This window comes from Perca flavescens, chromosome 19 (assembly GCF_004354835.1).
Source record: "Perca flavescens isolate YP-PL-M2 chromosome 19, PFLA_1.0, whole genome shotgun sequence".
In the NCBI taxonomy this organism is placed as follows: domain Eukaryota; kingdom Metazoa; phylum Chordata; class Actinopteri; order Perciformes; family Percidae; genus Perca; species Perca flavescens.
Window position 1 is genome coordinate 28,031,073 of NC_041349.1, and position 119,431 is coordinate 28,150,503.

At 40.9% G+C, this 119,431-nt stretch overlaps 5 protein-coding genes and 1 long non-coding RNA gene across 10 annotated transcripts; 2 read left to right on the plus strand and 4 right to left on the minus strand.

Moving 5' to 3' along the window:
* Positions 1–2,361: 2,361 nt before the first annotated feature.
* Positions 2,362–3,750, minus strand: LOC114545694 (uncharacterized). The gene is made up of 3 exons (XR_003690924.1): positions 3,272–3,750; positions 2,768–2,838; positions 2,362–2,571 (listed from the first exon to the last, which is right to left on the minus strand). It is a non-coding gene; the product is annotated as an uncharacterized LOC114545694 (long non-coding RNA).
* An 8,461-nt stretch (positions 3,751–12,211) lies between these two features.
* Positions 12,212–22,172, minus strand: drap1 (DR1-associated protein 1 (negative cofactor 2 alpha)). Of its 2 annotated transcripts, none has more exons than XM_028564080.1 (7): positions 21,495–22,172; positions 20,752–20,824; positions 20,196–20,289; positions 19,511–19,636; positions 17,612–17,702; positions 16,579–16,667; positions 12,212–13,574 (listed from the first exon to the last, which is right to left on the minus strand). In XM_028564080.1, exons 1-7 carry the CDS (start codon positions 21,534–21,536, stop codon positions 13,406–13,408), a joined length of 684 nt encoding a protein of 227 aa, XP_028419881.1. In that variant the 5' UTR covers positions 21,537–22,172; the 3' UTR covers positions 12,212–13,405. The 2 variants fall into 2 exon arrangements, with proteins under 2 accessions (XP_028419881.1, XP_028419882.1); XM_028564081.1 differs by lacking the exon at positions 21,495–22,172 and adding an exon at positions 21,246–21,472.
* c19h11orf68 (chromosome 19 C11orf68 homolog) lies at positions 21,657–24,084 on the plus strand. The gene is made up of 2 exons (XM_028564079.1): positions 21,657–22,368; positions 22,856–24,084. The coding sequence occupies exon 2, from the start codon at positions 22,898–22,900 to the stop codon at positions 23,639–23,641; it is 744 nt and encodes a 247-aa protein (XP_028419880.1). The 5' UTR covers positions 21,657–22,368; positions 22,856–22,897; the 3' UTR covers positions 23,642–24,084.
* A 977-nt stretch (positions 24,085–25,061) lies between these two features.
* rela (v-rel avian reticuloendotheliosis viral oncogene homolog A) lies at positions 25,062–41,222 on the minus strand. 4 transcript variants are annotated; one of them, XM_028564512.1, is made up of 11 exons: positions 41,052–41,222; positions 39,285–39,320; positions 38,552–38,697; positions 36,590–36,735; positions 34,997–35,088; positions 33,231–33,365; positions 30,932–31,036; positions 28,395–28,610; positions 28,175–28,255; positions 27,115–27,186; positions 25,062–26,727 (listed from the first exon to the last, which is right to left on the minus strand). In XM_028564512.1, exons 1-11 carry the CDS (start codon positions 41,056–41,058, stop codon positions 25,898–25,900), a joined length of 1,866 nt encoding a protein of 621 aa, XP_028420313.1. In that variant the 5' UTR covers positions 41,059–41,222; the 3' UTR covers positions 25,062–25,897. The 4 variants fall into 4 exon arrangements, with proteins under 4 accessions (XP_028420313.1, XP_028420311.1, XP_028420310.1 ...); XM_028564510.1 differs by having other exon boundaries at positions 25,062–26,730; XM_028564509.1 differs by having other exon boundaries at positions 27,112–27,186.
* A 2,260-nt stretch (positions 41,223–43,482) lies between these two features.
* On the plus strand, positions 43,483–68,791 carry LOC114573966 (serine/threonine-protein phosphatase PP1-beta catalytic subunit). Its single transcript, XM_028606225.1, has 8 exons — positions 43,483–43,616; positions 61,760–61,891; positions 62,003–62,233; positions 62,347–62,451; positions 63,528–63,599; positions 66,588–66,739; positions 67,399–67,533; positions 68,538–68,791. The coding sequence occupies exons 1-8, from the start codon at positions 43,565–43,567 to the stop codon at positions 68,640–68,642; spliced, it is 984 nt and encodes a 327-aa protein (XP_028462026.1). The 5' UTR covers positions 43,483–43,564; the 3' UTR covers positions 68,643–68,791.
* A 5,910-nt stretch (positions 68,792–74,701) lies between these two features.
* Positions 74,702–91,382, minus strand: LOC114573996 (equilibrative nucleoside transporter 2). Its single transcript, XM_028606267.1, has 13 exons — positions 91,001–91,382; positions 85,915–85,971; positions 85,325–85,406; positions 83,245–83,390; positions 82,428–82,567; positions 81,754–81,888; positions 81,432–81,529; positions 80,957–81,026; positions 79,156–79,349; positions 78,957–79,059; positions 78,736–78,821; positions 76,023–76,222; positions 74,702–75,080 (listed from the first exon to the last, which is right to left on the minus strand). The coding sequence occupies exons 2-13, from the start codon at positions 85,944–85,946 to the stop codon at positions 74,969–74,971; spliced, it is 1,398 nt and encodes a 465-aa protein (XP_028462068.1). The 5' UTR covers positions 85,947–85,971; positions 91,001–91,382; the 3' UTR covers positions 74,702–74,968.
* Between the last annotated feature and the right edge of the window lie 28,049 nt (positions 91,383–119,431).

The following is a 119,431-nucleotide window of genomic DNA, read 5'->3' on the forward strand; positions in this document are numbered from 1 at the left end:
GCAACACGTCATTACACATCCGGTCGTGACTGTCAAAATAAAACTTGGCACCGAAAGGTTTGAGACCAAGTGGAATGTAAATTAGTAGGAATATTTTTTAACCAAGGCTCATGCTGCGTTCATAGACATCGGGAAAACAATTTTCCGAGGGAAAACGAGGTGGGAAACTCGGGCTAGATTTTGCTAACCGAATTCCCCAGTTGGTGACGCGTTGTGGACAACTGACATTTGATGTAGGCCACTTTGGTTCACTGAACATATTTCAATGACAATAAACTGTTTATTGTCTAGAAACATACACAGACATAACATGTTTCAAATTATTCATAAATACGCCCATGTATAAAAAAAAAACACCTTATCCGTGTTATTTCCCATTGGTTGTCCTGCAGATAACACAAACAAACACCTGTCCATGTGCTGTTTGGCTGCTCGCATAAGAAAACTGCAGCAAATCCTTTGTTATTGTGGCCTCCATGTTTTCACCCACCTGATGCTCTCGGCTACAGCCAACCGTTGGTGGCAGTCATGCAACAACTTGTTATGCCAAACGCCAATATAACAGAAGAAGAAGAACACGCATCCCGACCATGTGAACGCTGGCGGTCGGAAAAACAACGTAATCACGGGGGCGGTCCCTGTTATTCCCAGGTGGCATGAATGCAGCATTAAAGCATTAATTTCCTTGGGAGCCAGTTTCCAAGCATTAATAGCTTGGCTCCGCCCTCCTACGTACTTCCGCTCAATTTTCATTTCCCTTCAGTACCGTTCAGTACGTAGTCTGGGTTCGCGGTATATTCGCGGGTTTTCTCCAAGGGGGTAAGCTTCGCTTCAGAACGCGAACCTCCGATGGCGCCCTTTTGTTGCTACAAAGCGATCACCTCTTGTTAGCATTACACTGACCGCCATTTTTTTTTTTACGTCACTTGACTGCGAATAACTTTACATCTGAAGCGTTTAAAGACTCTATTTGTCCATTGTTTATTTCTAAAGAAACACAACAATGTATAAAAGGCTTCATTACCTTGTACCTCACGTTATGGCTCCGTAGCAGACGCTTTTGTAAAAATAAGCTAACGATTGTGTCATAACCAAGTGACTTACTGTCGCATGGTAAAGGAATTACCGTATAGTACAGGAGAAGCTCGCAGGCAGTTTCGACTTACATTAGCTGTTTAGGTTTAATTACTAATGTTAACTAGCATGTTAGTTAGCAATAATTAGCCTGTGCTTATGTTATCTCCTTACATATACCTACGCTCTCCGTCTCTGTAAGATTGGGAATGATTGAGATTTCTCTTGTCACAGCTACCAGAAGACTTCACACTTTCAGACACGTTGCTCACGTCACATTCTCTCAGTTGGAGGCTGCGCAGTAAAGCAAGAGATCACTGGGAAAGGGCTTCTAACAGCCTTCACTGGTCTCCGTCCAGAGCAACAGGGTCTATTGGTCCATTATATACTGTCTATGGTTTTCTCCGGCCAATCTTTACCGGTCCAATCAGCGAACAGAGGGAGTGGCTGAGAACGATGACGTTGAGGTCGTGCACTAGTTTGAGTTGTAGTTCCGTAATGGCGGCGGAGAAAGATGCAAACGAAGCCATTCGGTCCGTTGTGGCAACGCTGCCAAATATCCAGAAGTTAAAGCCTGAGCAAGACCAATCTCTGCTGAGTTTAGTTGGTGGCCCTCCTCCCCACAAGGTTCGGGAAAAATTTGATTTTCCAGCTCGCTCCGTTAGTGGTGAAAGAGTTTTGATTTGATTTGATTTGATTAATTGTATCAAGAATGCCTTACACAGCTCACAGAAGAACTTATTATAAATGAATAACTTCAAAAAACTAACCTATATACAATGATTTCCAACCTAAACACAACAATAACTCTCCCAACAACCAAGTGGGAAGCTGATCTGGCCTTCTCTCCCAGCCCTGGTTACTGCCCAGATAGCAAACAGTCATTGAAACTATGTTAAATCAACATTCCATTGTCAACATTAAGTCATTGAAACAACATCAAATTCTGATGTCGATTCAACATCATTTTGCACCGTTTTAATATTGAAACAACGTTGAAATCCTGTCCATAGATCAACGGAATTTCAATGGTATTTCATTTATCAGGAATATTGAAACAATGTTGAAATTTCAACTGAACTAAGGATCAACATGATTTCAATGTAATTTCAATCATTATTAAGCCATAGAAAAGTATTGCTAGGCATACAAAAATGTAATGCCCTAAATTAAATAGCCTATAATGAATATCCTGCTTTATCTACAGCTAGGATGTTAAAAAGTGATGGAACATTTGAAAGCTTGTATGCCTATAGCCTAGCCTAAAACACTGACCACACCACACTGTTTAAGGTAAAAACAAATTCATTTTATTAGCCTCTTATTTCATCATTTGTCCTCTTTAGCATAGTTACAGTTCATGGTCCTCTGACGTCTGACTGGTTTGTCGTCCAGTCCATCCTGCCCGGTCTGACGCATAGCGCAGCAACTTTTGCACAGGCTGGGCAAAAGTAAATTGGTTGACGGCGGCTGTCCCCATCTGCTGTGTAAGAGCATCTAAAACAGAAAATACAAGCACAATGCAAAAATTAGCCTTTAAGTTAAACAGAACACCCACATATACACACTTGGAAACAAATTCACTAGGCCTAGTATTTTTCAATGATCGGATATAAGGCAATTTGTTTAGTGTTGTAGGCTAAGCTATCATGTTTTCCCTACATTCAAATCACTTTTCAAAATTGAAGGTTACCTTTTTACTTGCTTCAGTCCCTCCGGCAGGTGATCTCCCTTTTCTTCCCTCTCCGCCTGGCATTTTCCTCTCTACAAACACATTACAACACAATTAGAGCAACAAATACTGTCACATCCTTGCCAAACATCAGTTCAAAATGAATTTTTAGGCTAAGGCTAGCGCTAGCTAACGTTAGCTAGCATTAGCTAACATGACCAAATTCTAAAAGTTGTCCTCAGCAAAATCCAAAAGCTATAAGGCAACTACAAATGGAAATTCAGTCATATCCAATAATTTCCTTGCCAAAACATTTCCAACTTCATCTGTACCATATTCTAAGACTGTTACTGCTAGCTAACGCTAACGAATGTTAGCTAACGCTAGCTAACGTTAGCTATTTTTAAAAGTTGTCTAATGCAGAATCCAAAATCATGATGGACACTAACCACCATGTTAACGTGTAACAGTATTTGATTTAGTACAATTCATTCATATCGAACATTACATATTAAGCAAGCTTACCTGATCGTATTCGCCCCAAGAGTCCAGAAATGAGATGTGTCCGGTGCAGTACGTTGGTCTACCACCCGATGATCTCCCGGTCAACCAAAAATCAATGGCTTTTCAATCATATTTCCCGGTCAACTATATATCAAGGCTTTTTCAATCATATTTCCCGGTCAACTATATATCAAGGCTTTTTCAATCATATTTCCCGGTCAACTATATATCGATGCATTTTCAATCATGTTTCAAAATGTTCAAAATGGGCCTAGCAAACACAGGTATCTGTTCACAATGCACCTTAGGTAGCACAGACGATTATCTACACACCATGTGGGTCTGTCGACCAGTTCGCTCATTCTGGATCACGGTCACCGAGGCGCTGTCCACCACCCTGAGCTACAGAATCCCATCATCTCCAAAACTCTGTCTCCTTGGTGATATCGCCGAAATCCACATCCCGCAAAAAATCAGAAATCCGCTGTTCATTTCTCTAGCTGTCGCTAGAGTATTCCTCCAAAACTGGAAATCAAAGAATTCTTTCCACATCAATCACTGGACAAATTTAATCTCAGAATACATTTCAATGGAAAAACACAATGAACACAGAAAGAAGCAAATGCCAGCCTTTGAAGATACCTGGTCCCCATTTCTAACGTTTCTAAATTCAACAAAAACATAACTACAAGCCGTGTACATTACCAGACATACCTCCCTCCTCCTAGTTCTTTTACATTATTTATATAATTTAACTATTCTATTTTTCCCCTTTTTTTTTTTTCCTCTCCCTTGCAGTTATCACTTTAATCGTCCACATGTACACAATATCAACACCATCCACACTTATGTATAACATGTTTTTCCAACTTCCTTCAAACATTAAAACCGTGATCACCCAAATATGAATCGTAGATCATTTTACCCAATTACTAATAATACGTCCTGGTGTTTGTCAACTGTCCTGTCCAGTCCTGTCTCACTTCCTTCTGTTGTTCTGTTTGTCACCTTGTCGCGTTTTATGTGTTATGTGTTACACTTCGTACGTGGTGCTTCAATCCCCCCTGCCCTTATATGGATCCATGATCTCACTAAAACAGGGTGAATGGTCACGGTGGGGCAACCGTTAATGTACTGAATGTAATTCTAAATCTGAATGTAACATACTGTGTATATAAAATATATTGCTTTATAATAAAAAATAAAGTTGTCCTCCGAAGAGGGGGGGTGGTAGTAGGGAAAAAAAGAAGAATGCCTTACACATGAAAAAAAGACATAAAATACAATCGAGGATAAAAACACAATAAAGTCCAGGACTTATTTCCATTGTGGTCTTCAATACATAACATCAGGACAAGACAATACACTTATAAGTGATAGTAAATGACAACATAAAAATATTTTTCTTAAATAAATAAAAATAAAAACGGTAACTAGTAACCAGACCTTGATTCTCTTTTTGAATGAGTTCATGCTGGAAATGACAGTAGCTTTGCATTAGTTATGAATTCAACCTGCACATTGCACTTTAATTTGCCGGTCTAATTTGTTCCACTGAACTGCCCCTATGTGGGCAAAGGTTCCTTTTCCTAACACTGTCTTGTAAATGTATAAGGACACAGGTCTGATATGCTGCCACGACTGTAAATAGTGTGTGTGTCCTTTACCTTAGTAAAAAGACACGACAAAAAAATTGGGACACTACCAAACAATATTTTATGGATCATGGTCAGCCTTGACATAATAACACGAGACTCAACAGGGAGCCAGTTGAGCTCAACTAATTGTGACCTAAGTATATGAGACCTATGGCCCAAGTTCAGAATTACTCTCTTTAATTTCTTTTCTTTTTTTTAATAATATTTTTATTACATTTTCTGATATAAACACAGACAACAAACAACAAAACAACATGGCCACAAAAATACCAAATCTCCGACTACCTGTTATGTGATATACACAGTACAATACATTCAGAGAAATTGTTTCCCTACCTTAATAAACTATGAAAGTATAACTAAGAAGACATGGGATCTAAGTATTACTCTTATTAATTTATTCTGTGCTGTTTGCAGCCTGCCTTTAAGTTGGTTTGTTAGGCCTTCAAACCAGGAAGTACATGCAAATTCAAAATAATTTAAAATTATCATTGTTGACCTATCTAAAAATGTAGAGTTTCTGGCTAAAAACTTTGTGAGCGCGGTGACTTTACTCAGAACCTTGTTGGCCATATTCCTGCCATCCAAGTTGTTTTCTAAGATGCAACCCAGGTATTTTATTGACACTTTTGCACTGACCACAACATTATTCAAAATGACCCTAAATTCCGAGCATCTATTCAATCTGTATTTTGAGCTGAACATAATGGCCTCTGTCTTACCAAAATGCAGGGACAGCATATTGTCAATCAGCCAGTTGTTTACAGAAGATAGCTCAGAGCTCAGGGTACTCTCTAGAGTGGATTGTTGTTTATGAGACATTAAAAGTGCCGAGTCATCAGAGTACAGAAATAGTTCACGTGAACAGGAGTCTGCCATATCATTAATGTATGTTAAATAAAGACAGTCCGAGAATACTTCCTTGTGGAACGCCGCATTCAACTACACTAGGGTCAGGCAGGACTCCCCCAAAGACCACCAATTGCTCCCTCCCTGATAGGTAAGACCTAAACCACCAAGGCCTCAAGTTTGGCAATCAGTCTGTTATGATTCACCGTATCAAATGCCTTTTGAAGATCCAATAACACCATTCCGCAGATATCTATTTCCCTGCGTATGATGTCGGATAAATAAAGTAGGCATGATTCGGTAGAATGTGACTTCCTGGAACCGGATTGGAATTTAAACATGAAGTTGTTTTTATTCATGTATTCATTAAATTGCTCATTGACCAACTTTTCAAAAATGTTTGAGACCGTGCACAAAATAGAGACCGGTCTGTAGTTATCAGGATCGTGGCTGTTTCCCTTTTTAAAAAGAGGAACTACGTTGTCCCTCTTGAGGTCATTGGGGAAAACACCAGATTCAACAGACAGGTTAAAAATATGGGAGATGTAAGGGGCTATTTGGGCAGCAGCATCTCGTAAAAACCGAGGAGGTAACCCATCCATCCCAGGGCCCTTAGAGCAGTCTAGCTGTAAGAGCTTTTTTCCCATCTCCCCTACCTCAACCTTCCGTAAGGAAAATGAGTTTGGCAGTGCTCCAAGTTTATTATAGAATGATTTCACCCATATAAAATAACCCAGAGGAAGATTGAAGATTTTGAGACCAGCTGTTCTGCTATAGAAGTGATGTGTTCAAATGATTAACAATCTCTTTCTTATTGAAATTCAGGACACCCTTAATTTTTAGTCTTGTGCTTCTTGGTTTCTTAGTATTTGTCTTAGCGGGCCCAATTCCTTTAAGGTCTTCCACAACTTTTTGGGGTTATCTTTATTATTTGATATATCATTCTTATAGTGGGTTGATTTTGTGTTGCTAATAAGTTAGAAAAATAAGAGTCTTATTTCTAGCTCGTTTATATAAAATAATATTATCATGATTTTTAGTTCTATGAAAAGTTAGCTAAGGCGAACGCTAGCGATGCTAAGCCGATATCACGACCAAACGTTAGCGATTGGTTAAGGCAGATCCAGAGTGGCTCTGGGCAGATCCAATAGTTTTAAACTTCAACAGAGTACCCGCCTTCAAGGAAGTTAACACTTGTCAATGGAGAGTGGCCAGACTCTCTGGACACATGAAATGTACAAGAGTCTGGTAGGACCTGGCTAAGTCCTTAACGCAGGGGCCCAGGGTTTAATTCTGACCTGCGGCCCTTTGCTGCAGGTCTTTCCCCTCTCTCTTCCCTCTTTCCGTCTACAACTATCCTATCAATTACAGGCCAAAAGGCCCAAAAATGAGGCTGTAAACCGCCCTCCCTAAATTACGCCTATGCTTCCTGTTGAATCAGTTTAGATATTATGCTTTAGTGACATTCGGTCCAACAACTCAAGGACAGCATTCATTAAAAAATGTCCCCATAGTCAAGGAAAGAATGATAAAGTGCTGCTGTTAGGTTTCTGTGAGGAGAAGGGTTTTCTTTTGTCTGGTGTTACTTTGAACAAAAAAAGACATTCAAGTCTCTCCTCCAGCAACGCATTTAAAAGCCTTTGGCATATCGCTGGTTTAATGTTCTTTGTGCAGTTTGATGGGCTACTTACCCGAGTGAGGTGGAAGGGCTGTTGCTGAAATTTCACTGAAGTGGAGTTGGATTCACTGCATACAGATGTACTTAAGATAAAGTCAAATGAAGCTCATTTAAAAGTTCAATTCCAAGGACAATAATTCCACTTTGAGAATCATATTTCTTTTGTAAAATCACTAGTTCAGAAGAGTGGTTCTGCAGGTTCTGCTCATAATACAAATATACAAACTATTGCTATTCTGTAATGCAGTGTGAATGAAAAGCCCACCAATTTGTCCTCTACTGACATGACTTAGTATAGCCAATACTGCAGCCTATGGAAGACCATTTCCATTTTAACACATCTACAGTCATGTGAGAAATGAGGACACCCACGACTAAAAAGAGGAATAAAAAAAATCATCTATTGGAAATTGATCTTAATGCCTTAATTAAAAAAATGAGAAAAAATCCAACCTTTAGGGAAACCAATTTTCTTTGTTAACAAATAATGTATCGTAAATAAATAAATGTTCTTCCTTAAAATAGAGGGGGCAATTCGTAAGTACACCTACACACATGTTAAATTCCCATAAAGGAAGGCAGATTTTTATTTTATGAGGATACTATGCATCCTGATAAAGTTCCCTTGGCCTTTGGAATTAAAATAGCCCCCCCATCATCACATACCCTTCACCATACCTAGAGATTGGTTTTATTTCAGTTAGCCAAATAGCTGGTTTGATTTGCGTTGAGAGATGATTTTATGGAAAGTACCCCATGCCAATCTCTAGGTAATTTCCATTTGTTTACAACTAATATCAACTGGCAACTTGGAATCATTTTTTTTTTAAAGATTTTATTTTGGGGCTTGTTCACGTTATTAGATAGTGACAGTGAATAGACAGGAAAGTGGGGATGACATGCAGCAAAGCGCCACAGGTTGGATTCTAACCCGGGCCGCTGCAAAGGACTCAGCCTACACGGGGCACACGCTCTTACTGGCTGAGCCAGAGGCCGCCCCACTCACAATTATAATAGTCAGGAAAATGCAATGTTTCAATTCCCTGGGACAATTTTTTTTTTGTTGACACAACATGAAATAACACGTATTGCTGACAAAAAATTAAAAACTTTTTTTTTTACTCGTCTATTTTGTAATTTATTTTTCTCAGATTTTCATGATTTTTTTTTTTTTTCACTTTAAAAAGAAAAAACAAATGGTTATTTGCATTGCATAGATCTGTTAATCTGGTACTCTGTAAACCAATAAACACAGTATTAAAAAAAAATAAAAAAACTACACACTTACTTTATAAATTGAGTTATGTTGACATGGTACAGGATAAAGTCTATTCCATGGCAGTTGCTGCCTCATTATGGTAAGTGTCACTGGTTTGACGCACCTAACGTGTGCTGAGGATAACACACAGCGACAGGTGCTCACTAATCACTACACATTATACCCTTTTCCCACCAAAATTAGAGTGTACATTAAGGTTTGTTTTTTCAACACGCGTAAACCAACTAAATAGGTGCCAGACTCCTTAACCATTGCCAGCAGACAAGTATGCCTTTCTATTTTTGTTCCAGGAAGTAAACAGTAGAAATCAGCATGGAGGATAGAGACAATGTTACGGTGGTTTTGATTTGGCTTGATTTACTGGGATCTCCATTAGCTGGGGGCCATAGCCACAGCTATTCTTCCTGGAGTCCACCCAAAGCTTGTGCAGCTACACATTTCCGTGCATCATAACATTAAAAACAACCACCAAAAAATAAAAAATAAAAAAAACATTCAATACATCACTGAAAGAAAAACGACCTACAACACAGGACCTAGTTTCAATCATTCACAAAATGTAGATGAGATTATGACATTGATCCCTGACAATATGACCAAGCAAATGCACACATATAAAACCCTCAATGATACTAATAAGCATTCATTGAGTATTAGCCAATGCAGAGTACTGCTCAGCTAGGATATTCTTTAAATACTTTGAGATTTTCTAATGACTTTGAATGACATGACTAGGCATTGCCTTCTTCTGAGCAATTTCAATTTCTTTATAGTTGATATGGCAGCACCTGACCAAACAGTAGTCCAAATGGGATAGGACAATCGTTTTAATGACGTTTCCCATTACATTTTGATGGAGAAAATTTGATTTAATTTTCTATCAACTGTAACGCCAAGAAGCTTGGTCCTTTGTACCTGTTCAACTGCCATACCTTTAACATATACATTTCATTTAGGTTCATTAAACAACAGATTTTTTTGTTCCAAATACAATGCTTGTGGGTTTTAGATACATTAAGAACTAGCTGGTTATTTGTTACCCATTCCAGTGCCGACTGCAATTCCTCATTCAAGACACTTGACGCTTTTTTTTTCTGTTACTTATTCAGTCTCTCTTCCAAACTTGGTGCAGACTAATTTGGATCCATGTCCGAGCACCGTTTGGGCAGAAACGGACAGAATTTGTGGCCGAGAAGAATTTACCAATGGAGGCGCAGGAGAAGGGGCGGAAAATGACCATTTCCATCACTGCCGATTAAAGCTGGAGCTGATAAGTACCCAAGGGTACTGCAGTCATTTGTCCTGGGACTGCATGCTGATTGTTACCTTTCCCACTAAAGACAAAAGCCAGATGTTAGTGGGTGTAAGTTTTTTGGGGAATTTTTTTATTATATTACTTTGATTACTTATACAGTTGAAATGCAGCTAAACTCGATTTACAGTGGTTCCCTGGCTGCCATGGCGCCAACAGAGCATGTAGGGAAGACCGAAAACACTGACCAATCAGAGCAGCCTGGGACTTTCTTGATGGGGGCGAGGGGGAAGGGGGGGTCTTAAAGAGAAAGGCGCTAAAACGGAGCGTTTCAGACAGAGGGTAAATGTAGGTGCTACTGCAATGGTCAATAGGAGGGGGAAAAAAGTGTTTTTATAACATTAAAGCATGTAAACATGTTCTAGGATACTCCCGAAATAAAAGTATGAACCTTAAAATGAGCCTAATATGTGATCTTTAATATTGCTTTTACATTGTATTATTGTATATTGTACCAATTCAAAGTGTGGTGAAGCTGCCTTTACTTTTTAGTGTGGCTTTAGGAATGTCGGCCCATAAATCTACCACTGTGGTCCACAATAAAATATCTCAACCCTAAAATGATACTTTGGTTTATGACTAAACAGCTGCAAAGCTACTGACATTCCCACCAGCCTCAGCTGTACTTTGTGTTTAGTGCTAATTGACAAACGCTAGAATGCCAACACACCAAGTTAAAAAACGGTGATGCTGACGTTAACATTCAGATCAAAGCACAGCCTAGGTACAGCATGGCCGTAGACCTCGTTTTTATTTATGTATTTCTGTTGCCTTTCATTAATGAGGAATGCATAAATAATGTAATGTGCTTTTCAAGTAGCCATAGAATGAAAGGCTATTATTCTTGAAAAAAAGGTCAGGGGATTTTTATTTGTTTTCCAGGTTTCCAAAAGTGCAGAGTGCTTTAAAGTCAGTAGCTTCATGGGAGTGGATGGGAATCAGAGGGCCACCTTTGACCCCCCCACATTGGCAGCTGTGTGGAAACCGTATGCTTCCTTCTGTTAGCCCTTTGATGGCTGCCCCTACCCTTCCTCCTTCCCCATGGCTGCCGTTTGTTTGGACACCAACCTCCTAAAGTCAACCACCTACAACTGACACACACACACACACACACACACACACACACACACACACACACACACACACACACACACACACACACACACACACACACACACACACACACACACACACACACACACACACACACACACACACACACACACACACACACACACACACACACACACACACACACACACACACACACACACACACACACACACAGCTGAGTCAACGATTGTGCAGGAAGGATGTAGTTGTTTTTGCTGCACCGGCTCAGGGTTGCTTGGTCGGTAAGGGTGGGGGTGGGGCGTAGATGAGGCGGCTGCATTTACACGACAAAATGGACAGTTTGAAACATAAAGAAGGCAGGAGGAAGAGGAAAGGGGCTGGACTCAGGGCCAAGTGTGCCGGCCACTTTGAAAGTAGCGCTTACGATGGTTAACAATGGCCTCTCTGTGAAACCTGTAGCGTCTTGTACGTCTCGTCTCGTATCTTGATTTAAATGCCAGGAGGACGCTGCAGTGGAGAGGATAAATACCAGCCCTTGTCTTTCAGGTTGCATGAGTCATTGGCCAGCAAATCAACGCTAGATGCATCCATGGGGAAACTTGTTTTCTATTGCCAAACACAGGAAGTACAGAAACCAAAAGGTGCAAAAAGGGGCCAAGCATCGAGAGAGAGAGAGAGACGACTACAAAGGGTGTGTTCCGCACCTTTGAAATTGAAAAATGAAGGGGGAAGAACTTGAAAATATTTTTGCTAAAAGATGCCGCGAGAGTCCGATTTTGTCCTTCCTGCTGGTAAATAAAGGAGTGTCTTAAAAAGGTGAAAGCCGCTGCAGATCCTCCTGCTGTGGAGAGCATTTCAGGCCGTTCATCTCCGATATGGAAAACACAACAAACCCCAAACAAGGGTTGCTTTTTTTTTTTTTATTGAAATATGAACTTTATTTCACCCATACAAAATAAAAAGAATGTTAAAAGTTTACAATACAGTGTCAACTTCAACTGCCCATTTGGAAACATTTCATACTAAGACTGACACGTAAATGGGAGCCCCATCTCTGTTTTTAATTGGATACATTTAAAACAATCTAAAAGGGGAAAAGGGGAAAGGGGGGGGGGGTAATGTTAAAGGAGAAAGTTACTCAAAATTGGAGGGGTGGCCAGAATCGAAACGAGAGGACAAAGGAGATAAACAACTTTAAAAACAAAGTTATGGTCCAAGAGTCACAGTATACTTCTGATTGGCAATTCAGGGGAAATTTAATGGTCATAAAAAAAAATAAAACAATTAATAATCATGTACAAGGTCAAACTGCCAGAGCACCTAACCTGACAGTGTGAAAAACAACAAACTTAAAAAAAAATATATATATATATCATCGTTAACCTGCTGATATGGTTGACTTTTTCCATAGTTCTCTTGATAAAAACGGAATTAAAAATAGAAACCAATTCCAAAAAAAAAAGCTGTGGTTAGCTAACCTAGAGTAAAAAAATACACCTGCTTCCTCGTTTACGTTACGGCCCGACAATTGGACCGACCAGCAAGTTGTGACAAAGCCGGGAAGTAGGGCTCACATCTTAACAGCGGTATTTCATAGCCAATCAATAACATGGTAATAAAACACTTTGTGGGTGAGACAGTGACCTCCTTTCCCTTCCATGAGGGCTGTTCACCTTCCAAATACTTGTCTGTTGCCCTGAGCTCTTTTTTTAATTTATTTTCTTTGCCTGTGTATGAGCATCAAAGGCTATAATTAGGCTTTAATTACCACTTCTAGATTAGTCTTTTTCCTTCCACAGCCAACATTGAGTGACTAACTGGTTCACTTCATCATTTCTACTACAGGAGGATTGAGGAAGTAAAAGAAAAGTGCCAAAAGAAAAAGCTACAAGGCAACACAAACCACACCTATCCTGTCTGTGGGGGGGGGGGCTCATGGCAAAAAAGAAAAAACAGCGACGACTGCCATTTTTAATAGTCAAAATAAAACGACTGACTTTTTAAAAAACATCCTTCTTGGATTTCTTCTCTACAATAAAATAAAACCTTTAAAAGAAAACAAAAACAAAAAACAAACACGTGATATACAACCAGATTTCGGTGTCCTGTGGCGGTGTGTCTTCCAGCCGGCTGCCGAGGGCTTAGCTGTCACAAGTGAAGAGTCTTTCCCTCCTCTGCTCAGGGCAGCTGCCACGACAACAACTCAAGAAACTAAGAAAATAATGTTGAAAGAGTGTGTGTGTGTGTGTGTGTGTGCGTGTGTGTGTGTGTGTGTGCGCGCGAGTGGCGGAGGAGGAGGAGGGAGCTAGGAGTCATAGTCTTCGTCGTCCTCGTCCTCGTTCCGGTGCGGCTCGGGGGCTGGGGGCGGTGGTGCGACACTAATCATGGAGGGGTGGGGGGCGAAGGCCATGCCGCCCTGGGGCTGTGCGGGAGCCGTGCTGCCCATGAGCATGTACTGGGGGGGCGCGTTTGAGCTGTGCGGGTACAGGCAGAGGCGGAAAAAGCAGGCGTTAGGAGTCAATCAAATCCAAATCGGTTCTTTATCACTGAATCGACACTACTGCTAAAAGCGCTCAAGCCTCGGAACAAAATGGGACAATGGGACATTTTTAATAATAAAAAAAGACATAATTTTGAACCATTGTTATTACCATATCTTTGTCTCAAATACTGGAAAAGCTAGAGCAGATAACTCAACAAGCTAAAAGACTAAACTTGCTAAAGAAGTCCACAAATGTAGCTACGTTTTTTTGGGCATTTTTAGGCCTTTATTTTCCCAGGACAGCTGAAGACATGAAAGGGGAGAGAGAGGGGGAATGACATGCAGCAAAGGGCCGCAGGTCGGAGTCAAACCCGCGGCCGCTGCGTCGAGGGGTAAACCTCTACATATGTGCGCCTGCTCTACCAACAGAGCTAACCCGGCCACAAATGTAGCTACGGTTTGAGGCTCACATTGATTTGACAATCATTCAGCTTAGGGGCTGCCCAAAATGGCTTGGGAGCTGCGCCTAAAAACTTTATAAACGGTAGGGGAAACCTAGCTGAAAAATGCCATTTGGTCGTTATCAAGACCCGTGGTGGGTCCGTGTCGGCTGGGAAACGTAGTTTGTGCGGTGTTTATTTAAGACCTCAGAGATCTGGGTGGCGAGCTGTATTCAAATCTCCACCACAGATATGATTTCCTTATTATTCCCTTGGTTCTACCTTCCATCTCGCGTAATGCATTCTATATTCGTCGGTCCTTTATTTTTTTCCCCTCATTCAACATTGATTATAGCATTCTGTAATTACCATTAATTATATAGAGTATGTAGTATACAAAAAGAATATCTAGATTTAATTTTATACCAACAGAAAATGATACAATTGTGTGCAACTGCATGTCAGTCGAACATTAAAATGTCACAAGGACCCAACAGTTATTTTTTAGGATTGTTTACAAAGCTGCTTTACCACCATCCTAAATGGTTTTCCTTTTTTCCCCCAGTAGTGAGAGGCTGCTCCATGTCCAGCAGCAACAGCATATAGATTTTTATTTCTTGCATATACTATATTTTGCCCCTTTTCCAGTGTCAACAACACTATATACTTAAAACATGCTGAGAATGCAAAACAAGTGTGGATTTGGCACACAGAAAATGGTTTAACATGGTTTCTAGTGGGAGAACAGCTCCCTCTCCCTGTTTTGGGCTGTAAGGTAATCCACCAGATTTCTCTATTTGAACAGGTGGCACACCTTCTTTTTTTATTCTTAATAGGAGCAATGGACTTCCAGTGGCCAGATTTACAAACAACTTATTAAATCGTGCAAATCTGGCATTATTTACCATTTGCTATAAAGTGAGACTATTTACATTTTAAAAGAAGAAATAACATGGAAAGTGGAGATGATAAGCAATAAAAAGGGCACTGTTCCTCGCTTCAGGGGAAATCGGAAAAAGTGGAATGCACTTTTAACATTTAGCATTATCTTGCAATGACATGTTTTCTATTCTCTCACAGGCTGCACTAGTGATGGATTTGAAAAAATATTTTGCAGTTGGCATGGTTAAAAAGTTGAATATATATCGAGGTCAAGAAATCTGGTCGGATTACGGTTGGGATATTTTGAAAACTCTTTTGCACCTGGAGGGGAAACATGATTTTTAGACTGCTGTGACAGAATAAGACTCTCCCTCACAATGTAAACTGGGCTCATTCTAAGTGTTTAGTGCATTATTAAAATGGTTTTCCTTTGCGTTCGAGAATAGGGGATGATACTTCCATGAGAAGTTCATTAGGGAGCTTAACAATGTGCTTTAGATCTCCCTCTCTGTGCTGCTGCAGTTTATCTGAGGACATTCACATGTGTGCCATGTTGAAAGTGATACCAAAATGTAAGTAGGCGCAACAACAACTGGAAACATTGCTTAATAAAGACTCTAAACTAATCTCAGAAATGATTCAAACTCAATTGTTGATTCATTTCGGTATTTTGCACTTTATTCATATGACTGATTTCATTATTAGTCTTATCCATTTATTCAACATTGAACACTTTAGGGGCTCAAATCAGAGTTTCTGCAGGTTTCACCAAGGCAAATTTAAGACTTTTTAAGAGCTTTTTAACACCATTATAAAATAAATTATGACCTTTATTGCAACATCAACTGAGCCCTCAAGCCTCAAGAGTGTTCTCAAGCCAAGTATCGCTTAACTTGCACTTCCTCATAGCTGAAGAATAAAATCTGTTTTATGTCTGTGGTACAACCAGAGAGAGACTCACGCCAAGAACACAACAGCTGATTGGCTGCAATATAAGTAGCATGTTGGTCTCATTTGTAGTTGCGAAATTATATTTGGACTAGCAAAAGAAAAAACATTAGAGGTAGCGTTGCATGGACGTAGGAAAACTAAGACCCGTTTCAAATTACGTAAGACCTAGAACACAATACTACGAAATTAAGACTTTTTAAAAAGGACTCAAATTTAGATTTTTTAATTTTAGACTTGTTAAGACCCCACGGAAACCCTGTCAAATGTGTCCTTGGCTTCACTGAAGGACTGCCTAGGTCCACTGAAAACCAGGTTTCTACATATTTTGTAATTTCTCAAGATGAACTGCATTAAATGTTTTTATTTTCTGGGCTCCTACCTCGGAGATTACGTTAACATTTAAAAAATGACTTGGCCTATCTGCAAAATGAATAGTCACAAAGCAGAAAACAGGGCTTTTTTTTTCTCAGCTCGGGATAAATAAATAAAATAATGTTGGGAATGATTTCCTTTCATTTGTCTTAAATTCAACAAGCAATTAGTTGTATTTTAGCAGAATACTGAAAGCAGCAGAAACGCAGAACTGAGAACATTTTAACATCCGTTTATTAAATCGCAATAAGTTCAACTACGTTATCGCACATTTTCCTCATCTCGTGCAGCCCTAACGTGGACACATTCTGGATATACGGTATCTCAATACACCCGGTCTGGGCCCCATACCTGTGAAACCTGGATGCAGTCTGCTGATTTGTGCTTGACTGAGAGCCGTCCTCCTCGTCCCCGTCTGTCTCGCTGTCTTCAGAGTCATCCTGTTCCCATCACAAGAGACATACCAGTAAGTCTTCTTACCTCCAACACACAAATCATTTAGAAACTGTAGCGAGGTCAATTAGATTATTCTTTGTGTAGTCACTGCTTTGCCAGACCTTCCCCCACAGCGCTGCGGAGGAAGGTCTGGCTAGTCCACGCAGCATTCTGGGATTGGAGAAAAAAACATGCTCTGGTTTATCGGCATTACTTTAAACCAATCACAATCGTCCTGGGCGGCGCTAAGTGCCGGACGAAGCCCCAGTGCCGCTGAAAAATAGCCTCGGGAAGGAACTTGTTTTGGTGGAACGCGTGTACGTTCAAAGGTTGCTTTAGTCGTGCGACAGAAAACTCAGATTGGACAGACAGTCCGGGGATTTTGCTGCATAGAGAAAGTTTTGGCGCCCGGCAAAGAGGTTTATAGCCAGCGCCAAAGAAAAATCACCAGTATACACGTTTTGTATCCATAACATGATTGTGTTATTGTACAAATTAGCAGTGAAAGCAGGAGCATAAGTAAGTCAATCCTACATTGTTCAATCTGGCAGCAAAACGTGCTCCTTGGGGGGGGAAAAAAAAGGTGACCATAAGCCCTGTTCATAGGCCTACTGATTTAACAACTGGATTTTGGGGTCAAGTGTAGTCCATCCGGGCCCATGTCCCTGATGTGGAAGCCCCCTTACTGGTAGTAAATAGTGAATATTACCTGCCAACAGAATATTGTGATTTCCTTTCCATAAATGTAGCCGTTTTACAACAAATTGGTGCCTAAAAATGTATCAGAATGCAGGAATTGAAGTCTTTTACGCTCAAAATTTCCTGGGGGAGGAACCCTGAACCCACAAATATTTTTCTGGGCTCAAAATGTCCCATTGTGAGCTCAGGAAAATATAACTATTTAGAGCTGTAGATAGATATTTGCCTTTGCAGGCAAATAATCACCCACCTCTTGCTCTGATTCTGTGCCAGACAACTTCTTGTCCTTGCCTTTGGAGCCAGCCCCCCCATTCTTGCGGCCAGACCCTGGTTTTCTACCCCTGGGGGAGAGAAACAAAAAAGGAACAAAACATTACGTGCATTATTTAGATAAACAGAGATAATTCTGATGCAGGGAATAATGTGTCCAATACTGCTGGTAGAGTTTACTTTAAGCCACTTATATTCAAAGATGCTGCGACTCCACATGCCTCATTCCCACAGCTGGGACTACGTGTCTCAATATTAGGAGCGTACGCTTTAAATTGAATCGCAATCGAATCAGCCACAATCTTTTAGTGAAAAGAAGTCATCTTACTCACTTAATTTATACGATACTCTCTGCTTCAATTTAGCTGCAGAGCCAGTTTGATCTAACAGTCAATACTGCTGTGTTCTTCTCTACCATCCTCAATAATTAGTGTGCCCTCTCGTTTTTTGTTCTTTTCTTTTTTGTAGTTAATCTACAATCCCAAAATGTAAACGTTAATAATAAGGAGATTTTTTATATATATATATATATACATACATACATATACATACATATATATATACATATATACACACACACACTACCAGTCAAAAGTTTGGGGTCACTTAGAAATTTCCATTCCACTCCATTCCAGACACAATACCTGCTGAGATCAGTTGTATTGTTTTTTTTAATCAGGGCAGCAGTTTTCAGATTACATTATTTGCTTACATAATTGCAAAAGGGTTCTCGACTGTTGTGGACAGAAGTGGCTGAAGAAACACTTGAAATTCATGCTTTTTGGTCTAAACGTCATACCCAAATTAAAAGTGGTACAGCTCCCATATACTTTGACACTCAGGGGTGTGCCTGATATCATTGGAAAGGTGATTGATGTGGGTTTGTTTGTGTATTTGAGAAGTGTTGTATTTTGTAGTTTTTTGGCTTTTTTATTTGCACTTTTCAAATAGAAATAAAAAAACGCACAGACATATTTGTAGAAAAGAATTCATATAAAATCCATTTTTGAGTCTTTTAGCTTCTGAATTTTTTTCTGTAGTAAGCTGAGACGTGGCTAATGCTGTGTTGTCTGTCACCTGTCAGATGTGTTTACAGCAGTGTATTTTAATAATTTTACAGATTTATAACTTGGAAAGAAATAAAAAATCTCCATTCTAGCCTCTGTAACTCTGTGTCAGTAAGGCCTAGAATCACCCTGACACAACTTGAGTGTTTCCTTTCCAATGATATCAGGCACACCCCTAAGTGTCAAAGTATATGGGAGCTGTACCACTTTTAATTTGGGTATGACGTTTAGACCAAAAATCATGGAATTTCAAGCATTTCTTCAGCCACTTCTGTCTACAACAGTCGAGAACCATTTTGCAATTATGTAAGCACATAATGTAATCTGAAAACTGCTGCCCTGATTAAAAAAAACAATGCAACTGATCTCTGCTGGTATTCTGTCTGGAATGGAAATTTCTAAGTGACCCCAAACTTTTGACCGGTAGTGTATGTATATATATCTCAATTTAAATTTACAGTAGCAGCTGTTCCTGGAAAGGCAAAAATAACCTTGCTTGTGTCCATATAAGGACTGTCGTCCTGTTGAGTGATTAATTTCTTCCATGTAATAGTGTGGGTGAATGCACTTATCAGAAATGACTAAGTGTTGAATTGACGAATCAAACTATGAACCATTTAAAGAGTCAAACATAGCTGCGTGATACACATATTATCCTAGACTAGCCATTATGTGGAACAGGACCTTGCAGATCTGAGTTTCCTAGAGTCAACTTTAAGTGTTGACTCTTTAATTCCTTGTAGTCATGGTGCTATACATGTGGGGTGTGCGTGTGTGTGTGTGTGTGTGTGAGAGAGAGATAAGAGACATACCTGCGTGGGACTTTTTCTCCTCCCCCCTCAGTGTGGTTCTCTTCCCCCTCGCCCTGCATGTCCGGCACCGTTGCCACCAGGTCCTTTAAGAAATCAAACTGTTGCTCCAGCTCAATACACTGCTTTCTGTGGAAACACAATTTTACATCAGTACATTGCGTTCTCTGCAGACTTGCATGCATTCTGAGTAAAAAACGCGTGACCAAATGTCAAAACAGACACACAAAAAAAACCTAGGGATGATATAGTCATTTCAACAACATACAGAATTTGTGCGAGTCTGTCTGAGTGACACAGTAAGATTCTCCTGGCGCCTGTGTTTTACTTACAGACAGAAATACTTTCAGATACAAGGGATTTGGTCATGAGCTGAAAATACACTCAGTATCACTACAAAAGTAGCACTAACACTCACAGGGGTACTCACCACAACATACCATACGGTATAATAGGGTGCTTTAAACTGTCTTTACCTAAATCCAGAGGAAATGAATATATAACCTTTCCAGCTGCATGTATCCAAAATCAAATTACAACTTTAATAGAATTTTCCTGTTATTATCCAGCTGCTTGAATTCACATCCGTGGTAGGTCGGTGAGAATGAACGGAGCAGAGTCCAACTCCAACACAGTGCAATACAGATCAGGTTCCTTATCAAGACAAAAAAAACAACAGAAAACTTACAGATGCGATGTTGTCATTGTCTTTGCATTCCTAGACTGGGTGACATGACAGGCCTTTGTAAGCAATGATTCCAAAAAAAGCTCCAGGGCTCTCGCTGACGTCTTGGCTAAGGAAATTATGATGCAGCAGGTCTGTGTCCTTTATTTGAAATACTACCTGATAGAGTGCCAATCCACAACTTGTACACAGAGTTAGGCTTGGGTTGACTAATGCTGTTTGTATTATTATTATTATTGATTCATCTGTCATTATTACTTTTTGATTATTAGTCGAGAAAATGTCAAATAATACAAAATGCCCATCCAGCAAAAGCAGCCAATGTCCATATTGGAGAAGCCTGAACCAGCAAAGGTTTCGCTGATTTTAACGATATCTAACTAAATTCTTGATTACTGCTGATCGAATCGAGCAATTGTTTCAGCTTTCAGTCAGGCCATTAGTTTGAGGTCCCTTGATAAATGGTACAATTTAACATCATTCTGTGCATTCAAAACACAGACAGATGATTGAAACCTTGGAACTTGTGCACAGTGGAGATATTTGGCAGGAAGGATACAAATAATAACAGGTACTGCTGCAGCCACTTTGCCTATTTCTTCATCTGTCTGCATAATCTTCTTAATCCTTGCCTGTAAGGAGAAAAGCTTTAGTATATATGTGTGTGTACAGTGAGAATTCGTGTAAATACATTGACACAATAGACTTCAAGATAGCTTTATGTGTATCAAAACCCACTGCTCTTAACTAAGTTAACTTGTTACCAAAATACAGTAACGTTGAAGTTACAAGACATTTTGAATCGTCGGTCGCCGGTATTATAAGAGGAATTTCATAGCATGCTTTTTTTTTTTTTTAAACCATTCATTCCCGTTATGTTGATCGGATTTACTATAGTGTGTGTAGACTGTGCACTGTTAAAACCTAAGAAGTTTGCTAAATGTGCACCCACAAACAACAGGTTTGCTGTATTTTTAACGTTCAACTTCCCTTAGCCTGGCATGCTAAAAACAACGATAATTGGTGGACTCGCTAGCTAGCTAGCTAACTTACCTCGCACGCTTTAAATGTACCATAGCAAACACTAGGATGCAAAGTAAGTTCGCCAATTAGCTAATTTAAACCAACCAGGTTGGTATATTGGTAATAATGTAAATTTACATTTTAGAGGCAAAGGCTTGCGTTTGTTAAGTTAGCTCTCTCGGCTACAAAACAGGCCAAACCCCAGTCAAGCTAGCTTTCCATCATACAGCTTGCTAACGTTGCTAGTCTCAACACCGGTTCAGCGAAGTTTAAACTTACCGGAGGGAATCTGGCGTTGTATTTCTTCTTTTTGCTGGGCATAATTAAATTACTTGGGTGGCTTACCTAAAATACAATGGGCTATTTTCTAGAGTATTATTCTATATCATATATAAATCACCTCCACCGCGCACACACAAGATAGCGATAGCTACCCTGCTAACTCGTTAGCATGTCGTCACTCGTTGTCAGCAGGTCAGCTTGGTTCCGCAGGGTCACAGCGCCGTCAAATTGGAGCAACTTTGTAACGTTACAGAAATATAATGTGATTAATTGTGTTAATTTTCATCTAATAATTGTAAGACTATTACACAAACTAATTATTAATGCGTGCTTTTATATTTGCGGATACACACCCCGAGGAGCCCGGTATATGCACATTTAAGAATCGTTTAAATGTAGAAACGAACGTTTACTTAGCTACATAAAGAAACAATGAACCTCGTTCTACAGTCGGAATTTACTCAGTGTACGCCGAATTTATCTAAAGAACAAGTGTAATTTCCTAGGTAACGTTACGTGATTATGCATTATTCTATAGGCGAAGCAAAGCAATAACGTTACAGTCCCACTGTCGGACATTTGGATGGAGTTTGTTATATCGCTCTTCGATACAGCTGATTTGTGCAATGTGAACATTCATCAAATCAGTTTTGGCCGCTCTAAGCACCGGTATGGTGGGTAAGATGTGCTGTTAACACTCCGGTACACTAGGTGGCGGTAGGCACCTTCAAACAGTTTGGAATCCGCCATTCAAACCCAAATATTTAACCAAGGAAGAAGAAGAAGAAGAAGAAAGGACAGGCGTCAGTCCCATGCGTCCGTCGGGCTGTGCGAATAAACAACACTGGACAAGAAATCCCAACATCTGCAGGTAGCTAAAGTGTCAACGTCAATAGTTTGAGATCGATTTGCGATTATTCCTATGGTCCACACATGCAAACTATATATGTTTATAACGTCAGGCGTGGGTGTGTGATCATCAACAACTGGCTGTAAATAACTGGCTCCAAATGTGTGAAGAAGACGAAAATGAACGATAGCTAGTCGCTACAATTGAATTGGAGCCAAGCAAGCGCGCTTTCTTCGTGTTTAGCGCTAGCGACATGCCAAGTGTGAACTGAATCGTTGGCAGACGAACGTTAGTTTTTGAACAGGCGGCGCTAATGTGGCTTGTACGTTAGTAAACATCCGCAAACGATCCAGTTGCCCACTTTTGCCTGGATTTGGACTGACCATGTAAACTGACATAAAGGCGGCACCCGTGGTTTAAATATAGTGTTTTACTTGCCCTGGGGCAACCCTTATCGTTGAACCATAGGTACACACTTTAATGCAGAACTCCTTCCTTCTTTCAACAGGAGAAGTTCCAGGGAGTTCAGTAGCCTCACACTGACCGCATCATGGAGGAGGAAGGGCCCCCTGCAGAAGGCGCGGCGGAGACCCCCTTTAGCGCAGAGACCTACGCCGCCGAGGCCATGGCTGCAGACATGGACCCCTGGATTGTGTTTGACTCGAGAAGAACTCCCAGATCCGAGTTTGATGCCTGGCTGGAGAGCAACTGGCCCTCACGAGTGAACCGATTTGGCGATGAGGAAAACGGCGTCAGCCCCGTGGGCTGGATCGCCGTGCTGGGCCTGAACCACTGCCCCAGCACCGGGGATGTCACGGGTCTCCAGGAGAGCTGGGAGAAACTGTTAGCCAGCGGCCGGCCCGTCAGCTTCCAGACAGTAAAGGAGCTGGCCCTGAACCACGGAGTGCTCACGGGCAAATGGCTGATGCACTTGGACTCCGGTTTCAAGTTGGACCGCGCCTGGGAGTGTGTTGCCAGAGCAGCCCTGGACGGCAAGATCTCCCTCGTTAAAGTCAGTCCCCATAATCCAAAGGGAGAGGGCAAGCAGGTCATCTGCGCCTACAACCAGAACTTCACCGACGAGAGCGAGGTTCTGAGGCTGGACTCAATCATCCGTGCCACAGGGGTCAAGTGCCCTCTCACCTACAAGCCCGACGTGTACACATACCTGGGAATCTACCGAAACAACCGCTGGAAACTTGGTCCAACCATATATGAGAGCAAATTCGACCTGGAGTCTGTGCCCCGGCGTTCCCACATCATCAACAAAGTCACCAATCTTGAAGTAACTTAAGCCTGGCAGAACTAGAGGCTAGTTTTGCAGAACGGGTAAATGAAGAGGCACTTTGGTGCGGTGATCCCTTGAGCCATGACAAGTACAAGACTATAAAATGGTTTCAAAAGGTTAAGTGGTTGAAATTTGACTTCAAAGTTCTTCCCTTTGGCATAAAAGCACAAAATGTCATTTGAGTTTTGTATTCTCATGCTGTAATATTTCCTTTTTTTATTAATTATAATGCATTCATAAGAATATATGTATTCTTGATGTTCTGTTCCTGATGGTGGCTGAAGAAATCCTTGATTTGTACGCACAAAAGAAAATTTGCATCCAACAAAGAATTTCGTGTTTGCAATATACATTTGTTCAGCTTCATTTTATTTTTATTTTTTTGTGGTTTGTACTGAACCAAGCTAAGAGTTGTCAAATAAAAATCAACTTTTGAAGACCCAACTTAATATGTGCTGGTTTTTATTGACAAGAAAAGTGTTTTGGATTTATTTTTTTGTGACAGAGTGAATCGTTTATTACAACAAAAAGGCATATGGCATAACCTGCTATCATCATACCAGTATAAAACAGCATCTTTTACTACAGAGTAAAGCAAGTTGACTTACAGGTCTGAAATATTTTGAGTTAAACTGCAGCCATCATTACATAAAATAACTGTAGAAAAACTGATTTCGAGACCAGAGGAAATTACACAAAACGAGATCGGATACAGCTCCACGAGTGTGAGCTTCTCTGCTATAAGCATGTACTTATAAATGTTGCTTGTTTGATAATTATATGTAGACCTTCATTTGGTTCACTACTACATTTTGTTGACACTCAACAAAAGGAACCTGCGTAAGAAACTTAGTTACTGCTGACCTTCACAACACATTCAAATACGTTTCAAAGTAATACATGGGGACATTTAATTACAAGGATGATGGGCATCGTTTGCATAGACTTACCTCTACGTCTTGATTAACACCTACCGCTTTGTTTAAAAATCAAAAAGGCAGACCAAAAACGTACACATTTCAGAGTGACAATCACAGTCACGATGACCAGAGCTACCAAAGATGTTCACGTGACAAAAACGTGCTTAACGTGTTGCACAGAACAGAGGCCAGTACTACGAGGCAAGATTTGGCGTTTACCGTGGTAACTTCAGGTTCAACCCAGGGTTTCGGGTACCATGGCGGTGGATCGCTTGTTACCGGGTTCAATCGCCGTGGGAACTTGGGCTGAAACGCCTAACCTGGTCAAGAGCAGGTTATGTTGGAGATCAGAGATCAACCGGTGTAAAAGCACCGCCTGCCGACCAATCAATACTCGGTTGATAACGGCGTCACCGTTCTTAGAAGATCAGGTGGAGCTCGGTGCAGGGAGTGGGGGGGGAGGGAGAGAGAGAGGAGAGAGAGAGAGAGAGAGAGAGAGAGAGAGAGAGAGAGAGAGAGAGAGAGAGAGAGAGAGAGGTGCGCTCAGAAAAGTTCAGACATTGAGAGACCGACAACCCCTTTAAAATTCCCTGATCACTGTTTTTATGAAAGATATGGATTTTCAGCGGCAGGAATTACATATAGGCCATTTGTTGGCTTGTTGAGCCGTATGTTGCCATTTTCTTTGCTCTCACGATTGCTTCCCACTGCCAGGGTTGCAACTGAAATCACAGGCTAAAGCAACAGAAGATATGGAAAGCACAAGTGTAATTATGGTCAGATCTTTGTGCCTGACTGGTGGGGAAGTGATATCGATAAGCGTTGTGATTTACGCGTTTACGGCGTCGGCTATTTGTTTTGCCCGCTTTCCTTCCTGTTTTAGGAAGCAGCGAGTGTATTGTGTTTTGCCTGTAAAACAGTGTCTGTGTTCTTCATATTCACGTAGAATTATAGTTTGCTCTTCTTATGTAAAATATGCGAGTACAGGCCTGAGATGTCTTCTGCCATCTGATCAGATTGTCTGTATAGTACAAGGGTTTAACAAAGGCGACCAAAATAAAAAAAATCTGAACTAGTTCAGTCCTGTCTTTTATATCATTTGTCAGTCAAACTGTATCTAAAGGCCTGGCAAAACCCTCTAATAACAGTGAGCAGTTTTGCTACATTCCGTCTCTTACAGCCCTATTCTATCCACCTTGTTTCCTTTTTTTGTCTTTTATAACAACAAAGGACTTTTAGTTCAGAAGGTAAAAAGGGCAGATACAAGTGGACTGTGTAAATAAGTCCTTAAAACAATTCACGTGGATAAGCTTGAAGTCGGGTGTCCCGACACAAACCCAGGTTAGCTTCCACTATTAAAAATGGAAATTAGACGATCCTCGTCGGCGGACATCAACTCATCAAACTCGTCCAGCACGGGGGGCCGGTGGTTGTTGTTGGACGCCATGCCCATCATGCCCATCATGCCCTCGTTCTGGAGCAAGTTGACGATGCTGTTGGGGTAATTCATCCAGGTGCTTCCTGGAATGCCGGCGGGGTCAGAAGTGTTCTGGGATGCCGCGCTGTGGGCCGCAGAAGAAGAGCTGGGAGGGGCGGCCTGTTGGCACGAAGCTTGAGCCAACACGGAGCTGCCGTTTCCACTCTCGCTCATCACGGCGGGGTTCAGGAGGTCCTCAAAGTCGTCCATGTTTAGGCTGTCCAGAGCGCCTGGGGCCTGGGCTTCGGAGAAGCTCGGGAACTCTGGCATATCGTCGTCCGCGAGTTCGCCGTCCACCCGGAACTGAGAGCCGTGCATGGTGAAGGAGCCGCTGGGCTGCGAGGAGGCGGCGGTCCCCTGAGAAGCTGCAGGCTCCTGGGCCATGGCTGAGGAAATGTTGGGGAAGAATTCATGGAAGTCTGACAGGTTGACGGTGGGGTAGTCTTGGTTGGTGGTGGGAGCGGTGGTAGAGGGGCAGGAGGGTGCTGCTTGGCTCAGTGTAAAGTTGGACACAGGCGTGGCTTTGGGCTGGGAGCCCAGGTTCAGGCTCTCCATGATCCTCCAGGTTTGGTTTGAGGCTGCAGCAGAGTTGGAGGAGGAGGCCTCCAACTTGGGCTGGACTGAGAAGAGCTGGCCTGGTTGATAGGAGTAGGAAGGCTGGGCTTTTGCGCCACTGGCACCAGGGGGCAGCACAGCTGCTGGACGGACACGGACACACAGACACACAGACACACACACACACACACACACACACACACACACACACACACATACACACTTTAAGGTTGATTTTAATTACACTCTGCTCTCCCATTCTTTCACTTCTTGGTATTCAACCCAACTTCCAGCACTTGTCTCTCTCTTTTTAAAATTTATTCCTGGACTAATGTGTTAAAGTAAAGTGATTTTAAGGACCGGGTGTTGGAGGTTATTTTACTATTATTATAAAAAAAAAAATAATAAAAAAAAAAAAAATTATATATATATATATATATATATATATAATAATAATAATAGTAATAGGAAAATAAGCTTTGTTATTTCACATCTAAATGTAAGACTATTTAAACAAGACTCACCACCTTGGGACGGAGCCTTGGCTGGGACTGTTCTCCTTGCCGGGCTTATGTGCCGTCTATCTTGTGGAATGGACACTGAAATTCGAAAAACAGACATGATTATAATACATAGCAACTAAAAATCCCTATTACCTTGTTATTAGTCTGGATCAACGACAGTTCATTCACCGGATAATAGCCGGATGTTCCTTGCCTCGCAAAACGCTGTGTATTTCAGGAAACAGCAAACTTGGAGCTAGCGAGCTACACGCTGCAAACGGCGAGTTTTGAAAGAAGATTTGGATGGTGCAACAAAGGCAGGCCTGCTCGGTTCTTTCAGGGAACGACTGTAAAGATTTCCAAAGAATATGTTTAATCTTACGGTAGGGCTGCTCGGTTATGGAAAAAAAATAATTCAATACACAAAACAAAATAAGAGTTTTACTTGCAAAATAATCCTTTTGATTATCATTAGAAGCCAAAATCGTAATCGCGATTAAAATTTCGATTAATTGCATAGCCCTATGTCATGTTATGTACTCTCTAACTGGGACGTTTTCGGACCGATTGACGGGATGTCTGACGGGATTGAAGAAATGTTACACACGGAGATACACTGGTAAGAGCTAATGAGGTTAAACCATGTATCCAGCTAATTTAAATAGCTCACGTTACTGTATTGTGTCAACAGTGAACTTAATTTCATATTGTATGTGGCGTTTTCTTTTATCGGGCTGCAAATGTTCCACCAAAAACAAGTTCCTTCCCGAGACTTGGTGCCGCCCAAGACCATTGTGATTGGTTTAAAGTAATGCAAACGTCTGCTTGTTGAATTTACACAATTCTTTTACGGAACAAATTGAACATACAGTAAAAGGCACCACTAGAAAAAGAATGTCAGTTGCACATTAAAGTGTAGTTTTCTACTGACACTCTCTTTCAACTAACACAAAAAAACCGATATATTGTGCAGGCCTAATGGGTGGTGTAGCCAGACCTTACTCCGCAGCGCTGTGGAGATAGGTCTGGCAATGCGAGACTACCTTATTATACATACTGTATAGCAGTGAGCTTATCAACGTACCACTAGACAGCATGGGCCCCAGCTTCAGGCTCTGGAACATGTCCCCTGTACGCTTCCTCTTCTCACTCAGCCTGTATTCATCTACAAGGGGGCATTTTTAAATAAGCAGTTAGAAGCCCGGGTGTGTAGAGTTGATCCAAGTATTTTGAGAGATCTATCAGTTTTCTCAGGAAAAGCTTACATGAGTCACTTATGGCAAAAGGGGAACATTGCCTCTTACCTGGGTCAGCGGGCAGGTACTGGAAGTCCATTGGCTCGCTGACCTCACGGTCAGAGGGCCGGCGGAGCTGCATCTTGACTCTAATTGGCTCCGAGAGGTTAGTGTCGCGGTACGGCGGCGTGCGGAACACAATGGCCACCTGCCTGTGGACGTCAGCCTGGGAGAAAGTGCCCTTCCCCTCCCAGGAGTCCTGGAAGAAACGCACCTCGATGTCTTCTACAGGGGAACAGACAACGGGACATCTGAGAATGTAAACTCCACTCAGTTACCAGCACAATAACTGAGGGACAAAGCTGCATTTTGATTTGAAAAGAATGTGTGATTAGATCAGATCAGATAAGACCAAATTGGGAAATCAGCAAATATAAGACACACAGCACACATACACAATATACAAGAAATAATAAATGGGACAGAATACAAGTAACTATTATATAACAACTATTCAACATAAAAAAAAAAATACACAAGAAAGAATGTACAAACGTATGTAAAAGCAGCGAATAAAAATGTACAACCTACTTAAATAGTATTTGTAAAGATCTAAGTAAACCTAGAACAGTCATTATGCAACATGACCTCACACAAATTGCAACACAAACTCTTTCAACCGATTTAGTCTCGGATTTAGATTTATTATATACAATTTTTTGAGACTCAATCCCCTTTTTCTCACAAAATGCTAGTACTACATCGGGATGTATATGAATCTCATCAAACAATCAGTGTTTGAAAGTTTAACATTATCTTTGACGATCATATATTTTTTGCCATCTTTGCTTTGCCAAGTGGTTCATTAGAAAGCGATAACGCAAAGAAATTAAACAAAAGGAAGAGAAAGAAACTTTAAGTTCACGAGGCGCAGGGTGGTGGAAAGTGTTGGACTTTATATCAGTATCACAGCCCCCACACAGGAAATCCTCCTGATGTGTATCTCATGATATCACATTTAGAAGTTTGCCGACACAGAAACACAGTGGGAAGCAGTTCATTGTCATGAGACAAATATAGCGTATTAGCATTATATTAGAACATAGGTCAACTGAGTACAGGAAGAAAGCTTCTGGTTATGATTGAAGTCAATCAGAGAAAATACCACTATATATGGTGACAGGCAAGGAAACCTGACGTGGAACAATGGTGGTGTTCAAAAAGTATCACTTCAGGCTGGTTGATGGGAGTGCAGATGGTGTGTTATCTGACACCAGAGGTTTTTGAAATGTATTCTTAAAGCCGCATTCTTCTTCTTTTTGACCACAGGACCAAGGTGAAATGATAACTGTATCAAGTTATTGGGGAACACGTCAGCAGACACAGAGCAACATTAGCATTCATTTAGAAACATGTTTCTGGCCTGGGACATGCTGAAAAAGGGTCACTGCCGTAAGGACTGAGCCTTGGTACATGGGGCGCGCGCTTAACCAGCTGAGTTCCCAGGGCGCAGCATTTATTTAACTATAAATAGAAAGCTCCACAGGGTTTCTGCAGGTTTCACAGAGTCAAATTTAAGACTTTTAAAGGCCTTTTTAAGACCATTATGAATGAAATTCACCACCTACATCACAACATCAACTGGGCTCTAAATTCAGGTTTTTCAAGCCAAGCATCGCTGAACTTGCACTTCCTCATACCTAAAGAATAAAATCAGTTTCATGTCTGTGGTACAACCAGAGAGAGACTCAGAACACGAAAGCTGATTGGCTGCTATATAAGTAGCATGTTGGACTCATTTGTAGTTGTAATACAGCCAAATTATATGTGGACTAGCGAAAGAAAGAACTACAACACCACGGAATTAAAAAAGAAAGAGCATTAGAGGTAGAACACAATACTTTAGATTTTGAAACGTTAGACTTTTTAAAGACTTCGAGGAAACCCTGCTCCACGAATAACTAAACTAAAACTATATTTACTGGTTAAAAACGGATAAAAATCACGTAAACCATCTCAGTTTTACTTTATGAGCTATAATTAAACATTTCTGTCAACTATCGTGACACTGAACCAGAAAAATCGCAACTATCTAAAACTAAACTAAAATGAAACTGAAAAGTCAAAAATAAAATAAAAAGTAATTGACTGTGTTGGCGTAATTTATGAGTTTTGCTACTTCATCATCTCCACTGAGTGAACACAGAAACCCACTGTGTGTGTGTGTGTGTGTGTGTGTGTGTGTGTGTGTGTGTGTGTGTGTGTGTGTGTGTGTATAAACGTAATAATGCAATGTAGTACACTTTATTGTGACTATTTCTAAAGAGGGAGACACTTTTTTTTTTAGGGATTTTCCCTTTATATAGAACAGCCGAAGAGAGACAGGAGATGGGGTTCGAGAGAGAGGGGATGACATGCAGCAAAGGGCCTCGGGCGGACTCAAACCCGGGCCGCTGGCCAGGACTGAGCCTACAAGGTACCAGGTAAGCCACCCCGGAGTCGGGGCTCTATTTCACTGCACACAATAAATACTTAGTATCAGTATTTCTTCCTAAAACAATGAACCATCCACTGAGGAAGGCACATACTGTACAAGCATATTGTACCTTTTTGCACTTTGTCACACAGCAGAAAGATTTCATCCCCTCCTTTGCAGCTTCCAGAGTTGCGGTTGACTCGGCAGATCTTTAGCTCAGCTGTGTTTGGGGCCCCTTTAAGACAAAAAAAACAAACAAAAAAAAAAAAAAAAAAAAAAAAAGAGCTTGTATGAATACATATAAATACAAATAAGTACAACAGCAAGGCTACGGATTAACACCAGACACCTTTTACATAAAATAATCCTTTATTAGTCCCACAGCAGGGACATTTGCAGCGTTACAGCAGCAAAGGGGAGAGTGCAATAACACAAAGGATCAGTGGAAAAAGCAAGATATAACAAATAACCAGTAGAAAAGCTAAATATAATAAGTAGATAGAAACGGTTGTATTCACAGCATAAAAGGAAATTCGGGGGAATTTGGGCTGTGACTGACAAGTCAAAATTCTATTATTTCCTCTGTATAATTCCCTTTTTCTGGTCTTTTCTGTTGTAAAATTGCTATAAATGCACTGGAAGCGGTTCCTTTTTTTTCTTATGAGGTGTGTTTATGCAGCTTCCCCAATTTCACCGCAGTGAAGCAGAAGGAAAAGTATTTCATCTGTGTACTGTATATTAGGGCTGGGACGATATGATTTTGTCCCTATTGTATTCTTTCACGATACATGGGCGCCGATTGGATTTGTATTGCGTTTATTTTATTTACTGTGATAGAAGAAGTATTGCGATTCGATAGTATTCAATATTTGGATTTTTTTTTCTCCCTTCTTTAACAAAAACAAAAGTTGAATAATACACTTCTAGAGGCAATATGGCATGAGACATTTCTAAAAACTCATTGTTTTTGAAGAAGAATGCACATCACATGTCAGTCAGTCAGTCTGACATTTATTTCATTCATAAACTTAACACAGATTTTCTGCTTTTGCTCGGTTTTGCTGGAAATGGACATAATGTAGTCGCCGTCAGGGTTACCGTATAAACAGAAAATATTAAGGTGAATCATTGGTAAAAAAAAAATTATAAATAAAAATATTGATTCTGGGGAAAATAATTGATTTTAAAAATTGTCGCAAAAAATCGCGATACATACATACTGTACATGAATCGATTCCCCCCCTCCCCACCCCTACTGTATATTATTAAAAAGTATAATTGCATTTATTATACTGCTGATCATTAAAAAAAAAAAAAAAAAAAAAAAAAAAAGTCCTGGCTTTAATTTTATATATATATATATATATATATATATATATATATATATATATATATATATATATATATATATATATATATTAAAACATTTCAAAAGTGAAACCAAACCCAAATGGAAACAATTATTCATAATAACGACGAATAACAAGCAACTGACAGATCTACCTATTTGATCCTCAGCTGAGATACAGCACAGTGGAGACTCCTGACCTTACTAATGTGAATCATCTTCTACCAGAGACAAATATCTCAATGAGACATGTACACCCAACACGTTTCAACTGCCTGAGAACGTACAAAGAATTTCAAAAATATTTTGGGCATCATACATTTGACATGAATTGCATTTTAACATGACAAGTACATTTTAGTGATGCAAACATTATATTTAGACAATTTATGACAAGAGCTTAAATCCTCTATGCATACTGTATCTCTATATACAGCTGTGTAATGGGAAAGACTGAGTTATGAAGGGCTCAGCAACTGAATAAGAATTAAGATACTATTACATTTGAGACTAATTCTTGTAAATACCTTGAGGCTGATGAGAAAATGTCAAATGCTATGAGGAACTATGAGTGTCTGAGGGAATTAAAGGTTGCAGGAGTTGTATAGGTTGGAGTGTTAAGTTGCTTACACAGATACTTGTATTTTATTAAAATCCAATGTAGGTTTATCAGCTTATGCTGACAAAAAAAAATACCTGGGGAAAGCACTGAACTGTGCAATTTTGAGGCAATAAGTGAATTATAAAAATAGTCAAAAGATATTAAAGAGCTAACCAAATGTATTATGCTGCTATGCACCTGCACTTTACGTAATATGTGCAATGCAAGTACATTATTTCACTATTTACTATAGTTTTAATCTTTTTACCATCTTAACATTCTCTGATCCAAGTTCTTAGTCTAATGTGTGTTTTTATGTTTGCACCATATAGTAGCACTTTTAATTTCGTTGTATGTACTTGGAATGACAGTAAAGTTCATTCTGATTCTGATTCCAATATCAGCATTCAAAAATGGGCATCAATTGAACCCTAATATGTTTGTATGTTTGTGCGCGACACAAATGTGTTGCCCACTCACTGTTGTCAAAGATGGGCTGCGATACCACGGGGTCCAGAGAGAACAGCTCCCCTGTTTGCAGAGTGATGGAGGCCTGGAAGCAAAGCCGAACCGAGTTCAGGTCAAATTCTTCCTCCCACACCTTCGCCTCTGGAACTGCAGCCAAGACACAGCGGGGGAAAGGGTTGGGTTCACAATCAGGCCACACAGCCGTCTGGCAAAGCCCTGCATCCTGTTACACGCAGGCTATCAGTATTTCAATATCAGTCGAGGGTGAAGCTAACAAATTGCACTTCCTGTTATGGGGACTGTGTATATAAACCAAAGAAGGCATTTTTGCTTAAAATACTATGACGGCGTATCAGGGACACTGTAGGTACAAAATAATTATGGAGCCAGGGGAAAGGGGTAATATTCACAGAAATTAAAAGTCAGAATTTCCAACATTAAAGTAGTAAATTTACAATGAAAAAACTGCGATATTCTCTGAGATTATAACGAGAAGGAACTTATTAACCAGAAAATATGAAGTCATAAATTTGCACAAAAACTCAATGACTGGCTATCACTGCTCATGCTAACTACCCAGTTAGCTAGTTCTTAACACAGCAAAGGTAAACACTGAACTGGCTACAGGTTAAAATACAAATATGTTGTATAAATAGGACAGAGAGAGATACCAATCGCTCCATAAAATGTATCCACGACTGCAGCCAGCTTGACATTAGCCAAAAAGAATCTAGCTAGCTGCAGTATTTGACCATTGTCTTGTAGAAGAACAGCCATTTCAAGCTAGTTTGTTAGCCTTACAAGTTAAATCAAGGTAGCGAACATTGTTACTGCTAAGTTAGGAGCGCTAGCAAACCGATGAAATGACGACATTATTCGTCATCTTTCTACTTTTATCAGTAAAATTTACAACATAAATATCAGTTAATTTAAATAATAGTCTTTTGTTGGAGATGTGGGACAGAAGATGGCCAGTTGCTTCATGTCCTGTGGTCCTGTGATAAGGTCCAGGAATTTTGGACCAGGATACAGGATTACCGATGTCAGATTGCAGGGACCCAGGGTCCATTCAGCCCAAGATTATTTGTAATTGGAGATGGATCAATATTAAATGGGATGGATAAGCACATAAGAAGCTGGGTCCAGACTAGTCTAATGATAGCCAGACAGATTCTTTTAAGGGAATGGAAGAATGAAGGGGTGCCTTCAGTCCAGGAGTGGTCTTGTGAGATGGCAAAAAAAAAAAAAAAAAAGTCATATAAACAGTTTGCCAGATTGGATGTGTATACTAGAAAATGGGGAAAGTGAGCGCCCGGATAGCTCAGTTGGTAGAGCAGGCGCCCATATACAGAGGTTTACTCCTCGACGCAGCGGGCCCGGGTTGGACTCCAACCTGCGGCCCTTTGCTGCATGTCATTCCCCCTCTCTCTTCCCTTTCATGTCTTCAGCTGTCCTGTCAAAATAAAGGCCTAAAATGCCCAACAAAAATAATAAAAATAAAAAAAAGGAGGGCTCCGGAGGGCTCCTAAGAAGCCTTGTGCTGGGGAGAGACATGTATGATGGGTTTATGGTGTCGTCATTTATACACGTTAATTTTGTTTATTGTCTATTCTCGAGTTGTATGTTGTTAAAAATTTCAAATTGTGAAATCACTCAAAAAAAAATAGTCTATGTGTGAGTGGGACATTTAGGGACTCTCGCCACACTGAACATTACCTTTTCACATAATGATAGAAGTGCTTTACGTCGCACGCTCTTCTTTCAGCATGACCACTTACTGTTGAAGGGGTTATTATTGGTCTGCAGCCTACAAGTGATGGCCTCATTCACGTCCTTCTTCTTGACACACTGTATTCCCAGGTTCTGAAAACTGAAAGCAAATACAGTCTAAGACCGAAACCACTGAAGCACACGTGTACTTTCTAATTCATTTTATGAACTCTTTTTCGTTTTTTTTATTTTTTTTATGTGAAACAAAATACTCTGGGACCAACACCTAACTGTGGTCAACATCCTGTTTATAGTTCACACATGGTTTCAGTTTTCTCTCTATTAACCTCAGTTTTAATCTTCTTTGCACCTCTGCATTTAAAAGCCACATGTAAAAATAATAATGTATATTCATCACTATGAGTTACTGACCACTTTCGCCAGCTGAAAGGACTTGACGAGACGACTTCTACTTGACTTGGAGTGCACTACCAATAAAGATATTTTAGACATTCAATAACATCAACTTGTTACCAGCTGTTTAACTGATTGGATTATCTGTTGTATGGGAAATATACATAAAACTAGGGTAAATGCAAAATTAGGGCTGAGTATCGCTCAAAGGATTTCAATACCAGTTCCTGAACAATACTTTTTCAGGATACCAACTTTATAAAATCCATTTTAACAAAAATAAATTACAACACTACGGTACAAATGGTGGTTTTCCTGCGCGTCTCTACGACGTGTGACCTACACAAAACGAAATCGAAAATAATTTTCTCTCTGCCTCAAACTATCCTATGCTCATATTACTTGCCTATATCTACTATAATGTGTACAAGAAATCCTTGTCATTTAGACTACCATATTGCTCTTTTCTAACTTAATCAGTGCAATAATACATTTTTCAATGTGAAAAACAAATGACTAATATAAACAAGTGCACTGGATCACTCTGTAGTACAATACTGGCAGTACACACTGTTTCGATTTCGTCACAGTCGTGATAAAGACAGACAGACATCTCCCTCTGCCCAGATTGACTGATTAAATGATGTAATAATAAACATTACGTGATTAAAAGTATCTTGTCAGTCACTGTCCTTGCGCTTTTTTCCCCACAGACCCTTAATACTTTCTTTACTCCCTTTTGCTTAGGCCTGCTGTAATTACAAATGTAATGTAACTTGTTTCAATTTTTTACCATTGTATTTTACAATGTATTGTATTCTATTGACAACTGGCTGAGGACTACAGATGAAAATTAGCTGAATAGGCTAAAGCTGCTCCTTTTACTGTACAGTTCATTAAAAGGGGATAGTCCACGACATTATAAACTAATAAACTGAATTATTCTGAACAGTAGCAAAGCAAGCAGAGGTAAAGTCAACTTGTCGTTAGGTGGTTAATGTTTTACAAAGGCGAGAGTAAACACGTCATCTCCAACGAAAGATAAAGTCCTTATCGTGGCCCATCTCTAACAAAAGCCACCTTGTTTTAAAGTGAAACCTGGTTAAAGAGTTTCCCCTGAGGCAAGCAACTCTGTGTCCTTTTGAACTGGCATCGCTTCTCTTTAGTTTCTCTCAAGTGTGTGAGAAAGAGAGCATGGTGTCTCTGTCACAGCACAGCGTAAGCCACACATTTACTCTACGGTCTACCTGTGTATCCGTCTCTCCTGCAGGTCCGCCTCATAGTAGCCATGTTTGCAGTCTTTCCCAACAAGTTCATGGGGGTGAGGCTTGTGCGGCGCGTTCTTCGTCACCAACGAGATGCGAACACGCAGCGGGCCGCTGTAGTTGTGCACCTGCAGGAGGAACATGCCATATGTGATTCCAAATATCGAGAAGAGTGGCTGCTTGCTCACAGTCTAGTTAAAGGGCTGATCTCACTCACTACGGCAGCCTACTGCTCAAAACGGACAAACTTCATCTAATAACTCATAAGTTCTAGGTTTCTTCCATTATTTATTTCTGGTTTTATTATTTATTTTATTTACTGATACCGCTCACTTGATTTTAACGGTTTGTTTATTGTATTCTCTTGAATATACCTTTTTGATTGTGAAATTGTGAATAATTGAATAAAAAAAAAAAAGAATAAAAAAGTTCTAGGTAATGAAGCTCCTATTCCACATGTTAGCATACATGTTAGCTCATAATACTTGGATTTACAAATGTTCTGTTATTTCTTATTATGTGTTATCATGGCTGGAATGAATCTCAGCGACTGATCAGCCAGTAGGTTTAAGCGTGATTTATGCTTCTGCGTTAAATCTACGCCGTGGCTACCTACGTAGGTACGTAGAGACACGGTCCCTACAGTACAGGCCAAAAGTTTGGACACACCTTCTCATTCAATGCGTTTCCTTTTTATTTTCATGACTATTTACATTATAGATTCTCACTGAAGGCATCAAAACTATGAATGAACACATACGGAATTATGTACTTAACAAAAAAAGTGTGAAATAACTGAAAACATGTCTTATATTTTAGATTCCTCAAAGTAGCCACCCTTTGCTTTTTTATTAATAAGGGAAGAAATTCCACTAATTAACCCTGACAAAGCACACCTGTGAAGGTAAAACCATTTCAGGTGACTACCTCATGAAGCTCATTGAGAGAACACCAAGGGTTTGCAGAGTTATCAAAAAAAGCAAAGGGGGGCTACTTTGAAGAATCTAAAATATAAGACATGTTTTCAGTTATTTCACACTTTTTTGTAAAGTACATAATTCCATATGTGTTCATTCATAGTTTTGATGCCTTCAGTGAGAATCTATAATGTAAATAGTCATGAAAATAAAGAAACACATTGAATGAGAAGGTGTGTCCAAACTTTTGGCCTGTACTGTACGTCGTAGCCTGACCTGCACCAAAAATGTAACTCGGCCCCTTCAAAAAGGAATAGTAAGAATCGTATGGGCCCTACCACATTTTCTTTTTACCCAAACTTCTACCAAAGTAAATTATTATGTAATCTTAACTACATTTGATGGATAACAACTAGAAAACATGTTAAATAATAGGGGTGCACAATTCAGAAAATGTCACAATTTGATTCAATATCGATTTTTAGGCTCAAGATTTGATAAAAAAAAAAAAAAAAGTTAGGTACTTTATGTTATGTTGCTCGTCCACGTCTTTAATGTTAATCTCTGGGTGATGGCGTACCATGCGAGTTCTCAAGTCTGTGGTGTTTCCAAAATACTTAACTTTCGCTTTGCAAAGCCTGCATATAGCATGATTCCTATCAAGTTCCGTTTTCCCCTCGAGTTTATAAAAAGCCGAAATGTGCCCAAACTCTCGCCTTCAATGAGGATGGAGCGTTCTCTTAATATATATCCATAGGATGGAGCAGGTTGAATAATTCTTTGTGTGAGGTTTGCCATTGTTTGCGCCGACTAAACTACTTCTGCTATACTCGTTCTTCTTCTGATTATGACAAGTCCCCAGGCGTCAGTGTGAATTCCATGCAGCAACATCTATGGGAATGGCGAGCTAAACTCATTTCAGGACAATAGCATACACGCCATTCCAAACGAACGAGCTTGAATCGCGATACGAATGAGAATCGATTTTTTATGCACACCCCTATTAAATAAGTTGCACCCGTCTCACCTTGATAGCTGGGTGGGTCTTAGTGGTGTCGTTGCTCTTCTCTCCGGGGATGCTGCCAGCCGAACGGCCCTCACACTTATACCTAAACCTCATCCCCCTCTGCTTGGGCTGCTCGATGATCTCTATGTAGGGTGTCGCAGCTTGGACTGATGCACAGGTGGAAGGGAGACAGGAAGAACGGGACTTCAATGCAGTGCCACTGGATTTTGGAAATACTAAATAATACAGTATCCAGACTAGTGCTGGGCAATACATTGATATTATATCGACATGTGAGGCTAGATATCGCATTACATTTTGAATATGGTAATATGACACAAGTGTTGTCTTTTCCTGGTTTTAAAGGCTGCATTACAGTAAAATGATGTCATTTTATGGACTTACCAGACTGGTGTAGCTGTTCTATTATTTGCCTTTTACCCACTTAGTCATTATATCCACATTACTGATGATTATTTATCAAAACTCTCATTGTGTAAATATTACGTGAAAGCACCAATAGTCAACCCTACAACATCGGCGCACTAACGACATCAATGTATTTGGTCACAAAAAATTAAAATAAATCCAGACTGTGAGACACTGCCACTACCTGAATCAGTGTGTCAACACAGAAATAGCTCTGTCATTGATAATCGGTCAAAGTGTTGAAATGTTTACTTCTGAAAAGTCTACAAAGTCGTCGCACTGGTTTTTACAGAACACTGATAACTTACGGGAAATTGTTCCTTACCTGGGTTGAGCGGGGTCAGGCCCCATCCATACACACCTGCGGTGGACAGAAAACAAGAACAAGCGATTAGTGGTTTACCATCCACGGTACATGACACACAGCATACAGTGGCAGCACCAATGACAAAAACCAAAAGCTGCTTTCAGCACATATTTGTGGTTTAGTAAGAGTTTGTCATGTGTGTGTGCTGTGGTCAGGTCAGGGTGGAAATCTACTGGACACTGCAGTGTTCAAATGAGGTCAAAGGGCGCTGAGATACAAGGGTTTCCCACCTGAATATAATTACTTGCCATGAACTGCCCGCCAAGCACGGAAAGAAGAAGTGCAGACTCCAGAGTTAGGCAAACAATGACAGGCAGGGTGTGATGTCAGTGTCAAATTACCTCGCGTTGCGAGGAGCCTCCATTGTAAGTGAAGATCAGAAGGCAGCGCTCTAGTTTCAGCTACTCGGTTAATAATGAATTGCTGAGATTCACAGCGAGAAGTGAGGTGTGACAAAAGATCAGTTGGTCAAAGCTCCACCCATCAGCTAGTCGGACTTGTTTAAAGTGAAATGTGTAGGATGCTTTCCAAGTTGCAACATGCGTGCCTGCCAGCCTCAGGCTAAACTCATAGAATGACAAAGCATGAAGGCCAATAAATGAGTAATAATTACACGTCTAACTATTTATTTGGGAGACATCCCTCCCTATTTATTGAGCCTGATGTTGTGAAAGTGAAAGTAAATTTGTGCGAAAGTTGGCCTTCATAAATCACTAATATCAAATCCGAGACTAAGCTCCTGAGAAACTTCTGTGAGTCACTTTCAGTCCAGTTTTCCTGCTTCCATATGTTGTTGACTTGTTGTGATACGGATTTAGTAGCTCATCATTTTTTTTTTTGTCTAAATCGCATCAAAATGACGATCTATTTTTGGAGGGAAGGTCTGTGAAGTGGAAGAAAAAAAAGTGGAAAACACTATAATCTAATAATGTATCCAAATCAATTATAGCCATAATAAAATCAGGCTATTTTGTTTTCATTTGCTTGCATTGCAAAAGGTAATGTGATATAAAATAGACACATGGGCAGTTTTTAAATTGTCACAAGATACTCTTCACATCGGCATACATATGTCCCACTGAAGAGACAGAATCTCAGCACAACTTGGACGAAAGTACTGTGGGCTATTTCCATAATTTCCGTCCTCTAAAAGTCATGCTACAACCGAGGTGGGCGGTTGCCAGCAGCTAGGACCAATCACAATAGGACAGATTTTTAGTTGAAACGAATGCTACCCGGTGGGTTATTCGTTGGCCGAATTCAACACAATGTATTAACACTGACATACAAGAAAACTGCCTATCCCACATTTCCACAAATAGACAAATAACCAATAAATTGATACATATTCGAACGAGGTTTGGCATTTTCGGTCACAGTGGGTGAATTCATGAGGTGGACTAAACCAACAGGCCTCCTGGCAGCTTTGTTCACGCGTGCCAGGTAAGTAACAAACAGAGGGATACATACTAACCAATGGAACATTAACTTTCACTCGAATATGGCAGGGATAAGTTATAAAAGCATAACACATGTCTTACTTCCTACTGTACGTTAGCTTACTATCCGGGAACAGCAGACCACCCCCCCCCTCCCCCGTTAGCGCAAACCCAGTGATAGCGGGGCTTTCCCCTGTGCGCAAAACAACTCCCTGTACATTTTCACCTTCTGCGTATAAAGTGAGTAGCTAAACAAGGCCGAGCAAATAAACCCAGCTCCACTTACCGTCCATGGCCGTGTCCGGGTCCGACTCGCGCTTCTCCGTCGACACCACTGTTTATTTGTTGTTTGTTTTTGTCTTTTGAGCTAAAAGACGCGACAGCGCGGACACCGAAAAACTTCTTGACATTGCTGTGCTGTCGCCTCCTTCGCTCCACCCACGTCTGTGTACACAGAGCGCAGATAGTAAAGCTGGACAATACGAGGCTTCCGGTAAAAACAGTGCAAGAAATAGTGCAACTTTTTGTTGTTGTGCGTAATCACGCGGACTTCACTATTTACAAGAAGGCGTTGGAATGGTGCATGAAAAGTCCACTTCATTATCTTCATCAAAATGTCTTTCTGACACTCAGTAGGCTATACATTAATTACTTCTATTGTCCATTCATTTATTTCTCGTATTTATTTGAAATAGTAGAATATCACATCACAGCATAAATAGTGTAATTTCAATTTTTAAAAAAGATTAATCTTCTTGCCTGTTAATAAAACGGGGGCACTTTATGAAGGCTACAAGTTTAATATACTATTCAACTACATTGAAAATGTTATCTTGTGTCGAAAAAAATCAATGCTTTTCCTTAAAATAAAATGTTTTTTATTCTTTATTGAGAATGAATCAGAATAATGGTGATGAGAGTGTTCAGGACATGGCAAAAATGTTTAGGTAAAACAATGGACACTGATCTAAAATACATTGTACCTTACAAAAAATACATGTTAGCCTACCATGAAAACAACCACAATGTATTTCATAATTTGTGTATTCATTTAGAGCCATTAAAGGGACAGGAAACATCTGATGTGATCTTCTGTTCCTTCTGTCTTTTTGAAGCTTTTTTTGTACATTTATCCATGAAGCTGTGATGTTATTGTCTCCTTTCTTTTGTTTGAGGTAATATTTCACATGGTCATTTCAGATTGTGTCTATTTTTGGACATTGTGCTAGGATTGTAGGGTAATAGTACATAATTTCTTTTAAATTGAAAGTTTTAAACGCATTATTCAGTGAAAGATTAATACATTTATGATGACACTTATACATAAATGTGCGTACATTTAGTAGTAATAGCAAAACATTTAATTAGATAGTTTTATTAATTAATTATGTAATAATAATGGTTACATGGGTTTTTAACGGCAACTTTGCTATTATTTTGAAGGAAACAGTCGTCTGTTTCCGGTGTTGTCCTCTGGCTAGCTTGACGCAGCTGCGCCCCTTTTGCTTTTCCTCTGCAGTGCAACTTGTCACCACCCACTCAAAACAGTGCGGAAATACCCAGATGACGCACTTGAAAGCCACACAAGAATATAGTTTGTGAGCGGGAGAGGCAATAGCATAACTTCTTGCTTCAGTCATAACCTGGAGACAGTGTAAGTCTGGATCCCCCGGCGGCTGGCCTACGCAGAGATCTGTTTTCCAGGCCTTGTCATTGGCAAAGTAGTGCCAATAAACATGCAGGTCTCTTCTACCTCTTTTTAGTCATTATTATTTGATCTGTAATGTATTTGTCCAACTGAATAAAATCATAAAATAGTCTTAAAAAACAATGCATCAAAAACTTCACTCATGAAATTCACATTCTAACCAGAAGAGGGCGCTGTAAGAGAATAAATCAGCATCTATATATATATATATATATATATATATATATATATATATATATATATATATATATATATATACACACACACACACACACACTTTTTAAATATATTTTTATTGAAATATTACAGTAACCTGCAAAAGCCCTGGCTGTACTGACGCCTTCAGGTACTGTCGGAAATCATAATAACGAGTTGAGAAAACAAAATGCTGTTATAATGGTGGGAATTGTCCATTGCATTTTTGTATTGAGTGTCAATGTTGTCCTCCTGTTTGTCTCACAGAAACATGGTGCCACAGTTTGAAGTAATGCAGATAGGTGGTCCGACCCCTTAGTTACTTTTAAATGCTAAGCGTATGCTGAGAAAGACCTCTGGTCCTGATGAACTCTGTGATTCAGCCATGTATTCACTGATTCTAATTCATAATGGTGGGGTAACATTCATCTATCATGTGAATGTTACATTGTTTGTTAGCATACTGTTGGAAATATAGTTAAAGTTGAGGATATGAATACTTGGAAATAGTCTGGTAATTGATTTTGCAATGGCTGTATACATAAAGGAAAAAAAATCCAGATATCTAAAATGTTACACATGCCTTCCGGCGATGAAGATTGTGAGATGCGGTTGAAAGTTTTAGATTACAGTAGATACATTTCAGGGTATAACTATCACTTGAAAAACACTGGTAATGTTGTCCTTTATGGCTGATTAAAATCTCCCCCACTTTTCACCGTTTTGTGATGGAAGCTAGAGTATCCGAGGGGCCTGTGAATGCATCCTAATATTCCTAAACGGGAGGCCTGTGAGTGGGAGGAGGTTGGCGGTGCGTTTCTGTGCAGTGAGGCGGTGCCTGCCCTGCCTGCCCTGCCTGCTCTGGACTGCGGCGGGCTGAGTTGCTAGCTACAGAAATGGCGGAGGGGGAGTTGGACGTCGACTCGCTGATTTCCAGGCTTTTGGAGGGTGAGTTCGCAGCCACACTACATTTATATCATCTCTTTGTTTGCGGCTTTAGACCCCTCAATAACAATTTCGGTTCGGTTTTGACAAGAGTCGGACAAGAGAAAGGCCCGCTTTAGAGTATCCCGTTGTAAGAGTGAACAGGACTCGTCCCGTATGTTAGGGATGAAATCATACCTAATGGCACGTGAGACTTTTCACAAATGTTGTCAGTGTTAAAGTGTGAATTCGCGATTGAACGGTACCAAAAGTTGTAGTTCGAGGACTGTTGTTTGTAGGCTACCCCCCCGCCCCCCGTTAGGTCGAGTATGGGAGAGAACACCAGACAGACCTACCTTTAAACTATCTATAGAAAATGATTGTAGCCTTGATTAATGTCGCAACAACGCTAGCGTTACTTGTATTGCACCATTAGATATGTCATCACTTTGGCATGTACCACATAAAACTCTAGCTAAAAGGCGTTTACTATAGAAAATAATAATAAAAAACCCGGCTCTTCTATATTCCCCCCCAAGCTTTTCACAACAAAGTACACCATGGCGGGCGGGAGCTTGTGGGTGTATATCCGTTATCTTTTTTATAAACAAAGTGAAGCTTGGTGAATTAAATATGCCGAAAATGTCAGCACAAGTGTCTGTCTCTGAAGACATCTGAAATCCTGATTCTGGTATGCATATTAATCGTTTGCCCACAATCGTAAGAAAAAAATGTCAAGTTTTCAAATGGGATTTGGCATAGGATTTCTCAGTTGACAAGAGAAGGCGCGTTACATGGTTATTATGGTGTTATATATATATATATGGAATATTGCTGAATGTTATGTTTACACAAGCCACATGCCTTGATGATATGCCACTTTAAATAGACCTGCAAAGTTTGTACCCTGTCAGCATTTCAAAACAAAGTTTGTTTTGCCCATGATTCATCTTTAAAAGTTGCCATTATTTCTGTTAAACAGTACATATTTAAGCTTGTATCCCTCAAAGGTTTTAACATGAACTACTGTTTGCAGATAATCTCCTGTTCTAAAGTAAAGTAAATTAAGTAAAACAACAACAACATTTGATCATCAGCAGTAAAAGAAGAAGCGTTCCCAGTTTAGCGGTGGATGACAATAGATCAGAAAAAGGCCTGTAATGTGTTTCTGTCTACTCGGGTAGCTAAGACGCGTGCTTTGTAGAGATCGATCAATTGTTGGCCTGGCTGATCATCTGGGCCGATGTTTGGCAATTTGCAGATTATCTGTATCTGTGTTTTATTTGACCGATAACCGATCAGGTTAAAGGTGCAGTAGGTAAGACTTATAAAACTAACTTTCTGTCATATTTGCTGAAACTGACCCTATGTTCCAGTAGAACTACATGAAGCAGGTCATTTAAAAAAAAGAACTGCGTGTCAATCACTGCTCATCAGTCACTGCTCATGCGCACGCATTCATTCTCCCTTGTGGGGGGAGGGGCTTAGGAGACAGTTTCAGGCTTTAGCAGAAAGGAGGGAAGGGACTGAGAAGTTGTCAATGTTCAAATTTTTTGGCTAAGTCCTGGATCTTCCCAATCCTACCTACAGCACCTTTTTTTTAATGAATTAAAAAGTGCGCTACTTTGGCTCCGCTACAGCTGTTAGCAGTCTGCAACACCTGCAAGCAAACTGTCAGCACTTTAAAACTTCAGGAAGCTATTTAAGTTTTTTATTATTCATTTTTTTTGACTGTGTATTAAGTTTAAAGTTTCAGTTTTATTCAATAATTGCTTAAAGCATTTAAACAAACTTTTGTGTTGGAGTTTGTAACATTCCAAATTATTCATTTTGACTAAAAGATATTCAGTTTTTACTGTACAGTTAAATTGTTTCGGTTTAAAATATCTGTTCCATTAACTACTAATAATCGGCATCAGCATTTGGCCTCGAAAAACCAGTGTGGATTGGGTCGACGCCCACATGTTTGGATATAGTTTGGGTCGTTTGGAGTCCTTTTTGAAGACTGTTATGTGTTGGGGTATCGGTGGATTCTTAGCAGAGCTAAATAAGGGCTCCTGACAGAACGTAACGGAGCTGCTCCGTCTTATCTGTCTTTTCTCTTGCCTTTCGTTCTCTTGAGACAGTTGTCCCTCTGTGTCTTCGGTCATCATGTGGACAGCCGAGGGCAGCGGTGAACAAACACTCATGGTCGATTGTCGTCACACGCAGATTCGTTCAGTGGCCTAAAAAAAAGAAAAGAAAAATCACACACAGTTTGGCAGCGTATGCTAATGAATGAGCACAGTGTGGAGCAACATGTCAGTATAACCTAATCACCTGGATATTGTGTGTGTGTGTGACAGTAATGTGAGCCTGTATTGTCAGCTGGGCAGGGCATTACTGTATAGCTAGTTAGCTGGCTGTATATTTAGTTGCTTTTTTTGTGCGGCGGCGAGGAAACTTCAGTGGAGGAAATTGAAGGGTTCTGGCCTCCAAAGGCTTTCCAGATGTGAGCTGTGAATATATCCAACCATCCATCTTCTTTCAGCTACTTTCTCTTTCCCTGGTTTTTCCTCTGGAATACCTTAGTTTGAGCAATGTATTTATAATCACCTTTTTCTGCAAAAGTTCTCAAATGCTAAATGTCCAAACACAAGCCTTTCAAGAACTTAAAACAAAATGTGCTTAAACCGACAAAAGTATTTGACAGAACAATCTCCACATTTAATCGTCTGTTCTGGAGCTTTAGGACCACAAAACATTTTAATCTTCATCAGCAGGTGCCCTTTGATACTGTAGGTGATCAGATGTTGCATTATTCTTTTTTTGGGGCATTTTAAAGGCTTTTTTATAGTTGTGCGTCGGCTCCACGCAGAGCTCTCGCCGTAGCCTTAAAAAGTGGCCTGACGTTTATACTTGTGTGCTGGTGTGTGCGTCGAGCCGCATGTGTGTGTGTGGGGAGTGTGTGGTAGAGAGAAGTGAGAGAGTGCCGGCGATTACCTTCGGAGCGCGTAGCGAGTAGCGACTCTAGAGTCATAGCGAGAGAAACAAAGTGTCTCCTCTGTGCTTTCTGACCACAGTGGGAAATATGGAGCAGGAAAAGTGAACCCTCTCCTTGATTTCATGTTGTTTATGGAGAAGGAGAACCAGGAAATGAGTCGGGGGAAATGCAACACTGCCAAGCCACGGCCGAGCTACGTGCGTCGCCGCAACGTGTAGTTACATATTTCGAGAGGTGCACGTCAGGCTACGGCGTAGACGCAAAGGGGTCTGCGTCTCCGCTGGGCACAGCGCCGTCGATTCGACGCACAACTATAAAAAGGCCTTTAGGCCTTTCTTTGACAGGACAGCTGACATGAAAGGGGGGAGAGAGAGAGAGAGAGAGCGAGCGAGAGAGGGGGAATGACAGGCAGCAAAGGGCCACAGGTCGGAGTCGAACCCACGGCCCGTTGCGCCGAGGAGTAAACCTCTATATATGGGCGCCCGCTCTAACTGAGCTATCCGGGCGCCCGTGTTGCATTATTCTTAATACTTTTATTGTTCATGTTTGCAAACCTTTAGATTAAGGTCAGCAATTGTCTGATCAAAGTGCGTCGGTTAATGGTTATTTTCAATATCCGTTAATCCGACAGTTATTTTCCTCATTAGTCGTTTGGTCTATTGAATTTCGGAAAAAAATGTCTGTCACGATATGCCAAATCTCAAGTTGACATTTGAATAGTTCCTCGCAAACGGCAGGAGTAGTGTTATTCATCTCTTCTGTGAAAAGAAGGTGTTATCAACGTGTACCATATCAGGTAGCTAATGTTTCCTGTTACACAGGAGGACAACAAAGGCAAACTGGGACACTAGGTCACACATTTGGACCATACACAGGCAGACATACACACTCAGTCGAGAGCTGGGGGACACAGAGAAAATCAGATATCACGGTATTATTGACCAAATACCTTGATTGGCGATATTGTAGGGTTGACAATATGTGCTTTCACAAAAATATTTATACTACTAGATTTTTGATAAATAATCATCAGTAATGTGGATATAATGACTAAGTGGGTAAAGGCAAGTAATATAGAACACCTAGAACAGTCTGGTAAGTTCAGAAAATGACATCACTTTACTGTAATGCAGCCTTTTAAAAGCAGGAACACTTACAACACAATACACCATATTACAATATCCAAAATCTAAGACGATATTTAGTCTCTTATTACGATATAATATCGATATATTGCCCAGCCCTAACTCACAACTGTTCCTTGTGTAGGCTATCAGTTTATCTTCATAAGGGCTGCATTTTATTTTAAGACTTGACCGTTCGACAACACAAAGACCTCTGACGGGCTATTCTTTACTGATGAATCTTGGGTATTTATCATCTTAGTTTACTTAACCAGATCACATCTACAGCCTGCTTATATATTTAGACCTTTACTGAATGGCCATTTCCCTGTCTTTCAGTCCAAGAAGCTCAGGAGGTTTTCACTTTGCCACACCAGGGAGTGCTTTTTTCATTCTGTGGGAAAAAAGGGAGCTTCTCTTTTAGAGTAGGACATGAGATCCGTATCCACTTTTAATAGGAGGTTAAGCTCTCCCTCTTTCAATGAGCTTTGGTGCCGGTCGGGAATCTACATACCCATGCACACAGACGCACCTACGGAGAGAGCTCTGTGATCTCTTATTAAATGTCAACCGGGACAGCTGTCCCTGGGAGACATGAGCCTACCCTTTAGGTGACACACACAGGGGGAGAGTGTAAAAAGGGCAATACGGTACTAAGAATCTAAAGACATGCTAGCAGCTGTGTTAGGGCTGTGGTTTGAGCTAAATGCTATTGTGTGCAGGGCTGTGATGGTGTAGTTTTTTTTATTACGATCAGCTGATTAGTTTTTGGTCTATAAAATGTCAGAAAATTGTGAAAAAATGTGGATCAGTGTTACCCAAAGCCCAAAATGACGTCCTCAAATGTCTTGTTTTTGTCCCCAACTCAAAGATATTCAGTTTACTGTCACAGAGGAGAGAAGAGACTAGAACATATTCACATTCAACAAGCTGGAATCAGAGATTTTTCAAAAAATGACCCAAACTGATTAATCGATTATCAAAATAGTTGGCGATTAATTTAATGGTATGATAATTAATTCATCTTTGCAGCTCTATAAGAGACCCATTTTCAGATGTATACACTAGAGTGTGAAGTGTGTGGACATCCACAAGACACACACCAGTGCACACACCCACACGCCCATGGGGCGCGCGTGTCCTCCAGCAGTTGTTTGATGGAGGGGTTGACACGCGTTGTGTAGCCGACAGGCTAAACCTGATCAACTGACAACATGGTTTACAATCACAGAAGCCTCGGCGGGCAGCTTTCTTTGTCACTCCGAATACAATGACTCGTCATTCGCTGTCTCGTGACCTCGTCTCTTGAGTCTTGTGAGTCAGAGTTGGAAAGGTGAGCAACACAATGGTGTATTAGATGAACTTACCAAAGCCATTCATATAATGGCATTTGTATGTCTATTAGAGGGCAATATATTGATATAACATCCATATCGTGATATGAGACTAGATATCGTCTTAGATTTTGGATATCGTAATATCGTGATATGACCATAAGTGCTGTCTTTCCCTGGTTTTAAAGGTTGTAAGTGATGTGCTTTTCTGAACTTACCAGACTGTTGTAACTGTTCTATTATTTACCTTTTCCCCACTTAGACATTATGTCCACATTACTGATGATTATTTATCTAAAATCTAAGTGTGAAGATGTTTTGTTAAAGACCAATTGTCAACCCTACATATTGCCGCAATATCGATATCAAGGTATTTAGACAAAAATATTGTGATATTCTCCATACCGCCCATCCCTAATGTCTATGTGTGTGTTTTAATATTCTGTAGTCCGAGGTGCTCCACTTGTCTAGTCCTGTCGCTGGTTCACATCGGGCCTAGACCCCCTGTCCCAGTGGACTCTAACACAGTAACGTGAAGCCTACTGTAGTGGGATTCATTGCATATCAGGTGGCTCAAAGTTTATTTTTAAAAGTACTCGGGTTTAATCCCAATGCAAAGGTATTTGTGACCGCCTCTTCCAGTGTGGAGCTGATTTAAGAAAACCTCATTAATTGGCGGTTAGGTGTCTAATCACCGGGGTGTGATGGCCTGTCACCATCGATACCGTCACGGCCACATCGCACAGTGTGGGGAATGGATCTGTCGTCTGTTGTAGGGCTGCAACTAGTCCATTCATCCGTTGATCATCTCTTTTAATAGTTTGGTCTATAAAATGTCAGCAAACGGTGGAAAATGTGGATCAGAGTTTCCCAAAAAGCCCAAGAAGACGTCCTCAAATGTCTTGTTTTGTCCCCAACTCAAAGATATTCAGTTTACTGTCACAGATGAGAGAAGAAACTAGAACAATATTCACATTTAACAAGCTGGAATCAGAGAAATTTCAAAATCATTCCGATTAATCGATTATCAAAATAGTTGGCGATTAATTTAGTAGTTGACAACTAATCGATTAGTTAATCTAACGAAAAGATATTCATGACTGCCTGGAGTTGATTAAGTACTTAATACTTAAAAGTACTAATACTTGGGTGTCTAATCACCGGGGGTGCCTGTCGCTGCGGTGAGAAACGATCAATACCGTCACCGCCACATTACACAGCACTGCATGGCACTGTGGGAAATGTTGTTTTAGTTCAACTCTCAGTAGCATGTTTTGAGATTTGAATATTTCACAGCAGAATCACCCCGGTTGGTTCCGGCACATTTGAGCTGACGTCGCAGTTTTCACAGTATTCATTTAAAAAACGGACAGCGGCAGCATGCCTCAGCAGTTTTTCCTTCCCTGCGTTTTTTGTTTGTTGAGTTCTCCATAAAGGCTCCCTCCCTCCCTCCCTCCCTCCCTCTCCTCCTCATTAGTGTTGCGCTCCAGCAAAGCAGCGATTACAGCTTTCCCAACATGCCCATGCTAAGCCCACGCTGGCCCGGGCTTTAGCGACAACAGGCCCTCTGTCTGGCCCGCCAGCACAGGTGGCCAGTAGGCTTTATGCGGCACAATCCACACCATGGCCCCATACATCAGCCAGCGAAGAGAAAGGGGGGGAGGCAGGATGGAAAGTTATATTTTGGAGCCATTTTGGTTTATGGGCAAAGACGCCAGCCAAGTTGTAACCCAGTATGGGTACATGAAATCTCTCTAAAGGGCATTTCTCTATTTAGGAGCTGTCCAGTTTCCTGAGATGGAATCGTCACTGACTGTGGATCTGCACACGTTTTTAGACAATGTGCATCCACTTCCCACACACTTCATGTAAGAAACGCATGATACAGGCATAGGGTCAATCAAATATAAAGACTGATAGTTTATGTTGGGGTGTAACCCTACACAAGAGCCCTGCTTCCGTATGTACCTGGGTTGTGCTATCACTTCTAGTGTGTGTCTACACAAGTAAAGGAAAAAATGTCATTGATTTTTGAAAATGTATAAGATTAAATTTACTTGCTGTAGTCAATAAGAAAATGAACAAATGCTAATATATCAGTAATGCGCCATCATTATTGCAGAAGACTAAAGCCTGAATATCAGCAAATGTAAAGGGGAAAAAAAGTCCAGTAAGATAATAAAATAATAATAACATAAATCAACATTAGCCCTCATAAGCTACTGGTCATACCAGACCTAGTGAGGATGTCGCAGTAAAACCCCTGAGCTGGGGTTGAATTAAGCAAAGGGGAATTGTATTGCTTATAAATGATTAACATTTCATTCGTGAGAGTTAGCTTGTGTAATTTCTTCTTTCAAAGGTTACATAGTTTCAATTGAAAAGTGTACGATATTGTATCCCAGAGGTTTTTGTGTGTGTGTGTGTGTGTGTGTGTGTGTGTGTGTGTGTGTGTGTGTGTGTGTGTGTGTGTGTGTGTGTGTGTGTGTGTGTGTGTGTGTGTGTGTGTGTGTGTGTGTGTTCCTGACTTAGGTGACACATTTCAGACTAAAGACCAGTCAATTGCTGGCTTGTCCAATTGGGAAAAGCTGTTTGTTTGGGTCAGTGGTTAGGGTAAGTCTCCGGGAATGGAATGTAAGTCAATGTAGTGTTCCAAAAAGTGATGTGTGTGTGTCTGATTGATTGGTCAGGATCTCTCAACATTTTAGGATATTTTTTGCTACAGGTAAGATGTCAAAGGCTGAACTGAAAGAGTTGACAAATACACTCTATAATACATGGCACGTTGGTGTCACCCTCCTTGTTTTCGTCGGCCGCGGAGGGGCTGCTGCTGACTTGCGTGGTGTGTTCAGGCTGCTGGCGTGGCATTCTGTTATGGAAACAACAATGGAGGAGCCTGTGTGGCGGGGAGTGTTCACCCCCTGGCACCATTCGTGGCACAGAGCTCACCCAGGCTTTTCAGCTGGCTGGCGAGGCATTTCCCATAAACCCTCTCTTTCCCCTCTCCTTCTATTCACTCCCTCGCCTTCTGCGTCCCCCCCCCCACACTCAAGCTTCACTTTCTCCCTAGATTTCTCTCGTTTGCTTCTCCTCTCCGTCTCTCCCACACTTTATGTTTATTTCTCCCCCAGTCTCTCTCTTCTCAGTTTCATCCCTTCTTTTAGCCCCACAAAGACAGCCATTCACACATGGCACTTAACGGCAGACAAAACGTCCTCTGAAAATGCGAAGCCTGCACAGACAAATGCCATCGCGGTTGGGACTTCTGCCTTAAGATTCTCTCCCGCTCTCCTCGACCAGAGTTGCACTGAGGGGTCAGTGTTTTCCATCGTCCCTGTGTGGGAGAGGGTTAGACGGAGGAGGGGAGCATTGGCCTCGCGCCCACTTGGAAAGAATAGAGACTAAAAAAGGCCTGACGGGGCATCTTTTTTTGGTGCAGCAGTGACTGAAACATGCACATGTCATACCTGCTTAAAACACCTGGATCTGCTTGACCCATTACGAGTTATTTGCGTATGTTTGTTTCCGTGACTCTGAAGTTCCCCTCAGCTCTACGGAGCGTTTCAGCCATCTTTTAGCTCATTGTTTTGGTATTCTGGGCCTGCGACGTATGCCTACCATCCACTAGAAGACTTTAAAAAGACTTCAGTCCGACACCATCTCACATCTAAAGACAATCATCTCGCATCCAACGTTAAAGACTGTCATCGTATGTAAAGACTGGGCATCTTGTAGGGTCACTTATTGCATGACTACAACTAGCGTTAGCTGGTAACTTAAAGGTCCCATGGCATGAAAATTTCATTTTATGAGGTTTTTTAACATTAATATGCGTTCCCCCAGCCTGCCTATGGTCCCCCAGTAGCTAGAAATGGTGATGGGTGTAAACCGAGCCTTGGGTATCCTGCTCTGCCTTTGAGAAAATGAAAGCTCAGATGGGCCGATCTGGACTTCAGATACAGTATTAGGGGACCACTAAGGCCTATATAAAAGAGACTTCAGATACAGTATTAGGGGACCACTAAGGTCTATATAAAAGAGACTTCAGATACAGTATTAGGGGACCACTAAGGTCTATATAAAAGAGACTTCAGATACAGTATTAGGGGACCACTAAGGCCTATATAAAAGAGACTTCAGATACAGTATTAGGGGACCACTAAGGCCTATATAAAAGAGACTTCAGATACAGTATTAGGGGACCACTAAGGCCTATATAAAAGAGACTTCAGATACAGTATTAGGGGACCACTAAGGTCTATATAAAAGAGACTTCAGATACAGTATTAGGGGACCACTAAGGTCTATATAAAAGAGACTTCAGATACAGTATTAAGGGACCACTAATGTCTATATAAAAGAGACTTCAGATACAGTATTAAGGGACCACTAAGGTCTATATAAAAGAGACTTCAGATACAGTATTAGGGGACCACAAAGGTCTATATAAAAGAGACTTCAGATACAGTATTAAGGGACCACTAATGTCTATATAAAAGCATCCAAAGAGCACCATGTCATGGGACCTTTAAGGGAAAGTTTGCAGATTTTCTGTTCTGTCGTACATGCAGATGAATGGTGGCAGAACCCGGTGGTCCGTGTTTTTCTGCCGGTAAAAGTCCCGCTGGATGCCTGCGCTTCAGAAGGGTTACAAATCGGCAACTTGCCCTCCTTTAGCGTTTAGCCATAGTAACCACAAATAACACCGGCTCTAGTTGTTTGCTACGTCCTGTTTGGCACTGGAAGGGAGCGCACGCATTGGTTGTTGATGAACTTGTGATTTAACTTCACTACCAAGTAGGGGTGTGACGAGACACTCTGCTCACGAGATGAGACACGAGATTGGGTTCATGAGAACGAGACGAGATTTTAACACTATTTTAAAGAAAACTTGAATTAAGAAATATGACTGGAAAACTAGTCTTTACTCAGAGAACCAAGGTTACAACGTAACCAAGTGTTTGATTGCAGTAGATTGCTTTCGACTCATTTAAAAAAAGACAGAAAATTGTGAAAAATATCGATCAGTATTTCCCAAAGCCCAACATGACGTCCTCAAATGTTTTGTTTTGTCCACCCGTTAAAGATATTCAGTTCACTGTCACAGAGGAGAGAAGACACTAGAAAATATTCAAATTTAACAAGCTGGAATCAGATAATCTTTTTTCATATCGATTATCAAAATAGCTGGCGATTCATTTAACAGTTGACAACTAATCGATTCATCTGTGCAGCTCTGAAATACAGGAATAAAATAGAACATGATATAAATAAATAAATAATGCTGTGGTAGACTAGTGAACAGTAACAGTGTTGATGTGAATGGGCTCACGCAGCCCTTTGGCATCGCTGTGGACCTCCACTTGCTCTGTGCTCTGTGCTCTCTCTCTCTCTCTCTCTCTCTCTCTGTCCTGTACAACAACAGTCTTCAAGTGCTCCCCCTTTGTCCTGACTGACTCGCTCACTTCCTCCTTCCTCCATACAGTAGCGCCCATATATGGTAATGCCTTCAAGAAGAAATCTGTCTGTAATTCACATATGTCCTCTCTCTCTCTCTCTCTCTCTCTCTGTGTCTCTCTGGCTCTAACACACACTGGTCAAGTGAACTCTGCTCTTTGAAATAAATGGAAAAATAGTTTACCTTCTTGACCCTTGGCAAGTAGTTTGCAATCACTTCACTTTCCTTCAATCATAACTTAGTTAGAAACTAGACAGCATGTTAGTCTGATTGTGTGTTCAGAGTGTTTCAACTTGTCTAAAACAACTTCAATGTGCAGCACAATGGTGGGTTGGGCATATTTAGAGAATTAACTTGGCAACTGGCAGCAGGCAGCTGGATTTCAACTCGGGGAACACTGGCTCATTTGTCCTTTAGAAAGATCAACCACTGTGACACAGGATAGTGGGCAGTGTTGGGCGGTAGTGCATTAAGACGGTATTAACTGGCTATTACTGCTTCCATGGATCTTGGGAAATAATAATCATTATTAGCTGAAGCCCCAATTTTCTTTTCTCAGCACTTGCAGTATAGGTACAGCAGGATATTGGTTCAGTTGTTGCATAAATAGCAGGGTGTCCTAAATTAGGTAGTGATTGGTTCAGCGTTAGATCTGTTGAAATGTGGTTCCCTGTGCATGCTTTCCCAGTGAGGTATCATGTTAGTCATATAGTCCTATAGACCAAGGTCCATCATTTACATTTTTTTTTTTAACTTGTTAGATTTTAATGCATCTTGCAGAGGCTCTAACCAGTGTGTATCCCAGGCTGCACTGAAGCGCCTTACATCCAGAGCTGTTTAAGTCTGAGGGGTCTGTGATCTGTCTGGAATGCAAAGACAACTCTGGGAGGGTGGGGGCGGGGGGGGATGGGAGCTGCCCTTTGACGTCAGCACGGTTCACAAGGCAAGGCACAGGAGGGCCATTGCCCGGAGTATAGCCTCAGTCAAGAATGCAACTAAACGATGAAGACGTGAAGAGGAAAGGGAGGGAAGGGAAGGGGGTTTGAAAGGAGAAATAGAGAGAATAGTTGCTTGCAGTGTTGTGATCTAGCTGGAGAAGGGACACCGTTAAGTCTGAAGAGGTCAGAGGGCGACCAGACCCAAAAGCTAAAGGCTTAGGCAGACCCACACATGCACCTGACCAAATTAGGAGAAAGGACTCGGAACAATAGAGAGCTTTCTCAAAGAAGAGCTTTTCACTCATCTTTCGTAGGAACCAGCTGGGAAATGTGCGTGGAACACCAGTCTCAACAGCTGGTTTAGCCAGAGACCTGATTCTTTCTCACTGCTGCCACTGGAAAAAAGCAGTGACACTAACTGCTAAACGTGGTGCATCTGTTTGGGTTGTCTGGCTTTGTGTAATGCTTTTAGCCATTTGTTATGCCTTGAACCATTGTTTTCAGGAGAGTTGGAATACAGCACAGTATGTCAATCTAGCATTTTTACCCGAAGACCATGCTATTCAAAATACAAACTAGAGTAACTTTTCTACACACTTTGCTCATATTCTTGCTGCAAATAATAAAAGGGCTATTCCAGTGATATAGGATTGCAGTTAAAGTTAGGGGACTTGTGAGAGACTGATTTAAAAAGGAGTTTTTTTCAGCAAAGGCTGGTTACATTATTGCACCCTGAAGTTCTCACACATTTCTTTTTGCCAACCAGTTAAAACAGAATCTGATTGTGTAAGCTGGTGTGTCGCTACCTGAGTGACGCCTAATTGCCTAATTAATTTCTTATGTAACTATACCACACATTTGACTAATGAAACAATGAGTGAATGGCTTGCATTATAATTTCCCATCCCTCTGAAATAGGGGTGCAATGGATCACAAAACTTTCAGACCAGCAAAAAAAAAAAAAGGAGGGAATTTAAATGATTATTAAAAATGTAAGAACTTTTAACAAGAATCACTTCTTTCACCACTAACTTGCTGTTAAAAGACAAAAAACAGATGAGCAAAGGGTATTTTACACTAACTTTGAATGCACCACGAGGTTTACCAGTTTTATGTAAACGCAACATTTAGTCCCGTCTGTGTTGTTTTTCCGACAACAGCGGTGACCAAGTGCTAGTTTGTGTCTTTGAGCTCATAGCTTTAGCAGCAGACTGTTGGACGTCCCGCTGTTGGAATCCTCTCCAGTGAAATACAGTCACACTGTAACCGTGTTGACTGCATTCAACATGGTTAAAATGCTGACAGCTAAACGGTGTAACAGTGTGACTACTTCTACTACTGTGGCTAACGGTAGGCTAACGCTACCTGCTGCCAAGTGTAACGTGTTATTAGTGTTTACTAGCGTGACATGCAGCGATGCTTCTGTTGCCTCTAACGTCTGTTTCGGAGCATCAGACAGCAGCGCAGACATTTAGGTGGCACCGTAACGAGCCACCGAAATCCATGTTGCTATTCCGTCCGATAGAAACCGGGCACCGGTGCCATATTAGCACCAGATTTTAACATGCGCCGTTAACGTGAACAGAAAATTGCGTTGCCTGTATGTTTTCACTGCAAACGCGCGTGTGGAAACAGCTGAAATGCTGTGTTGCGCACGAACGTAGCTAGTGTTTAATCTTTACAGAGACAACCTAATAAACTATTGACTTCTTTTGAAATAAGATTTTCCAGTTTTGATTTGTTTTTATGTATAAAAACAACAAATATTTAACAGGTGGTTGCCAAAGGGGGCAACCACAGGCCACGAAATGGTAGCCAATTGACTCAATCTGGTTGCCAAAGGCAACCCTTGCTGTCGAGCCCTGGTAACAATTAAACATTTTACGTATAATATTTTCCCTATATTTTAGGCCTGAATCTGACTTGAACCTGCAGTATTTTCTGTGCACGTGGCAGCAGGCCTCGTGTAGCCTCCGTTGTCAGGCGGACTACGTGTTAGTATGCAGGGGCGGGCTGGCCGAGGTGCCACTTCACCTGCTAATTGGCAGATGCAGCAGCGGCGGCAACAACCTTGTTGTTCCAGGCTGGAAATTGGTCTTGCTCGGTTGCCATGGTGATCAGATGTGGTACAACCATGGATGTATTAAGAGAACCACAACCTCCCGTTCCTTCTCTCTCTATCGTTATCTCTCCCTTCCTCTTCACTGGGGGAGCTGCAGTGCAGTGGTGACAGAGTGAAGGATGCCGGGATACCTCCCCACAAGCCCGTGGCGGTACGATCTGATGTCAAGGTCACTGTGTGTGTGTGTGTGTGTGTGTTTGTGTGTGTGTTTTCCTGGCTCCGTCTTAACATTACCATATGATGTAAGTGGATCTTCCCAGGCAAGGGAGACTGTCCTATATTAAGCCTGTTTCCACCAAGCAGTTCGGTTCAGTTCCTCATACATTAGAACTGTTATTTTTGCGTTCCTTTGTCAAAAGTTGTGGAGGGTACCCGTCCTGTTTTTTTTCCCGCTATCCCTCTGTCGAAGGGTACCCAGCACTCTGATCCAACTCTAAAAGGTGGAGCCAGAAAAACTGCAGTCCGCGATTGGTGCAGACGTTCATTTCCCTGTATTCATCATTGGTGAATACAGGGAAATACAGAGAGAGATGGATGAAGCAGTGAGGAGTAAATCATTTTTTTTCAGCTCATTTCTCAGTGCAATAACCCCGCTTACATTTAAGAGTCTGTGATGGAACAGATCTAGTGCTTAGGCACATGTCCGTACGGGTTCCATGCGGTTTTAAAGCTACTACAGCAAAAGCGTTTGATGGAAACGTGGCTTTAGGCCTCGCTGCCTGACAGCTGAGCCTGCACAGACCTGCAAACGCCTCATCCCAGAGCTGAAAGGGAGGGGTGTGAAATCAGCCTCTTGACAGTCGACACACATTTCAGTGGAAACCCAGACGCTCCTTGGCGCTCACTGTGGGATATGTCGTGCATAAAGACCAATAATACACAGTGTTTATATTTCCAATCCAAACCACTGCAGGATTTTCAAGAGCATGATTATCCTACGTTTTTGCAGCACAATTTGGGCTGACGCTTCAGTTTATTCGAGCCGGCGAATAGTACCTTTGCACAGTCTAAATATAGCCCTGGTCTTCCTGTTCAGGTGGGGCGTGTGTGATGGCAGGTTGTGTCTGGTGAGGCAGATGGGCAGAGCAAGTCTCTATCACCTAAGGTTTCCAGGCAGAAATAGCAGAGTCATGTTGCACACACTGTTGTCATTTTAAAGTGCCCATATTGTGAACAAAAAAAATCACTTTTTCTGGGATTTGGGGTGTTATACGCATACAAACTTTGAAAAAAAAAAACCATCCATGCTGTTTTGAGTGTTTCTGAATGTATCCTGCCTTCAGTCTCCGGGTGAGCTGCTCAAAATCTGCACTGCTTTCTACGTCATTAGCCGAAATGCCGGGCTAACCACTAGCATGCTAGCGGTTAGCCCCCTCATTCTCAATGGCAAAACACTGCTACAGCACACACAAGTTCACCATAATCTACAAAAGAACTACTTCCATGTCGCTGTTCTGCAGGTATTCCACGCAAAGTTGGAAGTGCGCCCTCGTTTAGAAGAAGTCTCCCAGCTAATCCTGCCTTGTACTGACTGAAGTTAGAGAAACAGACAGCTAGCTCATGTGATCCTTACCTAGCGCATGTGTGACTTCCACCAAAGATGGTACAGCAGTGAGATGTCTCACTCTGTAGCTAAAACAGAGACCTGAACACACAGGGTGAAAAACTAAAATATGGTGTTTAATGAAAATTAAACCATATAAACCTATTCTAGTACAACCTCAAAATATAATTATGAACCTGAAAATGAGCATAATATGAGCACTTTAAACCTGGATGTTAAATAGCTTCAGAGCTGCAGGAATCACATAGCAACACTAGGGCTGGATACCGAATTCAATACTTTTTTAGGCACCGACTGAATTGCCTCTTAAGTATCAAGTATCAAAAAATGCCTCGTCATTCAATGCAATACTTCATTTAAAATACTAAGGGTTGAATCTCGCATAGGAGTCAGTGAGCCAGTATGTATGCAGCATGCTTCTACCAAGATCTAATAATGTTTGTGATTGGCTGTATAATGTTTGTTGTAGAGGCACGCAGGAAAAAAACTACGTTACACAGAGACGGGGCTCACATACTATATTAGTAGCTGGAAAATAAATAAAAAGATTTGTGCCGCAATGTAATTTATTTTTGTTTTTATAAAATTGGTTTGTTTAGGAACCTGTATCGAAGTCACGGTATTGGTACCGGTATCGAACATTTTTGAACGATCGCCAGCCTTAATCAACACCTTTCATTCACACTCTCTTGCATACTTCACTTCTTCTCCTTTTTAAAAAACAAACTCCTCTGGCTGTGGAGCAGCAGGATCCCTCTCACCCCGTCTATTTGATTTACCTATTAAGTGGCGTTTGACGCCTGCTAGGGTTTCCATCGTGCTGCTGCGGTGTCATCTGACAGCTCTGGCCCACTTCTGGGGTTTACCAAGCAGGAGAAAAAGAGGAGTTGTCTGTGATGCTGCTACTCAACACACTGGGGATATACAGTATAGGGCAGTGGCAGAACATGGAAATACTGCAGGAGAAGTTCAAAAGGCAGTTATATGGGGTTGTGGCCAATACTGGTTTGCATTTATCAGCTTTAAGTACAGATGCAATACTTTTTTATTTATTTTAGGACATCAACACATTTCCAGAGGCCAGTAAGCGTCTGACCAGCAGAAATATTGTTCATAAATAGTTTACTTTATATTCAGTCTAGGGCTGCAACTAATGATTATATTCATTATCGATTCAATTTGCTGATCATTTTCTGGATTAATCGATTTCTTTTAAAATTCTGTCTAATGGCAGCTCTTAAAATGTTTTTGTTTTGCCCAACCAACAGTCCAAAACCTCCAAAATCACAATCAAACAAGACAATTACAAGCTGCAAAGCCTCACATTTAAGAAGCTGAAACCAGAGAATATTTAGTTTCTTTGCTTGAAAACGGACTTAAAGCTATAGTGCGTAGTTTCTGTCACCTCCATGAGGAAGTAAGGAAGTAATGACAACAATGCAGTCGCAGCGTCCACATGATACAAGCCTTCCGTGATTACACACTGCCCCCACCCCTCCTCCACACAGTTGCTAGTAGCCAAAAAACATGATGGACTCTTCAGAAGAGGTCATTATCTTCACTCGAGTTTCTGCGCGCGAAAGTTGTCGGATGACACCATTTTCTGAACATAGCCATACTGAGAAATCCAGAGAGAGTTGTGTGGAGCTGATAGTCTTAATTAGCTTTGTAGCAACTCATTTGGCGATGGCTTGAATGTAACGGACGTTCATTAATATCAAAAAAGTTACGCACTAAAGCTTTAAACGATGAATTGACTGTCAAAATGGTTTGCGATTCATTTTCTGTTTCAGCTCGAATACCCCCAATTAGTCCACCTTTGATACTTTTCGGCTAATGACTGAAATGTTGACGTCGTGTGTCTGAAATATTGAATGTCTGGTCATGTTCATAGTCCTAATGTTTACTTATTCTTTCATTGGGGTATTTCCTCCTATAAATACTTTCTGTTTGCTAATTTAAGACTGCAGTTTTTGAAAGTTCTTGTACAGCTGCTTGTATTTAGATAAAATCAAAACATTGGTGCGTTGATGTTTTGCATAAAGTGTTAAAAAGTAGAGTTTTGAAGAAAAAAAGTAGAGTAATGGTATTGAAAATATCATTTTGGTATGGGAACGGAAACTTGGGAATCCTATTGGGACCCAGCCCTGTTAATGGGTTAAGATGAAATACTATATAAAATTATATTTTGAATGGATGGGCGGAATGTTGTCTTGTATGTTCTTTATTTATTGAATGCATGTGTCATCATACAGCCACATGACTAACTGACAAATGAAGTAAAGAATCAGCTAACCTCATTTATCAAGTTTTTCATTTTTCTGACTTTACAGTCTTGTGTCCATTTTAACAGAGAAAGATCCTATCCCTGCATGGATCTACATGCTTCTTGACCCCATTCTCTTTGCCTCAGTTACACAACAGGAAGTGGTCTCTAAAACGCACCCAACATCAACAACGCCCACACAAGCTATCTCCATCCTCTGCCTGTTGACTAAACCCTACCTCCCGTTCAGTATTTAGTGCGAAGTCACCCAATGGGAGATGATGTGTGCAGTTTTGTGACAATCAACGGTCAAAAAAAAAAAATAATAATCAGGGAACAGCTTATGCCTAAGTCTTTAACTCTATGCCATTCCTCCAGTGCGAGGATGTCGTCCAGGGAAGATTGTCCAGATGACGGAGGCCGAGGTGCGTGGCCTCTGCATCAAGTCCCGGGAGATCTTCCTCAGTCAGCCAATCCTTCTGGAGCTGGAGGCTCCGCTCAAAATCTGTGGTCAGTAACCTCCCGCTTGGCCTTGTTCTCCCCAACTGTAGGATGTCTTTTCGTTTAACCTCCTGCTCCTCCTTCCTCCACCCATCGCCGCCCCCCTTCTCCGTCCTCCAGGCGATATCCACGGACAGTACACAGACCTGCTGAGGCTCTTTGAGTACGGCGGCTTCCCTCCAGAGGCCAACTACCTGTTCCTGGGCGACTACGTGGACAGAGGGAAGCAGTCCCTGGAGACCATCTGCCTGCTGCTGGCGTACAAGATCAAATACCCCGAGAACTTCTTCCTGCTCCGGGGCAACCACGAGTGTGCCTCCATCAACCGCATCTACGGCTTCTACGACGAGTGTGAGTGCTCCCTTCTCTCCTGTAGCGACGCAGAAGCCGAAGTGTTTCGTTGTCTGTATTTTGGGTATCTTTGCCATGAGGCCTCCTGACTCACTATCTTGTTGGGGTTGCAGGTAAACGCAGATTCAACATCAAGCTGTGGAAGACGTTCACCGACTGCTTCAACTGCCTGCCCATCGCTGCCATAGTGGATGAGAAGATCTTCTGCTGTCACGGAGGTATTCATGTCGACAAACTGGTGATCGTTACTCATGTATCCGATTGGTAGTTTGCAGGGTGCGATTTGTTACAAAAAAAAAAGCGGGGGGGGACAGTGTTTGGGAGTCACACGACAGTGTATGACTGTCCCAGGACAGTCATGGGAGTCACAGGACAGTGTGCAACTACTATTTCTAGTCACTGATCCATTATCTTTATTGTGACTGTTATTGCCACTGTTCATAACACCCCCAACCGGCACCTTCAGACACCACCTACCAAGAGCCTGGGTCTGTCCCAGGTTTCTTCCTAATAGGGAGTTTTTCCTCCCCACTGTCCCACTGAATGCTTGCTCTTGGGGGAATTACTGGAATTGTTGGGTCTTTGTAAACTATAGAGCGTGGTCTAGGCCTACTCTATCTGTAAAGTGTGTAAACAGTCATGGGAGTCACAGAACACTGCTGGGATGCTTTTTGATCATGCACAAGGAAACAAAACATGTAAGAATTAAACCCCCCTTCCAATACCACGGATATAGTGCCACTCGGCCAGGCATGCCAAAACGCTTATTTATGAACTTCAATATCCAATGGAAAATAATCTCAAAATGAAATGGCACAATGTAGTGTCCACATAAAACACAGCGCTTTCAAACAGAAGAGCAGAGTTCACTTTGCGGCGAAAACAAAATACTTTTGTTTTTGGCGACTAAACTTAACTGTCAGCGCCGCGTGACGCTCACCTTTTCTGGCTAAACTCCACTACCCAACTAAGTAAGGAGCGTCATCTGCCGGCTCTCAGTCACCTATTGGCGGCTGAACAACTGCCGTTGTTTTGATATCTGTCCTCAGGGCTCACTGTAGAGCTGTCTGTCAAAACCTATTTCTCATTTTTAACGTGTGATGTGGAGCATGACAGATAAAGTTCAGGAACTTTTTTATAAGCTGCCGGTATTTTTGGTTGACTAATCTGACATGAAGTAAATAGGTCAGAGCACATAGTGTTACTGATGTGTGTTAACACCTGCCCAGACACAGGTGGGAATTTCTGCAGCGATTTACACGGTGATGGTTTTGTGTCATCGTGTTGCCCACAGGTCTCTCTCCAGACCTGCAGTCTATGGAGCAGATCAGACGCATCATGAGACCCACAGACGTGCCCGACACAGGTAGGTCAACACACACACACGCACACACAGTATGCCAATTGTAATGGAGTGTTTTTACGTGGTATTATTGCTTCTTAAGTACTTCTTCCTCCACTGTTCGACTACAATAAAACATTTTTATTTGTTGTTAATTTAGGTTGACATTAAATGGCAACTACCATTTTTTTAAACCTGAACCTAGAACAGTCTTTGAAACTGGTCCAGTATTAAGCGTAACTGGCACCCACAGACCGGGCTGCTATGTAACCCTATGGGGCAAATGTGCATCATCAATTTGGTCAACTGAAAGTGCTTTATTTTGCCACTGAAAGGCTCAGATTCTAAGTGTCTGACAACATTATGGAAAGGATCCCTACAGATATAGGCCTTTAAAACCTCTTTAAGACCTTCTTAAAGATCTATTTAACCAGAAACAGCTCTGAGGTCACTAGCGCTAAACCCGCCAGACTCCATTTAAAAAAAACTACACTTTTAGCGTGTATAGAGCAAACATATTTTCACATGTAAATCGGTAAACTATGTGTTTATTTCAACCAAAACTAGAGTTGTGATGGTTGGAAAAGTGGAAAGACGACCCAAAACAGATTTTCATAATTTTATTTTGTTTCTGCCGACTTTGAATGAAGTGTGTTTTACGATAAATAAAATGCTAAAATGACTGTTTATTTACATGGAGTCTGGTGGGTTTGGAGAACATAATTTCGCGGATGTTTTTATGTTTAAAAAAAGGATCTTACTCTTCAACAGAAAGGTCGACCTTCTTAGAAATCCTTTCCATAATGTTGTCAGACACTTCAGATATATTAACCTGAGCCGGTCAGTGGTAAAACGAGCACTTTTGTTAATGTAAATACAAGCTGGACAATTGCCCTATTTACTTAATTTGGAGCTTGTTTCACCACTGCCAACTGCAACAATCCTGCTTAATACTGGACCAATGTCAAAGATTGTTGTTTCCATCAGTCACTTAGACACAAAAACATAGGAACATAGGGTCCAGGTTGAAAAAAAAACGGTAGTAACCCTTTAAGGGTTGCAAATAACAATTGTTGTTGTTACAATAATCTGGCAATTATTTTTTTTGATTAATCATTCGGTCAGCAAATTATCAGAAAATAGTGAAAAATGCCCATCACCATTTTTCTAAAGGGGACCTCTTCAATTAGCTTGTTCTGGCCGACCATCACAGGAACACCCAAAGATATTCAGTTTACTATCACATATGAAAAGCATCACCTCATCACAACTAATAAGCTCTTACTTAAGTATGTTTGGCACTTTTGGTTTATAAATGACATGACATGGAATGTCAATCAACTAATATGCTAATTATTTGGGCTTTAATTGACGATAGACAAGTGAACAAGAGCTTGTACGTTAGGATTGGCCCAATCCCATCAACAGGATCGGGATCATGCCCATCGGGCCCGATCCTGGCTTCTTTTTTTTTTATGGATTTATGGGCTATTCAAAGCCCAATCCACTTGCAATCCTTTGTATGCGCCAGATACGCAAACTGCTAAATACACCCTTTTACATTAAATGTTGATAGCTTAAGTTCAAAACAAATCTAGGCCCTTAGTTATTAAGCTTCTCAGGGTGGGAAATCGGCCCTAACTGGCCATACATTCTCAGAGTGACGCAGTTTGGTCCCACTTTTAGCCCGAGAAGTAAAATAATTTATCAACTTTCCTAACTTAGGAAATGGCTCCTATATCTGCTGATATTTAAGAGAGACTTGCAAGCACATTCTGTGGGAGGAGAGATGTTTATTTATGACAATGAGGTCATTTGAAGATACTGTGATTCCATTCCTTGTAGCCTCAGCTGATGATGGATTTGTGCTCTTCTCTAAGTCCTAGTAAACCGGTGGAAGTGAGAGTCTTTGCCCCCTCTTCGCTAAACCTGGTCCTTCTTGTCCTTATAAGGCAACCGGTGTTCAGATCCTAGCAGCCGCTGTCTCTCAGATCCTCTTATGGTCTTTCAAGGAGACTCCGAGTGTGTGGAGGTGAAGAATGTGTGTGTATAAATATATAGGGCAACGTTGGTGTTTTATTAGCCAGCATACTGTATGTTTATGTGACATAAAAGGGACTTCCAGAAGTTTGAGAGAGGCTTGATCAACAGCAGAGCACATTGTTTAATGCTGGGACTCAGATTTGAGGTCTAACATGACGAATGAGATGAATCATGTCTCATTCTCCTGTGTGAATGCAGCCATTAACACCTCTCTGGACAGCAAGGGTTGGTAAGATATAGTTAATATTGTGTAGAGCTGACAATTTTGATAATTGATTAATCAGTTTGAGTCAAAATTCTCCAATTCCAGCTTCTTAAATGTGAATATTGTTGTAGTTTCTTCACTCCTCTGTGACAGTAAACTGAATATATCTTTGAGTTGTGGATAAAAACAAGACAAATAAGGACGTCATCTTGGGCATCTGGACCCCTCACAGATTTTGATCCGGCCCGCATATCAAGTTAGGTTCACAATAAATTTTGGCCTGCCTAGTTGTGTGCCAAACCAGAAAGACTCCGAACCAGTGAGTTTGCATATTTAGGCCTGTGAAACAGGTTGTTGTGAGTCAACCGTGTGGTAGCCTACTTTTTAGAATGTATCCATTGTTTTACTTGATTTGCCAAACTCTATGATGGCTGAGGAACTTTTTTTGCTGGCTTTATGTCAACCAAACTGTAAGTGAGAAAGCTATATGAGACACGCAATAATACAGTCAAAGATCTTTTACTTTTTTTTGGATTAAAAGCATGTCAACAAACTCTACATGTCTGGCCCTTGGTGTGATTCTCATTTTCCAGTGTGGCCCTTAGTGAAATTGAGCTCAACGACGACACCCCTGTCATAGATCACACATAAAACAAAATCATAGACCAAACAACTAATCAACTAATAGAGAAAATAACTGACAGATGAATCAACTATGAAAATAAATTTTAGTTGCCTTTAATATTGTGAATGTTTCCTCCCAGGCCTCCTGTGTGACCTGCTGTGGTCTGACCCCGATAAAGACGTCCAGGGCTGGGGAGAAAACGACCGCGGCGTCTCCTTCACCTTTGGCGCCGATGTGGTCAGCAAGTTCCTCAACCGCCACGACCTGGACCTCATCTGCAGAGCCCACCAGGTACAACACACACACACACACACACATCCTCTCACTATCCCACCATTTAAACACATAGAACAGGGACTAATCGGATTCATCAGGCTTCCTGGAAACATCCATCCAGTTGTGGTTTAACACAGCCACAATAGCTGCACAATATATCGGCTTTTTTTTTTTTCATCATCACGATATCAACTGGCACAATGTATCACTAAATGCTGCAACACATCGCGAAACACACTTTTTTTGTGTTAGTCGAAAGAAAATGTCGGAAAACTGCACTTTGTACTGCAAATGTAACTGTCACTTTTTTTAGTACTGCTTTTTATGTTCAATTCAAAATTCAATTTGTTCAATAAAAGAATGTTGGAAAGGATTTCCTTTAATTCAACAAGCCATTTGTTGTATTTTAGCAGAACACGAAAGCAGCAGAACTGGGGAACGGCGTACACTTTAATATCAGTTTATTTATCGCAAATAATGTCATCATCGCAAAATTAGGCTATCGCACAATGGCATATTTTCCTCATAGCGTGCAGCCCTACAGCCACATGTGTTTTAAATGTTACATATTGGCGTTTGGAAGTGCTGAACTGCTGAAAGAAGCCCATATCAGAGGATGGTGTCTACTGTATGTAAGAACTGAGTGATGGTTCTGTGTGTCTGAACGCCCCCAGGTGGTGGAAGATGGTTATGAGTTCTTTGCCAAGCGGCAGCTGGTGACTCTGTTCTCGGCTCCCAACTACTGTGGCGAGTTTGACAACGCCGGCGGCATGATGAGCGTGGATGAAACCCTGATGTGCTCCTTCCAGGTATGTGAGATACGAGTACTGACGTGGTTGTGTTCGAGTGATCGGGCACTGAAACTCCAAATACAGAAAATAGCACCACTTATTGAGTGTTATATGTAGGTTTTGTGTGTATAGGTACATATATGTATATATAAAGATAAAGATGTCACGCCAAAAGTCTTGAGAAATGCATATTGTTAGGGTGCGTCGTCTTCTCTCAGATAATGGCTATAGCCACGCTATTATATTTGAAATTGCCAAAAATAAAAAAAATAATGATATAAGACCCCAAATTATCATTCAATAAGCTTATTTTTATCAAGCGTTCCCAAAACATCTCTCCTCCTCTGAAATGTCTCTGTCTAAATGCCAGCTGGTGACGCCTATCTCTGGAGCCCTCCTAAATATCCTAAATATCAGCACAGATAGGAGGGATTTCCTAAGTTTAGAAAGTGGTGAAAAAGATCAAGTCTATGTAGCTTAAAGTGGGATCAAAGATGCATCACCAGGGTTTTTCCCGGTCGGTATAAGGTTTAGGTTGCAGCACCCGAACCGTTTTGGACAGCACCTAAGACTAATGAATGTAACTAAAAAACTTTCTTCAGATCTAATGACTGTAGTTGGACTTCTTGCAAATTTTCTCTTTACGCTTATTATATATGCTTATAAATTTCTTTTTTTTTATTTACTATCTGCTCTAGCAACCTCATAGACACAGATATGGTAATGATAATGCTCCAAAATGTGAAAAAAAGAGACGCACAACTACCACAAAGGGACACAAACCTGACTACAAAGAGACGCCAAATGACCACAGAGACCCTAAACAACCCCCACAAAGGGTTATTATACATTGCATTTTTTTTAAATGCCCGCCAAATACGAGGCACCCAAGTCTTCCACAAAGCCAGGGGAAACACTGATCGCTGATAGTATGACCCTTGGGCCTGTTTTCAAAAACATAAACACAGTACCGATTTGATATTTTATCATTTAAACGCTGTTATTCCCGTGTGTGGTCCTAGATCCTGAAGCCATCTGAGAAGAAAGCCAAGTACCAGTACGGAGGGATGAACTCGGGTCGGCCCATCACTCCCCCCCGCACAGCCCAACCCCCAAAGAAACGATGAAGAAGGACGGAGGGAGGAAGACGCAGATAACAAGAAAGGGATGATGGTCTCCTGTTGGCTTTTCACAACCCCAAAAAAATAAGTAAAAGCAACACTTGGCGGAGAGGGGGAAATAAAACGAACACAAACTATTTGAAAGGACACACCCATACCTGTCTCTCTTCTTATGTCCCTCTGAACCGCTTGTCACACTCTCTTCTTCTTCCTCAACGCTTTTTTTTTCTTCTCGCTGCATCTGTGTAACATTTTTAAAAAACAGTGTTCAATGACAACAAAACAATACAAGGGTGTCATTCTGTAGCACAGAGTATTTTTTTTTTTCATTTTGTGTCTTTTTGTCCTTTTTAATTTTCTTGACAACAGAATGACAACTAGTTTAGTGTGCCACACCTCCCCACTCCCCCCCCACCCCCCGCCTGTACAGACACAACAGGCAATAATGATGACTGCTGGGTTTTCAATAAATAATACAGGAAATGAATCCATCTGACTGTTCTGTGTGGTTCTTCCAGTTCTGTGTGACACAAACCTGACGTATAAAGCAGCACAAGGGGTATAGAAGTACACCGTGTGTGTGTGTGTGTGTGTGTGTGTGTGTGTGTGTGGGTGGGTGGGTGGGGGGGGGTTGCTAGTAGTTGCTCCCTACCAAAGACTGGAGGCAACCTGTTGCAAAACTATCTTGCATTATAGTTTCATTTTGTTACATTGTTTTCTCCCAACCTTGCCATCCACATATCAATCTCTGCCATTTTTTTCCACATGGAAACAAGTGTTTAAGTGTATTACCGCCACCTAGTGGCTTTTTAAAGATTTTTTTGGGCATTTTCGGCCTTTATTTCTGACAGGACAGCAGAAGACATGAAAGGGGAGAGAGAAGGGGGAATGACATGCAGCAAAGGGCCGCAGGTCGGAGTCGAACCCTGGCCCGCTGCCTCGAGGGGTAAACCTCTGTATATGGGCGCCCACTCTACCAACTGAGCTATCCGGGCGCCCACCTAGTGGTAGCTTTTAAGGAAAGCTGGGGACGCTCGTTTGTTCTCGACAGCTACGAAGAAAATGTGTTTTAGTCATTGTTTGAATTCTAAAGACAGAAAAGTACTTCAGTGTGTATGGCATACACTAATTAGTTTGATCTGAATTTAAGTTGGATCCATTAATTTATAGGTAATTAAGTAATACTGAACTATTGAAGTTTAATTCGTAATGTATAGGTGCATTAAGTAATTAACTCAAGCATCATGGCCCTACAGGCTGATACTGGCTGTACTGGGCTTAATGGAGACACTCCAGGTGAACAGCTCAAATCTGGGTCAAATAACGTCATCACAATTGAGTGAGTTAAGAGTCTTTCCCCCCCTTAACTGTTAGGTTTGAATATGTAGATTAATTTAGAAGAAATGTACAGATGCAGCCTAACACAAAGAGCATCTAAATGTGTATTTTGGAAGTCTCATTTCCATTAGAGTAAAAGAAGACATGGAAACAAAGTAGACCTCTAAATTGACCACAACGTGAAAAAAAAGTGTCCTGAATTAAACTAGTAACTTCATCATTTTGATCATAGGCTCCTCCCTCATCTAATAGTGTTTTTTTCATTATTGGTGCAGTGGTTTTTCCTGTAAAATTAACAGAATTGCAGCAACAGCCTTTTTCAGTTTAGTGTGAAGATTTTTGTCAATTTTTGTAAGTGTTATTTATTCCAATAACCCCAAAAGAATTCAAATGATTTATTGCCAGTTGCAAAATAAACCAAACCATGTCCCTCTGCTTGGTGCAGTCACTTATTCTAAATATATACTTGAAACTAGTAGACTAGAAAACCTACACGCTGTGGCAGAGTGCATGAGTATAAGTGGCATAAGTGTTGTCTTTTCCTGTTTTTAAAGGCTGCATTACTGTAAAGTAGTGATGTGCGATACCACTTAATTTCTATTCGATCCGATACCAAGTAATACCCAGGCTGGTATTGCCGATACCAATACTTTTTATCTAGAGGGAAATTCAAGTATCCAGTAGCATATGAACATACATAGATTAAACCTATATTAAAAATCAAATTAACTTATAACACAGTAGTCACATTAAGCAGTGCAAATGGAGTGTAGATGGAAGTAAAGAGTACAGCTGGAGGTAGAAATTGTTCTTTTGTCTATTGTCCTCCCTGCCATGACTAGGAGTTGTTGTACAGTATGATAAAAAGATCCCTGTAAATTCTATTAGTTTTAAGTATGGGCTATTTGCAGCCTCTCTCAATACACTATTAGCACTGATCTCGGGAAAGCTACTCATTGTTGCATTTATTTCATTAGGATAGCTTACTTCATGTTTCACTAGTATTTTCTATTTGAACACACTGCTTTCTGTTAGCTTGTTGTAAGAATGTAGTCACAGAGGCGCAATGCACACACAACTGTCCGGCGGAAGGAGAAGTAGTTCCTACCCCTAACCGGATATAATTAGACTTTTCTGGTGACAACAAGTTACTTATGATAATATAAACACTCACTCCAAATTACTGAGTTTAAATATCGATCTTTTCATATGAGAATCGATACTAGAGCAGGAGACGTTGGGATCGTAAATATCGATACTTTAGTATCGATCCGCACATCACTAATGTAAAGTGATGTCATTTTCTGAATTTACGAGACTGCTGTTTTATTATTTGCCTTTACCACTTATATATATATCCACATTACTGATGAGTATTTGTCAAAAATCTCATTGTGTAAATATTTTGTGAAAGCACCAATAGTCAACCCTACAGTATCAATATATCAAGGTGTTTGGTCCAAAATATAGTGATATTTTGATTTATCTCCAGCTCTACTCGCAACGTACACTAACGTTAAGTTACATTCACACCAAATTAACACAACTGTGTAAACTAAATGGCTATTAATGACCGTTAAACCCACATCAATCTAAAATGTCCAACATGTAGCTATACAAACTTATGTTACCTCTGCCTTCGTGACTTTATCAGCCTCCGACACAAGGAACGAGTCACTGTTTGCAGTTTCCCCTCTGTGCATCTAGCTAGTCTACAGCAAAGACTGTAAATATAAAAATCTAATTTTACAGTCTGGTCTACAGAGGTAGCTATGTTTACAATTAGCATGTTTGCTAACGTCATTTTCCCGCCGTATACTACCGAAAAGTCTGGCTAGCGGCTAAGAAACAGGAAGGTCCGTCTCGCACCAAGAGAACAGACATTTTTGACGCATACTTCTTTTTAGGAGCAGTTTAATCATTTTTCAGTTAAAACAAAGATTGTCTACAACTATGGCTCGCACGTGAGGAGGGACGCACGGCACGTCACGCCGTGCGGGGTCGTTTGGGTTGCCAGGTAGTAGACATATCCTACAGTCAAATTAAACACCCATTGGAGTCATGTCACTATGAAATCTGGAGCTAAACGGGACAAATTACAATCGGGAGCAGGCCAGGAGAAAGGGGAAATCCATAGACAGTATATAAGGGGAAATCGGGAGTGTTGGAGTCAGCGCTAAAGTGAGGCCACCCCTGTTCTATAATGACCATTTCCAACAAACACAGCAAGTTGAAACCATCCATTTATTCAGTCAACTCTAGAAAGATACATTATGCACATGCATAGGCATGAATTCCCTTTACTCAAAGTCAAGAGACGTGATCCGGTGTGTCTTTCTTTTAGCTCGTTTTTCTTATGTTTGTATGGAGCACAAGTGAACTTCACATATACTGATCCCATTAAGTTTTAATGCTGTGGCCGCATCATATCAGAGAAAACACAACAGGATGACATGTTGGTGCTTTGAATGCATTGGCCCCAGATCACTCTGGATGTTAACATTTTAAACTGCGTTTCATCGTTATTTAGGCCGATTATGACTGTTACATACGGTTATAACCTGCAACTGTGTACCGTACGCTGAGAATTACCCAAACCCACATTCTTTAGACAAGAAGTTTAGAAGTACAAAGAACATTTGATGTAAACAAAAACTGTTTAAATTCGTCTGACCTGCATTAGTTTCCTAACTATGACATGGAAATACACATAAGGATCCCGGTGTTAAATCGCTTCAATATGGCCATTCCTGATGCTGCGGTTCATTTCAGCTTCCTACTGAAAACATTGAAAACACTGAAAACATTTTTCAGGTTTAAGAGCATCGACACTATCTGTACTTAGGGTTTATCAACGAGACAAATAAAAACTCAAATACTTGTAGTTGCCATGACAACTACATGCTGTGTTTGGTTTTTTTTTTTTGGGGGGGGCTCAAATTTTCATGTTTTGCTTGCTGTAAACCATTTAGTCAAATATAAATGCATATTTGTTCAGTTCATAATGGAAATTCCCACTACATGTGAATGCAGATTCAGCCCTTGGTGCATTTTAAGCAGCAGCTGCCACAATTCATCTTCTCCACATACATGTATACATGACACCTCGTACAGTAAAACACTCCTAAATCTCTTCATTTACAAATTCAGTAAATTCAATTAAAAAAACAACAAAAAACACTGAATAATAAGCATATAAATCAATGCTTGCTCTGCAAAAATAAAATTAAAATTGACAGATTGTGACGTTGATAATCAACTCAATCTCTCAATGCTATCAGTCTGAAGCAACAAGTCAATTCATATATGTCTCACTACAATGAGAAAAACAATGCCAACAAAGTATAAGTTTGAAACAATGTACGTCAGTGGAGCATGGCACATTGGTAACAATGTCTAAAATAAATCCAGTCCTATTTGACATATGGCCAATACAATATATGTACAATATAAAACTGAAGAATATAATTAACTCCTATTCCATTTTTCACGTTTAGCTTGGTTTTGTAATGGCTTACAGCAACAGCAGCATCACTACATTGGTGCATTTAGTTAAAAACAAAACAAACTAAAAAATGACAAGTTAAAACTTTTAATCAACTGAAAGAAAACCTGCTTCTTGTAGCCAAGAGTTGCATCATCAGTTGGCAGCCCGGGGTCATGTCTGTCAGTAGAAGAATGTGGTCATGCTCGTGTAACCCGTTAACCTGAACTCTGACCTCCGTTTCCTGTCAGTCAGCAGGATCCTATGACCTCACAGTCAGCACAACAGTCTGGTATGATTAGCGATGAGCCTTTTCAGCAAAGGAATGGAGCCCTGAAGGACTCAAGTCTTTTGACCAGTAGGTGGCAGGAGACGCCACGATGCTGGGGAGAGAGAAACTGATGCTGCAGCTTTGTATTACTGCACTGGGGAGGCGGAGAAACAAAAAAAAAAGTCTCATGCCGTCAATTTGAAACCCTTTGTGGTCGTTTTGTGTCTCTTTGCGGTCGATTGTGTCTATATGGTCATTTGATTGACTAAAAAAAATGTCTGTTTTTTAATCTGTCGCTTCAAACAGAGGCTCTGACTCTGTGGCCCCTGAGTGCTTTGGCCCCTCAGCCTTTGCCCAGTCGGTCCGTTCAGTAATTACATACAATAACTTCCCATTGTTACAGTACAATATTACAAAGAATGTTCCGTTTGTTCTACTTCTGTGGCATAGAGCTTTTTTTTGTCATTAGAAAATAATCACAGGAAGAAAAAATCCCTAATGTAAATCAATCTAACACAAAGTAAAAATTCAAGCCATCAGTCTAATACATCAAAAACATACAGGATTATGTCCTAAAACTACTTAAAACAAACTGAAATTAAACATAAATAAATCTAAAAATGTAGACACACGCAACAGTCAACCTAAGGAAAAAAAAAATAAATCCAACAAAATCATTCCTAAGAAACAGATGACATCCGTTCCAACCTGTATTCAGGTTAACAGCAAGACCATAAACACACACACACAGCAGTCACACTAACAGACACTATTTCCCTTATTCCTACTGTCGAAAGGGAACCAGTCATTGATGCCCAACACCACTTCAAGAGCTTTTGTTACAGCGTCACCCAGGGTGCTCCGTTGTCAAGGCTGTTGTTCCATAACACACACACACACACACACACACACACACACACACACACACACACACACACACACACACACACACACACACACACACACACACACACACACACACACACAGACACACAGACACACACAGACACACACACAGGGGGGAGGAGGAGGAAACAGGAGGTCATCTAGAAGGGGCACAGCAGACCGACGAAGAAAAAAACAAAACGAAAAAATACATTTATAATTTTTTTCGCACTCCAAGGGGAAATCCTCTGCAGTGTCTATGCCGTGCTGTTTTTGTGTGTGTGTGTGTGTGTGTGAGTGTGTGTGTGTGTGTGTGAGAGAGAGAGAGAGAGAGAGAGAGAGAGAGAGAGAGAACTAGACCAAAGCTCGGAGAGGGAAGGACAGGGCGGCTCCTATGGACAGACCCAGTGCTAGGAAGAAAGTCATCAGGGCTCCGGCAGTCTCCGCGTCCTTCGGCTCCACCAACCTGAGGACAGAGGCGGTGGGGGAGAGATGGGGGGGGGGGAGGGAAGACGACACACACAGGGTCAGCCGCGGACACACGCACACGAGGTCAGCCGCGTATCTGCTGCTTTGGTTAAGTCTCGGCTAGGCTTTGTGTCGCAGTTACGCTGTGTTGCCATGGAGACCCAGCTAGAACAAGGAGTGATCTTTGTGTCTCATGGGGGCAATTTGAAACGCTTTGTGGTCGTTTTGTGTCTCTTTGCGGTCTACATGGTCATTCAATTCACTTTCAAACCAGAAATGTCACAGGAGGCTCTGTAAAACCCCTTTTGATAGGACAATGGATTTGACCATCACAGGTCGGACTCGAACCCTGGACCTTCTGTGTCAAGGAACAAACCTCTGTACATGTGCGCCTGCGCTACCAACTGAGCCAAACAGCCACACATTTTTCACTTTGAAAAAAAATGCAATGTCCCCCATACATTTTGTGTCTCTTTGTAGCCGTGTTGGGTCTCCTTGTGGTCACTTCTGTTTCCTTTGGGGTTGTTTTGGGTCTCTGTGGTCATTTGGCGTCTTTGTAGTCAGTTTGTGTTCTCTGGTGGTAGTTTGGGTCTATTTTTTTTCACATTTTCGAGCATTATTCTCACCATATCCGTGTCTAAAACGTTGGAAAGGCTAGAGCAGATAGTAAATAAATATATTTAAAGCCTCTGTTGTTGGAGCATCATTGAACACAATATGATGAGTTGAAACAGCCTAACATAATACATACAAACACAACTGTTTATCCTGTAGTCGGATGTAAACCTACTAAAATGGGACAGTCACCAGAACAACAGTAATAGGGAGGAGGACATTGCAAAATTCAAGTGCAACCAAAAAATCAACACCCAGCTCAGAAAACCGTTTTGAAAGCTATGCAAGGGTCATTACAGAGTGATATTGATGGGTTTGGACTCACTGTGGTGCGTAGGACATGGAAAGGCAGACGAAGTAGCCACTGGACAGGGAGAAGAGAGCCATGATGACAGAGAAAGCAGCGTCGTGGCTGAAGTAGACGGGGAGGAAGGAGCGACCCTGAACGTTGCAGAGCATCAGCAGAGGGACGAACACCACCCTGGAGACGACCAGCGCCGGGAACAGCCGAGACTCTTTACGGGGCTGCAGGAGGAGAGACCGGAAAGACACACCGTATGAGAAGATCATCAGGTAGAAAGATTTCTGTCTCTCTGTTGCTTTCGGTATTCTGCTGAAATACAACACATCTGTTGAATTTAAAACCGACAAAAGAAAATCCTTTCCAACATTCTTTTACTGAACATTGAATTGAACATAAAAGGCACAACTAACAAAAAAAAAGTGACAGTTACATTTTAAAGTGTTTAAAGTTTAAGTCTAAAGTTTTCTACTCATATTTTCTTTCAACTAAAACAAAAAATTCTGTGTTTTGAGATAAGTCACAGGCTTTCGCGATGGTTTTATTGCGCAAGTTGAAAAAGCGATATATTGTGCAGACCTAGTCAATCTTGTACTTGTTGGCTTCATATAAAGAATTAAAGCTGTATGTATCCAGCTGTCAGAAACGAGCTATTGGGCATGTATAGTTTTCTTTTAATATATTTTTGGGGCATTTTAGGCCTTTATTTGACAGGACAGCTGAAGACTTGAAAGGAGAGAGAGAGAGGGGGAATGACATGCAGCAAAGGTCCACAGGTTGGAGTCTAGGGCTGGGTATCGTTCAGAATCTTTCCATCCGGTGCCAATTTCGATACCTCAGTTTCGATACAGATTCCTAACGATACTTTTTTCGATACCATATGTTTTAAAATCCATTTCAACATTAACAAAAATACATTAAACACAAAGTTTTTATTTTCCACCTTAATTTTGAATCAAAACAGTTATCAAAATAAAAAAATTCTGGTAAAACTGCTCACTCAGAGTAACATTAATAAAAGTGCCTTGCCTTGCAAGCTCAGCCTGTCAGTCAGTCATCAGGGCAGAGAAACCACCGTTGTGGCTGCTTGTAAGAGGAAGTGTAACGGCAACAGCACCGCGACCGCTTTCGGCTCGCCATTAATATCATATCGCAGCAAACGCTGTCTGCGTGAAGTTTTAAAACACTGTAACCACTCTTCAAACCAACCGTGACTCTTTGTGACTTCAACAAAACTGCAGACAGTTTACTCCGTCCACACCTCTCCGTGTGTGTGTGTGTGTGTGTGTGTGTGTGTGTGTGTGTGTGTGTGTGTGGGTGTGTGTGTGTTGGTCGGAGCTCCGCTCTGTGTCAATATGCAGAGAGGCAAGGCAAGGCAATTTTATTTGTGTAGCACAATTCAGCAGCAATGCGATTCAAAGTGCTTTACACAAGAAATAAAGAATATAAAATATGATGATATGATAAAAAATATCATACAAATTGGTAACAGATGAAGAAACTGAATGAAATGAATAAGAAATCAAATTTAAATACAAAAATGAATTAAGAAAAGGCAGTGTTAAAAAGAAAGGTCTTCAGCCTTGATTTAAAAGAGCTGAGATTAGGTGCCAACCTACAGTTTAGCGGTAGTTTGTTCCAGATGTAGGGACCATAGAAGCTGAACGCAGCTTCCCCCTTTTTTGTTCCGACTCTGGGTATGGCGAGCAGACCCGTCCCTGATGATCTCAAAGATCTCAACGGCTCATAGTGTAGTAGCAGATTTGAAAGGTAAATTGGTCCTAAACGTTTAGTGACATGAGTATTTTTGAAATCTATTCTTTGATGCACAGGAAGCCAGTGTAAGGACTTCAGAACTGAGTAATGTGATCTATTTTTTTGGTGTTGGTAAGGACTCGTGCAGCAGCGTTCTGAATCAGCTGCAGCTGTTTAATAGACTTTTTATGAATACCTGTAAAAACACTGTTACAGTAGTCAAGTCTACTGAAAATAAAAGCAAGGATAAGTTTTTCCAAATCCTGTTGGCACATAAGTCCTTTTACCCTTGCTATATTTTTAAGATGATAATAGGCAGATTTTGTTACTGACCTAATGTGGCTGTTACAATTCAGGTCAGAGTCCATAATTATGCCAAGATTTCTTGTTTTGTCTGTTGTTTTTAACATTGTTGATTGAAGATGAGCATTGACTTTTAATCGTTAATTTTTTGGTCCAAAAATGATCACCTCCGTTTTATCTTCATTTAATTTTAGGAAATTCTGGCACATCCATTCGTTGATTTGTTCAACGCACCTGGCCAGGTGTTGTATTGGACCGTAGTCTCCGGGTGACAAGGTTATATAAATCTGTGTGTCGTCCGCATAGCTGTGATAGTTTAGAGAGGACAGATAAGCTTGCGCTTACGCGCTCAGATGCTTTTGGAACCGAAATTTGACACCGAAAGATAAAGAATTTTTTTATTCCATAAAAGTATCGACGTTCGGTGCCCAGCCCTATTGGAGTCTAACCTGGGCCCGCTGCGTCGAGGAGTAAACCTCTATATATGGGTGCCCACTCTACCAACTGAGCTATCCGGGCACCCTTGGGCATGTATAGTTTAGTTGGTTAGATTATAAAACTAAAGGGTAACTTAAATGAAGCAATTGCCGTAATACCACGTGGGTCTCGGCAGGGAAAATAATATAAATAGATATACAAAGAGTAAATGTATCTTGAAGTGACCTCCTCAGATACTCACCCAACGTATCAAGGTGGTGATGGTCCGACCGAACCAGTCGTTGATGTTGAAAATCAAGAAGCAGCACACGGAGATGAAGAAACGGTCTGAAGAGGGAATGGACGGCAAGAGAAACAGGACAATCACGAGGGGACTGAGAGATATACGGTACACATCCAGTTCAGTGTAGGTTTAATGTAGCAGTGAGCTAATCATTAACTGGAACTGAGGCTAGCCCATACCCCATTTCCCTGGGAATCTGGTCTTGACATCTGCAGTGACAGCAGGGAAGACGGACAGAGTGACTGTGAACACAAACGTCACGCAGAACGCCATCACCCAGATCTACAAAAAGAAAAAAAAAGAAAAAAAACAACAACATTTATTTCTCATGTAAATGGAATTATCTACAGTAAGTAAATGTCAAACCACTGGGTTCACCTTTTTGAAGACCTCTAAGACCGAGGCCTTAGCTTGTCCCTTCTCCACCTGCTCCATTGACAGGAAGGCGTGCTCTGGTCCGTCCGGACTGGGGTCTCCCTCAGCCTCGGCTGCACCACCGTCCTTGGTTGTGCTGCTGGTCACTGTGCCGTTAGCGTGGCCATTCAGCTTGCCGTTCTCCACTGTGCTTCTCTCTGCAATTGAATATAATCCAATGAGTTGAGTATTGATATGGTCAATTACTAACTTGTTGTTTTGTTAATGGTGAATTACAGATTTGTTGTTTTATTGCTGGAACCTTTCACAGTTTCTGCCACAAATGTTTCAAAGCAGATGATGTGTTAGTGCTCCTTGACAAGTTGCTATTTCCTCATAGTCAGAACTGTTTAAGACCAGACTCCCCCACACCCAAACCAAGCAAAGATGGCATAATGCCACCCCAGTGTGTCATTTTATATAGCACGCTGGCATTCCGGGAGCAAATACAAATACGTTCAATACAATGTTAGTCTAGTGGGTGTAGGTCGAATCCACACCGTTAATCAACCCCGCGAAGCCGACCTGACCCACAACTGTCAGTACAAGAGAAAGGCAGAGAGTTGTGTGTTTGAGAGAGGAAGAGAGAGCGAGTGGAAAAGAAGGTAGACCATTGCACACAATGTTCCCGTGAGTTATAAATAACTTTGGCTACGTGGAATGCAGCTTTGGCACTTTTTGAGCTGCCTGTGGGTCGACTCGCTCGTCACACTCCCTTACACACAGACGTCAGGGCGGTGTGGTGGCAAATTTGATTTTAACCATTTGTTTAATGATATTAACCATTGGTTTAATGATTGTTTTATAACGCCACAAGATTTAGCTTCTTCATGTGTAGATTCAAAAGGCTCCAAGTGAAATAGTTGGCAACCGTGAACTATAGCCCAGTAGAGTTATTTAGTTCTACTAGTTTGAACCTTCTCACATTGTTGTCTTTTTGCTTAGATAGAAGTGGAGAAGGCCGATGACTGTTTACGACAGTGAGAACTACGTAGGTTTCTGCCTCCTGAGATAAAGTGTTGTTTAGGCTAATGAAAAGAACAGGAGCAGAGGGGAAGGTGAGACAATGGTGGGACTGTTAATGAGGTCTCTTTTCAACTACGGCCATACTAAAAGATACATTTAGAGGGGTGGCTTAACGGAGTTTTTTCACAATATGACGTTTGGATGTTTAGATTTTAGGTTAGAAAGACATTTTCAGTTGTGCTGCGTGTACCTTTGAAACTGTTTTCTCCATTTGCAAATGTAAATAAATACTCAAAGACCAAACTTTGGTTTAATCCTCAAAGGGTCGTTATTCGTTTTGATTTTATCATGAATATCACTAATGCTGCTGCTTCAAGGAAAACTTCTACAACAGCGGCTCTGCGAGTACCTCTGCTGTCGGCTTAGAAGCATGACAACTCTGTCTCCGTAGCTTTCACACGGACAGCGAGTCGGCTTAAAAGGCGCAACAGTGCTGGTTTGAACAGGCTGTGTGAAAGGGGCTTCTGAGAGTCTGACAGGCTCGGTCTTTGTCTGGGCACCGCCAGGACTCTAATTGGATAAATAGAGAGTCAACTCACTTAACGAGATAATGTTCCACCAAATTGAGTTAATTCAACCAGACTCAGTGGAAAAGCAAACAGATGTTCTCCCACTGTCAAGACAAATGTTTGATGATCTCAATTCTACAAGAGCTCGCACTTCAAAATATGAACAGATGATGAAGGACAAAGGACATCAATTCCGAGGAAGTGAAAAAGGAAAAAAGCAAAAATCCCACCTTTCAGCAACTCGTCTGTGGCGTTTGCCTCATACTTGCTGCCTTTGTTCAGATAATACTGGGCAAACTCCTGCATGGAAACACCAGACAACACAAATTAGGCCTTTCAGCTGAACTACAAGTCAACAAAATAAAAACATGAATTCTGCTTTTATTTATTTTACATATAACTAATGTAATTAAAGAACATTTTACAATTTGGCAGCCCCGAATGCAACCAGGAGGTCTCCCATTTCACCTCTGAGGATTCACAAAATGTTCTAAATTAATAAATTTGCTAACACTGCTATTTAGCTTTAATTAAATTGTCACTGTGTGCTGAAGTTTTCCCCCACTATATAAGCAAACGCCATCTTAAATATCCTGATTTATATATACTAATGGTCAAGGGTCAGCAAAGAGATGATAGCCCAGTTTAGGTGGGGTTGAATGGATTGTGGGTAACGTAGTCATGCAGAGCTGGGAGCTGACTGACCAGGCGGGGCAGCAGCAGGTAGCTGAAGAGTGTGACCAGCGTGCCCACACACGGCGTGATGAAGTAGCCCAACGCTGCCGTCTCAGAGTCGGCATCGCCTGGTTGACAGACAGAAGTTGGTTCATAATTAGGAACTCTGGGAGGGAGACATATCTGATAAAGGAAAACACTATTCGGATCATGAGCGGACGAGTGGTGGCGTTGTGTGGCGTCATGCTGATTTGACTAGCTCCACATCCACTTTGAATGTCCTCTGTTACTAGGCAACTGGGGATCTGGCGCCCAGCCGGTTTGTGTGTGTGTGTGTATGTGGGTGGCTCACTGGCTATGGCGAGGAGCATGGCGATGGCAGCGAAAGTCCCGGCGAGGCCCTGGCCGCTCATGAAGACGGTGCTGTACTTCTGAGGCAGCAGACCTACCAGGCCAAACAGACTGCCCTGCAGCACGGCGCCAAACGCTGCCGAGACAAAGCACCAGTTAACACAACACCATTTCACTCAAATTTACATACATACAAACTACTGTTAGCCTCTCTTTCAGTCAGGCTTCTACACACATGAATGAATGAATACTTTTATTTCCATTGCATGTTCACATACAAAGAAAATTTCCTGTCTCTCATAACAGAAAAAGTGTTCCCATTCACACACTCCTACTCACACATTAGGATACAAAAATAGCTGTTAAAATAGGTAAAACAATATGATAAGATAAAGTGCTGTAAGATTGGATAAAGTCCATATGCATGTTATTCACATTGTTAAAATTATTGTGGTGGTGGAGGGGGGGAATTGGGGGATTGTGAGGGTGAGAGTTTGTGTATGGCTGCGGGGTAAAAACTGTTCCTCAGTCTGGAGGTGCGTCTTCCAGAGGGCAGCAGTGTAAATAGATGCTGGAAAGGGTGAGTATTATCTTTTACAATCCTGCAGGCTCTACTGTGGCAGCGAGGCCTGTAAATACATACACATACACACACACACAGTCCCACTGACTTACAGTTGATAAACCAGATAGTAGCCATGGTGATAGAGAAGAAGCGGTCTTCCTCCATGGGCACTTTAACCAGCACTGCTGTGAAGATGAAGAGCAGCAGGATAAAAACCAGGCTGCCTGCAATGCGCATCGCCGCCGATATCCTGAAACCAGAAACGTCAATCATGGTCATATAAGCAACTTTGTAATGGCAAATACCTCAAGTTTAGGATTCACAACTAATTATTAGGGTTGGGTACTGAAACCCGCTGCTAATATGCACCGGTGCCAAAATGACCGGTATCTGCCAGCGGGATTTCAGTGCCTCATTTCGGTGTCACTAAAGGCTCTGACACACCAACCCAGGGCAATCAGGGCAGCAGTTTTCTGATTACATTATGTGTTTACATAATTGCAAAAGGGTTCTCGACTGTTGTAGAAGAAAGTGGTTGACCTTTAATGCAATATCTACATTGCCCATTATCAGCAACCATTCATCCAATGTTCCAAAGGCACATTCTGTTTACTGATCCGATATCATTTTAAAAGGCTGACTGAGAACACATTGGAGAATCCTTTTGCAGTTATGTTAGCACATAATGTAATCTGAAAACTGCTGCCCTGATTAGAAAAAACAACGCATCTGATCTCTGCTGGTATTCTGTCTATAATGGAGTGGAATGGACATTTCTAAGTGACCCCAAACTTTTGACCGGTAGTGTATCTAATTAGATTAATTATTTTTGGAAATCTTAATTTCTTCTAGACAGCTTTGGCACGTTGCCCAGTACAGATATGAACATCCTCGGACAGCAAATTAACGTCTAACCCTGTCACTGACCTCTGGTAGAGGAAGGAGTTGAGCAGGGTGAACACCAGCAGAGGCAGCTGGGACAGCAGGGTCATCCAGTTGTTGAAGTAGTACTCCTTGCGGACCACCGTGGTGCCGTTGCTCCATTCTGTCGTGTTTAGGCGACCTTGGAAATACTGCAAATCCAAAAGAAAAAGAAAGATGTTGGATTATCACTGTTAAATTGTCCTGCACATCTATAGTACTGTTTATCTTTACATGCAAAACATATACAATATATCAACCAACAATGGAAAGTAATTAAAGTAGTAGTAAAAAGTCATCGTTTTCAGCGTCACCTTAACGCTCCATTCTTTTAAAATGTACGTTTACATTGTTTGTTTGTCCCCCAGTTGAGCCGAGCGCTATCACACATTCATGGTGAACTCAAAATAACTCCCAGAATCCTCTAGTCATAAGTCAACTCATTCCCCTGTTATTTTTCAAACGAGTACAAGAATAGCTAAATCCTTCGTCATTTTAAAGCTGCACTAATCATTTCTTTTTATCAAAAATGGGTGATGTGAAATATGTTTTAGCGCACGTCAGCTTATTGTTTTGGTTTGACATCCCACAACTTTATTTCTCCAAATACAGTAGGCAAACAATTTCAGTTAAAAAGTTGTGATGAACCCACTGTACACTAAATGGCTGCAACCAAACAACAGAGAGACATTTTAGCACCTAGCTGGTGGACATAGTGAAGCATTTAGCAGAGCCAGAGACATCTCCCTCGTTTGTTAGAAACGAGTTAGAAACCCAAACATGTGGATCACGTGTTCTGGTGCGGTGATCCATATGGTTACCCAAAGTCATATGATAGACTGCGTTGTTTTGGTTAGGCCTATTCAAATGTTGAGAGTTTAGAGTGTATAAAAGCTTAAAACAATATGATGGAAGTATATGCCATTTACATGCTCTAGTATGCTCGTAAGTTGTTGCAGTTTGTGGGTTGAAAGAATTGCTAAAAATTGTCAAAGATCCCACCCCCAAAAAAAAAAAAAAAAAAAGAAAATCACATTAAGACACCAAGACCTTGAAGAACACCATAGAAAAATTCAAGCAGTGATTTGTTATCAAAACCTTTTGATATTTTTGCGATTTCCACAGGAATTGCATTTTTCAGTGATTGGATGGTGAGCACTTTTGTTCTGGAAACTGCTCAGAAGCCACCTTATTGTCAAAATATCTAGGAAACTTCTGTTATAAAGTTGCATGACAGAACAGGTCATTTTATACAGTGAGGTCAAGTTTGAGATATACAATAAAATAGCTACTATGGGGATTAACATCATCATCATCACACATACCTAGGGCCCTATTTTAACGATCCAAGCGCCTGGCGCAGGTGTGTTTAGGGCGTGTCCAAATCCATTTTTGCTAGTTTGACGACGGAAAGAAGAGTCCGTGCGCCGGGTGCATGGTTCAAAAGGGTTGTACTGAATATCTTCATTAATTCATTGCTGTGTTTTGGGCGTAACATGCAATAAACCAGTGTGTCATCTCCCATTCCCTTTAAAAGCCAGGCGCGTTTGGACCTTGGCACCGTAATATTTTTATTTTTAATCTTCTGCATGTTTGCATGCTGCTGCGCTTCCCGTGTATGTGTGTGTGTGTGTGTGTGTGTGTGTGTGTGTGTGTGTGTGTGTGTGTGTAACATGCATATTGTGCGTGCGCTGTGCATAAGCCTAGGCGTCCAGACCTCTGTGTTCAGCGAAATATGGTAGGCCATTTGTGGGGAACTTTTACTTTACAAATTACCGCAAAGGACCTGCCGCATTTCGCCAAACACAGAGGTCACATGATGATAATAGTTCCGTGTGAATCTACATCTCACTGATTTGGGGTTGCATTGACTGCAACGACATGTATAAATGAAAGTTTTGACCTCATATGTGGGGTATAATGGCAGTAAATTTGAGTGAAATACAGACTTTGCTTAACCCGTGCGAATGCGCCACATAAACAACATACATGGGTGGGTGACTTCTAAATCACATGAGGTCCCCTGGTATTACTGGTCCCGTGCAAATAAGGCTTTAGAGGGATTAAGTAATTGCCAAGTTTTTACCAATGAGGCAGTCATGAAGAAGTTCCATGGGAGCAACGTTCCCAGGCCCAGAAAGAAGAAACAGATCCCCACCAGGCAGCCCCTGCAGATGGAGGAAAAGGGGGATACTTGAAAAAGGGTTTACAGTACACAGCTGTAGCACGGGTCATTTACCAAATAAACAAACATTCTGTCATTCTCCCAAGCGGAATTTAAACTGCCTTCACATACAAAAAGAGATTCTCGTGCGTGTGAAACGATGCAGCGTGTAAAGCAGCATTGCCCATTTCATCCCATTATATATCGGCCTCACCGTTCCCTCTCCTCCAGCTTTAACAGGGCTTTATTAAGTTGCTGGTAATGCAAACTCAACATGTCCTACTGCTGCTGCATCACATTAAAAAGCATTCAACTGGCGACCAACGGGGTGGACTTTACTCTGTCGCAGACAAGAGGAAACACTATGTATTTAAATTGTCACATCATTGTCTGGTTGGCAACAATTCCCTTTTAAAAGTCGCACAGAAACTGTGGTCAAGAGAAAAACATCTCTGATTCATGGTCGAGAGCAAACAGCGGGAAGTGAGAGTTTCCATCCAATTGTAACTCACCGGTCCTGAGGAGCATCGGTCCGTCCCTTCATCCTGATGTAGGAAGTTCTGGTGAAACTGCAAGGGCAACAGGAGAGAACAAGTGTCATAGAGATGCAGGAATGCATTTGCATTCTGGCAAGAGGTGGACGCTTCAGTCCAGAGGTGGGATGTGTCGGGGGAATTATGGAGTCACGTTGCAATAACCTTTAAGTAGGGGCCAGTGCTGGGAGAAGTTTTCAGATTAAGTAAAAGTACTAATACCACACAGTTAAAATACTATTGTTACAGGTAAAAGTCCTGCATTGAAAAAGTTACTTAAAGTGCCCATGTTATGAAAAAAAAAAAAAAAAAAGTATTATTTTGTTATTTTGAGTCTCTGGTGCTTCCACACGCATACAAACTTGGGAAAAAAAAAAAAGCCATCAATGCTGTTTTGAGGAGATACGGTTTCTGAATGTGTCCTGCCTTCAGTCTCCGGGTGAGCTGGTCAAAATCTGCACGGTTTTCTACGTCACTAGCCAAAACAAGGGGGCTAACCGCTAGCATGCTAGCGCTAGCTAGTAGAAAAATCCTCCAATTTTAGAAACTGGAAACAATCCAAACGGTTGTGTCAATCAACTAAGTATTCAATGGTCTAATCATTCCAGCTGGACTTGTGGGCCGTTATATTGTTGGGTAGTTTAATTTAGAATAAAACATTCTATTTTATAAACTACATGTGTTTTGCGTTTTAAAATCTTGAATAGTAAAGTAACTAGTAACTAAAGCTGTCAGATGAATGTAGTGGAGTAGAAGCTGAGAGTGGCATGAAAAGAAGTACAAGTACATCCAATTTGTACTTGAGTAAGCACTTGAGTAAATGTACTTAGTTGCATTCCGCCACTGAGTAGGGCTGGGCAATGTTATTTTCAAATTACAATTTTGGTTTCCAACGATTACAAAGATAATGAAGATAAAACAAGTTTTGTGTTAACGTTCTGTTTTGCAAAGTGCTCTCGTCTTGTGTTGTGTAATAAATCCAGCGCACCCCTTGCCTTCACAATTATGTGCGTTTTCACACTCCTGCTCAGCCAGCCTGTGGCACGTTTAGCTCACCTCGAGTTAGAGAGCCTTTGGTCAACGAAAAGGTAAAAGCAACGCAGGTGTTTGGACACACTTTGGTTTTAGGTAGTCAAGCGAGGAACTCAAATCTCAAAACAGTTTGCACTTTTAATGTTTAACTGAGCCACTGGGAATTAGCAGCAGACTGGTAAAGGCCCAATCAAATGACCTGACTGAGTAAGGGCAGTTTCAAAAACTTTCCATTGAGGTTTTGGCACTGGAGCCAGCGCCCTGAGGCTGGAAACAAACTCTGTCCCTCCTTAATGTGTGCATTAGTCAATAATCTGAGAGTCCACTCCCTTTGTACACACCAGGACTGAAAAGGTACTGACCTTCTCACTGGCAAAGCTATTTTTCCCCCCCCACTAGAGGTAGACTCACATTTATCCTACTTTGGGAGTCTGCACTCGTTTCTAAAATACAGCTCGACACTCAAATGTTACACAGCTTCAGTCAAACATTGGGAAAAACAATCAATCCGTGTGTTTTGCAGATGTGGAGGATGGGGCCTGACCAATCCTTTGTTTCCCACTAACTCCACAATTTTTTTGGTTTCCATGTGGTAGTCAGTGTCTGGTATACTTCCTCAAACGTGCCAGTCGACACCTCCTCCGCCAACAGACAAAAGCAGGCCGGTGTGACACACAGACACTGGTAGCCCGAGGCAGCTGCACCCTTCTGAGAGGACATTACAACAGCACAACGTCAAATTATTCAGTTGAGTCAACATCCTTTACATTTTCCTTCATTTTCCATGGATCACAGGGCACGCACACAATGTTATGATCACAAGTTCAAATTAAAGCCGGTTTTCTTCCAGGTTATACAACTGGTTGCACACACAGCCCTGTCTGCATCTCTGTGAGTGAGGACTGGACAATATTTTCAAAGCCTGCCAAGTCATTACAGTCTACCAAGAAAACAACGTCAGGCAGCTGAGCAGAACTAATTAGAGCTAGCTAGTAAATCATGGACAAAGCAATGTGGACATTCAGGTGATAAACATTTATGGCTGTCTTTGATTTGATCAAACCCATAAAAGATCATAGAGAGAGGACGGTAGGGGAGAAGACTCAAGACGGTCACATACAGTTACAAGGAAAATGACGCACATTACACACAAACAGGCCTGAAATACATGCAAATTAGGGCCGCTCCCTCTTAGGCAGTTAGTCGACTAATCGGTCGTTTTAGTCTCAGTCAACTTAGATCTCTTTAGTCGATTAGTCATGTTTTATGCTTTTTTCATGCTGAATGACTTATTTCCAAGAAACGTACGAGCACATCTCTGGAAAACAAGAATTAAAAAGTGGTGCTTTTGCATGACTCTTTGCGGAGAAACTCAGGTTTACAGATCTGTCGATTAAATCAACTAATCAATTAGTCGATGCAATTGAATGAGTGTTAGTCAACTAAGGATTTCTTCAATCGAGCACAGCCCTAATGCAAATACATGCACTGTGTCCGGTGTACCTATGCTATACACGTGCTTTAATAGAGAAATGTCAGAGCGAGGGCGCTGTCTATGGACAGGTGCCTCAGTGCCTTGCTCAAGAGCACCTCGGCAGTGCCCAGGAGGTGAACTGGCACCTATCCAGCTACCAGTCCACATTCTGTACTTTGTACTGGGGACTAGAACTGGAATCCAAGCAAAGTCCCTACTAGTCTATATCCACAACGTTCCACTTCTGGGTTCGTTCAGGTGCCGCTGGAAATTTCGCCGGATTTCACTCTTTTCGGCCGGATGTCCGTTACCTTCTGCTTCCTTTGTGTTGGCGTTCTAAACTCAGGTGGATTTCTGAGGACTATGGTTAACTGCTCCTCAGATCTCTGCAGGGTAAATCCAGACGGCTAGCTAGACTATCTGTCCAATCTGAGTTTTCTGTTGCACGACTAAAACAACCTTACCTACAACATGTTCCACCAAAACAAGTTCCTTCCCGAGGCTATTTTGCAGAGCCACCGTTGCTCCGTCCGGCGCTTAGCACCGCCCAAGACGATTGTGACTGGTTTAAAGAAATGCCAATAAACCATTATTTTTTTTCTTTTCATGTCCCACATCTTTCCACCCACTCTTTCAGCAGCAACATGTAAAGGGGCGGACTTGATATGTGGTTTCTTTGTTTCATTGTTGTCATTGAGACAAATATACCAAAACGTGAATTTTATAAACACATTTGCTTTTGTAAAAGGCAAATCCAGCAGCTCTTTAGAGATGTTCGCACACAGAAAGTTTACTGCGGGGACAATCACTCCGAAATTAAAATGATGGTTTAAAGGGATTTAGAATATTATATATGTAGGCGTGAGAATGCTTCTTTGTAAACACTGGCTGTTTAGCTTGAGGGTTCCTTAGGCGGGAGACGATAAAGTGTGGAGGATAAGCAGCAGCCGAAACAAATATGAAAAAAATATGCTCTGGTCCCAGCAACACCAAACACTGTCTCTTTTTCATTCAGGGAAAAAAAAAAAAACCTCATTCATCTCCTGACAGCTAACTACTTACTGTAAATTCAATATTCCTCAGTCGACTCTAATTTATATTTTCCAATAAACACTCACTTATAGTAATTGAGTAACACACAAACACACACTCAGCTATTTCTTTGCAGAGGCACAAATCACACTCTTGAAAAGCATTTACTTTCCTGGGCATTTCTGCTGATAGTGTGCAAAACTCCAATATTAAAATGGAGAACAACATGCAGACCGCAAAAAGCTACCTTACACACTACATTATCTTCTATGTCTACACACACAAACACACCCAGGCAGGTGCTTGTGACTTGACAGGTGAGTTCAAGCTTATCTAATCTCTTAAAATGTGCACTATGAGTTCCTGCATGGTTTCAGCGCGATTTCATTTTTATCTCAAATCATAGGCATCTCTTGTTGATCAGCTAGCTGCCTGCCCCACCCCCCTCCCCCCCGAACACACTGTGAAAAAGTGTAAGCTTTTGTTGTATTTTGGTGCACAGCCTGTGCCCCTTGTGTTTGTTTGGCGCGTTTACGACCCCCGTGTTGTCTCCTCAGGAACTCATAGTGCACCTTTAAATGGTATGATTTGAGAACCAGATCTAAAAACAAACATTTCCAAATTAGAGTATGGGACTTGTGAAAGACATGGGAAATCTTGTAATTCCAGCTACTGTTCATTAAGTAGACATTGTCAAAAATGGAAATACAAATCCATGAGACTTGTGGCTATCTGCTGCTTAATTCGTCACAATACGGGTTAGCACTTCAAAAGGTGGCAGTCAAGCCCTGGAAGGCTTCACTTCCACTAATGACTCACAGGAGATAATTAGTCTTTACAAGAAATCAGACCGGCTAGTGCTTATCAGATGGAAAGAGCCCTGTAGGCAGGTGTTTCCTAGTTAACGGTCTCAATAAATAGTGTAGGCTACTACACTGTAAGTGGGAACGTAATAACCAGCACAGACTGACACCATGGCTGAATATGAATAGCCACATTATTTACATATACAGTTTAGTGTCCTAAAATATTTTCCAAAAACTTTGAGACAGGTTGCGCTAACCCAAACACCTGTTAAACAGGTGGTTTTAGCAGGTTCATAATTAATATAATTAAGGACATTGTATGGGAATTTGGCACACTAAACTGCACGTATACCACACAAACACACACAACAACAAAAACAACAAAAACATGGCTACGTTTACGATACACCTGTTCTCGTTCTGAGAAGAAGCAGAACAGCAAAGACCATAAAAGAAACAGTAGTAAATGAAACCAGTAAGTAGCCTATTCATTCTATTATTAACATCACTGTCGTTTATGGTGCAGTTCTTAACACTCACTCCGACATCCACATTTGTAGTTTAACGTGAAAGAGGAGGAAACTACGTCTCATCACCCAGTCGACAGTGAATTAGCTCTTTCTTAGAAGGTGATGGAAATAACATTCCAGGGTAAAAAACACAGCGTTGCCTGTGTAAATCAACGCTGTCGTTTGTTAACATAACATGCGGACAGACTCACCTTGGAAGATGTTGGTCTTTGTCACTGTATTTTCATGATGTTCCCACGGTAAATCCAAGCACGTGTGATATTTAAATGGTCCAAAAATGATTAAACATGGGAACAAATTAATAACGTTAGCTGTGAGTAGTATTCGTTGGCCATACACGTGGCGGCAACGTACAAATGGCTCCGGTAGCTAATACCTAATACGCACCAAGCAGCTCAGTGAGCTACCGTCGTCAGCTTCAAAGCTGCCAAACTAGCTTAGCACCCCAAAAACAACAGAACACTTCCGGGGTCGTATCAAATTTGGCATCGTCTTCGCGGGCATTTGACAGCAGGCTGTGTCCATCACCTCGTGGGACATTTTTCAAGAATTCTCATTTTACTGATGTTAACTGGCATAGGGCGTGACTTGTTCCCTTTAGATATTGTATCACGAACAAAGTTAGGGAATTACATTTGAAAATATTACATAATATATACCCTACCAACCTATTTGTCTCGAAATTCATACCTGTAGATAATATGTTTTTGTAAAACAGAACAAGAGTCGTTAACCCATCTTTTTTTTATGGTTGTTCATTCTGTATTGCATTCTGGAAAAGCTTTTTGAAGATTATATGGTATGTAAAACAATACATACAATCACATTTTAAGGGAAACATATTATTACGTATTTTGAATGTAAAGATAGAAAGTTGTGTAATATTGTAAATCTCTTCATTTTACACAAGGCAAAATTTTCCAGTTCAACACCGTGCTTCAAACTATTCAAAGTTGAATTTGACATGTAGGAGTCTCTTAAGTTGGTATCCAATAAGAAAGCTATATTAATATCTGATATCTACTCAAATCTCTTTGTTTAAGTGCTCCTGCTGTCTTTATTTTTAACATTCTTGAAAGTCTGTCCCTGTTTTCATTTATTTACTGGTGTCTTGTGCCCTCTGCTGGTGCAATCTGGGAACTGAACTCTGCAGTATAAGGACTCAGAAGTCACTGGTACTGGGTCTACAGCCAAATATTATAATTTCATCTAATTACAGTTACAGGAATATAAACACAATGTAGGTCAACTTGGTACTTTGAAACTGTACATAATTCCATGTAATCACAGTAGTGAGCTTACAGTTCATCAGGGAAATATGAATGAAGTTTGTATACAGCAGGTGCCAAGTTATAATTATAATAGGAGTGAATGGGCCACCACAGATTTGAATGTATACGAATACGAAATTCATCGATCTGGTTAAATTTAAGATGGCACAAATCATGTTCAAAGCAAGAAATAATTTACTTCCAGGAAATTTACAAAAATGTTTATGGAAAGGCAGGGTGGGTATAATCTGAGAGACCAAATAAGCTTTCAAAAACTCATAATAAGAACAATTTCTAAAAGTATGTGCATCACAATGGGTTAGACCAGGTGCTTAAACATTGTTGAAAAGGTTATATAAAAACACTTTATTAAAAGGATATGATGAGGAAGAGAGATGATTGTGAAGGTGGGTTAGTGTACGGATTGTTATGGGGTGGAGGATTATGGAAATGGGTTGTTGACTTACTTAAAATGTAAAAAAATAAATAAATAAAAGGGTTCGGTAGGTGTAAAATAAGAGATGTATTGTTGTGTATATTGGTTATCCTGTTGTAAAAATATATGATATATAAAGGAATGAGTTCAAGTTGAATGAGGGGTGGGAAATATCACAAGCTTCGGCTTCATCCTGCTCCTTTTCTAACAGTTTTTGAAAATATTAATTGTAATAGTATTTTTTGTAACACTTTGTCCTTTGGTGTGTTGCTACGCACTTTTGTATTTTTATAAAAATCCTTATTTTCATATTTTATTTTATAGTTATACAAAAGTGCGTGGCAACAATATTTTATTTTTGTTCAAAATAAAAATAAATGAAATGAAAATGGGGGAGCAAACAAATCACATAATATGGTGATGCCAAATGATGTAATTTCTATTCATCCGCACATTATCCTCTCCGTATAAATGTATATATATTTTTACATATCTGTACTGTATATAATAAGGGTGTTTATAGTGTACATATCATATTATTAGTCTTATTCTATTTTTTCTATGTCTTATAATACTTTTTGTATATATTTCCTGCGTATATTTAATGTGTCTTATTTTGATGTGTATGGATTTTTTTAAACTGCTGTAACAAGGGAATATCCCCAGTGTAGGATCAATAAAGTCTACCTTATTTTATCTTAATAAAAATAATAATAAAAAAAAAAAAATAAGTAGGCTAAGTCATTGCTGCAACACAGCAATCACACTAAATAAGAGTCTGTGCAAGCTGATTGGGTGCTGACTGGAGTCAGACTTACTCTGACTCTACAACAGCTGAAAGAGCCAAAGTAGAACTGTGTCTGTGAATTAGCATTGCTAGAATGGTTTGTTCATCTGTTAACTGCATGTCACAAACCAGAAGACCTCTGGGCTGCAAAAGGGCTGTGTCAGTTACGGGTGTGCATTCAGCGGTTTGTGGTTGAGGGTCTTCCTGTTTTTCTCTCATCTTGGTGACAGTCCAGAGCAGTGCACGCGCCCATTTCTCTTCAGCAGACCTTATAGCAAAATGCCACATAAAGCAGGACTGACTGTGCCATGCAAACTGTTGTCTCTGTGCAGAGATTGCTGGTTTAATTTCCCCATTGCAGTGCCCTGTACCGCTTAACTGCCCCTGTGGAAGGGCACCTTACATATATATCTGCCTGCTGCACACGGAGCGGCACATGAAACGAGTAAACGCTACTTAAAGGTGCTCTAAGCGATGTTGGGTGACGTCACTTCTGGTTGACGTTCGAAGGCTGGCTCGCCCCTTCCTCCTCCTCATCACGTCCCCTCCCCCTCCCTTCCGTGCTTCCTGAAACAGTCATGAACGCGCATTGTGGAAGTAGCTTAATAGCTGAGACACACCAGGCCGATAATCGGCCGTGGGACAGTCTGGCGAAGTCAGTGACTCAAATCTGTTCGGTGTGTCCCGTGGCTGTCGGCGTTCATTTTGGCCGACCTGACATGTTCGGTCGGAGGCAGGGCAGTCGGGAATCACCTGGAAATGTCTAGCGGGATGAGGTGACTAGAGTCTCTCAAAATCTGATTTAAACTGACCTTTGTTGATCTGAAATGAAGACAGATTCAGCAACTGCACGGCCTATTTCTCACTTAAAATGTTCTCAGAAACATGTTTCAGTGAACTATTTTAGTACAATATGAGATCGTATTCTGAACGAGCCGCCATGACAGTCTGGCTTTGAATTTCCGGAGAAAACAAACCCGTGTGACACGTTCGTCCAATCAGCTGCCGGTTTTCATTTCTTGGGCAACAATACAGATTAGCGCCGCCTGCTGCTATGGAGACGTATTACTTCTCGTCTCGTCTTTTTGGTCTGTTCTGTGGCACTTTTTGGACCAACACGGGGAGACTGATCATTTGGACTTGCTTTTCTGCTGAGGGTCGGCCGTCTGGTTGGTGTGTAACCACTTTAAGTGCTAACGCTGCTGCAGTGATGGCTCAACCAAATCCTCCTTGTCGGTTATTGGCTGGAACACTGTTTATTATGTTTTGTGGTGCAGGTTGGCGCAGTTTGTTTTTGTCAGCGTTTGTGGAGCCTGGGCTGTCTACAGAGACCGCATTTTTTTTTACAGTGTGTTCAGGGGACAGGCAGCTAGCAGATAGTGAGGAGATGTTTTTTTACAGTGTGTTCAGGGGACAGGCAGCTAGCAGATAGTAAGGAGATGTTTTTTAAAGTGTGTTCAGGGGACAGGCAGCTAGCGGATAGTGAAGAGATGTTTGCTGTATGTGACAAAAAATGTTGTAGCCTAAAAACCGTGTGACATCGCTTAGAGCACCTTTAAAATCCATAAGGTGGTGTAATATGTAAACAAACACTGGCCTTCAGTATGGACTCTGATAAACCTTGTTTTTTTACTCCCCAGCAAAGTTTAAGATTGTTCAAGATTTTCATGAAATCAAACCCCGTGTTTGAATCTATTTATGGTCTGCATTTGTTTTTCAGCAATGGCCATTCAATGTACTTACATTCTGTCATTACATCTCTATTAGTTGCATGTTGGATAAAATGACCCCTCCCAAACAGTGAGCTGAAAGGGGAGTTGCAGAGTTGGGAATACATCCAACCGTTTCTCCCATGAGACCAGGTTGGATAATTCCATATTGGTACATGTCATTGTGAGTGACTACTTATCATCATTTGATCAGTTGGTAAAGTTTACCCACACAGGTCTTCCCACTGATGTTGCATGATTACAGGGCCCACACACACGTGTTAACACACACATGTGTTATAAAGACACACTTGTCTTTATAAGTTTAACAAGGTTCACTATCAATCATGTATCAATATGGGTGTATATGATCATGTTGTAATTTTGTGTATCATGTCTTAGAGAGGAGACAGAGTCTCTTCTCTCTGTGTAAAGGCTGTTTTATGCTTCTGCGTCAACTCCACGCCGTAGCTACGCCGTCGCTACGCCGTCGCTCCTACGGCGTCGTGACCCTTTCGGAGTTCTGCGTCAGGGTTGATTAGCATCGCGGTGCATTTCACCGCCATAAAGCTAGGGGGCAATAAGTCTGAGGTTATTTGCGAGGGGTCTGCCTGCCAGTTTATGTTATGTTAGCTAGCAAACTTTAGCACAACTGCCCGCAAAGTACTGCTTGCTGGTGAAGTGCTAATCTCAAAACGTTACTGACATATAAGACACTTTACAAACGGATAACCCCGTCATTGTATCCAAAATATGTTTGAGTTTATTTGCAAAGCTGATGTCAGTGAACTAGCATGTTGCTACTCCCCACAGTAGGCTGCTTGAAACACCGACTGTCAACACACAGGACCAGTTGACCAATCACAGTCCTTGAGGTCTGCGTAGCCTCGACGCAAAGTTACACATTTTTGGAGGTGCGTGTCGAGGCCAGGGCCGATGATCTGTCTATACATAATTGCAACATGTATAGTGTCTTCCACTTTACTAATTAGACCATGCTAGGCCAATATAATTAAGGTTATGTTGTAAATAAATCTGCATGGAGTGAACATCAGAGATCTCTGGCGTCTTCATGGAGTCCTTGTCTGTCAATGTATTCTGTACTAAAGTGAAATGGAACCCTCCCGCCATTAAGCCCAAGGACAACAGGAGAGTTTTAAGGGTTTTTACATCAGAAATATGGTTTCTTTCAAGCAAATAGCCCAAAAATAACATGGATGGTTCCATACAACGCTCTTCACAAGTAAAAATAATGATCAGTTCACTACTTTCATTGAATTTCTTTGAGTTTTATTGAATATTATAGTTATATATATATATAGTTTTTTTTTTATAAAAAGATGATTGTTTTTCTTGACATATGTCTGTACAGCATTATAAATAAAAGGACGTGTTAGCCATTGTAGCGCAGACAAGGATAAAATATTTCTTCCAACTTCACAGTGAGGGTTAGGTTCAGACAACTTCATTTTATTTATTAAATATAAACTCATCTGGAGGGGGGAAGGAACAGAAGGGTGTGGTATTACACATTGTCTTCAAAGACCTTGAATAAGCTCTGAACTGCAGATGATGCCTGTTATGTGTAGTTTGGAGTGTGTGTTCGGGCTGATCAACCCTAAAGCTCTAAAGAGATGTGTCTCAGTATAAGGATGAAGCTTCTACTGAGCAGTCTGTTCCTCGCCTCTCTCCGGGCCCGCTCATCTGGCAGTAAGTCTGCAACCAGCTCACAGTTAGCTTTTTTATTGCAGTATCCTAGTGTTGTAATGTAACAAAGTGCAACTACTTTGTTACTGTACTTCAGTAGAATTTTCACCCATCTGTACTTTACTTTCTTATTTATATTTCTGGAAACTTATACTTTTTAGGGAATGTTTCCGTACGTTGGAGGGAAAGATTCTTCCTCACAAAAAATGCTCTGTCTCTCTCTTTGTTGATGTCAGACTTTGAATTTATTGTTTAAGTCGGACGTGGAAACCCTGAATATTATGCTTCGCTAAGAAGCCACAATAAAGCTCATAATCAAAGTTCTTTTTTAAATTTTACTTTTCCTTCTAATAATTCAGTAAAAAATCTAATATCTAAATCTAATATCATAACATGACTTTTGATACTTGAGTTCAGTAAATATCAGATCCTTTAAGACTTCTACTCAAGTAGTGCTCTAAAAGGACTTTGTGTTGTCTTCCCGTTGGTCATGCAACTTTTAGTTTTTCTGATTCAAAATTTAAAATTAAAACCTCAAGACACTTTTGTCACTTTTTCCGATGTCTTGGTCGATTTTTTTCTGCGCTTTTTGGGACGTGTTGTTGTTGTTGTTTTTACATTTTTGTCACTTTGTTTCTTCAAATGCCATAAAATTGAATAAAACACCCAAATTAAATAAATGTAGTGAACTGATCATTTATTTTACCCGTGAAGAACGCTGTACAGAACCATCAACATTATTTCCTTTTGACAATTTGTTTGAAAGAAAACCCAAATTTATGATATAGAAACTTAGTATATTGATTGTAGAAGAAAATGTAATTTTAATACTCAGTATATTATGCACACACTGTTAAAGCATGTATGCATTTCCATATGTGGTGTTAAATTATGAACATCCCTGAGAAATGATTTAAAGTGTGTATTTATTTTATAAAATGTACAAGGATCAAATAATTGGATCATATCAACTTCATGAGTAATATTTAAGTTTTCTTGAATGTGATTTGATTACACATTAGTGCTGTCAAACTAAGAAACCATAAATGGATTAACACAGCGTTAAACTGCTCACAGATACAAACACTCAAAGGTCAAACCTATGGCAACACTTTCAATCAATCAATCAATCAATCAATCAATCAATTTTGATGTCACATGAAATTGTAAAAAGTACTATCCCAGTGAAAAAAAAAAAAAAGAGTCACCTGATTAAATGGCACCCACATTGTTATATTATAATTATATTATATGATGTTGATTCTGGCCCAGTGTTAAAGCACCTCAACTGATCAAGCAAATAAACACCAGGTTCCCCAATGTATTTTACTTTCTTTAATTCTTTAATTATCATTTCTGTTTTTTAGAAAACACACTGATAAATGTGTAACAAGAAATGGAAATTGGCAAAAAAAACTGACCACTCTTTCTTTATTTTTGATGTTGCCTTTCTTTAAATAATTGCTCATTTCTTATACTGCACTGTGACTTTGATTTTGGTATTTTATCTTTTTTTTATATCTTGTTGCTGAAAATGTGCCATACAAATAAAGCTGCCTTGCCTTGCCTTTATTGGTGTGGCATTACCACTTTACTTGGATGTTAACTAGTGCAAAAATGTGATTAAATCGCTATGATCTAGTGTTTTGAATGATGTCTATATAGCGCATATCCTCTCATTTTGTTGAAAAGGGCCCAAAACTCCCTACTCGCTACATTTACTTTCTGCTTCAACTTCTGAAATGATGCAATTTGTACCAGATGATGTAAATCCTCTGTCTCTTCATACTGTAGGTGTTTCATCATCAGACACACTTGTTGTTACCCAGACTCCTGATGTCTCTGTCATGGAGGGGGGGGCAGTCAACATCACCTGCTGCTGGACACGCCAGCTTGAGCAAGTGAGAGTACAATGGCTGAATCATATAAATGAGACTGCAATAATTCAGAATAAAATTTTCAGCTGGACGAATCAGTCTGAAGGATCTCTGCAAAAGGAAACATCTAACTGCTCACACTTGATCTTTACGAATGTCACAAGAGAGGATTCTGGGAGATACATCTGCAAGGTGTCTGTAGAGTTACCAATTTTACGTGTGGTTTCTGGAAATGGCACGGTCATCACAGTTAGACATAAACCCTCCATAGAGGACAACACAGCAGAAGGTAGGTGACAACACAGCTGGCCAGTGTTATATAAAGGGTTGAACTAATATCTTGGTCTGCCGATGGCTGGGGCTAACAACGTTGTGTATTCAGAATGGGATCAGACAAAAAAAATGCATCTCTTTTGAAATCCTTACTAACCTGAACTGCTCACAAATCACATTTTCTGTCAAAAAAAGAAATCCTGTTAATTTTCATCATAATATTTGTATTTCATGTTTTCTCACAACATGGACACCCAGGTTCCACCAGCGATCTACCGCTCCCGGTGCTCATTTCCCTGGCTGTGGTGGCTCTGCTGCTCCTCATCACTCTCGCGTGTTTCTGCACTCTGCGTAGGATAAAAGGTACAAAGGAAGACGTATCATTAACCATATTATTCAAGCATCAGAAACTCAATTGATGCATTGTACCAAATGTAGCATATTTTTTATATATTTACCTACCTCCAGTGGTATCTACTTTTTGCTCAATTTGACTAGGAGTCTTCTGCCTCTACTTATAGTAAATAATTTAGTGGGTGATGTGCACAGTGTTGAAAAATGACATTTATTTATGTTATGCAATGTAATTTATTTGATGGATTTAGTTCTAGACGACACAATTGATACAAGATGAAATCATAAATAACAGAGTGTTTTAGACAGAAGATATTTTTCTCTACATTTTGGTCTCAAGTCCACATGCAAACTGAGTTTTAAGACACTACAACAACTTTTGAAAATAGCTTCAAAGGTGCAGATTTTTTGAAAGATAATTTTTTGGGCTTTTCCGCCCTTAATATTTGACAGGACAGCTAGGTGATAAAGGGGACAGAGAGGGGCAAGACATGCAGGAAATCATCACAGGTCAGATTTGAGCCCTGGACCTCTGCACCAAGGCATAAACTTCTCAGTATATGTGCGCCTGCTCTACCCACTGAACCAACCCGGCCACAAAGGTGCAGCTTTTTAAAGGGTGAGAGGAGGGTTTCAGGAGAAATGGTAGGAATGGTTTCCTGCCACAGTCCAAACCCAATGGGGTACTTCCATAGGCTTTATGCCCCCCCATTACTGTGACCACGGATAAGTTGGAATAGAAAATGGAAGGGAGTATGGCATGTAAGTAGTAGTAGTAGTATTGTGGTTGTAGTAACAGAAGTACTAGAGCAACTTGTAGCAGAAGTTAACAGTGGCAGAGACAACAGCAGCAGCCGCAAAAACAAAATGAAGTATTTTGATTATAGCTGGAGTTTCATTTTGTGCAACAAGCCTATTAATTGTGTGTGTGTGTGTGTGTGTGTGTGTGTGTGTGTGTGTGTGTGTGTGTGTGTGTGTGTGTGTCCGTCCCACAGGTTCACAAGCAGCCAGGGTGATCTACGAGGTTCCCCACATTGACTCGGAGGAGGTAGAAATGGACAAACACAGCACGGGCTCCTCCAGAGGTTCTTCTCAGTGGGTGAGTCTAATGGCATCAAGTTCTCGCCTACAGTTAAAGGACAAATCCGGTAAAAACGACCCCAGGGGGCTTCGTTGACACGTAGGGACCCTCATTATGCTACTGTGGAAGTGTGGTGCTATTTTGAGCCTTGTTAGTGGTATAGAAGTAGCGATTTCTTGTTACTTTACCCGTGCCCCGGCGACTAGCGCTATAAGCTAATTAGCGGTTTGCGCTAAAACTGGTCACATTCGATTAGCATGAAAACATATCCCAGAGAACTCGGTCGACTCGGTACCCATGTGTTATTAACCCCTAGGTTCCTTTTGCGCCAGATTTGTCCTTCAATGATGTGTGTAGAGTAACGTTGCCAAAACTATCGATACCTCGATACTTTTTCAATACAACACGTTTAACCCTCTGAGGTCTAAGGGCATTTTATTCTCCTTTTATATAGGTATTTGCATATAACCTGATCCCCCGTGTCTTTCATATCAAAATGTTCAGAACAAACTCAGCTTTCTGTATAGTGACGCCCAAACTTGTCCCAGAGCAATGTATAAAGAGATAATTTGGCCCTAAAGCGGAAATATTTATTTCTCAAATCTCGTGTGAAAACGTAACTACGCTCCATTGTTTTGGTGCTTGAAATGAGTTTACAAAAAGTCGGGTTCACAAAAGTAGCGTAATATAAAATTAAAATAGGAAATAAATATCTAAAATAAAATTTTGTAATATTACTTTTTGAGTAGGAGTGCTGTCAAACAGCGCTTGGACTCGCCAGTGCGTCTTTTGTCCTTAAAATGATATAATCTATGTTAATTAAACATTCAATGTATCAAAGCTATACAAAATATATATATATATATATCTACAAACACATTATTAAAAATGTGTTGGCATGTGTTCAGTGACCTTTTCTTTAGCACCGTTGAGGATTTTAAATAAAAAGAAGAAAATCTTGATCCTGCCGTGGTACCTAATGTGGTAATCTAATTCAGCCTCTGTCTCTGCCTCTTATTGTCTTCAATCAATCGGCTAAAAAGTTTCCAACCGCTTTTCCAGAATTGCTTTGCACGAGGGATTTATATAATGTGTTTAAGCTAAGTTGTGAGACACTTTTGTGTGGTGAATGGTGTAAAATATGCACATGTAGATCTACTCTCTGAAGGCACATCAATATAATTTTATAGACAATTTACATATCCACCGTTGGTTACCAATGTGATGTTGCTATGTTATGCATCAACATTGACAGGTTGGACTATATTTTCAACCCACCTAGTAGGGCAGTGGTTAACAAAGACGAGGCTGGGCGTGGCAGGTGAGCAGGTGAGGGTGGCAGCACAAAAGGGAACAAAAACAAAACGAAATGTCAGCCATGCAGGGCAAAAGGCAACGAGCGAAAGAACTAACAAGCAGGATGCAAAAATGCTAGCCGGCCGTGTAGCTACCACCGAGGGGTTACTACTGCAGCGGGAGGAGGTAGGAATCAAGTGCCTAAGGCCTAAGGTGGTTGATCGAGCAGGCAGGTAGGGGGAAACGGACTGCCCACGCCCAGCCTCTCTCAACGGCACACACAGGCGAGACAACACACACAGGGAAGAACAAAGGGAAGGGGCAAAGCTGCTGATCCTAACAGTGCATACACAACATATACTTAGTGTCCGCCCACGCTTTGGATCCCCATGAGTCACATAGGCTGTGGCTGTGGAATGTTGTAATGCATCGACTTCTACTTTAGTTGTTTCAGGTCACAACTCTAGTATTTTTTCGAGGTTGTATTTTGCAGCATTGTGTTAAACTTCATTTTGTTATTAGGTGGGGTTTGTTTTAACCCTTGTGTTGTCTGTTTTATAAAGCATAAAGTATACATCTTTTGAGCCAACTTCATTCCAACTTATCACTGCTAGTTTTACACCGGTTTGTAATTCATGGTCAGTAAACTAATTTTAAATTAAAAAACACAGAAATTATGAATTACTTTAGCTAATAATTAATATCAGAGGAACGTACGTTGATGCATAATTACAGCAGTTCTATGTTATTTTTGGGCAGTTTGGTTGAAAGAAACACATATTTTTGGGACTGAACTTTGAAAATGGGTCAAATTTGACCCGAGGACAACACAAGGGTTAATACTTTTTCCACCACATTGGCATATACGGAGGAGCAATATAATGCAGAGAGGCAACACTGCAATCTACAGGCTTGACATACTGGCATTTTCAAATAAAAAAAAGTTGAACTTGACACCTTGTGCACCTGAATTTTGTTGTCATATCACCTTGCAGCGTAAAGACGTTTTTCTAGTCGCTCAGTTTGAAATACGATGCCTTGGACAGTGTTACAGAAAAGCAGAAACTACCAGCGTTGAGACATTAGGAAATATAACCGACATCCTGTGTCTGACTAATTATGCCTGTTGCCTCACGCCTACTCACTTGCTTTGTTTTACACATGCAAGCAAGGGTCTTTTGACACATGCTGATATACTGCTACACTGTACTGATACGGTATAGTGGGTCTAACTGTGTTTGTTTTTGTTTTTTTTATCTCCCTGTCTCTCTCAGTATCAGGTAGCAGTGTATGAATCCTTCGATTACTTTGAACGGGTCCAGACCAAAGAAAGCGAATGAGGATCTATCTGTTGAGCGGCATTTTCCTCATCTTCCAGTATTTTCTGTCTTCACTTTTCAGCCTGAATAAATAAATATATATATATATATATATATATATATATATATATATATATATACAGTGGGGGAAATAAGTATTTGACCCCTTGCTGATTTTGCAGGTTTGCCCACTTACAAAGAATGCAAAAATCTACAATTTTAATCATATGTACATTCTAACAGTGAAAGACAGAATCCCAAAGAAAATTCCAGAAAATCACATCATATGAATTTATTAAAATTGATAACCATCTGATGAGGAAAAACAAGTATTTGACCCCCTGGACAAACAGCAAGTATTCTGGCTCCTACAAGCCAGTTAGTCTTTCTTTAAGACACAGCCCCAATCCGAACCAATTATCTACATCAAATATACCTGCCTCACCTCGTTACCTGTATAAAAGACACCTGTCAACACCCAAACAACCAGCATCCAACATCACCACCATGGGCAAGACCAAAGAGCTTTCTACGGACATCAGGGACAAGATTGTTGATCTGCACAAGGCTGGGATGGGCTACAAGAGAATTGGAAAGCAACTTGGAGAGAAAAAATCAACTGTCAGTGCAGTTATCAGGAAATGGAAGAAGCACCACACCACCGCCAACCTCCCTCGGTCTGGGCCTCCACACAAGATCTTGCCTCGTGGGGTGTCCCTGATCATGCGAACGGTGAGGAATCATCCCAAAACCACAAGGGGGGGAACTGATGAATCAACTGAAGGCAGCTGGGACCACAGTTACAAAAGAAACGGTTGGTAACACACTCACGCCCGTCATGGATTGAAATCCTGCAGCGCACGCAAGGTCCCCCTGCTCAAGAAGAAACATGTACAGGCCCGCATGAAGTTCGCCATTCACCACCTGGACGACTCAGAAGAGGCCTGGAAGAAGGTGATGTGGTCAGATGAGACCAAAATAGAACTTTTTGGCCTCAACTCGTCGTGTTTGGAGGGCAAAGAACACCGAGTACAACCCAAAGAACACCATCCCCACCGTCAAGCATGGTGGTGGCAACATCATGCTTTGGGGTGCTTTTCAGCCAAGGGGACGGGACAACTCCATCGTATTGAGGGGAAGATGGGCGGGGCCATGTATCGTGGAATTCTGGACCGACATCTCCTTCCCTCAGTGAGAGAGCTGAAGATGGGTCGAGGATGGGTGTTTCAGCACGACAACGACCCTAAGCACACCGCCAAAGCAACAAAAGAGGGGCTGAAGAAGAAGCACATCAAGGTTCTGGAGTGGCCTAGCCAGTCTCCAGACCTGAACCGATTGAAAATCTTTGGAGGGAGCTTAAAATTCGAGTTGCCAGGCGACAACCTCGGAACCTGAATGATTTGGAGGCTGTCTGCAGGGAGGAGTGGGCCAACATCCCTGCCGAAATGTGCACAAACCTTGTCACAAACTATAAAAACCGTTTGACATCTGTGCTGGCCAATAATGGCTTTTCTACAAAATATTAACATGCTGTTTGTCCAGGGGGTCAAATACTTGTTTTTCCTCATCAGATGGTTATCAATTTTAATAAATTCATATGATGTGACTTTCTGGAATTTTCTTTGGGATTCTGTCTCTCACTGTTAGAATGTACATATGATTAAAATTGTAGATTTTTGCATTCTTTGTAAGTGGGCAAACCTGCAAAATCAGCAAGGGGTCAAATACTTATTTCCCCCACTGTATATATATACACAGTGATGTATCCATTTGCCTTTCCCTGACTTATGTAAATGATTCCAGATGAGTGTAAATATTTTATATTTTTCTACAAACTCTATAAAGTCTTATCCATCTTCGTCGTCTAAGTTAATTTCAATGATGACCAAGTGCGTGTGTGTGTGTTTGTGTGTGCCTTTAGACAGGTTTACTTGACATTAGGGCTGGGCGATATGGACCAAAAGTCATATCCCGATATATTTTGGCTGAATATCGATATACGATATATATCCCGATATTTTTTTCCGCAAAGTGAGAGCAAATGTTCAGTCAAAGCCAAAATCAAATATGACATGTCCCAAGTAGTTTCATAGAAACAGTTGCAAAATCAAATAAATAATAAACCGGTTTCTTCACCTGGTTCATGATTAAATGCTCAGCTGTTCAAATAACAATAAAATGTAAACCTAAATACTGTATAACAAGAGTACCTTTTTTGAAATCAAAGCTCCATATTTGTGATTCGTTCCAAAGGTCAATTAAGCTTTTGATATTAATATAATCTACTTTGTTCAAAATGTAATGCCTCATGCCTGTAAGCCTAGGTTTATAGTCCCATTCTTCCACTTGATACTGCTTCCACTTAAGTAAACTAAAAGATGAACTATCGACTACAAAACAAAGAAACTAATTAATGTGTTAATACAAAGAATATTTATTATGATCGGTTCACAGATCTGAGTCCAAACGGAAACTTCACCCTTCTGAACTAAGAGTTTCTGCTTCAAGGTGAAGTTTAAAACAGACTGAAATGTCCAGGCTCATTCCTCCACTATTTATTTCTATATGTATTTATGCGTTACATGTCATTTTAACGGGCACTGAGCTCCAGATCCTGCAGCCGCAGGCGGTCTCTGCTGCCCCGCTGTAGCTTCTCTCCGTCCGCCTGCCGCCGGCAAACTTAGTGGAACTTTCCCCGATATCGACATACAGGGTCCTGGACTACGTGTAAGATCCTACCGATCACCACTCTGTCTTTGGCTGGTCCGATCTGGATCAGCGGGGACGGCGCAGCAGCGAGGCAAAGCTGTGTTTTTCCGGGGAAGAGACGCTGCGGCCCGCCACGGAGCTCTCCGCCTCCCGCTGTCGCCGGAGCTCAGATTGCTGGTCGAAGGCGGCATACATAATCATAAAACACATTGTCACCTGTTAAATGTTATTCATTGCTGTTTGTTCTTTTCATTTCCTCTATCGAACATAATTAAGCAGTACAAAAGTCCGGCATCTTTAGCGTTGATCTGAATGCTTGGACCTCTGTTCCAAGATGGCGGTTTTGACGTATGTTTAGAACCTCAAGGCGACATCTGTTTATATATCTATGGGAGCAAGGATCACATTTGAACTATATCGATATATGCGATATGGTCTAATTCCATATCTCATTTAAAAATATATCGATATATTTTTAATATCGATATATCGCCCAGCCCTACTTGACATATCATTGCTTTTGGCTTGAGCACACCATGTGCTAGTCCGTGGTCTATTTGAGTGGTATTGGTTCTGTAGCAAAGATGCCGCTGTCTCTTCAGATCACACGAAGGTCGCTGAGTGGAAACTGTGGTCGCTGCATAACGGCAGGAAGTGGAAACAGCCCCTGTGACGGTGGAAGACGTTTCTCCCCGGCCTTGTTGTGTGCTTTCTCATCACAGGAGCTGATACAGAGCTGTAAGGCAAAGCAAGGCAAGGCAGCTTTATTTGTATAGCACATTTCAGCAACAAGGCAATTCAAAGTGCTTTACATGAAACATGAAACATTAAAAACAGTTAGAAAACAATTAAAAACAATTTCAAAGCATTAAAACAATTAACAACAATTTAAGATCATTAAAAGACAAGAATAAAATGTACAGTGCAGTATAAGAATTTTAAAGAAAGAGCAGTTAAAAATAGGCTATTTAAAGAAAGGCAACATTAAAAAGATATGTCTTCAGCCTGGATTTAAAAGAACTGAGAGTTGCAGCGGACCTACAGTTTTCTGGGAGTTTGTTCCAGGTATGTGGAGCATAAAAACTGAACGCTGCTTCCCCCTGTTTAGTTCTGACTCTGGGGACAACAAGTAGAACCTGTCCCAGACGACCTGAGAGGTCTGGGTGGGTCATAGTGTAGTAGCAGATCAGAAATGTATTTTGGCCCTAAACCGTTTAGTGATTTATAAACCAGTAAAAGTATTTTGAAATCAATTCTTTGAGGCACTGGAAGCCAGTGTAGAGACTTCAGTACTGGAGTGATGTGATCCACTTTCTTGGTTTTAGTGAGGACTCGAGCAGCAGCGTTTTGAATCAGCTGCAGCTGTCTGATTGATTTTTTAGGGAGACCTGTAAGGACACCGTTACAGTAGTCAAGTCTACTGAAGATGAAAGCATGGACAAGTTTTTCCAGATCCTGCTGAGACATAAGTCCTTTAACCCTTGAAATATTTTGAAGGTGATAATAGGCTGATTTTTTAATTATGTTAATGTGGCTTTTAAAATTCAGGTCTGAGTCCATGACTACACCAAGATTTCTGGCTTTGTCTGTTGTTTTTAACATTGTCGTTTGAAGCTGAGCGCTGACTTTCAATCGTTCCTCTTTTGCTCCAAAAACAACCACCTCCGTTTTTTCTTCATTTAATTTAAGAAAGTTCTGGCACATCCAATTATTAATCTGTTGAATGCACTTATTTAATTGTTGTTTTGGGCTATAGTTCCCTGGCGATAAGGTTATGTAAATTTGTGTGTCATCCGCATAACTATGGTAACTTATTTTGTTGTTTTCCATAATCTGAGCCAGTGGAAGCATGTAGATTTTGAACAGAAGAGGCCCCAGAACTGAGCCTTGGGGAACTCCGCACGTCATATTTGTATGCTCAGATGTATAATTACCTATAGACACAAAGTAGTCCCTATTCTTTAAATAGGATTCAAACCACTTTAGTACTGAGCCAGAAAGACCAACCCAGTTTTCCAATCGGTCAAGCAATATGTCATGGTCTACCGTATCAAATGCAGCACTGAGATCAAGTAATACTAAGACTGAAATTTTGCCACTATCTGTGTTTAAGTGGATGTCATTAAAGACTTTAACAAGAGCCGTCTCGGTGCTGTGGTGTGGTCGAAAACCTGACTGGAAGGCATCAAAACTGTTGTTTAGTGATAAGAAAAAGTTGAGTTGTTGAAAAACCACTTTTTCTATGATTTTACTTAAAAATGGAAGGTTTGACATTGGCCTATAGTTGCTCATTAGTGTTGTGTCTAGATTGTTCTTTTTTTAGGAGTGGCTTGATGACTGCAGTTTTCAGGGCCTGTGGGAAGATACCTGAGAGCAGAGACGTGTTTACAATCTGTAGAAGATCAGAAGCCAAACAATTCGAAACATTTTTGAAAACACCCGTTGGTAGAATATCAAGGCAACAGGAGGAGGTTTTCAGATGTTGTATTATGTCCTCCAGGTTTTTAAGGTTGATCGTATGAAATTGTATCATGTTGGAATTTGTTTTGCGTGCACACTGTGACAACACATATCCTGTACTTGATGTGGAAGCACTGACTGTCTAATTTTCTGAATTTTGTCTGCGAAGAAGGAGGCAAAGTCATTGCAAGCCTTGGTAGACAACAGTTCAGATGCTACTGGTACTGGAGGGTTTGTTAATCTATCAACAGTAGCAAACAAAGCACGTGAATTATTATTGTTTCCGGCGATAATGTCAGAGAAAAAGGACCGCCTTGCATTCCTTAGTTCCATGTTATAAATGCGAAGTCTGTCTTCATAAGTGTTATAATGGACCTGGAGATTAGATTTTTGCCAACTGCGTTCAGCTTTTCGACACTGTCTTTTTTCTGTTCTCACAACTATAAAATTTCTCCATGGAGATCTTTTCTTACCAGAGACAGCTTTGACCTTAGTGGGAGCAATAGCATCAATAACTTTCGTAATTTTACAGTTGAAATTATCTACAAGCTCAGTGACTGAGGCCCCAGTGAGGGCGGGTGTAGAGGAGAAAAGCTGAATGAATGATTCACTGGTGTTTTCAGTGATATACCGTTTTCTGATTAACTTTGTTTGAACACTTTTGGACACAGAGATAGTGCCGTTAAAGAAAACACAGGAATAATCAGACAGAGCAACATCAGTCACCACAACCTTGGAAATGTTCAGACCCTTGGAGATAATCAAGTCCAGAGTGTGCCCCTTATTGTGCGTGGGCTGTGTAACATGCTGAGTCAGTCCATAGCTCTCAAAAACACAACACAGTTCTTTGGTCCCTCGGTCCTGGGGGTTGTCAACATGAATGTTGAAATCACCAGCAATAATTACACGGTCAAAGTTAATACAGATTATAGACAGCAGTTCAGTAAAATCGTCAAAGAAGTTTGCACAGTGTTTAGGTGGCCTGTAGATATTTAGAAGTATAGCTTGAGGGGAGGATCTTAGCTGAAGAGCCACATATTCAAAAGAAGCAAAATTTCCATAAGATAATTAGGTACATCGGAATGAGTCATTAAACAAAATGGCGACTCCACCTCCTTTCTTATTCACTCTATTCTCACTCATAAAACTGAAGTTAGGGGGGGCTGACTCAATGAGAACAGCAGCACTGTTATTATGGTCCAACCAGGTTTCAGTTAAAAACATAAAATCAAGATTGTGCTTAATAATAAAATCATTGATTAAAAATGATTTTCCCGCCACAGACCTAACGTTTAGTAGTGCTAGTGTTAGTGTGTTTTCATTTTTTGGGATAGACTGTGGCTAACGAGGAATGGATGCTAAATTTGCAAAGTTTGCAGTTAAGTGCTTATTCACCATTCTTTTTCGATTACCTATCACAACATAAATTGTGGAAGAATCTAATAAGCAGGGCCCAGGCTTGTCTTGGAAAGAGTCATGAGTGCTACTAGGCGTGCAGCCTGGACCCGGCCCATATCAGTTAGGTTCCAGATAGGCTCTAATGCACGACCACTGAGCAACTGACTCTTACTGTAAATACATTTAGCTGAGGCAGTGTTTTACTGCTGTATTTTGTGCGTGTGTGTTTGTGTGTGAAAAAGTGCAAACATTGTCATTGTACACGTGAAGAGTAGGACCAAACAAGCGTACCGAGACCTCCTTGATGGGGTGGTCTTTTGATCTAACTCTGGAGTGGTTCGTTTGTGGTGAGAACGTGTCCCGACCTCTCACCGCAGCATATATACTCAGCACGTCTGAGCTAATAGGCTCGTTCGAGATGAGCCGGGCCTGCAGTTTTGACCTCATATGTGGGGTATAATGGCAGTAAATTTGAGTGAAATACAGACTTAGCTTAACCCGTGCGAATGCGCCACATAAACAACATACATGGGTGGGTGACTTCTAAATCACATGAGGTCCCTTGGTATTACTGGTCCCGTGCAAATAAGGCTTTAGAGGGATTAAGTACTTGCCAAGTTTTTACCAATGAGGCAGTCATGAAGAAGTTCCATGGGAGCAACGTTCCCAGGCCCAGAAAGAAGAAACAGATCCCCACCAGGCAGCCCCTGCAGATGGAGGAAAAGGGGGATACTTGGAAAAAGGGTTTACAGTACACAGCTGTAGCACGGGCCATTTACCAAATAAACAAACATTCTGTCATTCTCCCAAGCTGAATTTAAACTGCCTTCACATACAAAAAAAGATTCTCGTGCGTGTGAAACAATGCAGCGTGTAAAGCAGCATTGCCCATTTGATCCCATTATATATCGGCCTCACCGTTCCCTCTCCTCCAGCTTTAACAGGGCTTTATTAAGTTGCTGGTAATGCAAACTCAACATGTCCTACTGCTGCTGCATCACATTAAAAAGCATTCAACTGGCGACCAACGGGGTGGACTTTACGCTGTCGCAGACAAGAGGAAACACTATGTATTTAAATTGTCACATCATTGTCTGGTTGGCAACAATTCCCTTTTAAAAGTCGCACAGAAACTGTGGTCAAGAGAAAAACATCTCTGATTCATGGTCGAGAGCAAACAGCGGGAAGTGAGAGTTTCCATCCAATTGTAACTCACCGGTCCTGAGGAGCATCGGTCCGTCCCTTCATCCTGATGTAGGAAGTTCTGGTGAAACTGCAAGGGCAACAGGAGAGAACAAGTGTCATAGAGATGCAGGAATGCATTTGCATTCTGGCAAGAGGTGGACGCTTCAGTCCAGAGGTGGGATGTGTCGGGGGAATTATGGAGTCACGTTGCAATAACCTTTAAGTAGGGGCCAGTGCTGGGAGAAGTTTTCAGATTAAGTAAAAGTACTAATACCACACAGTTAAAATACTATTGTTACAGGTAAAAGTCCTGCATTGAAAAAGTTACTTAAAGTGCCCATGTTATGAAGAAAAAAAAAAAAGTATTATTTTGTTATTTTGAGTCTCTGGTGCTTCCACACGCATACAAACTTGGAGAAAAAAAAAAAAAGCCATCAATGCTGTTTTGAGTGAGATACGGTTTCTGAATGTGTCCTGCCTTCAGTCTCCGGGTGAGCTGGTCAAAATCTGCACGGTTTTCTACGTCACTAGCCAAAACAAGGGGGCTAACCGCTAGCATGCTAGCGCTAGCTAGTAGAAAAATCCTCCAATTTTAGAAACTGGAAACAATCCAAACGGTTGTGTCAATCAACTAAGTATTCAATGGTCTAATCATTCCAGCTGGACTTGTGGGCCGTTATATTGTTGGGTAGTTTAATTTAGAATAAAACATTCTATTTTATAAACTACATGTGTTTTGCGTTTTAAAATCTTGAATAGTAAAGTAACTAGTAACTAAAGCTGTCAGATGAATGTAGTGGAGTAGAAGCTGAGAGTGGCATGAAAAGAAGTACAAGTACATCCAATTTGTACTTGAGTAAGCACTTGAGTAAATGTACTTAGTTGCATTCCGCCACTGAGTAGGGCTGGGCAATGTTATTTTCAAATTACAATTTTGGTTTCCAACGATTACAAAGATAATGAAGATAAAACAAGTTTTGTGTTAACGTTCTGTTTTGCAAAGTGCTCTCGTCTTGTGTTGTGTAATAAATCCAGCGCACCCCTTGCCTTCACAATTATGTGCGTTTTCACACTCCTGCTCAGCCAGCCTGTGGCACGTTTAGCTCACCTCGAGTTAGAGAGCCTTTGGTCAACGAGAAAAGGTAAAAGCAACGCAGGTGTTTGGACACACTTTGGTTTTAGGTAGTCAAACGAGGAACTCAAATCTCAAAACAGTTTGCACTTTTAATGTTTAACTGAGCCACTGGGAATTAGCAGCAGACTGGTAAAGGCCCAATCAAATGACCTGACTGAGTAAGGGCAGTTTCAAAAACTTTCCATTGAGGTTTTGGCACTGGAGCCAGCGCCCTGAGGCTGGAAACAAACTCTGTCCCTCCTTAATGTGTGCATTAGTCAATAATCTGAGAGTCCACTCCCTTTGTACACACCAGGACTGAAAAGGTACTGACCTTCTCACTGGCAAAGCTATTTCGCCCCCCCACTAGAGGTAGACTCACATTTATCCTACTTTGGGAGTCTGCACTCGTTTCTAAAATACAGCTCGACACTCAAATGTTACACAGCTTCAGTCAAACATTGGGAAAAACAATCAATCCGTGTGTTTTGCAGATGTGGAGGATGGGGCCTGACCAATCCTTTGTTTCCCACTAACTCCACAATTTTTTTGGTTTCCATGTGGTAGTCAGTGTCTGGTATACTTCCTCAAACGTGCCAGTCGACACCTCCTCCGCCAACAGACAAAAGCAGGCCGGTGTGACACACAGACACTGGTAGCCCGAGGCAGCTGCACCCTTCTGAGAGGACATTACAACAGCACAACGTCAAATTATTCAGTTGAGTCAACATCCTTTACATTTTCCTTCATTTTCCATGGATCACAGGGCACGCACACAATGTTATGATCACAAGTTCAAATTAAAGCCGGTTTTCTTCCAGGTTATACAACTGGTTGCACACACAGCCCTGTCTGCATCTCTGTGAGTGAGGACTGGACAATATTTTCAAAGCCTGCCAAGTCATTACAGTCTACCAAGAAAACAACGTCAGGCAGCTGAGCAGAACTAATTAGAGCTAGCTAGTAAATCATGGACAAAGCAATGTGGACATTCAGGTGATAAACATTTATGGCTGTCTTTGATTTGATCAAACCCATAAAAGATCATAGAGAGAGGACGGTAGGGGAGAAGACTCAAGACGGTCACATACAGTTACAAGGAAAATGACGCACATTACACACAAACAGGCCTGAAATACATGCAAATTAGGGCGCTCCCTCTTAGGCAGTTAGTCGACTAATCGGTCGTTTTAGTCTCAGTCAACTTAGATCTCTTTAGTCGATTAGTCATGTTTTATGCTTTTTTCATGCTGAATGACTTATTTCCAAGAAACGACGAGCACATCTCTGGAAAACAAGAATTAAAAAGTGGTGCTTTTGCATGACTCTTTGCGGAGAAACTCAGGTTTACAGATCTGTCGATTAAATCAACTAATCAATTAGTCGATGCAATTGAATGAGTGTTAGTCAACTAAGGATTTCTTCAATCGAGCACAGCCCTAATGCAAATACATGCACTGTGTCCGGTGTACCTATGCTATACACGTGCTTTAATAGAGAAATGTCAGAGCGAGGGCGCTGTCTATGGACAGGTGCCTCGGTGCCTTGCTCAAGAGCACCTCGGCAGTGCCCAGGAGGTGAACTGGCACCTATCCAGCTACCAGTCCACATTCTGTACTTTGTACTGGGGACTAGAACTGGAATCCAAGCAAAGTCCCTACTAGTCTATATCCACAACGTTCCACTTCTGGGTTCGTTCAGGTGCCGCTGGAAATTTCGCCGGATTTCACTCTTTTCGGCCGGATGTCCGTTACCTTCTGCTTCCTTTGTGTTGGCGTTCTAAACTCAGGTGGATTTCTGAGGACTATGGTTAACTGCTCCTCAGATCTCTGCAGGGTAAATCCAGACGGCTAGCTAGACTATCTGTCCAATCTGAGTTTTCTGTTGCACGACTAAAACAACCTTACCTACAACATGTTCCACCAAAACAAGTTCCTTCCCGAGGCTATTTTGCAGAGCCACCGTTGCTCCGTCCGGCGCTTAGCACCGCCCAAGACGATTGTGACTGGTTTAAAGAAATGCCAATAAACCATTATTTTTTTCTTTTCATGTCCCACATCTTTCCACCCACTCTTTCAGCAGCAACATGTAAAGGGGCGGACTTGATATGTGGTTTCTTTGTTTCATTGTTGTCATTGAGACAAATATACCAAAACGTGAATTTTATAAACACATTTGCTTTTGTAAAAGGCAAATCCAGCAGCTCTTTAGAGATGTTCGCACACAGAAAGTTTACTGCGGGGACAATCACTCCGAAATTAAAATGATGGTTTAAAGGGATTTAGCATATTATATATGTAGGCGTGAGAATGCTTCTTTGTAAACACTGGCTGTTTAGCTTGAGGGTTCCTTAGGCGGGAGACGATAAAGTGTGGAGGATAAGCAGCAGCCGAAACAAATATGAAAAAAATATGCTCTGGTCCCAGCAACACCAAACACTGTCTCTTTTTCATTCAGGGAAAAAAAAAAAACCTCATTCATCTCCTGACAGCTAACTACTTACTGTAAATTCAATATTCCTCAGTCGACTCTAATTTATATTTTCCAATAAACACTCACTTATAGTAATTGAGTAACACACAAACACACACTCAGCTATTTCTTTGCAGAGGCACAAATCACACTCTTGAAAAGCATTTACTTTCCTGGGCATTTCTGCTGATAGTGTGCAAAACTCCAATATTAAAATGGAGAACAACATGCAGACCGCAAAAAAAGCTACCTTACACACTACATTATCTTCTATGTCTACACACACAAACACACCCAGGCAGGTGCTTGTGACTTGACAGGTGAGTTCAAGCTTATCTAATCTCTTAAAATGTGCACTATGAGTTCCTGCATGGTTTCAGCGCGATTTCATTTTTATCTCAAATCATAGGCATCTCTTGTTGATCAGCTAGCTGCCTGCCCCACCCCTCCCCCGAACACACTGTGAAAAAGTGTAAGCTTTGTTGTATTTTTGGTGCACAGCCTGTGCCCCTTGTGTTTGTTTGGCGCGTTTACGACCCCCGTGTTGTCTCCTCAGGAACTCATAGTGCACCTTTAAATGGTATGATTTGAGAACCAGACCTAAAAACAAACATTTCCAAATTAGAGTATGGAACTTGTGAAAGACATGGGAAATCTTGTAATTCCAGCTACTGTTCATTAAGTAGACATTGTCAAAAATGGAAATACAAATCCATGAGACTTGTGGCTATCTGCTGCTTAATTCGTCACAATACGGGTTAGCACTTCAAAAGGTGGCAGTCAAGCCCTGGAAGGCTTCACTTCCACTAATGACTCACAGGAGATAATTAGTCTTTACAAGAAATCAGACCGGCTAGTGCTTATCAGATGGAAAGAGCCCTGTAGGCAGGTGTTTCCTAGTTAACGGTCTCAATAAATAGTGTAGGCTACTACACTGTAAGTGGGAACGTAATAACCAGCACAGACTGACACCATGGCTGAATATGAATAGCCACATTATTTACATATACAGTTTAGTGTCCTAAAATATTTTCCAAAAACTTTGAGACAGGTTGCGCTAACCCAAACACCTGTTAAACAGGTGGTTTTAGCAGGTTCATAATTAATATAATTAAGGACATTGTATGGGAATTTGGCACACTAAACTGCACGTATACCACACAAACACACACAACAACAAAAACAACAAAAACATGGCTACGTTTACGATACACCTGTTCCCGTTCTGAGAAGAAGCAGAACAGCAAAGACCATAAAAGAAACAGTAGTAAATGAAACCAGTAAGTAGCCTATTCATTCTATTATTAACATCACTGTCGTTTATGGTGCAGTTCTTAACACTCACTCCGACATCCACATTTGTAGTTTAACGTGAAAGAGGAGGAAACTACGTCTCATCACCCAGTCGACAGTGAATTAGCTCTTTCTTAGAAGGTGATGGAAATAACATTCCAGGGTAAAAAACACAGCGTTGCCTGTGTAAATCAACGCTGTCGTTTGTTAACATAACATGCGGACAGACTCACCTTGGAAGATGTTGGTCTTTGTCACTGTATTTTCATGATGTTCCCACGGTAAATCCAAGCACGTGTGATATTTAAATGGTCCAAAAATGATTAAACATGGGAACAAATTAATAACGTTAGCTGTGAGTAGTATTCGTTGGCCATACACGTGGCGGCAACGTACAAATGGCTCCGGTAGCTAATACCTAATACGCACCAAGCAGCTCAGTGAGCTACCGTCGTCAGCTTCAAAGCTGCCAAACTAGCTTAGCACCCCAAAAACAACAGAACACTTCCGGGGTCGTATCAAATTTGGCATCGTCTTCGCGGGCATTTGACAGCAGGCTGTGTCCATCACCTCGTGGGACATTTTTCAAGAATTCTCATTTTACTGATGTTAACTGGCATAGGGCGTGACTTGTTCCCTTTAGATATTGTATCACGAACAAAGTTAGGGAATTACATTTGAAAATATTACATAATATATACCCTACCAACCTATTTGTCTCGAAATTCATACCTGTAGATAATATGTTTTTGTAAAACAGAACAAGAGTCGTTAACCCATCTTTTTTTATGGTTGTTCATTCTGTATTGCATTCTGGAAAAGCTTTGAAGATTATATGGTATGTAAAACAATACATACAATCACATTTTAAGGGAAACATATTATTACGTATTTTGAATGTAAAGATAGAAAGTTGTGTAATATTGTAAATCTCTTCATTTTACACAAGGCAAAATTTTCCAGTTCAACACCGTGCTTCAAACTATTCAAAGTTGAATTTGACATGTAGGAGTCTCTTAAGTTGGTATCCAATAAGAAAGCTATATTAATATCTGATATCTACTCAAATCTCTTTGTTTAAGTGCTCCTGCTGTCTTTATTTTTAACATTCTTGAAAGTCTGTCCCTGTTTTCATTTATTTACTGGTGTCTTGTGCCCTCTGCTGGTGCAATCTGGGAACTGAACTCTGCAGTATAAGGACTCAGAAGTCACTGGTACTGGGTCTACAGCCAAATATTATAATTTCATCTAATTACAGTTACAGGAATATAAACACAATGTAGGTCAACTTGGTACTTTGAAACTGTACATAATTCCATGTAATCACAGTAGTGAGCTTACAGTTCATCAGGGAAATATGAATGAAGTTTGTATACAGCAGGTGCCAAGTTATAATTATAATAGGAGTGAATGGGCCACCACAGATTTGAATGTATACGAATACGAAATTCATCGATCTGGTTAAATTTAAGATGGCACAAATCATGTTCAAAGCAAGAAATAATTTACTTCCAGGAAATTTACAAAAAATGTTTATGGAAAGGCAGGGTGGGTATAATCTGAGAGACCAAATAAGCTTTCAAAAACTCATAATAAGAACAATTTCTAAAAGTATGTGCATCACAATGGGTTAGACCAGGTGCTTAAACATTGTTGAAAAGGTTATATAAAAACACTTTATTAAAAGGATATGATGAGGAAGAGAGATGATTGTGAAGGTGGGTTAGTGTACGGATTGTTATGGGGTGGAGGATTATGGAAATGGGTTGTTGACTTACTTAAAATGTAAAAAAATAAATAAATAAAAGGGTTCGGTAGGTGTAAAATAAGAGATGTATTGTTGTGTATATTGGTTATCCTGTTGTAAAAATATATGATATATAAAGGAATGAGTTCAAGTTGAATGAGGGGTGGGAAATATCACAAGCTTCGGCTTCATCCTGCTCCTTTTCTAACAGTTTTTGAAAATATTAATTGTAATAGTATTTTTTGTAACACTTTGTCCTTTGGTGTGTTGCTACGCACTTTTGTATTTTTATAAAAATCCTTATTTTCATATTTTATTTTATAGTTATACAAAAGTGCGTGGCAACAATATTTTATTTTTGTTCAAAATAAAAATAAATGAAATGAAAATGGGGGAGCAAACAAATCACATAATATGGTGATGCCAAATGATGTAATTTCTATTCATCCGCACATTATCCTCTCCGTATATATGTATATATATTTTTACATATCTGTACTGTATATAATAAGGGTGTTTATAGTGTACATATCATATTATTAGTCTTATTCTATTTTTTCTATGTCTTATAATACTTTTTGTATATATTTCCTGCGTATATTTAATGTGTCTTATTTTGATGTGTATGGATTTTTTTAAACTGCTGTAACAAGGGAATATCCCCAGTGTAGGATCAATAAAGTCTACCTTATTTTATCTTAATAAAAATAATAATAAAAAAAAAAAAATAAGTAGGCTAAGTCATTGCTGCAACACAGCAATCACACTAAATAAGAGTCTGTGCAAGCTGATTGGGTGCTGACTGGAGTCAGACTTACTCTGACTCTACAACAGCTGAAAGAGCCAAAGTAGAACTGTGTCTGTGAATTAGCATTGCTAGAATGGTTTGTTCATCTGTTAACTGCATGTCACAAACCAGAAGACCTCTGGGCTGCAAAAGGGCTGTGTCAGTTACGGGTGTGCATTCAGCGGTTTGTGGTTGAGGGTCTTCCTGTTTTTCTCTCATCTTGGTGACAGTCCAGAGCAGTGCACGCGCCCATTTCTCTTCAGCAGACCTTATAGCAAAATGCCACATAAAGCAGGACTGACTGTGCCATGCAAACTGTTGTCTCTGTGCAGAGATTGCTGGTTTAATTTCCCCATTGCAGTGCCCTGTACCGCTTAACTGCCCCTGTGGAAGGGCACCTTACATATATATCTGCCTGCTGCACACGGAGCGGCACATGAAACGAGTAAACGCTACTTAAAGGTGCTCTAAGCGATGTTGGGTGACGTCACTTCTGGTTGACGTTCGAAGGCTGGCTCGCCCCTTCCTCCTCCTCATCACGTCCCCTCCCCCTCCCTTCCGTGCTTCCTGAAACAGTCATGAACGCGCATTGTGGAAGTAGCTTAATAGCTGAGACACACCAGGCCGATAATCGGCCGTGGGACAGTCTGGCGAAGTCAGTGACTCGAATCTGTTCGGTGTGTCCCGTGCCGTCGTCCGTCTGAGGGGCTGTCGGCGTTCATTTTGGCCGACCTGACATGTTCGGTCGGAGGCAGGGCAGTCGGGAATCACCTGGAAATGTCTAGCGGGATGAGGTGACTAGAGTCTCTCAAAATCTGATTTAAACTGACCTTTGTTGATCTGAAATGAAGACAGATTCAGCAACTGCACGGCCTATTTCTCACTTAAAATGTTCTCAGAAACATGTTTCAGTGAACTATTTTAGTACAATATGAGATCGTATTCTGAACGAGCCGCCATGACAGTCTGGCTTTGAATTTCCGGAGAAAACAAACCCGTGTGACACGTTCGTCCAATCAGCTGCCGGTTTTCATTTCTTGGGCAACAATACAGATTAGCGCCGCCTGCTGCTATGGAGACGTATTACTTCTCGTCTCGTCTTTTTGGTCTGTTCTGTGGCACTTTTTGGACCAACACGGGGAGACTGATCATTTGGACTTGCTTTTCTGCTGAGGGTCGGCCGTCTGGTTGGTGTGTAACCACTTTAAGTGCTAACGCTGCTGCAGTGATGGCTCAACCAAATCCTCCTTGTCGGTTATTGGCTGGAACACTGTTTATTATGTTTTGTGGTGCAGGTTGGCGCAGTTTGTTTTTGTCAGCGTTTGTGGAGCCTGGGCTGTCTACAGA

Coding starts and splice junctions, on each gene's coding strand:
- drap1 (XM_028564080.1), bottom strand. CDS start 21,536: ATGCCCAGCAAAAAGAAGAAATACAACGCCAGATTCCCTCCG. Junction 20,290..20,751: donor AGCAGTACCTGTTATTATTT/GTATCCTTCCTG, acceptor CCAAGACGTCAG/CGAGAGCCCTGGAGCTTTTT. Junction 16,668..17,611: donor GCACAGAATCAGAGCAAGAG/GTGGGTGATTAT, acceptor TGATGGGAACAG/GATGACTCTGAAGACAGCGA.
- c19h11orf68 (XM_028564079.1), top strand. CDS start 22,898: ATGGAGGAGGAAGGGCCCCCTGCAGAAGGCGCGGCGGAGACCCCCTTT.
- rela (XM_028564508.1), bottom strand. Junction 28,611..30,931: donor GTGTGACAAAGTGCAAAAAG/GTACAATATGCT, acceptor GTTCCCCTGTAG/AAGACATCGAGGTGCGTTTC. Junction 26,731..27,111: donor CAAGGCTCCGTCCCAAGGTG/GTGAGTCTTGTT, acceptor GTGTCCGTCCAG/CAGCTGTGCTGCCCCCTGGT.
- LOC114573966 (XM_028606225.1), top strand. CDS start 43,565: ATGGCGGAGGGGGAGTTGGACGTCGACTCGCTGATTTCCAGGCTTTTG. Junction 43,617..61,759: donor GATTTCCAGGCTTTTGGAGG/GTGAGTTCGCAG, acceptor CCATTCCTCCAG/TGCGAGGATGTCGTCCAGGG. Junction 62,452..63,527: donor GATCTTCTGCTGTCACGGAG/GTATTCATGTCG, acceptor TGTTGCCCACAG/GTCTCTCTCCAGACCTGCAG.
- LOC114573996 (XM_028606267.1), bottom strand. CDS start 85,946: ATGAAGGGACGGACCGATGCTCCTCAGGACCG. Junction 79,060..79,155: donor TCTTAGAGGTCTTCAAAAAG/GTGAACCCAGTG, acceptor TTCTTTTTGTAG/ATCTGGGTGATGGCGTTCTG. Junction 75,081..76,022: donor TCCATGTCCTACGCACCACA/GTGAGTCCAAAC, acceptor CTCTGTCCTCAG/GTTGGTGGAGCCGAAGGACG.